Source organism: Centroberyx gerrardi, chromosome 12 (genome assembly GCF_048128805.1).
Source record: "Centroberyx gerrardi isolate f3 chromosome 12, fCenGer3.hap1.cur.20231027, whole genome shotgun sequence".
Classification (NCBI taxonomy): domain Eukaryota; kingdom Metazoa; phylum Chordata; class Actinopteri; order Beryciformes; family Berycidae; genus Centroberyx; species Centroberyx gerrardi.
The window spans coordinates 22,845,445-22,989,623 of NC_136008.1; the positions used below are offsets into that span (position 1 = coordinate 22,845,445).

The following is a 144,179-nucleotide window of genomic DNA, read 5'->3' on the forward strand; positions in this document are numbered from 1 at the left end:
CCAACATGCTAGATGCGTATGACTTCAACACAAGGCCCGCATATAGCATGAAAAAGAAAGAGAAGAGCCTAATGGAAATCGATAATGTGAATCAAAAACACAAATAACCCTTTTAACAGAAAAAACCATTGGCCCAATCAGCACAGCAACTGACAGACCACAGTCAGTCCCTTTGGTATAAATATGACTATTATGTCTACAAATACATGCATTAATCAAATTGGTGTCATAATCTTATGCATAATACAACTAGTACATGTAAATGGGAATGAACACTGACATTGGGTCATAGAACAGAGGAGGCATAAATATTATTCGAGAATTTATTACAGCCAGTAGTTTACGATACAAATTACTTTTCAAAATGCTCAGCTATCAGCTACCGGTACACAGCTGATATTCTGAGCACTGACACAGTAAAATGACATAAAACAGAGGAATGCATTCATCAAATTTATCATTCAATTTTCTATATTTTTCTATTTTTTAAACAAACTTTTGCTTTTTATGATCAAGGTCTAGTCAAACCATCCCTAGACCTGGCAGAGTCAATTGTTTTCATCTCTTTTTTAAGAAATAATTTATCATTTTGCAATGTTTTCAGAGTTTTAGGTTTTTCAATGTTTAAATTTTTTTTTCTATCTTTTTCCATCGGTGAAGCAGGTTTCAAAATGCTCAATCTGTAAGAAAAACAAAATCAAAGTCAACACTTTCCAACTAAACAAAAAAAAAAAAAGCCATTGTTAATTTTTTACTCATAAGATGATATCAATAAATTGCTTTTATAATTTACTGAGTTAATTCAATGCCAAATAAGATCCTGCCCCCACCTTCTTAGACGCTAGGAACCCCAGCAGGGGTGGTGGACTTCTGAGCAGCCTCCTTCGCCTGGTGGGCCTGAAGCACAGCAACAGCCTCATCCACCTGAAACAACACAGTACTGGGTTAAACCACGGCACAGGGACTGTTCTCATTAAAGCTGCAGGCCAAGCACAACGGGCTGCACAATAATCCACTGAGTCATTATGCCTTGTGACGAGGCTGTATCGCATACTGGCTCGTTTAAATTCAGAAGGGGAACACAGAAGGAAACCTAACTCAATACAGACAATACATTTCTAGTTAATATTTCATAAACAGGCTTCCAACTTATTTGAGAAGCTGAGCATGACTGATTAACTGACCTTGGAGCGCAGTGACTCGGGTGACTCCAGCATGTGGAGCAGCTCTGAGTTGTCGATCTCCAGCAGCATACCGGTGATCTTGCCCGCAAGGCTGGGGTGCATGTTCTGGATCAGGGGGAACAGACGCTCACCTGAGGGGAGAAGAACAGGCCACTGTCAGCAACAACCAGACACTCAAAAGACTGCTTGGTCCAATATTTGAACCGAGAGGAAGTAGGCTACTCAAATAAGAACATGACGACTTGGGGGAACTACATTAGATTGAAAAACTGATAGTTCTACTTAAGTTAGTGCCACAGACATCTATGTATTACCACATTCAGACTAAGTCACTATGAAGCAACATGTAATGTTAAGCAGGTAATGAACTAACCCAGCATCTGCTTCTGTTCCTGAGGAGGGGCAGCAGCCAGCATGGAGGCGGTCAGGGGCTCCTGTCCTTGGACATGCACAGCAGGCTAAGAAAAAACAAAAAACAAGATTTCTACTGCATTAGGGTCAGTCCACAGGATAACTTCTCTCAAATTGTTCTAAAATCCTACACCAGACTGTAGTAACTCCACCAACTTCTTTGCATTTGTGCATAATCTATACTAATGGGATATGATCTTGTTGACACATTCATGAAGTCAACAAGATTCCATTCAAGCTTCCTTCAGAGATGCACATTATTCTGAAACAGTGGGATTCTTACCTGCTGCATGGTGACCTGGGGCTGTGAGGCCATGTGCTGCTGGGGGTTGCGCACACCAGCGGCATATTTGTACTGGGGCATGGCACGCACTGGGGCAGCAGTGGCTGAAGCACTGGCAGGGCGCTGGCCGAGGGCCTGGGTGGCTAAGGAGAAAAAGGAGAAGATGGCACTGCATCACAAATACATACGTTATGCCATGTACAGGAAATTATACCATTTAGGTCCCTTTTGCAGTTGCCATATGTTCCGTCGTTTCCTGATCCAAAGCAACTTTGTTCTAAATTAATATCCATCTAGTCAGAGAGGGGCAACAAGTGAAAAACTGTGTATTGTTCTGCTGTGGCAGCTGCAATACTTACGCATACGCTGTGAAGCCATCATGCGTGGCACCTGGGTGGTGGTGGGACGCATGGTGTTGAAGGTCTGGGGCCTGGGGGCGGATGGGCGCATGGCATTGGGCATGTTCTGGAAGTCTGGAGGAAGAGGAAACAATGTTAAACCAGCGCAAAACATCTTGCATTAGAGAAACAATTTAATTCTATTAAGATTAGGGGTTCAGTTCCTTGCTCAAGGTTAAGAGAGAGGGAAGACTATTACCAATTAGTTTCTCCAACCTAATTCTACTCTGAAGAATGAATGAAGTAATGAACACAATAAACGCGATATAAATGTAGTGGTTACTTACGTTGTGGTCGCACTCCCTGAGTAGCCCAGCGGGGGCTGGGGCGGAGCTGGGCCAGCTGGTTGGCTGAGTAGTATGCAGCACGGTTCTGGGCCTGAGGGGGATGAAGACCAAAACATTTGGTTATCACACAGGTCAAACTGGTTTTTCCTATTAACAATTTCCTTGGAACAGCCTACACCAGTGCTTTGAGTATGCAGGTTTTCACTTTTTTTCACATGTAACTATTCAGCACAACTTGGTGGGTGAGGTGTGAACTAAATACTGAATAGTTTTGTAAACGGTGAGCTGGTTTTAGTGTTTGGGATGCAAACTGGGTGAGTGGTCTGGCACCATCAATTTATACTTGGCGATAAAGACCACTGAAAGACATTTTCAGTCCTGTGTGAATCCAATCTTGCCACACAGACAGGCTTCCCTTCCAGACCAACCCTTCTCTCCATCTCTCTCACCTGAGGTATAGCGGCCATGAAGTAGCCAGAGGGTGGGGCAGGCTGGTAGGGGTTGAGGACAGGATTGGGCACAGCACGGACAGTGGCCATCCTCTGCATGTACTGGTTGGTTAGGTGGGCCTGGCGCTCTTCCTTGCGCTGGGCTAGGGCCACATACAGTGGCTTGGTAGCAACAATGCGCCCGTTCATCTCGGTCACAGCCTTGGTGGCCTCCTCTGGGGAAGAGAAGCAGACGAAGCCAAATCCTTTGCTGCGGCCGCCCTCCATCATCACCTACAGGAGAAGAAATTGATCATCATCGATTCTGATTGTCTTGTGTTGAATGTTCATGAATTTGTTCATTTATAGCTGTAAAGCAAAACGCCTATTGGGGACTAAAAACATCTACATAACTGGAGACAAAAACTTAAGACGCCAAGACAGCTTGTCTGAAAAGTTAAACAGGTCTTTTAACTACTGAAGGTATATGAAACAACTGTTCTATTGGATTGTGACAATTATTGACATGGACAAATAATGAATGCCTCTAAAGTCATCAACTCAGTTTGCAATCACGACCCCAAACCATTTGAAAATTAGAACTCAGAAGTGACAATACTTAAGTGTTTACCTTAGCACTAGTTATGGTTCCAAATGGAGAGAATTCTTTGCGGAGACGCTCGTCATCCAAGCCATCGTCCAGGTTTTTCACGTACAAATTGACACCCTGGTGCATGGAAAGTAACAGTGAGATTGTAATGTTTTGTGACCTTCTGATGCATCAACGACTCAATGACAGTCAAGATCAACATTTGAGAGACTACGTGGTAAGACTGAGTAGAAGGCCAACCAACCTGGTATCTGGTCATGCGATCCTGTTTCATCTGCTCAAACTTGCGCTTGAGTTCATTCTGGCGTTCTCCCTTCTTCTGCGCGCGGCCCACATACACCTGCCTGCCATTTAGCTCTTTACCGTTCATGTCGTCCACAGCCTGCAAAGACAAACACAAAAGTCATTGGTAGAAGTATAATGAAATGAATAAGTGGGCATGTTCGTTCCCGAACACCGAGATAAGTATGGTGAGCACAATTTCAACGCCACACACCAAGGAAAAGACCATGAGGTGCCACTAACCTTCTGTGCATCCTCATGCCTCTCAAAGCTGACAAAGCCGAATCCCTTGGATTTGCCACTGTCGTCAGTCATAACACGGATACTGAGGGCAGGCCCTAGAAAAGATAATCTCTTAATACATCTCAAAGGACAATTCTAACAGAATGGTGTCTAAATGTGCTGTCTCGTAAAATGTTACTAGCCTCGTGACAGTGTGTAAAGCTGCATTCTGCTGTAGGTATGACTGGTACAGTAAAAACTAAAACCTCATCATCCCCTCACCATATTTCCCAAACATCTCCTTCAACTTCTCGTCATCCATGTCCTCCCCAAAGTTCTTGATGTAAACGTTGGTGAACTCTCTGGCACGGGCACCAAGCTCAGCCTCTCTTTCTTTCCGTGATTTGAAGCGTCCAACAAATCTGTTGTGTTGACCACAAAAGTGACAGTTATCAGAAGAAATCATGTATACCAAGTAGAAAGGACGTTAGCGATTAAGCAGACAACCCCTGAGGTAACTTAGAATTGACCATATGTCAAAGAATTCACTAGTCTCTGTATTACTACGATGACAACAGGAACTTGGGCTGGAAAATCAAGGTAAAATCTCTACTATCTAGTTATAGTATTTCCCATGTTGAATTTATACTGAAACACATGCTTATATGATTCTGTAAGATGTATTTGAAGCCTGGCATGAGGCCCTCAACTGGGTTGTATTACAAATGCCTTAGATGGTCTGGTTAGTTGTTAGTCAACAAGATGCAGTTAAACACCCCGCAAAACAACCTGGCATCCTTTGATAACGATTACGTTTAAGTGCCAACGTTGTTAATCAAATCGGCTCATAAACATATTTGTATATTCAAGAGGGTAATTATAGTCCCACTTACACTTTTCTGTCATTGAGCAACATGCCATTCATTTTCTCAATGGCACGTTCGGCGGCCTCGTGGGTCTCAAAGTGCACAAAGCCGTAACCCTTTGAGCCATTTTCATCACAAACCACCTTGGAAAAAAGATATTTGAGCATATAAGCAACAATCTCAAAACATCATGCAACTCAAAGCCTATTACGCACACACAAACAATCTACTTCACACCAGTGCAATGTTGAGACATGCAGAGCAATAATCTGTGCTCTGGGGCACACACACACACACACACAAAGACAAGAGCGTCTATCCATCCACCTTGCAGGAGAGGATGTTTCCAAAGGCGGAGAAGGTGTCGTAGAGGGCCTTGTTATCAATGGACTTGTCCAGGTTCTTGATGAAGATGTTGCCCACTCCACTCTTCCTCAGTGAGGGGTCACGCTGGGACCACATGATGCGGAGAGGTCTGCCTTTGATCACATCGAAGTTCATGGTGTCTAGAGCACGCTCAGCTGAAAAACAAACAAGTGATCGCAAATTCAGACAAAACTGCCAAGTTCACACAACCAGTTTGTATTTAGCCTCAAGCACAATGGTTAGTAATGGAGTTTCTTTTACAGTCTTTTTGAAGTGAGACTTGACCAACAGGATCCTATTGTTTAATGGCATGTAAGCAATGCTATGATAAACGAATGTCACTACTCTGCCATCTGAAAGTGAAAGTCATCCAACCTTAAATTCTATCTATGTAAAACGGACCGCCAATGAACATTGATCATAGCAGAGCCTACTTAAAAAACTGCTTGTCACAACATAGTTGCAATAATATAGCATGTTCTGTACTGATACAAAATGGAGTCTGATCGTGTAATACATTTTCCATGCGCATAGCTGTCGTCAAAGTAAACCTTACCATCAGCAGGCTGCTGGAAGTTGACATAGGCATAGCCGAGGGAACGACGGGTGATCATGTCCCTGCACACTCGGATGGAGAGAATAGGCCCAGCCGGGCTGAATTTCTCGTAGAGCATGGCCTCGGTAACGTCCTGGTGCAGGTCTCCCACATAGAGGGAGGCCATGGGGTAGCTGGGCGCGCTGGGATTCATGTCGGACGACGTGTGTTCTCAGGCAATACAACACGAGGGAGGAGATATGGGGTAAAATTGCTCGATATCAAGTTGGCAACTGTCGGACTATAACCGCCTTCGATATGGAATGACAATTTTTCTTGGTCGCTAGCTTCACTATTTCCGAAAATTTGAGCGCAGACGGAACTACTCGCTAGCTTAGCAACGTGGACTAGTTAGCTTGATTAGCGAAATGTCGGAGCGTGGCCTAGCTGAGATGGCTCGCAGAATTTCACAATTCTAGATTCTGTATTCTTTCACAGACAGTTAGAAAGCCAATTTACTGGCAGTATACAAAGCCAATGTAGTCAAGTACAATAAAAATGTAATGACAAAGCCCTTCAAAGGGAAAAAAATCAATAGTTAACAGTTTAACTGGCTAACGTTAATCACCCACGCTTTCAACAATGATGCTAACTGATTAGCTTGCTAACGTTCTTCTCGTTGCGTCTTTCGTTTTTTTTTCAATACAGCGTCTTCTTCGCGTTGCTTGGTTTGCAAATCAAATCCTGCTTCACCGATTTTTTTTTTTTCTTATAAAAATATGTCTGCGTGTGTACTCTAGCTTTTGGTTTGTTTCATAATAATAAAATGTGTGCCGAGACTAGCTCCGGAGCACACCCTACGCAGACGGATTACAGGAATGAAAGGAAGGTCGGTAGAGGTTTCCCGATTCCAGTCGAACTCACGGCGCGTTCATCTCCGAGGTTAACGTCACGACTCTCGCGATACCTTACCAATACATTCATTGCGGTTATACTTAATGATGTCGACGTTACTTCTTGGATTTCGATCACTTTATCAATATTTCAGCAGTACGTCACGCGAGGCCTCACTTTAGAGATTTTAACAACCACGCCGTTCAGCTACTGTTTAATAACGTCATTGCTTGGCGGATGAATTACATTTATTATTTCACTGATATTGGTAACATTTACGTTCTTTAAAAAAATTACAATGGTGTGTTTATAATAGCAACCATGCTTTCCTCCTCTTAGCGGTATGCGTGGTCATTTTCGGTTGGTGCATTCATATTTACATTAGCCGTCACGAGTGTGCGTTCATATATTAATACTTAAATTAACGGTCAAATGTGTGCTTTCATCGGGTATTTTGCGTGTTGAATAGCTGGAGGGGAAAGTGATCCGAAGTCATAATTGTTTCTCTAGTGAAGGAGAGGAAACGAGAGAAACAAGCCATTTTAGAGATGTAAATTGTTTTCAAGGACAAATCTCAGACTGTTTTATTCTTTCACGACCAGCAGGGGGGCGCAGAGAGCAGGAAAATAAAGACTGCATGGTCGGTACGGCCTTGTTTCTGCCATAGGGCCTTGTCTGGGCAACTGTCCGCCCTGTTTAATTGTCTTACTCGTTAAACAAGACAGTTAATATAGAACCTCCTTGAATGAATCCCTATACCAGCTCCAGACCCTGACCTCTGACCTCCCTGTGGAGGGGAGAAGAGACTTTCTCTACATGGATCAATAAAATATTTCACTACTATTATTATGACAGCAGTTGAAAGATTCTTTATTGCCTCATATCTGTTCACATTATCATTAGGTTCATTGGACAGACGACCCCCCCATGGAGCTACTTTTTATACTATTCTCAATTACTTACTTATTTTGTTTTAGGGTGTGTTTGCCTTTTCATACCAAAGCCTTTCCTGGTCCTTGAGGGATGTTTGACAATGTTGCTGGGGCTCTGTGCATGTCAGGCATTCCTCGCCGCTTCCCAGGCAGGCCTCTTATAGTGAAGCCAGCATGACTGAAGTCACACTGTAGGATCAGGCATGTAAAAAGAGGTGGGCCTGTGTTCACTTGTACCACGTGACTAGACTTCTCTATCCTGCTCCTTATATATTTACACTATGTTCACTATGCTATATGGACTCAGAAGACAGTGGATTGTGCTCTTACATCAATCTATGCTTTTTAACTTGAGAGACCAGTGGAGACTCAAAACAAGCAAGCAGACCATAAAGTGGGACAAAGGGGCAGGAGGGGAGTTAATGCAATAGATCACCCAAAGGCTACAGTTTCATCTGTTACCGTTGGCCACACTTGTGCCCAGACTGAATGCGAGTCTGCTAGGACAGTTCTCTGGTGAGCAAGGATGGTATTTTTTGTCATTCTCTCATGAGTATGGTTTAATAGACGGTACTGCAGCTCAACATTCCTCTGTGGTAGCTTTGCAGTGTCCTCCTCCCACGTACTGGACTCATGGCAGTGGGAGAGACACACCCAGAGGGCTGCGTGGAAGGGCTTGGTTTAAAAAAATAAATCCTCCTTCCTTCAGCTGTTCACTTGAGAAGCGGTAGCAGAGCACAGCGATTGGCCATTTTGATGTTAGAATGAGGAAGAAGGGTTGTACTTGAGTCTGGTCTACTCCGTGTATTTGTTCTATTCTGTAATGTTTCACCCTGAATTCAGCTGTGATTAGCTTAGCCTTTTGAATATAAATGAATGAGATTTAGCAAATATACAGTAAGCTTCAATGTCTTCCGTCTCCAAAGGCTCAGAGTATTCAAGGGCGGGGCCTGCGTACTTGTAGGGCAGTGGTTAATTTCATCTGGGCACAGGGAGACCTTTGGTTTTCCAGGAACAAGACATTTGTATGATGTAGCTCCAGGAAGACACATTACAAAAGGAACAAAAGGCATCATTGACCACAGCAACAAGGGGCCGTTTGCAGTGGAGACTCTGAATCAAACTGGTGTGTAATAAGAGGGAGAGAGGACTTTCTGCGGGTCCCTCGTCTGCTTTCTGCCTCCACCTCAGAGTGACTCACTCATTCTTGTCCAGACAGTGATTCATAGAAAATAGAGCAGCCGAGTTAAAATGGTAGCTCGCTGTACAAACCATGTTATCTACAAATTTATCCCTCTAATAGGAAAGATCACCACCACCAATAATTATATTAACTCCCCAAGTTAGGAATCGCAGTAACAAAACATGACTTGGGATCATATGACTAAATAAACTAATAAGCTAAGAACCCCAGGACCATGAAATGACCCCTGATGGGACTAGCCCCATATCAATCAAAGCAGACAACTTGAAACTTTTAAATTATCTTTTTTATTCCACATACATGAAATTACATATTTCCCTCCAAATAACAATTATGCTTGGGTGTTCTGTATGAAAATTCCAAAGACATGAACAAAGCTAGCCAGCCCGACAACAACCTCCCTTACCTCTCCGCTAACTACTTCTTAGCCACATGCAATTTAGGCAAGTATCAAAAGAAAAAAGGAAAATAAAAATCAAAACAAATAAAAACCTTAATTGGAAAAAGCAGTAACTAGATAAGCACATGGGGAAAAAATTCTTACTGCTCTGCTCATACAAAACAGCAACAGTAAAAAGCTTGTGTGCTCTTTTGTTCTTAAACGTTTTCTATACCTCGTAATTGATACATAGAAATACAAATGCAGGTCACCCGAAAACAAAAAAAACAAATAATAATAAAGAGGAATAGAAAGTTGAGCAAGTGACAGTAAATGGAATGTAACCTCTCTGTTCCGACAAAACCTTGCCTTCTGCCTCCAGCGCTCTCCGATGCTACCTCCACTGTCTTTACTTCTGCTGTCATTTCTCTAGCTAAGTACGGACTAACAACTGCTGCCTCCTCAGATACGAGGAGCCAACTCCGATGTTGTGAAACCACAGATGTATCGTCAAGTGATGGTGTCAAATCAAGCACAATACCGTTAACATGAATAGGATACACATACAGTATAACCGTTTTGACTTTAAAAACTCAACCTGCCGCACGTCGCATGAGTTGAGAACTTGCCCCCTCACCCACCACGTTAATAATGCAACACCCCTATTGCTCCCACACGCAAAAACAAAAAGGTCAGCAGACAAGCGCCCAACCCCAAACACACCTTTCCCTTCCCAATCTACCCTCCCCAACCCTTCCGAACTGACCCTCCCGCCTCGTGATTCCAAACCTACCCTCCCCCGCACCCTTTCCCCCACAATAACTACAAAAAGAAGAAATAGTAAACCGACAGAAGTGAGATGACTGGTGGAGAGAGAACTAAATAGAAGAAAGAGATGGAGAGAGAGCTGGACGACAATGATGATAATGAGGTGGTCTCAGTGTTGATGATAATGATGAAGATGAGCCGGGACGATGACAGGCAGACAGGGACGACTAGGGGGGTCTGTCTCAATCTCTGGGATCCTCTGCATCCTCGCCATCACCCTGGTTGTCAGAGGTCCACAGCTGAGGAAAGAGGGAGGGAGGGAGAAAGGGTAGTGGGCGGCAGAGGAACGAGAGGGAGGAGAAAGAACAAACAAACATTTTTAGAGGCAAACATTTACAGAATACACAGCTTCCTCTACATTTTGCTTTGTTCTAAACTGTTTTGTCCACAAACTCTGTCCATGTCAAATGTGCTGGTACCATTATGTTTAAGAAATGCACTTTCAGACAAACTTACTGTCAAGTTGTCTCTCAGTAGCTGCATGATCAGCGTACTGTCTTTGTACGAATCTTCGCTCAGTGAGTCGAGCTCTGCAATGGCATCATCGAAAGCCTGTAGGATTCAAAACAACTGTTAGAAAAACGATGGTCTAATAAACATCCTCTAACTCTTTGCTACAATAACTAGATTATACCTAATATAAGATGCCAATAATCACCATGTAAAGCAGCTTGGTACCTTGATTGATATTTATACTGTATACTGTATATGTTCTGTATGTGTCCTATTTTTTTTTTATGTGTCTGTATATGCAAACTCTGTACTGTTTTTGTAATATTGTATATAATTTGTATACACTGCTTACTGTTTGTTTGTTTGTTTGTTAATTAAAATACCAATAAACAGACGTTAAAAAAAAAGAAAAACAATGGTCTAAAACAAATAGTCCTGTTTGTCATTTGTCAATAGACAGAAGTCAATGTGATTGTGTGCCGAAGTGTTCCAGGTCAGTTTGTGCGTGTACATACATTTTGTTATTTTGTCCTCAGAAGAATGGCAATGGCAATGTGTGTGGTGTTATGTTCTTACTGTTTTGGCCAGCTTGCAGGCCTGCTCAGGTGAGTTGAGGATCTCGTAGTAGAAGACGGAGAAATTGAGGGCGAGGCCGAGACGGATGGGGTGCGTGGGCTGCATGTCTTTCTTGCTGATATCAAAGGCATCTTTGTAGGCTGCCTGTGACTTATCAATGATGCCTGAGGGAGAGGGAACAAGTATCATTAGAGCTGTGCAACCTATCACTTACAATGGACTGGTGTGTGTGAGAGTGTCCAAGAGAGATTTTCTAGAATCCATTAGTTTCATACAATGTAGAAAAAGCCCATAGATTTGTATATCTCAAACCAGGGAAAAACGACAGAAGGCTGAAACAAACATACAATAGGCAGGATGTTTCACTGAGCAACACCGCAGGTCCTCCTGGGAAAAACAGAGTACTACCAACAGCCTTTAGCCGTTGCCTTGGAAACAGGTAGGCAAACAGACTAAACACACGGGTAATAGTAGCCTTGAAAACAACAGCTCCTTAAACTAACAAACTGAAAATGGCTAGGGAGTAAATTACATTCCTCTCCAATACTGTTATTTTATTGCTGATGATCAGTGTTTGTTAAACAGTGGAGGCAGGCAATTATTCACTTCGCAGAGACTGTTGGAGTGAACGGCCAATAACTGCAACAGCTCACAAAGAACATCTCCACTCAACAGAAGCATGATAAAAGTAAGGAAATAATTGTGACTAAGTGGCGGAGGAGCTGGCATTGTCAGTTGGGAGTCAGGATAGTTTCCTTTCGCCAGGAGACCAGAGGTGCACAGATCTTTTCCTCTCTGTAGATGAACACAATGGTCTGTCTGTCTGCTGGACACAAAAGGGAACTAAGCCTTGTGTTACTTCCCCTGTTCCCACATTACACTAACTGGCCTCCCTGCTTCCCTGATCTCTGCCATCCCATTCCTCAGAGGGGACAAACAGAAACCATGACAATCTGCCAAATGACACTATCACTCGAGTGTTCAACCTATTTCAGGCAGTCAAACTGTTGAGTCCGTTTCTGTTAGGTATCCAACACACTGGTTGTGAATACACAAGACTTGCCCAGTGGATAATTAAGCAATATGCCTAGCGAGGAATTTTGACTTGCTGCCCATCATTTGCATATTGTAACTACCTTTCAAAAGCATCTAATGAGTTTCCCTAACACCTTGCGGTGATATGGTGGTGATAAACCGATGACTAACACTATGTCAGGGGCCACACCTCTCTGAGGGATTAACAAGGGCCTCAGTTTCAGTTGGGTGTGGAGCAGCAAAGCAGGCAGCTTGTTGGGGGTTTCAACGCACAATGGTTTCTTAAGCCTCTGTGCAGAAAGTAGTCAATCACTACAGGAGTTACAGATCATGCGTTTGTGCCACTGACTAGGCTGATGCATTCTCTTTCAGTGTATCGGGAGGACATAGTGGTGGTGATTGTGGTTTAAAGACTGTGCTTCAATCTGAAAACCCTAAGACAGCTAAACAGAAAAGAGTGGAAAACTGAGAAAGCTGCCAATTTTATGATGCCCTGTCTCTAGTCTTATTCATTCATTCATTCTCTAGTGAGAGTGGAGACACAAGTCAGCACCTGCAGAAGGGAGATGGATAGGCAGGCAGACAGGCAGAAGACAGGCAGGCAGACAGGCTGCTCCCCTGCTGCAGCACACAGGAAGCAGTAGCCAGGACCGCACCCTGTTCGCTGCCTCACTCTCTGCTGGGTATGCTCAACTGCCTGCACTGCCATTTATGTCTGACTGGTTGGTTAGCTACTTTATTCTACTTGTATGACCTAGCTACTCTATATGGTTGACAGTCTGATTTTTTTTCCTCATACTTTCTTGCAGTAGTTGTCAGAGTTAAATAGACATTAAGTGGCTGGCAACTAGTATTTCAATATGACTGACTGCCTGGCTGAACAGTGGCTCTGCTTGTAGACCGACTTCTACTTTCTGACTTTTTGGCTGGCTGTTTGCCTGAGTATGATGGAATGCTTTGCAGGTAGGGCTCACAGTTGAACAGATTTTTGGATTTGTTTTTTTTATATAATGCTTATTCCTTATTTCTTATTCCACAAACCTATTTGTTCTCCCTTGTGTCTGAGGTCAGGATATTCATGCCTCAGTACATGGACTACAAACATTACAAGTAATGTATGGAAATGCTAATCTGTTTTTGACTTCAAGTTTGAAAAAACTTATAGGAATCCCTCAATGGAACAGGATAGAAACATGATGAATTCAGACTAACATTAGGCCCAGGCTGTTTCTGTTTCAGCCATGTTCCCAGGGTTGGAACAAAAGCACGCTCTTTGTATTGCAGAGTGAGTACATGAATGGAATATAACTTCTGTAAATTCAACAGACAAGCTTCCACTATGTCATCAGTTCTTTTAGTGGTTTTCTGGCATTGTATCAAAGTCTGAGGGGAAAACGGAAGCACAGAGAGGAGCCTTTCCTAACCACGACTAAAACATCCTGTGGCAGTCATTTTATGAATTAATGTGCAAGAGGTAGTGGGTTGACACTGACCAATAAGGAAGCTGTCCTCTAAATCAATCAGCTGTGTTTGTTGGAAGAAAATATAAGTGGCTTGGATTTATGTAGCATTTTGCTTTTTGGCTATTAGCACTTGTTTTTTTCTGCAAAATATCAAACTCCAATTTAGCACCAGTCCATTACAGCCCAAGTTGAGTAGTGTTGTCCCCATCTCCAGTGAATATGGATGTAATCAGGACAAGACAAACACCAGGAAATGATGGAGAAAAAAAGCTGGAAAATTCTACACTATTAGCAACGGATTGGAGTTGTGTATTCAAAATTGCTGAAATCCTGAAACCCTGAAAAATTCTACTGGTAAATCAACTCTCCTATTTAAAAAGACATTTACCATTTTCCTGTTCAAAGGACCCCACTACAGAATATTGACAGTTTGTAGATCCTCAACCCGTCTACACCCATTAAAACCCACAGAACAGAATTCTTCTACAGTTGTAGTTCAATTTAAAGCTGCAAAAAGAGGGTTAGGCTTAAATTTATCTTTTAGATTGCTACGGGCATCTAAAATTTACCCATTCCATAAAAATGACTTACTAGTTGCTGACTAATGACAGTTAGTATATCTAAGAAATAAGACACATGGTAGCATGGAGCTATGTCAGTATGTAAGTACTTTTATCCTCCCTTTCTTACTGCGAGTGGAGCACATGATGATACTGTTGTAATCTGCATGGTGGAGCCAATGTCACAAAGCTGATCCTGATAGTAAAGTGTTCATTTAATAGGATCTAGTGTGATAGGCCTGATTTGGCCAGGCTAGGAAGTAGGTATCAGTCCTTTAAAATCCAACTTTCCAGCCAGCGCAACACACACACATATATAAAGCAAATGCATATCAAGCACCCCTGCTCACACACAGCTGGTGTTAAAGGGACTTATCATAGGGCTTACTGTTCTTCTCATCTCCCACAGCCACCTCGGCTAAGTAGCGGAAGTAATCTCCTTTCATTTTCAAGTAGAAGACTTTGCTCTCTGCTGGATTGGCATTGGGAATGAGGTACTTGTCCAACAGATCCTGGAACAGAAAACAAACAAAACAGACAGAAATGACAGACCGTTAGAAACATGCAGATTTTCCAATATACTCTCTCCAGAGTGTCAGCATTTATATGTAGCTTGGATAGGTAAATGGGTTAGAAGGGCATGAAAATAGCAGAAACAGCAGTGTCAATTTGTATCCCGCAACTATGGGTATAAAAATGAGTACTCTATACAATTAATCGATGAAGAACGGCAATTTTCATTATAAATTCTAAATGGCTCCTTATAGATGTCTCTATATCCGCCATTAATCCATCTCTCATTCACTGGCCTCACAAGAGCAGCGGTAGTTACTCAAACAGTCACACATCATCATAGCCAACATCTCGACGCGTCCTTTCTCATCAGGCCTAAATGAGGGTAGAGAGAGAAGCTGGCTACCTCCAGTAGCCTCGGGGCATGGGCCTGGGACTTTGCCTGGGCTACATCACAGATGCTTCAGAGACCACTGAAGGGGGGTGGGCGGGCGGGTAAGCATAGTGGAGAGCATGAAAGTGTGGGGGAGGAGAGAGGGGAGGGGCTGCGCATAAGAGTGGGTGGAGGGTGAGGATGGTGGAGAGCGGGAGAGGGTGGAGGAAGAGAGAAAGAGAGGATGGGAGCATGGATGGAGGACGGTGGGGGAGGAGACAGAGAGGAGAGGAGAGGAGAAGAGAGAGCCAGGCTGCTGAACTCCTGATGAGCTTTCACAGAGGAAGTAGGTCACTCACAGAGCCCAGCTTGGCTCTTCAGCACACAGAACAGAGATACACCACTTGGTAGCTTCTCCCTGCTGCTAGCCTAAATGCAGGCAGGCAGAAACACACTGTACCATGCTGCGGTAAGTGGTGGGCTTGGACCTTATTTGGTGCTACAACTGAAAAGCAGATCAAGTTTTTTCAGCAGCATTTTAACACCAGTATCTTCTTTATATATTGTCAATATACATTGTTAAATTGCTATGGAACAAAGAGGATTACAGCCTGCATTTACAGCAACATGATTGAATAATTTGTTTTAGTGCAGATCTTCATGGCTTAAATAGGTTGTTTTCCCCCCGATAGTCATAAAAGAAACAAAAACAAATCTGTGCCATTCGGAGTTAAAGAATGCAGAGAAGAGTTCCCTGATTGTGTAAATTCAGCATTAGTGGTGCCATGTTGAAACCCAGTCCACACCTGCACCTATAGTCACAAAGCCTCCTGATTTCTTAAACTATGAGTTGAGACACAGCATGAGTTATGGGCCTACTTGTAGTGGTCCCTACATAGAAGTGGTAATATCATTTTGTCCTAGGGCAAGAGACAAAAAATTCTCATTTGGGTCCCAAGCTGAAAAACACTGAGCTCCTAGAGAAAGTATGCAAATCGAGAGTGACAGGGCCAAGGACACCTTTCCATCATATCATATTCATTCCAACAGTTAAAACACAGATCCTTGATCAGCACTCCTACTTTGGGACACTACAAATTCAGAGACATCCATTTTCAAGTTCTGTAATATCCTGTTCTCTAAAAAGTGCATTTGTACATTATCCCAAGTAGAATGGAAAAAACAACATAAGGCTAATGTAAGAGCCTGCACCTACACAATGCTTTTAGACTGACGTGAGGGATCAGCTGAGCACTCTGGGAGCTGGGTGGGGAATTGGGGCACTGGCAGGGGCAAGGCTGACAACAACCTACCACCATAGCAGGAATGCATGGAGCAGATGAAACTTACATTTTCAATTATCATGTCCTATCTGAAATGCCTAGCTGGCTGTGTCTTGGGAGACAGCAGGGCTATTCTGAGGCACTGGCCTTGGGGATGCAGATGGGGGGGCGGGGGGGGGGGGGGGGGGGGGGGGGGGGGGTACAATCAGTACAATCTACTGTATAGACAGACAGAAGCAGATGGAAAAAAATAAAGTCAGAGAGGAAGGGAAAGAAAGGCAAGCAAAGATGAAAAAAAGAACAGGGAGAGAAGGAAAGCAAAATGAGAGCTCTGTGGGATTGGCAACACTTAGTCATGTGCCACTCGCACAAGAAGAAATACACAGGGGAGGCCTTTGAGATGATTTCTACCCACTTGACTAGAAATGGGTCATATTCTTTCTGTAGCGCACTCACTAACTCTAATTCACGTCAGTCGGAGTGAACATCAAGGGGGGGTAGCTAGGCTGCATGTTCTCTGGTATGCAGGAGCAGCATGGGGCAGCAAGAATGTTATGCAATACTAATACGCTGCGGATAGCATTAGATTACACAATAATGTCCTCCAAGCAATAAGACACATTCCTTCAAAAATTGGCCTTTCATGACCATCACTTAACGCATTTACCAAGTTTATGCTGTCTATTTTTATTTGCTCAAGCTGTCATATGGTTGAATTTATGTTCAAGGCACAGTTGTCGTTGAACAATGTTGGCTGTTGGCAGTGTGAGAGTCCAACAGGAAAAAATAACATGAAATACTTCAGGACAGACAAGTGTTGTTCCAACTAGACTAAGGGGCAGAATGCTCCATTCTCTTACAGTCATGTCACATGCTAGCTGGGAGGAGGGGTTAAAAGCTGGGGGGTAGTGAAAGTGAGCTCTTCTGCCACCACTCCAGTGTTTCCCATACATAGACTTTACTTGGGCGGGCCGCCCAGGTATATTAACGGCCGCCAAAGTATATTTGGCGACCCATTTTAGCATTTTTTATTTTTATTTTTTTTATCCGTCCGAGAGAACGACGAAATCCACGATCGATTAACTGGTGGACAATCTCCCCTCGCTCTAAGTTACCCCTCCAGGGTTTCCCACACATAGAAAACTTTGTGGCGGGCCGCCACAATATCAGCACTGACCGCCACAAATTGTCTTTTTTTTCACTATTTAATCGTAGAACTGCGTGTAAAGCATTGATTCGCTCATCCCCTAATTGCTCCACGTGATCTCTCTCTCTCTCGCTCTCTCTCTCTGTTGTTCGGTCTCTGTCTCTCGCTCACTCACCGGACCCGTCTGTTCGCCTCCCTCTGCACACGCGTGAGGGATATTTTTTTTCCATGCCAAGAAGACAGCCGACTAAATTCCCGAAAAGAAGAACTAACAGTTAATGTTACTCGGAATACAGCTGAGTTTCCGAGATTAGCACGCTGTATAGCCTAGCTGCTAGTCAGTATCCACTGAGTGGACCGATAACGTTAATATTAACTTTTTAACTCTGACTCTGAATGTTTGCTCCCACAATCCAGATTAATATTGAAAAATATTTTCAAAGAAGGAAAAGGACTCGTCATCCTGAGGAGGAGCAGCACAGTCTGGACCAGAGGAGCTGCTGAGCAGTAAAACAGAGTAGATAATAATGTCAAAGGCTAGTAATTTAACGATGTAAAGATACAGGTGAGACTGACAGCACAGAGAGATGCAGCAGGGCAGAAAAGCAGATTTCTCTGTAAAAGGGGTCTCATTTCTATTCTTCACCTTGTAGACAAAAGCAAGCAACAAACAGAACAGTGTAGCACCGTTTATATTTTTAAGTTATGTTATCTTTGACACAAAGTACTTTAGATATATACAGGTTAGTTATTTGTTTGACAAATGGAACTACTTAAAATGAAGTACATTAGATAATTTTTCAGCCATCCAGGTAATGGGATCCTTTATTGATATTAGCCTATATATTGACAATATAAGAGAATACAAGAATAAAAAGGCAGTCACCCCCCCCCGTTGCCAACCCACCTACCGCCACAAATACATTCGAGTTCTGTGGGAAACACTGCACTCCCTCCTCCTCCTCCTCTTATATTTCCACCATGTGCTCTAAGGCCACAACTGACCCCCCACCCCCCCACCTCCCACCCCAACTGAGCCCAACACAGATGTAATCTTTTATTTGCCGTCTAAACATGGAGAAACTACAAAACATTTTCACTTTTCGGATTTTTTGCATTTAACTAATGCTCTTATTTATAATGACTTTTAATGAGTGCAACAGTAAAATAATCTTAAATTCCCAGATCACCAAAATTACAAGCGATCAATAGTAAGGAATTTCTTACTGCCCTTACAATATTTCTGTGACTATGGAATGATCATGTAAGAGCAAAAAAAAAAAAAAAAGAGCTAAGGATAGTTTTTTCCCCCCATTTTAGATGTAATAAAATTAATTACAAAAAAAAAAAAAATCAGATACAGGGCACATATTGATTACTGGGGGAAAAACAGATCTTAGTAGGCAGTGTAAACCCATCCAGTGTGTGGCTGTGCTGGGCTGAGGTGGAAAGTAACCCCGTCCTCCACCCCTCCTCCTCTGCCCTCTTTCCTCTCTCATCCCTCTCTCTTTCTGTCCCCATGAGTCTGTGTTCGGCTGAGGTGGAGGTCAGTGGCCCAGAACGCTGGTGGCTCAGCTGCTGTCATTATAGGATTAGGACCCAGTGACTCACCAGGCCAGATAATGCACAGGCTGAGAGGAGAACAGAGTAGGTCCTACAGATGGCTACTTCAGAGATGTGCACAGGGCAACACAAAAAAATCATCTTAATATATAGAAAAACTGGTCTCTCTATTAAAATCAATGGGAGCTGTGAATTAAGAAAGCCTGAAATTCTGGGGGAAAAAACCCCATTCTTGAATTTGTGTTGCTAGTTGCTACCAGCTACTCAGTCAGCAAAGTCCTGGATGCTAGTTAACACCTGCCAAGCTGACTAGTCCCCAAAGAGTCTTGCCTATGCTTTTCCCCAGGAGGCAGTGTTTCTACAACATCTAAGGATTCTCACTTGCTTTGTTGTATTACATGTAGTAATGTATCTACAAGACATTCTTTAAACCTGTGGATTTGAATTTTTCCAAACCTGGGACACACACAGAGTAAATGTTGTCTCGCCTTGGCCCAGGTTCATTAAAACAGACTACTACTCATCATGTGGGGATCCACTAGGAAAAAAACGCAAAAACCTAATTTAGGTCCCTCGCATATCTTAAACACTGCCTTACACTGTATATAATGGGAAAGGGAGATGGCCACATCAAGGATGGGACACTCTCTCCTCTTAGGCACATTCATTTTTATGTTTACAAAAAGGGTGCTGGCAGTTTGAAAAAAGTGGAAAAGTGTGAACAAGCCCTTACAATATCAAAGCTGTGATGTGACACACTCCTCTCAGGCCGATGCATGTCCAATGGTGTCAGTTGCTTCAGCTTTAATATAAGGCTGCAACCCTCCACAACACTCATGAAAAATGGGGTTAAGCTGCTTCACTGAGGGAAGACACCTAATTAGTCAATCTACCACTGCATGGATGGCAAGAATCCTCCAGCAGCTTCTGATCATCCCAACACCTTTTAACCTGAAAGTGTAAATAGAAAACGCTGGATACATTGCACTCCAGTGCCCTGCATACTAATACAACATGGGGGTCGGCCGCAACTAGACCCTGTTGAAAGCCCCCTCAGCCTGACAGTCAGGGTCTGAAGAGTGTGCTCAGCATGGGGTCAGGTTGCCCATGTTGCCTGGGTGTCCTCCAGTTTCACTGGTAGTAAAGGATACATACCTTCACAAAGACTCCCCCCCTCAGGAATAGCATGACATCAAGCCAAACCTGTCCTTTGTAATATCCTCTAAGATTTTAGTATGGAACAAACAACAAGCAATGACAGCATATTGGTCCTTTATTTTTTTCTTGCAAGGGCACAAACACTAAATTGACACCTTATCTACCACAACCACAGTATGAGGAAACTAAGCTGAGGTAAAACAAAGCTATGCTAACCTTGCCCTATAGAAGACTTTGGGATGTTAGCATGACTCGAGGGAGTGGATGACACATTTACATGCCGTTTCCTGCATTGTATGAGGTAATGCTTTCTCTGCCATCTCACATTCCTGTCTTCTCCTACGGCAAGAGCACACATCACCTGACTGCACCAGCCTGCATTGCTGATCAAACAAGGAAGTGCCATTCCAAAAGGCCCAGTACAGCAGCAGGCGTAATGAAAAAGGACCACTTGGAGCATTAGCGCGGGTCAGGCCTAGTTAATAGGATTAACACACTTACCACCTCACAGACTGTTGAAAATCTGACTACCGTGCAGACTGATGATAAAGGAGTGAACAGGTATAAGTAAAGTCAGAATAATCACCAGTCAAGTAGGGGGAGACTAATATCTTTCTAATGTTGTATGAGCAGAGGTAGATGGTGCCTGATGATGATGTAGATTCTAAAGGTCTCAACTTTTCTCAATTTCTCACATCCTCAAGGATGTGACTCGGACAACAACAAATGGAATACAATGAGAGAAAACAGGAAGGCTGTGTGTAAAGTCTTAAACCCTCCTCATTTGGCCTACCCTCAGGTAAATTGGCCAAGGGCTTTTGGGATTTATCCCCCAAATGTATTATGAAGAGTGTGCTCTCTTCTCAATTGTGGCACATCGCATTCCCACTCAAGACACCTCTCACATGCACAGGGACAGACGAGAAGAACAATGCCATAATGAGCAATAGGCTAGAGGAGGTCATTGCTCATGACAGGTAATTAGAGCCAGCAAAACTTCTTTATCTGGATTACTGTCAAACACCTATACAAGTGCAGCTAGGGGGAGGAGAGAAGTGAAGTGATTGAGGTGTGGCATTTCTATAGAAGGTCCAGCACCTCTTGTTGACACAAATGACACAACCAACAAGCTGAACTGTTGAAGGGAGGTATGACTGAGTAATTTGACTCACTCTTCAGTCATCCTACTTCTCTGCACATAAACTGAATGTCAAGGGAGACAATTTGATGAAGTGGTTTGCCTGAGGTAACTATTTTACAACAGGCATCACGAGGCCTTGCTTCTGCCTCTCTTCAGTCATCCTTTCTGCACTCATATCCCTCTAAAATAGTCATTACAAGTTTTTGAACACAACCTCGACAGGCCCTGAATGTTTGGCACCACCCACTCTTGTTGAATAATATTTAATCTAGATTGTGTTTTAAGAGAAAAATTCATCCATCAAAGTGCTCACATGAGATTTGATTGAATAGTTTGCCTATGTCCACTCTTTGCCAGGTAGCATCTAGAGCACCAGACAAACTTGATTTTTAATAGATCAATCGATGATACATAAATCAAAAGGTAAGTCATTGAAATGTATCAGTCAATCTCACCAGAACGTCATTGCAGATCTCCTGCAGCTCTTTCTCAATCTTTTCCCGGTACTCCTTGGCCATGGCCTGCTTCTTGTCGCTGCCCTCGGTCTTCTGCTCGATGCTGGACACCACGCGCCACGAGGAGCGGCGGGCGCCCACCACGTTCTTGTAGGCCACCGACAGCAGGTTACGCTCCTCGTTGGACAGCTGGGCGCCCTCCTCTGTCACGGCCTTCATGGCGGCGGCCATGTCGTCGTAACGCTCGGCCTGCTCTGCCAGCTTGGCCTTCTGCACCAGCTCCTTTTGGGCCACCTCGCTCTTTTCCACCATGGCTGCTCACTGGAGGCTGAGGGAGGAAAAGAAGAGTAAGAGGAAAGCTGTTGGTCAATATGGCACATCGAAGAAAATCAAGGGAAGAAAAGGAATCAGATAAAAAGGAAAGAGAGGATGTTCTTGTCCACCTCATTGGAAAAGACAATCATTAGTGTTGGAGTTGAATTGGCCTGCCACTGAATAGATGTGGTGGGGCTATTCAGTCCAGAGAAGCTACCACCCTCACTGAAAGAAGATCATTCACATTGGTTTCAATAGAAAGGTTTAGCGTCCCGTCACATGGTGTAAATGCTGTTTCTGAGGCTTTCTGACGTGCCAATAAGTACTTCTGGAGGAAACACTGATGTACACCATAGCAGTCTGTAGGAGAAAGGGAGCAACTGGTATGACGGAGGTGTATGCCCCCCATTGTGAGCTAAACAGGGAAAGCACAAAAGCAAAAAAAAAAAAGTGCAGAAACAATACAGTTAAAAGGTTTGCATCCAACAGGGCTACTCCTGGCTGAAGCAAAGGGCAAAGTACAAATTGTTTACCGTTTCAACTGTGTATCTTTGTTAGTTAGATCACAAGGTGAAGTGGATGGAGATGCTGATTATCACATAAGTGATACAACATGTTACATCAGCTGGAACATGGTTTCATATGAATAAATGTCCTTTCAGCCTGGTGTGAAACCTTTAGACTTGGCCCTCACATGCCCCACTTGGCCATGCAGTAGAAAAGTGAGTCATAAGTGAGTAATTATCTGGCCTAACTCAGTGAAAAAGAAAAGTATGCCTGCAAGGACTGTAGCTTGATGCGGTCATAGAGAAATAGATGGCTGTAATATTGTGCATTAGATACTGCAGCTCTAGAAAAAAACAAGAACTCATGACTTTCACATAGTGTAAGTTAAAATCAAATGTCATCCAAAAAAATGTCAGTTTGACTAACGGCTTTTTATAGTTAGCACAGACAAATCCCTCTATGTAGGTTACATCAAAACTAAAGTTATAAAAGTATTAGGCGTACATATTAATGGGCATTAATGTGTGTGCTGTAGACCTATAGAATGAGGAAAATAAGGCACCAATGAACCTTGGTTTTTAATTGTAGCACAGCCTTATGGATAGCCCACCTATGTACAGACCCCCCACACACACCCCCACACAGGAATCCTAATCACTAGATCAATAGCCTACATCCGTTTGACCAATTCAAAATCGCCAGCGGGCTTCCACTGAATCAATCACTGATTTTCCATTCCAGAGTGCATGTAGTGTGATGGTGTGTTCAAAATGTGTCCTGAGAGATAAGCAAGAAAGCAAGTTCTAACACATTTCAGGCACCATAGTGTAGTTGGGCTGCAAAAATTGAAAAAATACTGAAATCACAAAACTAATTGTCGATTTCAAAACGCGGTAATTTCTTCTCAGATATTAAGGTGTTTCAGACAGCTTCCTAAACTAGATATTTTTATGCTCTGCATAATCTTGAGTAAATAAAATCTCTAGCATTAGTACCACCACCAACCAAAGTCACACCACAAAACCAATTGCTTTTGACCATTTCAGCACTGCAGGGAAAAATATCTACAAACTTTATCCATATAGAATGAAATGAACTTGTAAATGGCAGTATCACTTTCTTCAATATCATTAGCTTTATAATAAGAGGCCAAATTGAAGGAGTTGTAACCAATTTATCAGCATCAGAGGCTTGCAAATTCACCCATGGGGACATGACGCTACATTCTTTGTATGCGTGTGTATGCAGTTTATAATGCAAGAGGGAATACGGTAAAATAATAGTTACAGCTAAAGTCACGCGGGTATGTAATAAGCTCATTCCGCAAAGAATGCATGCTACGCACATGGCAAAATTAATGCCAAACTAACCTGAGCTAGTAATCTAAACGCTGGCTAGCCCCGAGGGCAAACGCAGATGTGCACTTTCACTGGCTCTCGCCCATACACACCACACCCATCTCTGTACCTGTTGGAATGACTCGCCCAACAAGCGGAAATGAAACACTGCTTGTCGGAGCTAAATGATTATATTAAACACAGAAAAGGGCCAAATATGCCTTGATTCATCACAATAAGCCAAGTCCAAGGGTGCCCCCATTACATTCATAGGCATTTTTCCCCAACTAGAAACACCAGTCGGTAAAAGCCAAGAAATGGCTAGGTCCTCGTGACCCGTTTCCAGTATGGCGCGGACTATTTCCCGAAACGGAAGCATTCTGAGCCAGACACGGCTCATACGAATGTATAATGGTTTTATCGATTTACATAGTTTTACCGACATATAATGAACGAGCATGCCCCCCGCAAACGTGTGTTTTATCTCGAGTAACAAGACGATATGCTTGGCTGGCTAGCGCGACGCCCAGCCTCTGAATAGACCGTGTGCCTCTGCGTCTTCAGCCGCCCGGAGACTGGCAGATGTGCTAAAAATCACACCTTGCCCAGTCTTGTTAGTTACGCGAGCGGGCTACTTGACACTGAATGAAACTGACACAAGACAGAACCATGACACCACGGTTAACGTTAAATTGCTGGCAGGCTACATGCAGAAAGCAAAGATTGGTACTAGCTAATACCTGGAAAATAATAGCAATATTTGCTAGCGATACTATTCCCTCAAAGACAATTCAATTCCCATGACAGTTGCGTACTTAAATGTTAACAAAAGACCAGCAGATTTAAATAATTATCAGAACCTGCTTCAATTAGCAGCTTTAGTAGCCAGCGCTACAGGGAATGAAAGCTTGAACCTTCAACCTGACACGCCTTCCCCGTCTGCCTGTCTGATGATCCATTTTTGCACCAGCAATTAGCCATACCCCAAACTGTAGCTAGCCATTGTTCTTGGTCGACTGATTGTCGCCGCTAATAGCAGCCATTCAGTCAATCGTGGACAATGATTTTACATTAATACCACACTTCAAAATACAGTAGAAGGCATAGCGATGATTTATGCAAATGTGAAACTGCAGTTTTGAAAGCGATAAATCCTTTCATACCTGAGTACTGGTAGATGGCGGTGATGTCGGTGTAGCGGGCTACAGCTGATTCTCTCTCAACCCGTCCGTCTGAATGTAATCCACGGGGTTTCCCTCCAATCACACCAGCCCAAAGCACGGCCGGAGCAGGGGAGTCTGACGTCAAACGTTACCAAGGCAACGGAGCACGAGACACTCTGGGGATTGTAGTTTTTCTCTTTACTTCCTTTTAACTTTAACAGGCAGATAGTGATAACCCATCATTTAAGTATGGAAAGGTATGGGCACTTGCCATACCTAGTCCAAATTTAATGTTGTAGTTTTTCTACATATAATCTAGAGCAAAGAGCAAGCAGAAATTGCCAGAAATCTATTTGGAAGCCATATCTAAAAAAAATCCACATCAGGCAGACATTCTGGATCAGCGTTCCCTTTAAGCTGTGTGTGTCTGTGGAAGACAATTCTGTGACCTACATCTAGTAAGTCTTCAAACTGACCAAATAATACCTTCTAATTCATCAGTCATTTCTCTATTTGTCCCCAGAAACTTAGTCGATATTAGCAGATTTTGAAGTTGTGGTGGTAAATGATATTAGAAGCAGGGACTTTAGCAGCAGGAACTTGAATTGACACCCTTGAGTGTATTACAACAACTTATGTGTTTATGGTGTTACATCTGAGCTAGGAGACATGCAAATTTATGGAAACCTGACCTAGCAGCATCACTGTAGCCCTAGTAGGGCTAAATTGGAAGCAGAGACAGGACTAATGGCTTCAACACTGAAAAGAGACTCACCCTGATAGGAAGCTTTATACCTTGCTATCGCTAACATTATTGGCACCTGTGCCATTGGTGCTGTGACTGACATCATGGCTGAGCCTAACTTATGTGGGGTTGCTGTTGTGCCTGCAGTTGGGGCACAGGACCCATTGGTTCAAGACAGGGCAGGACTCCTGACAATGAATGATGCTTGTGATGCTACATGAGTCATAAGCTATATGACTCAGACCTGATAAAACCCTTTTGGTTGAACTCTTGGTTCTCAAGGCCAACTCTCTTCTTTTTGGGCCTTATAGAGAATGGCCACCTATCAGCCTAATTGCCCTGATATAACCATGATGGATGGTGGGGTCACATTTTAACCACTTCCTAAAAAGTATTCTCAGTATAGACTACCAAGCTTCTCACTTACCAAAATGACACTCCTCTGACAAAATGAGATACCGTCATTTTGCACACAGTTGTGTTGGCCTAGTCAAACTGTCTCTGTAACAATAATTAGCAGTATTTGCTGGAGATGCTGAGGGCATCACAAACTAAGTAGAACACAGGACACTGAGCTAGCTTGCCTAATAGAAAGTACTATTTCTGCATTCTGGTCGGTTTCCACGGGGAAAGAGTGAAGCTATTTTTGCCTTGTCACATGTTTTCCCCTTGGGCCAAGATTTCAAGCCTGTAACCTATTTAAGGGCAGATCAGATAATATTGGCTGTAGAAATGCACAGGCACAGATATTGATAACTGTTGGAGTGCGTATGATGCAATCGGTGAAAGAAAGTGAAAGATTGCTCTCAGTAGTCAAGGTGCGGCAGAGGAGGGGCCGCAGGGGTTTCCAGTAAAGGAAAAAATCAGTAAGTTGAGTGAGGGAGCCTAGAGTTGCGTGACTGGTTGGGCGAGTTTTCCCACTGACTACTATCGACCACACCTTGAGAGACATGAACACACATGCACGCACACACACACACACACACAAGACACACACAGGCACAAGCACATACACACACACACACACACACACACAAGTTCTTACCCAAGTGCAAGTGATTCCCAGAGAGATGTTTAAATCCAACAAGGCCATGCAACAGCTCTGTTCAAAGGAGCATGTTATTTCGTAATTTCATGTCATCACTAGTTACACATGAGACTGTCAGTACTTCCCCCAAATTCTTTACCTATTTCAAAATATTCCAATTTTCCTACCTAAGAAGTTCTTTAAGAAACTTGACTCCATCATTGTTCCATTTCTATGAGACTATAAGGCTCACAGAACTAGTAAGGTTCACCTCTGTAAATCAAAATTAGATGGAGGAATAGCCCTTCCAAACTTCTCCCTTTATTACTATGCCTGTACGCTTCGCACTATTATAATGTGGCTAGATCATACTTTTTTACACACCCCACCTGGATCAAAATGGAAAGAGAGGAATGTACTCCTTACGAGATCGGTGCACTGATCTTATCACCGATAAAAATAGATAAATCAACCTATAATAACAATAACATAATTCATAGCATTATACGCACTTGGAAACAGATTAAATCCCATTTCAGAATTGAGTCCATATCCACCTACCAATAGCAGGGAATCCCTCTTTTGTCCCCTCTACTTTAGATTCAGGTTTTACACAATGGAAAGATTTGGGTATCCAGACTGTTGGAGCCCTGTTTGTAGACGGGAGCTTTGCCTCCTTCAATCATCTTCAGGTCCAATATGGTCTCCATAGGAACAACTTCTTCAGATACTTGCAGATCAAGGATTATGTTAAAAAATATGTACCCACTCTAGAGAAAATAGAACCAGCAAAGTTTGATGGATTCTTTAAGATGGGAGGCAGGGACAGACACCTATTATCTTTACTCTATAACTCATTATTATTCAGAACCTCACCCTCCGTGCAGGGTATAAAAACACGCTGGGAACAGGAGCTGGGTACGGAGATAGATGGTGATCTTTGGGATAAGGCACTGGAGAACCTACACAAATGCTCCGCCAACTCTAGGCACCGTCTTATTCAGTTTAAGATTATCCACAGACTTCATTATGCTAAAACAAAGTTACACAAAATCTTTCCAGATGTATCTCCACTGTGTGACGAATGCCATACTGAAGAAGCCACTCTTCTCCACAGTTATGTTCTCTGTCCTAAGTTAACTCCATTTTGGACTAATGTATTCCAAATTTTGTCAGATATGTTGCATACAGTAATGGAACCTGACCCTCTTCTGGTGGTGCTTGGAGTCTCCGATCAGTTTTCCCTGCTTAATAACTGTCAACAACAACTGCTATCGTATGCACTTATTGTAGCAAAGAAACTTATTTTAATGTTTTGGAAAAAGGCAGAAGTCCCACCTGTCAAATTATGGCTGGAAGAAATAGTAAAACTTCTCGCTATTAAACAAACTGAAACAGTTCAACAGGATCTGGCATCCCCTTCTCCAATACATTGATAACTCAAACTGATCAGTTGTACAATATTGATGGCCCCCTTCGGTGTGACAAGTCCCGGGAAGGTGGGAGGGGGGTGGGATAAGGGGATAGTTGTATACATGTCTTTGTTTTTGTTTTGTTTTTTCTTTTCTCTTCTCTTCTCTTTGTTTGTTTGTTCTGTCTCTAACTCTAAAGCGAGGACAAATCTGTAACACTGAATGTATTTTACGACTGCTTCCTCAATGAAAAAGATTTAAACACAAGACTGTCAGTACTACTGAGCTGCTGTATTGTGTAACAAGGTAGGAATTGTAAAAACACTGGACTAGTCAGCTCTTACTTGTTACTAGTAATGGCTGTTCCTGACTAAATTAATACTTTGTCAACTGATCAAATGGTCCATTTAATCAACAAATCTAGAATATTGGCTTTCCAACATGATTGTACTGATCCCATGGACATAAATGTATCAATCTCTCTTCAGCACTCCATGGTTTATATGTATAAATCTGCAGCATGGTAGCCAGCAGAATAAACTGGAACCCATTCAGTGCTTACATACAGAAGTGAGGACTGAGAATCATTCCCTGCTCAACCAAAAGACGTCACTCTACACCTTTGTTTCAGATATCAGATAATGTTCACCAAGTCAGCCGCCTTCAGGTGGCACAGTCTGCATCTGGGTCTCTGGAGAAGACACTCCCTTTTCCGCTTAATGCCTCTAAATTCAGCTACATTTCCTCATACCTCCTCAGATCAGTTTAGGTTAAAGAGACCTGACGACCAAGGTACAAGCCCTCGTGTCGGCAGGTATCCGCCCTGCTGAATCTCACGTCACTGAATCCCAACCAGCTCCACTAGCTGACCCTGACCTCTGACCTCTGACCCCCCTTGAAGGCAGCTAAGCAGAGAATTTCCCTACCAGGATCAACTGAGTATCACATCATTACTCCCACCTCATTTTGTCAACTTGCCTGCCACACAATTATATAAATCTGTAAAAACTATCTTGCTGTAGGAATTGAGTAAGATTTGCCTGCCTGCTTTATATTCGCTTATCATTTTCTGTCTTTGTTCTCATTGTGATTGTTTGATGTGGTTGATTGTGCGTGTGTTGGTGTGAGTATGTTTGTCTTCTCTTCTGTAACTGTGTCTCTGTGTCCTTTGTCTTGACTGTGAATCACTTTGTAAACTCTAAACGCGCTACGCAAATAAAGCCACCATTATTCCTATTGTTCCACTGTATTGGTTGGCTGGTATATTCTTACCCTCTTCCCTCACCCCATGCTCTTACTAGTGTCTGTATCCCACCCCCACCGTAATGTCTGTGTCTTTTGCTTGTCGTCACTGTGAAGCACTTTCTGAATTTTGTTTTAGAAATGTGTGATACAAATAAATGTATTATTATATTATATTATATTATATTATTTTAGTGCATGTGTTTGTGTGTGCTTTGTGCATATGTCTGCCTGTGTGTGGGTGCATCTCTGATTAATGACTGGGCCTTGGAAGTGCTGTATGTATGATCATTTTAGATTCTGATTTTGATCTGTTTTCTTTTATCTCTTTCCATACATAAATTGTCTAGTCACCAGACTGCCACCTGTGTTTTGGACTTTTCCCCTTTACTATATTATTTTATTACTGACTTACTACATTGTTGTCTTTTACACATACAAATAAATCCAATTAAATCACCTTCAAATTCCTGACATAATGCTATCAAAGATATTTTTTGATCTTAAGTGGCATTTGTCATAGGGGTGAAAGGAACCATTGTATGGGCCACTTCTCAAAACCTGTTGGCCTGGCAGTATATCTGTAAAACAGGCTTAAAGACCCTACTGTTTGTCACAGCACAGTCATAAAATGAGACCCAGGCTTACTCAGAAGTGTAGTCATATGGACGGGAACCTCTCAGTGTTTGTTTTAATCTACTTGGAGCACCAGATGGGTGGGGTTTACAGCATCAGGATATGTTTGATAGTGTCAGATAAGGTTCAGTCACACAAAAGCATTCTGAAAGGACTATAAAATACTTTTGAAACAGTTCTGCACTCTTCACTGCACACTATGTGGCAAATGCAATTTATCTGATACTGCAATCAGGTTAAAACAAAGGCTAGGAAATATTTGAAAATACTATTTGACCCAGGCGGGATATTGGGGAAGATGTGCAGGATACTCATGTCTTCCACTGGTGATATAGACTATTCTCACCTATTAACCTTATTACTGGTGAAACAGGGTGGTGGTGTTACAGTATTCAACTTCTCATAAGAACAGCCATCTACTCACCAATCACTACAGCTCTGGGACTACAACAGAACAGCAAACAGGAAAGTTAAACACTACCGGAGGCAATACAAAGAGAATGATTTCCTGTAAGCAGCATTCTGGAAAAGAGGTTTAATATTTCATAGGCATTATCCACCTTAATTACTTTTTAGGGGATTAAATCTCTCCAGCAACACAGATCTCTTAAAGCAGTCAACAGGATATGAGGGCATTAATGGATAAAGGATGTGACTAATCAAGAACCCACATCATTATTAGGAGTTACTGTTTCTCAGCTTTTGCCATAACACATTCCCACTGAAACAGTGATTCATTATTACCTTCACGATGCATCAGGAGCTCTTAAATATAAAATCATCTGTTAACAATGCAGCAGATGAGCAACTGTTAAGAGAGGTCTTGGGCTCTCACCAAGGTGTAAATTGACAAGCAAATAAAACTCAAGCAGGAGTGAATCAGATATTAAACTTTTGGGGCTCATAGCTAGAGCGCAACTGAAATGCTGGAGAAGAGGTGGACGAGGGAAGATGTGATCGGTCACATGATTATTTCCTACTTTAGAGTATCGTGATAATCATAAGTTCTTTCATTCAAAGTTTATAAACCTGTCTGAAATATCAGTGGACGAGCCTTAACAGGTACTTAACAATAGAAATGGTTTATAAACACAGAGAGAGGGTATCTGGGTGGAAATTGGCACATCTTAACTGTCGTTTCAACCAGCTGCAGCTAAACTTGGAACAGGCCTTACACTGCCAGCCTATCCATCAGGTGCCAGCACAATCAGGCCACTAAACACACACACACACATTCACTAAGAATCACAATTATCTAGAGGGAATTTTCTACATAAGTTAAGAAGTCTCTTTCAAGTAAAACACAGCTCAGTAATAGTTCATATAAAAGTAATACCTTTATTAAAAGGCTATACATTACATTGCGTGGACAAAGATATGATTATTATATAAGAGTAAAAACATGGCTGGTTGTCAGTCCAGACTTTAGCACAGTGATATAACATCAGTGGTTGATGACAGTAGGTCCAAATGTATTGAAAATAGCTCCTCTCTATAAATTAAATATCTCTGTTAGCATGCTATGATAAGTAGCGAATAAAAAAATAACAACCAAAACTAACTTACAGTGTAATGTAGGTCAGACTTCTAATGCACGGTCAGTCAGAATCAAAATACTTTTGCACCATCATGACGGAATAACACCAGAGAGAGACTGCACTTAAGATGCTTTTCACAAATGCATCAAGATGCCAGTGTGATATTTCTGACAAGTCACACAGCTGGAAATACAGTAGTGACAAACAAAATCATTATCACATTAACACAATTATGCCACTTATTCATGTTATTACAAAGACAAACGTTTCAAGGGGAACTGCAGTAGCTCGTTAGCGTTATCATTTACAACCAGTGCAAACCTCCTAATTCACTCAATAGGCATTTTCTAGCAAGATCAAAGGATAGACAAATATTTTATGCAGTTATCAGGCTGCTCTATGAAAAGAGGAGTCAAAGAAATTGTGTCAAGGATGGGTGTGCTGTGAGTAGACTTGCAGCGCCCTCTCTGGTCAGTCTCACTGCTATGACACACAGCAGAACCTGACACATTAGACATGAACTTGAAAATCTGAGGGAAAATGCAACAGACAACTTTCAGTGACAATGTAGACTTTTCAGTATGTACTTCATATCAACAAATAACTATGGACTAGTCCATTATGAAAATATCTAGATCAGGAAAAAAATATCAGTGCAGATTTGAGGTACATTTGAATTCACTCAAAAGAATACATTATTAGTGTTTTTTTGATGAGTGTCTTCTCGGTCATACAGTAAACTCCAAAGTCCTTCTGAATGAACTCTAATTTTGACCCAAACCCTGGTGCATCATTACTTGCTTTCAGTCAAAAAAATCCATTATGGCTTTCACAGTACACTGCTTTATGATGCAGATGATTTCCAAGTATCATTACAACATTACAACTGTGTTCAGCTGAGTCAGTGCTAATTCGTATTTGCGTCCGAATTCAAAGCGTGTCCTGAAACAGTGGGAGCCCTGAGATGGAGGAATGGTGGTAGAGCCCAGGGACAAGTTGGTCTTACGAGCTAAACATTTTGAAATGATCAGATAGAAATATCACACCGAACCGAGGATGGAACTTGTGGACTACAGAGGGAGGCTGGCTGCTATGCTTATTCCCTCACCATTAGCCCCCATCCAAATTCTGGCAAATGAAAATAATTTTGCACAAATTGAGTGTAAAGACCATGGGTGAGCAGGCGAGTACAGTTTCCATCCCTGCATAGAACAGCCATACATCAATGACTATATTAGGCGGCGTGAGCAATCATGTAAGTTGTACTGATGATATTTTTATCTGAAACATGGCAAAATGTAGTTGCCCCATCCTGGATCAGCCCAAACTGTCCTAGTGAAAGAGGGGCCAATCTCTCAAGCCTCCACATCAGCCAACTCTTCGGGCATTGGGGACTTTGGATGCTTGCTTTCAAAGTGCTGCTTAAAGGTCTTCGGGTCAGGCATTTGTGTCTGAGAAGGTGTAGAAAAAAAAAATAAAAAAAATCAACAGAGAAAAAACAATAGATTCAGAAAATATTTTGGCAAAACACTATGACAGAAGCAAACTGATATACAATAGGTATATTACAGTGTTTCCCCATTTAATGTTAATATCTGGCTGGCCCGTCCAGGTAAATTAACAACCATCCAAGTACATTTTTTTTTTAAGATTAATTTCAGGTGTTATTCAAACTGGCAAGCTGGCATTCAAACATGCCATTTCTGTTCAATGTAGTTTTCAAAAAACAATATTTAATACTATCAAGCGAAGCACTGAAAGCGTATTAGTGAACCACAATGACCATAATAGATTGCGTCTTTGATGAAGTGCATGGTGTTGGTAAACAGTCAGTACTCCTTCGAGTCACACTGACCATACAGTATGTCAGACAAAAAAATTAATAGAGAGGAAAAATTTGAAATATACCCTGATATGTTGAGGATATGTTGTAATTTGCTGTATGATGTACTTGCTTCGCTAAAGTAGCAATAATCAGATTGGAGTGTATTAGTTAGCTAACGCTGCAGCAGCAAGTTAGCTGACTAATGCTAGCCTCATCAACTGGAGTGAGAGATGTCCATGATCCAAAAATATGAGCTACTGGGTTTGCTAAATTAAATCACTAACTCACTAAACCCCTCCACTGCCGAAGCAAACTGCCAACCTGTGGGAAACACTGTGTTATTATAAGACTATATTAGTAATTTAGGAACTCACTGCACTCAAGAAAGCTGTGGTATCTACGCCGTGTCTAACTGACGGTATGTCTTTATTTTTGTCCAGACTTGGTTCATACACCCTACTTTCCAACTACGCACATACCCGACAAACAGAGCAGGTGTACACTAAAGCAGCCTTAGCCGCTGCCTTCTGGTCATGCCCTTTGCTCTTCTTGATTTCTGCCTGCTTCTTGGCATTCTTTTGCTGGGACTGGAGCTTCTGGTGCCCGCGGGCCATCTCTGCCACTGGACCTGAAGAAACAGTACAGGAAAGTGATCAGCACAACACAAGTGAAGCAGGAGATAGTTCAAAGCCTGAGAAAGAAAGAATACAAGCAACAACAAACAAAAAAGAAGAATGACACTTCTGAGGACATACTGATTGATCAGAACAATCTGTAATGGGTGATGGGAAGGAAACAGAAATAATCCAAAAGAGAAGCTTTGTGATTGGTTGAAGAGCACCATCAGCCTTCTATCACAATATAACCTTCTCTGTGGCTTAACTGGAAAGCACTGAATTACTGTTGCCTTGGAGATCATACTAACTGGGACACCAGCTTTGATGAGTAGGAACAAGCTTGATGCCCCTTGTTGATGTTCAATTCATGTAAGGACAGCTGTCTGTTAAAATAAAAAGACCTCCTCACATTTATGTAACTGTACTACTGTTTAAAAACCCAACTTTTCAAAGTAGGTTAATTGAAGCTTTTTGGGTCACAGGGAACAGGCAATTACTTAGAAATTTCCCCAAAGAAAATCAGACTACAGCCATTCAAAGTTGAGAGATACAGTAGGCTAGAACTAGGTCAGTGCCACTGTATAGTGAGATCTAGACGTGAAGTGTTTGATTTTAGTTAGAGGTGGGTGAGTGATTGTTGATGTATCACTCCATCTAGGGATCAATCACTGTGCGATGAGCAAAACTCTGTGTGTTGCTCCTGAGGCGAGAGGAGCAACACAATAGAGATCTGTGACCCAAACAGGAGCACTTGGGATGATGTGAGGTCAGTTTCCGCCATGCCTCCCTCTAAAATACTGCTAGCGCTGGCTATCCTTAACATTAGCTCGCTATCTTGGGATGATGGTTTAGCTAACGTTGGCTAACCAACAAGCTTTAAAAAGGTGATGGTTAGTCAAGAAGCTGTGGTTAAGTGTGGCCGTCTGGCAACATGAAACTCCTGTCTATGTGTTTATACCACAAGTAAAAGTAAATTTAATTTCAACCCATCCTTGAAAAGCCGAGCCGGGTTGCTATCGCACTGCTTTTAACAAATTATTCTGCTAACGTTTGCTCACGTAGGGCCACATACACAAAACATTATATCTGTCTTTAATATTAGGAATTAATAAAGCCAGGAAACACGTTTGGTAAAAGTCTTACCTGTGAAAAATAAATATATCACAGAAGGTATCCACAAAGATGAAAGTCGGCTACACTCCGAACCTTCCCTGGCTTGTAGTTTGTTCTTAATGCTCTTGTGCGCATGCCCAAGCAGTTGAGAGTGAAATTATGCTGCCTTCATGTGCTCCCCGTAAGATCTAACTTCAAACCCCAAACGTCGTAAAAACGCCTTGTCGCTTTTGATTAAAGATAATAACAAAATGGGCCCCGTAACAGAAGTTTTTTTGTGGTTGGTGTTTTATTTTAGAAATTAAGTGACACAGAGATACGTTGTGCTGCAGTGGAAGAATGAAGGAGGGGGGTGGGGGGCTGGGAGTATGCACATCTGTATGTTAATTCATTTATTAAAAAGAGAAATGACAGCTAAAAGTTGATCAATCAATTAAAACGAAATCGTGCAATACTAATTATTTATCGGTTCGTTTATGTTCTAATAATTACGATATTTCTGACAGCAAGTGAAGGCAGCATTGGTACCAGCGACCTCCTGCGACAGAGATGCTGTAGGGCTATGGAGGCTTTACACTTAAACCTCCATTACAAATGTGCAAATGTTTATGAGCTTAAAACAAACATCCACCCCCACAAAACCTAAGTACTGAAAAGAATCTGAACGCACAACCAAATTCGCAGAGTCCCTTCCCGAATGACATTTTCTCTGGCTGTATGGTGCGAAATTATACCACAAGGTGTCATGGTACAGACAACAATACGGCCAGGTATGTGAGAGCAGGCTGTTTGCTCAGGTAGCCTATCTCAAATCAATGAACAAGTTCTTGAAATTGATTTGCCGTCCAACAGTTTTACATAGACAGCCCATCACCTAAACCATGCTCACATGGCACTACAACTTATAATTGCACGACTTATTTAGGCCAGGGAAAGAAGATTTAGGATGATTTACAGTCATGTTTATTTATGTGGCATTTGGCTCATGACTCAGAAGATAGGTAATCATAGCCTAGACCAAATATGCCTGTGAAGAAAGAAAGAAAGAAAAGAATGTGCATTGGCACAGCGATTATTTCGGAACAAGTATATACAACGCCTTTAAAACCTTAAAACCTATAGGCCTTGAATACAACTCAGTATTTAGAGGGGTGTGTTCATTGATGGTAAGCGTCATCTCTGACTCATTTGAGTTTCAGTTAAATGTCTGACATAATACAAGTGTTTACGTCAACCTAAAAAGAGGTGACTAAACTCTAATAAAAAGGTGGGCAGACTGAATGTATATGTGGATTTACCTTTCACTGGCCTGCATACAGATTTGAATGGTCATGCCTTTGTTTCTCAAAATAAGAATAAAATGTGACAGAAGACAAGACAAAGATGTCATATTTATTGTCATAACGGAAGAAACGTTAAGACAGCTTCAGTAGGGAGAGATAGAGAACATGAACTTTAACAATGACGTTAATGGAGAGTCTCCATATTTGGTGTCTGCCTTCCCCTTATTTCTGGTCACGTCCTTCTCCTGCGGGTTCCACCTATAGGAAGGCGGCTCTGTCACCTGTGGAGGAACAGCTAACCAATCAGGAAGGAGATTTCCGTTTCCTTGTTTACATAGTCTCTCCAGGTGCCGCGGTGCCCATCTCCTAAATTTACCAACTTCTCCACACAGGACATGGACCTGGCCCTGGCCCGCACAACAACTTTAGCTTCGCTTTATTTGTCTAAATTAGCTTAAAATTTCAGGTGGTATCAAGGGAATTCGAATGTATTTGACCAGTCAGGCTAAAAATGTTTTCATTGGGTGTTTGGGCAAAAAAGCTGAGTAAAGCCAGCCTCCTGCGGGCCTAGTTAATCTCTCTGTCAACTCGCTCTCTGTCTCCCACACAAACTTACCTGCACAAACTAGAAAGTCCAGTTTCTCAAGCAAGTCCTGGAAAACCTTGGAGAGTCCTGGAGGCAACATGGACCTGGACAGGTAAGGGAAGATCATTAATAATTATTGGATATTAAGTTCTACCAGTAGATGCCTTTTTATGAAATGTCACAATTCCTGCATGTTCTTTCATGTTCTGTATTGCTTAGTTAAGAAATAGTCAAAATATTGTAGTTATTTTTTAGTTGTATTGCATGTAGGCAACAGATGTTTTTCATGTGATCCCTTACAACAATTTAGAAGGATGCAAATGTCACAGCAAAAATATAAGCCTTTAAAGGAATATCATAGGGATATTATATGAATATTGTAGTGAGATCATAGGAAATAAAAACACCAGTACAATAAGGTCAGTATAAACTCACTATTGAGCACCACAGACACATTAGAAGCTCCTGAAAGAAGATTATGGAAATATTATAGTGATAGGTGTGGGAAAAAATAAAAACTGCAGTTAAACATTGTTTTTTTTTAAAAAAAAATTCATATTTTCATAATTGCTTAACTTTTGCCTTAACCTTGAGTAGCTCCTGCATACCAGAGAATGTGTGCCCTTCAAAAGCTGAGACTTTACGGACAGTGTCTCCTCTAATCAGCAGCTTCTTACTGAATGCTGTCTGACGTGTTTTGAAAGGTAGTTCTTTGATTTTGACCATAATTGATCATTAGTCAGCAGCTTCACATTCTGACAGTGACTCAGTAGTTTTCTGTTGCTTCAAAAGTGACATACAAGCAATTATTCCTCAGAGGAGATCTTACATAAACACACATCACAAGGAGAGGGCGATTTGATTGAAGTTTGGTGAGAACCAGCCCGGGGCAGACTTGGTGGCTTGGCAGACGCGGCCTCTCTCATGACAGACCGGCTCTGCAGCAATAACCAGCCTCATTGTCTCTCGCCATTGTCTTGTCTTGTCCCAGTAAACGGCTGGTGGTGGTGGTACCAAACGAAGTGTCGGTGCCCTCCAGAAGAGTGTTCAGCAGCGAGGACGAGGCGTGGAAGACGTACCTGGAGAACCCTCTGACCGCCGCCACCAAGGCCATGATGAGCATCAATGGAGATGAGGACAGCGCCGCCGCCCTGGGCCTGCTGTATGACTACTACAAGGTGTGAGAAATTAATATCACAAGAAATCAGCTTGATATTGATACATGATGATATCTGCTAACATAGTCAAAACATGTTAAATAGGCAAGTTCATGTTCACCGCATTGAACTGCATGGGAATATAATGTAGGATAATTTTCAAATAGTATTCCCTAATTTGTTTCTAATCTCGTTTTGTGGGAGATTTTAATTAGTATTTGCTCATTCATTCATTTAGACAACACAATTCTGTATCATAATAACTCAATATCCCTTCAACGCAGTATAATTATATTGAAAGATGACAAACTGTAATATAATAGTATAATAAAATATAATATAATATTGAATTATTGCCCAGGCCAACTTGACAGAAAGATCTACTCACCATCTCTAAAATGAAATGAATAGAAGGCCATTTGTCTTTTTTGGAACCACACATATTTACATATATTGACTGTATTCCCAACAACCAATCAGCAGTTTGGTTACATTTGACAGGTGAGGTGTTGTTTCATCTCACCTTGTTCTCTCTAAAATATATAGTTAAAAGAGGAGGTACAACATGCTTTCCCTAGTTTGAGATCATTTGAGGGATGGCGTCCCCTCTCACCCCACTATCAAATCCCACTTTGTTGATGTAATATGACTGAAAAGCTTTCTCTTCCCAGAATGTTTCTCACCTCATTGGAATACATTTTTGTGTATGATTCCTGCCAGGTCCCCAGGGAGAAGAGACTTGCGCCCACCAGCGTTAAGCCCACAGACCTCTCCGCTGCTGGGCCCGATAACTGCGGGAGCTTGGAGATACTGGACCACCACCTCCAGGCTCTCAGATCCATGCCTGTCAACCTCTCCCTCAACAGCGCCACCGCTACAGAGCATCAGGGCTCCAAGTACGCAGCTATCGGTCTGACAGGAGAGGTCCGAGGAGGTGAAAGTGGAGGCGTGGCGGCTCTAGCTCTGGTCAAGACGGAGGGCCCGATGTCCACGCCGGCGTACATGAAGTCCTGTTTGGGGGGTTCCTACCGAGCGGAGCCGAGGGAGCAGATAAGGATGGTGTACGATCAGAGCCGCTACGATATGAGCCTCCCCGGATACCTGAAAGATGATCAGAGAAGCACTCCGGACAGCACGTATGAGGACGCTTACGTCGGAGAAAGAGAGGTGAGACCTGGTTGTCCTACTTGGGGAAAGGGGGTTAAGTGTAGCATTGGAAGTCTCATGTTTTTTTTAGGGTTTTATGAATGGATATGCCAAATATAACGCTCAAAATGGAGTTAATGCTGATGGATTGTGGGCTCTGTGTCTCTGTCCCTGTTGTGCTTCTCCTTTTTAAAACATCCATGTAATATATTTCTTTCACAGAGCTACCACCCAAGTCCTTCCTCAGGAGTTGATGAGTTCTGCTACAGCCAGCCAGCGTAAGTCAGAATTCAGATTCAAACAAAACGCATTAAACGTGCAGAATTTGCAATTCAAAAGCGATTCACACTGCTTTTATGTTTTCCCTTTGAAACAAATGAGAGCTGCTCTCACACTCTGAAGTTCTGATGCAGAGGTATTTTGTTTTAGACATTAAAGCTGTGCTATTCCACTTTTTGAAAAGTCAAAAAGTCCATATCTTTAGTACTGAATAAAGTTCCCCAGAAAGCACTTCTTGCTGTGACAGTCTTGTGCGTCCAGTACTGTGACGTCTTCCTTCTTGGATTTTCTGTTGATGAAGTTTGAGTTTCTGTAGGCGGCTACCAGACACTGAGTGTTTAGAACAGCAAATGTAAAAGCTTTCATGAACTGGTTATAGGTTGAATCACTATTGTGTTATATCACTCAGCGATAGAAAGTAGCAAAACGGACATTTATCTATATGAAAATGTTGATTCCCACATGTCCTCCCTCCCTGCAGTGACGGCTTCCAGTACTCTCTGGAGGCCAGCATGTCCCTGCGGCAGCGGCAGGTAGAAGGACCCATGGCCTACCTGAACCGAGCCCAGTTCTACGCCGTGACGCTGACCCAGACCGGCGCCAGATCCTGCCTGCGTCAGCCCAGAGGCAAAGTGCGGGTGAGTGGGCCGCCGCCTTCACACGGGCACGACGGGAGCCCATCCAGTAGTGAGCAATGCACCATGGGAGGCTCTGAGCTGCCGCGGGAGAGTATTGTACAGGTGAGGGAGGGGAGGTGGGGGGCGGGGTGTTGGAGGAGGTAGAGGTGTGCTAACAAACAACAGTGACCTCTCACTGTTGGGTAATGTGACACTATGCAGTCTTGGGAATGAATCAAATGTATTTTGTTTAAAGAATATGATTATTATTCTGTTTTAACCTGAGTGTATCATTGTTTCCTCTGCAGAGTGTTATCATGGTGGTGTTTGGTGAAGACAAGTGCAGAGACGAGCAGCTGAAGAATTGGAAATATTGGCACTCCCGCCAGCACACCGCCAAGCAGAGGGTCCTGGACATCGGTAAGATCATTACTGCTGTTCTCCTCTCTGACAAGCTCGGCTGCAGCTTCTGTATGGAACATAATGGTCAGAGTCATCCCCAGCTTTGTGGGGTTATGGGTGCAACAGATGGGGAATATGCAAGAGATCCTAAAATGGCATTTACCCTCAGGTGCTGAATATCACATTTAGATGTCCATACTGACACCTAATAAACAGCACAAAAACACATAGGGCGAGGGAGAGAGCAGGTGGCAAACCTGCTGGAAAACTCCAAAAGAAAGCAGCGGCGTTTCCCGGGCTGAAACCCGACACAGTTGAGCCGATTTGAATAACGGTCTCTCCTGGATTCTCACAGCAGCCCTGGGAAGAGACAGCCGCTGGATCTCTATTTGAATAGACGTTAACGGGAGAAATGGGCGGGGGCCTGGACTGGGGCCACATCCTGCACCATCAGCCCGAGACAGGCCTCGACTTGCGTTTGAGAATGGATTGGAATGAACTCGGGGTGTCAAACACCACGGCGAGGGCTTTGTCTGTGGCGTGTTCATGCTGAGACCGAGATGAAGACTATGACCTAATGTAGATGGGTGGGAATTAGCTTACATGCTTAGAAGTTTAGTGCGTTAGGAGGTATGAAGGACCATATGAGAGTCTTCACCTATCTGGATCTGGATTTGTTGTCTTGCAGGTGAAAAGATGCCACATTATAAATATATATATTCAAACTTGATAAGGAGTTTAATCAAAAAGACATGGAACGGTTCCATAGCAACTGTCTCCTGCCATCAGCACTGTAAATCTTTCCAAGTGTGTCTGACATTGACTTCCAGCGCTGCCCCTTTCCTCTTCTTTCTTCTTCCTTTTTGAGCGTGTCACAACTTTGAAAGTCGTGTGAAAGTGGCCTGTAATGTTGAAAGCGGGGTTGACACCGAACCTGTGCATCTTAACTCCCACTGAGATTGTTTCCTCTGATCCCTGCTTCACATGCAGCCGACTACAAAGAGAGCTTCAACACGATTGGGAACGTGGAGGAAATTGCCTACAACGCCGTCTCTTTCACGTGGGATGTCAGCGAGGAAGCCAAGGTAAAAAAAACAAAAAACAAGGGAGGTTGTTTTACGTAAGCCAAAGCAAGAGATGACTGGACCGAAAGTGAAAGAAGTGAAATGAAATTGCTTTCTCTATTCAATGTGTTTTTTTTTTTTTTTCCTGCTTTCAGAGCAATTAAACTGACAGCCACTTCACACCCACTGAGACTGTTGACAATTTGGATGCGCTTTTTTGTTTCTTTTTTTTTCAAAGCGGATCATATGGGTGAAAATTGCTCAAAGAAACCAAAAGTCTTTGTTTTGTGGAGTCTTTAGATGTACAGACTATGTCTCTTTAGCCACACACACACACACACACACACACACACACACACACACACACACACACACACACACTCTTTGTCCTGAAAGAGGGAGTGTCTGTTGATTTGTGTTTGGTCATTAGTTGGGGTCTCAGACATTGCTGGGCACACAGCAACAGACCATGAAAGGAGCTGCTCGGATTTCACCTTTGTAAAGGTGGTCAATTGGATAAAGACAGACAGCAAACAACGTGTATGGGACACACACACACACACACACACACACACACACACACACACACACACACACCCTCAGGCTATAGGGCTTCGGGACATGGTGGCTGTGGCTCCCATTTGGCTCGAGGGTTAGAAGAGGAATCCACAAACAGACTGTTGACAGAGAGGTAATTGGCGCTCTGTGGATAAATATTTACTGTTTGGGACACACCTTCACTCCACTGCCCATGGCCTCAAGTCCTTAGTGAGTTCAGACGGTCATATGATGATGTGGAGTCGAGTTATGATCACTCAGTTTTTATTTCTTCTGCTTGGTTTTGATCAGAATCAGAATCAGAATTCTTTTATTATGCCGAGTATGTTTGCACATACAAGGAAAGTGACTTGGTGTGGTTGGTGCACCCGGCTACAATAATGTACCAGTATGTTGAGAATATGGACCTATTTAATGTGTTATAGTGTCATTCTATACAGGCGTATTGATAATTAGCTTGCATAGATGGACAGCAGCTGCATCTCTGACATACTTTCAGCCTTCATTAAAGGTTGTTACAGGAATACACACTACCAGTCAAAAGTTTGGACACATCACAGTTTTCTTTATTTTTACTATTTTCCACATTTTAGAATAAGAGTAAAGACATCAAAACTATGAAATAACACAAATGGAATTATGCAGTGACCAAAAAGACAAACTATCTTATATTTTAGATTCTTTAAAGTAGCCGCCCTTTGCCTTGATGGAAAGGCAAAGGCTTTGGAATTAAATTCATACATAGGCATTTATAAGCATAAGCATTTAAGCATAAGCCTTTAGATCAAAATGGCTTTAAGATCATGAAAAAGATAATGCATTCAATCAGGTGTGTCCAAACTCTTGACTGGTAGTGTATACAGTGCAATGTTAAGGCTTTAGCACAGTTTCTGTTTAGTTGGTTACAGCTTGCTTTGTATTCAGTAAACTTTCCCCAGGATACTGATTAGAGTGCTGAGTACTGTCTTGAGTGGTGAACAGGTTGACGGTGTTTGTATTGAGTGTCAGTGCGTGGGTTAATGTGGCTGTGCTGTGTGACAGCCGCTGCTACAAGCAGAAGTGATGCTCCCTCTGGGCTGTGCTGGATGTCTCTTCATTATCAGCCCTGCTGCCTCAGACTGACCAGTGCAGTTTCCCTCCTGAGCCACCAGACAGGGTCAGAGCCCCTGGAAACGGAATGGGAGAGGAGGAGAAAGCACATCTCTCTTTTTTTTTATTAGTCCGCCTGGCTGACATCTCTCTCTCTCAAAGATAATTGGACGTCCAATCAGGCTATGATGGGCTGGCATACAAAACTGATATTTTTTGGGGGGAATGATTAGTTTTGTGTTTTTGTTTTGGCAAGGATCCACTGTTGCCAAGCAACAATAATCATCATCCTTGTGATAATGGAGTGAGAGATGTGTTGGTTGGGGAGATGAGAGCTGCTTCCTGCAGCCTGATTCTGTTTTTGTGTTTGTTTGTTTATGCCAGGTTGAGCGGATGGCATTGAATAGCCACTTTCAGCGCCCTCGTGAACCCTTTGCTTTTTAGGGGGGCATTTGAACGCTCACACATACGCGCAGAACACAAAAAGCCCTCCTACACACACACACTCGCGGTCGCACCACCACATCCAGCGCTTCCGGTGAAATTGAAATGGCATGGGCTTGTGGAGGTGTGAATTTGTGGAGGTGTGTAGGAGGCTCATTTGCGCTCCGGGCCATTTCAGCAATCAGCCCTCACCTCTGCAGGTTGAGGCACGATGTTGTTGATGCTGCGTAGTGGGAAAACCGCTTTGAGCCGGGGTGAGGAATCTCTACCGTTATCCGTCTCTGCAGACCCGCCGCTCAGGCTGTTTGTCCTGTTGAACTGGAAATGTCATCAGGAGTTGATGGAGGAGAGTTGTTTGAGGTGGCTTGGCATTAAAACAGGAAATTTCACCGTTGAGCATGAGAATCTATAACACCCTGTAACTAAATGGGTGAGGATAACCTCGAGTATTGTTGTTCATGGTGAGCATTTCATGGTTTAAACCAGTAGTAGGACTTTACACAGATTTGGGTGAGATGTTATGAATTCCCTTTTTTGTTCTCACATCCTTCTTAAAAGATTCAGTAGCTCAGCAAGGCAGCAGATCTGCTCTGCTGCATTATTAAGGGCTGGAAAGGGTGCTGCTGGAGCAAAGCCACGCATTTATAAAAGTTGTGACATTGAGGGTTCTGGAGCAATATTAAGCCTCCAATAATTCAGTATTTGACTTCATGGAAATATCATTCACATCTTTGTTTTTCACACGATTGAAGTATATTTATGAGCACTTTCAACATTCTAAAAGGAGTATTGAGAGGTTTCAGTGGCGTCCCCTTTTCCACATTTGCATGACTGACTGTTTCGTCTGACCTGACTCGTGACCTCTGACCCTGGACTGGGTCATGGCTGAGAGAACAAACATCTCACTAGTAGATTTAGATCTGGCTTGCTGCTTCAGACTGGCACCACTTGGCTAACAGTTTCAGATCTGGCTAGCCATCTCAGAGCCAGACTGGCTGTAAAACTCACTGAGCTTGAAGATGACGGGCTGATAATGAGCGCTCATATTTAAAATAGAGACAGCATTACCTTAGTCTTAACCTTAATCATTAGTTACTACCTTAGGTTTACCTACTACAGTGAACTGAAGGGAAGACTTTCATAGTTTGTGTTAGTGGGAAACACCTTTATTTCACCTGAGGACTTACTCTTTATTTGTATATGAGTCATATGAGTCATTCACCTACAAAACAAGGCACAATTCTTTCTTTCTTTCTCTGCTTAGGAACTACTGAGGTGGTTTGAAAAGATGGTTAAAAAAAGTGCTCAAGATGTCAGTAAATAAGACATAAGCCAAGAATACTATCTCACAGAGACACTGATAATGCTTCTCACCCACCCTCACTATGTAGACTCTATGAATGATCCATAATTAAACGTCTCTTTCTGAATCTGCATTATTTCATTAACAAATTCACTCATTCATACCTGAAACATCCTGTATGAAAACTATTTGCTAATCAGCTCTTTCCCCTCTCTTGCCTCTGCCTGTTCAAGGACACAGAACACCAGAAATTGACCTTTTTTTTTTAAACTTTTCTCTTTTATCTGAGTGAACTGACATTGCCGTCTCCCCACTAACCCCCCCCCCCCCCCCCCCCTTCACTTCTCTGTCAGGTCTTTATCTCTGTGAACTGTCTGAGCACAGACTTCTCGTCCCAGAAGGGCGTGAAGGGGACGCCCCTGATGATCCAGATCGACACCTACAGCTACAACGGCTGCAGCAGCAGGCCCATCCACAGGGCCTTCGCTCAGATCAAGGTCTTCTGCGACAAGGTGAGCACAACCTACTGACTTTTTTTTTTTTTTTTTACCTTTAACTGTATTTCTGCATATTTAATTACTCTATACTTTCATGCCATTGAACCCCTGTGTGTTGGGCAGGGGGCTGAGAGGAAGCTGCGTGACGAAGAGAAGAAGCAGCTCAGGAAGAAGACCAAAGGTGAAACCAGTTCTGTGTTTAGGGATAATATGAGGCTCTTTTCATCTTCATCTTCTTTCTTATTCTTTTTTTCTTCCCCTTATTCTTGTTCTTCATATTCTTTTTCTTCAGTTTTTTGTTTTTGTTTCTTTTTTTCTTCTTCTTCTCCTTCGTACTACTACTACTACTACTACTACTAATGACAATAATAAAGTTGCCTATCTAAATAGTGCTACATTGATAAATTGTAATGATACATAAATAATAGAAATCAATATAAGCTTAATTTGTCTCTTTGCTAAAGACAGTTTACAAAGTGCTTTCCAGGAAACCATAATATAAGTCATAGTACTAATAAAAATCAATTAAATGGAAATCATAAAGAAATAAAATAAAATGGTGAACATAAAACAACAACAGAAGATTAAAGGCAAGCAAATTAAATCAAACATGACCAAATCTGTAGTAGAGTGGTAGGACTGAAGACATGTGGCACTAACAAGTAGGTCAGATGGGACCAGGAGGAGGAGGAGGAGGAGAGAAAGGGGTCCAGTCTTCTTCAGGGAGGGCTCTGATTGTTGCCCCGGCAACGGATGCTGAGTTCATGCTCTCTCTCTGGATCAGGGAAAAATGGCAACCCGGGGCCGACGTCTCCCGTTAAGAAGGCTGACGGCACGCTGTTCAAAAGCCTGGCCGACCTGGACTCCCAGCCCGTCCTGTTCATCCCCGACGTCCACTTTGGAAATCTGCAGAGAGCGGGACAGGTGAGGGAACTCTCTTTCTCTCTCTCTCTCTGTCTCTGTCTCTGTCTCTCTCTCTCTCTCTCTCTGCATTTTGCATTGTGCTTCATGTCATATTTTACTCCATTCACAGGTCTTTGCTTTTAACACAGAGGAAGTGGAGAGAGACGGGTGAGTGTCTTCCAGTTATTTTGACCCCGGCGCTTTGCTCTGTAGCCCGTCACACCCTCCAGCTCGCCGCACCATGTGTCACCAGCGGTTTACTTTTTAAATATCTCTCCATGGCGACAACATCGGTCTCTGTGTTGTGGCGTATTTCACGGCGTCTCGTTAAATGGGTTTGGGATGATTTAATTCTCTTCACACGCCGCGCCTGTTAATCATCAGGATTCACAACAGCATGAAATTGTGTGTTATGACTTGGCATCATCATCTCATAGTGCTCTGTGTGTGTGTGTGTGTGTGTGTCAGGAGTGTCATGGTGAAGAGGGTATCATGTCTCGCTGAGGAAGACGTCTGTCCACCACAGCCCAAGAAGTCCAAAGTGGAGCTGGAGAGGAAAGGTTTGTGAATGTCTCTTTGCTCTCTGCAGCTCTGCATGTTCAATAAGTAAGACTTAGAAGCGGCTCTGTATCGAGGATTGCACTCGATATCTCATTATTTCTTTGAATGCATGAATTCTTATTTGTTTTCGTGCCTCACCAGTTCTGCTGTACGTGAGGAAGGAGTGCGATGAGGTGTTCGATGCCCTGATGCTCCGCTCCCCAACCCTCAGGGCCTTGATGGAGGCGGTGAGTACTGCTCAAGTGTTGTTTTAGTTGGCCTGGAGTGTGAAATAAGGACGGTCTGCACTTCTGAGGGCAAACAAATTACTTCTATTGTGCCAGAAAAGATCCATCTAGCCTACAATAATACAATCTGTAAATAGTGCCTGCTAGTCACTCCCAGCACCCATCATCATGCTTAAAATGCACTGTTTCTTCCTTTATTTTTGCAAAACTAACATAGCTTTTCTCACAGATCTCAGAGAAATACGCGGTGCCTGTTGACAAGATGGCCAAAGTTTACAAGAAAAGCAAAAAAGGGTGAGCGAGAGAGTCAAACTCCATAGAAAAGACTTGTAGATTAGACTAAATTTAACGAGACCTTTACTCACCGGAGATATTAACCTTTTAAATGTGATTGTATTCTGGTGTGTCTGTGCGTTCCCTGTCCCTCAGGGTGCTGGTGAACATGGACGACAACATCATCGAGCAGTACTCCAACGAGGACACCTTCATCCTGGCCATGGAGAGCTCGGCAGACTCGCTGCGGGTCACTCTGTCGGAGATCTGACCTATCAGAGATCGGACTGTGGGCGTTCAGCCGCAACAATGCATTCACTGTTCCATCGCTCGTCACGCTATCAGACGGAGGTGGCCACGGTTCTCTGCAGGAATCTTCAACTTTTACCAGTATTAGATGACAGCGCCAAATTGTATTCTTTGAGGAAGGCCAAACAGTTAGTAACTTGTTTCCCCTCTAAGCCCCTGTTTCCCCCACCAGGCAGAGAGCGGGACTATAGGAGTCAGTGGTTGGATCCTGGGCTGCAGGAGAGCTCCTGGTACTGGCAACACGAGGTTCATGTTTAAACCACAGTGCCGTGACCTGGGGCTTGGTGTAAAATTCCTCATCTTTCCCAGCTAACTCGCTACGCAAGGCTGATGGGAATTCACCTTATAACACTTCGTTGCATCAGAAGAATCTTCATGTTCATCTTTCAGAATTGTTTTTTTCCATGAGGGCGCTTAATTTAGCGCTTGTGGGGTTCAAGACATGGAACGTAGTCAAGGTCTTAATGTAGGTCACCACAAAGCACCCAATCAGCCAATACAATAGTCTCACTGGGTAACCAGCAGAGCCTCTGTCCTCTGCCATCCTCCCTGCTGCCTCTTCCAGTGGCGGATGCTGCTGAGTTGATCAGATGCTTGACAGGCTCAACGTCTTGCTGGCACTCAGACTGTTAAACTGACACAGTCTGAGGTAATGCCGTATTGTTTTGTATGTACATGTTTTAATTGTTTTTAGATGCTCCTTGAAATGGAATGAATGACTGGTTAATTTACTAGAATGTTGATTGATTGGCCATATTTTGCTGAACACTAAATGTTCCCAATCAGTGGCAGCAACATAACAGTTATTCCCAGGCTTACATTACGTGGCTGGTGTCTATGGAAACATAATTAGATGAGGCGCCATTATGGAACAACTGCAATAGTCTCCAGGATGCTGTTTAATTGTTTTGCTTCCTCTGTGTGTGCCATCATGTCCTTTCATCTCACTGAAGAGGCTGTAGTCATTAGTATTTATGACATTGGTTAGGGGCTAGCTAGCTCCAACGGGTCCATCCATTTACAGAGCTTTATTCTGAGGCTAGTGCAAATCAACACAGCTTAACAGTCTATTGCCCTATTCCAGTCATTGCCTCTGTTTAGTGTTTACACCTGATTCACTGAGCAAATGCTGCAAAAGCATCCAAAAGCATCTCTATCCTTTAAGTTCCATGCAACACATTGTATTGTATAGTTTCTTTTAAATGAGTCAATAAATATAGTTTTATATGCAGTCATTTCTCCCTTGTGGTTTGTTTACTTGACATTAGAGTAGCCTTAATCAGTAGCTTGCAGCTATTTCAGATATTAGACAAATATTGAGAAAACATTTGGAACGAGAATGTTTGTGGAAAGAAGAGGTGATACTAAGTTATGAGGGTTGGGGTGGAGGCCCATAGAGGGCTGAAAGGTTATTGATTTAAAGTCAGTAGAGGTGTGTTAAGACATTTCTTGGATATATTTTCAGTTTAGTTGTACACACTGTGCCTGTGAAGTTCTGTTATTCCACTTTGTCTAATGTACCTCGATTACAGAAGGGAACAGGCTGCAGCTGAATGTGACGGGTCACAGTGATCTTGTTCTGGCAAACTAAATCTTCATTCGGCATTACGGCTGGGAAAACTGCTCTTAACATCTAAAGAGCAGCTATAGTCTCAGCTAGAGAAGCATTCAAGATCATTTCAGTCCCATTAGCCTTTACAATAAGATAGATGGATTTATTTTCTCCCTATGTAAGAACAGCAACTGCTACTGCTGGACTAGAATCAGACTTAGGGAGCGCTTGATTTATATAATCATAAACACAAATCAAAGGCAGTGCAATCAGACTGCACATTTCTGTCACATATCTTTATATTCAAAGGCGTTCTGATATCTGATGATGTACAGTATGTTTTGCCCAGCCATAATCTGAAATCACAGGCAGTTTAATAAAGCGGTTCCTATTTAGACTTCTACAGCCTATATCCAGTTATGACCCTTTTGATATAATAGACTGTTAACATGACTAAAACTGCTCACATTACAAAATAAAACGGACACCACATCGATGCTAGAGCACAAAAATTGTAGATTTAATTCTTGCTTTTTAAAGTTGACCAAAAAACAGAATCCTGTGTTCAAAAACTACAGTCACTAAATACAGGATACCATACAAAACCTACAAAATGCAACAATTACAAACATTTTGTTCAACAGATAACAATTGTACAGTATAAATTTATACAATACTGTTTTTGTTTTTATTTGGCACTTGACCACAAGATGCTATTGTGTTTAACAGAAATGTTACACCTGACAGCTTTTTAAAAAATAATAGAAATACAATAAAAGCAATACATTGTGACAATATCATTGCAGTAGTTGTGATCCTCGGTTGTTTCGATGTCGGCGTTTTTTTTGTTGTTTTTTTTTCTTTACAAAACAGCAGTTATTCAACAAAAACATTCAAAACCTTTCCAATCTGAAAACAATTCAATAACTGAAACCTCTTATTTGAGCCCTGGGCGGCCTCAGTTACATTCAGGGGGAGGGACAGGTCCTGGGATGGGTTTCCCAAAAGCATCTTAGCAGGGAGAGCTTTTTTCACCTTTCAACAGTATTTTGTGACAACTGAGTGACGGGAAAGACGGGAGGGAGAGGAGACGAGGCCGTAAGCTGCACTGTCGATGTAACAAGTGTGTGCTATGGGCCACCAGGGTGCATCTATCTTCCGTTTGAATTTACTGGATGGTTTTGGGAAACCGGCACTGATGTATCGATGTGCGACCAGCATGTAATCCTTGTCTGTGCTACTGTCAATTGCATTCATGCAGTTTAAGTCTAATTTGGGTGTTTGAGGCTATTGCACATGAATCTCAGGAAAGGATTCATCTACTCTACTAGGCTGCGGCTCACGTCCCTGTAGGGGTTTGAGCACGACAGAAACTACACAGATGAACCATGATTTAATTATTCAGCTCAACCGAAACAGGAAAAGCACTCATCTATGACTGTACAGCATCCCCATTAAACAGCGCACGTCTATATGTGAGCTCAGATGTGTACAGATTGTTGTCCTCTGTTTTCCTTCCTAAAGCGACTCCTTGCTTTTGCTCTGTGAGGTTATTCATTTCAGTTCAACCATTAGATGTCAGCTTTGGCAGTCTATACGCTGTCCATAACACTGACTACTGGTAGCAATAAGGATGACAATACTAACATACAGAAGCTGGTACAGAGCTGGATGGGCAATCGACCATTAGCCACTGATATCCATAAACACACATATACACACATGCACATAAGTCACATGCATACGTGTTATTTACTCCACGCACTCCTTACCCAACTTGTCAACAACTGATTCAGCATGCGGCATTTAAAACATCTAAATCTGAATGTGAAGAAGCGTGTTTTTGTTCTTCACACCGTAAATGTCAAAAGAGAAACTGATTTGCATGCTTGATATCCCTCAACAGCTTAAATGAAACAAACAACTTTGTATTTCACAACATTTGTTCTGCAACTTGATTTTTAAAGTGGGTGATTGTTTTTGGAGAATGGAACATTCTGAACTATCTGAAATAACCGTTTTTTTTTTGCTTTACATATTTAGATGCAATTCAGTGTGTCTACACTGCACTCAAAGAGCTTTGAAATCCTTCAAAGGTTTGGCTACTTTTCTACTGTTTTTTCTGCTAGATGGCAGTTACACACTGCGACTCTAAAATTCTCTCAATTTCAAATTCGTAATGATATGAAAAACCCTTGGAAAGGACGATAGATAAAGGGATGCTTTTCATTACATCTGTGATACTTCACAAAATCAAACTATTAATGAGGCCGTATATGCATAGTAGCACAATATTAAGTCCACATTTTCTTCTTGAGTCTCGAAATCCCAGCACAAAATATGAATAAACGAGTGTGTCAAGTTTGCAAAAAACACAAACACACATACACATTCTCACAGTAGAAAAAAGAGGAAACTAAAAGCAGTTCTCTGTCCGAGCGAAGGACAAACTTCAAAAGTCCTTTCTGCAGGTTAAATAATCTCAACTACAGTATGTCCTGTCATTCAACACCATCATGTCTCTCTCTCTCTCGTTCTCTCATGCACACACTCTGTCTATGATACACATAAGAGTGATAGAGGGCCTGCGTCGCCCAGGCTGGAGCCTTGTAGGGCACAGAGAGCCAAGCAAAGACACCGATACAGACTCCAGTTTATATACACAACATACTGTTGGCCTTCTGCATTCTCTGACACGCCTATGGGAAAACTGAGGGATCCTTGTCAATTACATGGGGGTTGATGGCTTGGTGAGGGCTTTGGGAAAACCTTCATGTCTCAGGTTCAGTCTCTGCTGGGGTTTAGAGGGTCGGGATAAACGGGTCTGGGGAAAACTGGAGAATGTGGCTCCTGCGCCCATCTTTTAAGTCCTCAGTGCGTTTTGAAGGCCTTGTCTTCTTCATCGTCATCAGCTTCTTATTCTTCATCATCAGTCTGCTCCATAGTGGAGGGTAAGGGCTATTGGAGTCACCCAAAGAAGTACTGGAAAAGATAAGACACATACAAGTAGCTATGAATAGTAGCCTTTGATTGAAAGCAACAGGGCTTTGTTGAAAGGCATTCTGGGAAATGTAGGAAATCACTAAGTGAAGTACAAGTAGATGAGGCAGGCTGAGGGAAAGTGGGTACGCTTGACAACACTTCAACACTTCAACACGACTCTTCATCACATAATAACTCATGGAATGCAGTGAACATCACAGATTGATGATATCTAACAGTGTCAGAGTATCTGAGGGTGGATTTTTTCTTTAACAATGAGGCTGCACTAAATGATTTATGCTATCAAAGTGCATGATATCTGCCATTCCCATTATTTCCTAGGTAGTAGACTAACTTTATGTAAGAAGAACAAATTCAGCTACTCTAAAAAACTGTCTTTATTGGTACATAAAAGCAACGTGTTTCAGCAGAAAGCCTTCATCAGGGTTACATGACAAAGAGACAATGGATCTTAAATACCTTTCTAAAATGGCCACTTCAGTCAAAATAGCCACCTTAGTGAACTTTGACCAATCAGAAAATAGGTCAACAATGAAGCTTTAAACCTACTACATATAGGGTTACACACATAAAACAATTCCATTCATCCAAGATTAATGAAAAAACATAAGCATTAGAAACTCTAAAAAACATCATTCACATTAAAATCTTTGTTCGTACCATTATGGTACAGACTTTTAAATGAAAGATCCAAAATGCCTCTCTCCTTTTCCAAATGCTGTTACTAATCACTCCCCTTGTGGGTCAAGAGTAACTCTCAGTAGCAATAAAAAAGAAAGCTGAAATAGGTCCGGCCTCTTTAAAGTGTCTTTAAAATGACTTTTAGCATCCTCCCTCATGATAGAAGTTCTTTGTTCAGTTAACCGTTGTTTAAGAGAACATTAATGACAACCGATCATACATTTTCTTGTGTTTGATATCCATTCTCTTGCCATTGATTGAGCCCCCTGTTTGGAAATAATGAAAACTATGGCAGAAATCCTTTCAGCTCTATATTTTGGATAAGTTAAAAGATGGTGGAACAGGAATGTCTGCCTTACAGGTTGTGTTGATCCCCCTGGTTTAGAACTGTCCAGCACTGCTGGGGTCGCACTGCAGCAGCCGCACGATGGAGGGGTCGCTCTTCGCTCCTTTGATGAACTCCTCCAGAGACAGCTTACCTGAAACACACACAACATGAAGAGGAGACGGGGGAGAGGTTATCTTTGTGTCATTTATAATTCATTGGATAGTACAGAACAGAGGAACAGAAAAGACAGGGGAGAGACTGAGGCAATGACATGCAACACAGATTAAGAGTTGGAACCAAACCGGCAGTGAGCAACCGGCATCGCAACACTAATTAGCTGTGCTCTAATTAGCTAGCTTACTCATCCTACTGTGAAAATCTGACTTCAACTTCTCTCCATTATAGGATACCATAAGCTGTGACAGAGAGCTGCAGATGTCATTGCAATAAATTAACTAATGCCCCTTTAATTACCTAATGCCCCTTTAAGTGTAATGGGTGGGATTTGTACTTTTGACGCAAACTAACTGGTTCAAATGCGGCAGACAAGATCGGCCAATCCCCAAAAAGTTCTTGAATGAATATTAATGAAATCCTGATTTAAGGTGGGATACAATTCAGGTTGAAACTATAGAGTCCCTTCAAAAAAGCACCTTCACAAATCATAGTGTACAATTTTAAGACTGTTCTGAGGATGGTCCACTTCTCACCAAGAGGTGGCAGTATTGAGTTCTCTATTCCCCTTTCCACCCTGATTCTATTTTATACAGAATCAAGGAAGGCAGGAGGGCGCTCTCTCTCTCTCTCTCTCTCACACACACACACACACACACTCACACACAGTTCTGTTCCTCAGTACTCGTGATTCTCATCATGAGAACCAAAAGAAAGACAGCACAGTTCAATGCCCAGGAGGTCAATACACCCTTGCCTCTCTCTCTTTGTCTTGGTGTCTTGGTTTTGCTGTCAGTTTTCTCCCTGTGCTCCACCTCTCCCCTCATCCTCCCTCCTCTCTCCCTCTCCGCCTCCTCTTCTCCTTTCATTGTCTCTCCTCCAACTGCCTCCCACTCCTCACCAATTCCTCACTGTCCATCTCTCTATTCCTCTCGTCTCGTTTGGGTGAGTGTCTCCCGTGTTCAGGATGATAACTCAAGCATGTGTGTTGTCTGAGTATCTATATCTGCGAGTAACTGAAGTGTGTTGTGTGTGATTGCAATCCCGGGTCAGTGGTGGATTCTGTTGGCAGCGAATTGCTCCTACAGGCTGGAGGACTCTGTAAGTGCTTCAGTAACGGAGAACCAGTTCGGTGTGTACAATGACAACAGCTGCCAGCCAGCTAGTACACTCCAGCTCACTCGGCCAGGTGGTGGTGACATGCCATTCACCGCAGTCAGCTGAGCGACTGTGGTGGGAAATCTCTCAGAGATAACACTCACTATAAAGATGCCTGTTGTATCCCATATCACTGAGATGTTGTTTCAGAGCGGATAATAATCAACTAATTGATCAACAAACCAATTCTACCTTCACTTTTGAGTTCTTTGGGTATTTGGGTAGGCACATGAAGGAAAATTTAATAGGCCTTGCATTGGCAAGTCAGGTCATATCTTGGTGTCATTCAATATCTTCAAATGCCATAATTTACTTTGTCCCTCCTTCCCATTGGACCCAATGTACGGTATTATTTTGGGTCTATGAGAAGACTGTCTCCCAGTTATAGCAGGTACATTTTTCAATAGAGATATAGTTTTTTTCTTTGATATCAATTTACTCTTAAAACTAAATGCAATGCCTATGTGAGACTAGCACCACTTCATATATATCCAGTCAATATCACAAAGTAAATACCAAGTAATAAACCAAGCAAATATCAGATCCCTTATCAGTACATGAGGTTAGCCTACCGTCTCTGTTGGTGTCCATCTGCCTGAAGATCTTCTCTGTCCTCTTCTCGGGTGTCGACTCGTCCTCAGGCATCTTCATCACTGAAGATACCATCTTATAGATTGCCTACATGGGGACACGTAAATACATATCATCAGAGATAAATTCATGGACTGCTAAACCTTTTTGCCCAGATTTAAGAAACTGTCTCACTATGTGGCCCAGGCTAATATAAGCATGCTCTTGTTTTGAGGGGACCAACCAGAAACAGGCTGGTGACCCAGATCCGTTTGGATCCTGAGCCCTAGTTTAAGAAACACTTGATAAATGAATTGTGCACATTTACTGTTTCTCAAGATACAAGTGTCACAACTCAATAGAGGTCCATGGCCGTGGTTACACTTGTTATTTCAATGTGATTTTGGGGATCTGATTCTAAAGATGTGATTTTATGAGATCACATTACTCTGTGGTCACACTTATTACTTATTTCATTCTGTTTCTGCATTACATTTCCCTGCTCTCCATCTCTTTATATTGCTTGTATGCATACTGTGGCTAGATTAGGTCCAGACTAGAATTTCCATCACAATGTGAGTACGACCACTTATATATCTGGTTTTGAATATCCAATATTGTGAGTTAAATCCAATACTTCGGATTCATCCAAACCTTTCACATCAGGCGTCCTTCTGTAATTGGATGATAGATCTTACACTGAAACGACAAGTGTAACCATATCTTAAGTGTTAATGTTTTATGTGAGCCAATGTCCATTGGCTACACTTAATTATTCATTATCTCGTACACAAATTTTCAGGAATTCAGGAACAAACGTTCCTGAATTGGGCAACATTCCTGAATTGACCAGTTCTTCTTTCATTCATTCTTTTCTTCCTTCACTGTTGGTTCTGGTTTAATTTGTGCTGCAAAACAGGCCGAAATAGTGATGATCTGTACAAATGGCGCATGCACTTTACTTGTGTAGTTTGTATATTTGATTTTTACTATTCTTACTCATCCTGAATATTTATGAAATGTTAAAAAGACTTCATACTGTCATTGTTTCTGCAGTTCTTTATACTTTTCAGCTTGTGTAATTGTTGCTGCTTCTATTCAGCGTGCTGAACTGTGAACATTCATTCATTTTAGTCAAAGAAAAACGACAAGGCGCTCATTGGCTGACCTTGTGCTGCTGCGGCATGTGTGCTGCGATGGGCTTCACAAAAAACACCCTGTGCTACACCATATACAATGCACTCTAACACAGTGAAAGCCTAACAACTAACACACTAAGAGACACATGAAGGCAAACACACAGGCAAGTCATTCGCCAATATACAGGATCTTACGTAACGATCCCTTGTGCTATTTAATTTACTTATATAAATGACATTTATTTTGCTGTGTCACAAAGACAGAGGAAGGCGAGTCAGGATATCTACAGTGACTGTGTCTGTTCTCTGGTGGCACCATGAGTTTACACCCATTTAACATGAATCTATTCCAACATGCCAATTGGCTCCACTGCATCACCGTTCAATGATTATATTTCCATGGCTTAGGTAGAGAGAGGTGGAGGCAAACAAACATGCACACAATCATTCACAGACTATTTATCAGTGTTGTGTCTCCTCTCTTCCCTGTTGCATTTCAGGCTGTTTGGCAGTAAACAGTAAAATCACAGCCCACTCTCTCCATCTCTAATAAGGAGGAGGATTTGAGGGGAATGGGAGCTGACATGTGAACAGAGGAGAGCTGATTGTGATTACAGTGCAGTGGGAGCTTTAAATAGGCACTGGTTATGCCTCCTATTACATACTAGCAAGGCTGCTCAGCTCTGGGGTCACGGCGGAGCTGAGGAACAACCTGCAGCCATAGTTAATACCAGCCTTCAGTTCGGTCTACAGCGCCGTCTGTTATTAATTGAAATCCTTTAAATTGCTTTGAGTGTTTATTTTATTTTAGCTGATGCTTTTATCCAAGGCGACTGAAAATGAGCGCAAACGGAAGAATAAGCTTCACTTCCTAAATCCCAAAATTACAAGCAATCAATAGGATGTGCAAAGGTCAGGAGCTTATCGCCCTTTCATTATTCCTGTGACTGCAGAACGATCATAGAAGAGCAAAGCGCTGGGAAACCAAATACAATAAGAGACATAGAAGGGATGTTTTTGTCTCAACCCCATCCCCTTCTACAATGGCTTCCACTGCATGCTTCAAATACCTGAGTGCTTGATTTAACACAGCCAATCTTTCAGACAATACTATCACTTTTGAGGCTGTTAAAATATCAGGGGGTCCGGTGAGGTCCAGTGTGAAAAACCATTTCCAAATGTAGCCTGTTTTTATCCAGCCTGTTATTACCCAGGTCTGATTCTTTCTTCACCAATACCCAGGGAAACAACCCTCATCTCAACTGGTTTCTATCTTCTTCTCTCTCTCTCTCTCTTCCCACATGACACCCTGCCTACTGGTCTATCCTCCTGGCTGGTTGTCTGTCTGTATCTCCACTCTCACCTCCTACTTCGCCTTATGGCAGGATTCTCTTTATTTCTCTCAGTAATTCAACAGCGAACACTGCCTAGGCATTGTTCTGTCTCTCTGTCACCCATCCTCTCACACTCTCTCTCTCACACACACACACACACACACACACACACAGAGGCATCTATTCTTACATTTTCAACAGCATTACGCCAACTTTACAAAGCATTAATGGCCTAAGCAGCATCCATGCTGCAACCTGAATGCCCCGAAGAGAATAAAGAGGAGGCTCTTTTGTACGCGTTTTGTATTCCTGCAGCAGGGAGCTTCCAGACAAGACCACAACATCAGCTCCCGTGGAGCCGGAAACAGTCTGAGCATGAATAAGTGAGGACAGAGAGAGGGAGAAAAAGAAAGGAGGAAAAAAACATGTAGCTACTGAGCCTCAACTCTGGACTTATTACCTGTCCACTTATGGATCAGAGTGAGGGAGAGTGAGAAGGAAACCATCATGGAATTAATGTCCCGGTTATTACCTCACCACTACGCCTCAACCACATCAGATAATAGAGAGAGAGGGAGGGATGCAGGGGGGAGAGAGAGAGAGAGAGAGGGAGGGAGAAAGAGAGAGAGAGAGAGAGAACAGACAGAGATAGACAGAGTTGGAGAGAAAGAGAGGGGAGAGAGCAAGGGAGGTCGTCCACTTGTTGAGACTTATTGATGCAGACAGGGCCAGCTGAGCACTGTTTGAGTGGTCCTGCAGTAATAAACACACAAGCACACACACACACACACACACACTCTCTCTCTATCTCGCCTCAGCATCACACCAAAGGTGAATACGTTTCCCGTAGCGACTTTATTCACCCGAGCAGTGATCTATTCATCTACCTTCCTACTCTATTAAATCTCAGTAAATTACCACTACGAATGCTCTCCACCTCCTTCTCACCATTTGAGACAATGTACTTCCCTCCGCGCCCGCCTGCTCCGCTGAGATAGCGCCGCGTTTCAGATGGAAGGCAGATAGAGAGGTTAGACATCAACTATTGATGAGTGGATGAGACAGTTTTATCTTTCTCCCTGTGTTCAGGGTTTGTCATTATCTGAAGAAAATGAGCCAGGCTGGCTGCGATCCATCTCATTCAATTACTCCCACAGCAAGGCCAATTATGAGCATCACTAGCATTTACACACTCTCTGCAGGAGAGAGCATTAGCTAGCTGGAGTGAGCCTCAGCTCCGACACACTCCGGCGAATGGAGGCGAGTGTGAAGAGAAAACAGGGAGAGCACTGTGGGAGGAATGACAGGGTCCTTTGGGTGAAGTATTGGCAAATACTGTCCACAGTTATGGTGGTTTAGTGGATATTATCTCTTTAAGACAAAAAGCCCTGTGGGTTGAAACATAAACAAAGCCTAAAAACTGGGTTACATATTGCCATTTCACGATTGAAAGAATTATGGACTAGTATATGAAAATAAATCAGATTAAGGTAACAACAGCATAAAACTAAAATAATACTGAGCTCTACCAAGAGTTTCATCAGACCTGGTACAGGAAAATTCACTTACCACCCGTTTCTCAAGTACCAACATCCCTCCCATCTCCCCAAACTGAACCAGCAACACCTCAATATCAACGCTGCAGCTCGCGTACATTACGCTACATTCTAGCTTCATGAAATCCACTTGACTGCCAACCATATCTGACATATCTGACAGCTGGATGTCAGATATAGCTGAAGGTGGATATATCACACTGAGCAAAAGACCTCACCTAAAGACTTTGAGCTAAGGCAAAATTAACTTGAATGGTTACTTGCAGAAGTCGGCTCTACCTGAAAACTTTTCTCTTCAACCTGCTTTCTCTCTCTAGAGGTGGGTGGCTCTGAACCAGCAGTGAGTCAGCCAGCCAAATGGAGAGAGGGATAGATAGATAGATAGATAGATAGATAGTTAGTTTCTGCTCCTGCACCTCAAACCCTACAGAGGTTATTACAAAATTACATTACAAAAAAAAACAAAACATGAACTGGCATGTTATGAGTGGACCAACATTTCTGTGTTCAAACACAACTATCACTCATACAAACAAATTCACCCACTCACAAACACACACACGCACACACACACACACACACACACACACACACACACACACACACCCACACACTCTCACTCATTAAGGTACAGCTATTCTACTTAAAGTTTCAGACACTCTCATCCTCTTATTCACTCCAATTCCTGAACCCTTCAGAGAGCCAGACATGGGGATCTGAGTCATGCTTTCTATTCTTTTGTCCTCGGAAACAGCAACACCTTTTAACGGAGGGTGGGCAGACGGTTTATATCGACAAGGAGATGAAGAATGCAGCGGTGGGTTGGAGTCTGAATCACTGCAGTTAGGGTAGGGAGGCTAATTTAGCCTCCCTACCCTAGCCTAGATACGTGGGCAAATGCTTTGAGGCATTATAGATTCATATTTCCTGGGACTGGCTGTTGCATGAGGGACAAAATCACTGTGGTTAACACTGCGGATTGTACACAGGTGCAAATGCAGCATGAGAAAAAGGCTGTTAGTCACAGCAAAATTACAAGTCTACATTGCCTCAAAATGTATGCCATTGATATTCCCTAATAACTCTTCTCTGTTACTGACCCAAAGGAAAATATCAAACTCTTAATTCACCTTAGCAATACAGAAGAGGAGTTTGTTTGATGAGCTCACCTCTAAATCCAGCAGCACCATTAGTGAATCAGAGTATGCAGGGAGAGACTACAGCTGAATATACTAAAAATACAAACCAGAGCTCCCTGCATTCCAGTCATGAGTGAGATACTGACGACATTAAACCAGGAAGAGCACAAAGCCCGACTGAGCTTTCAAATTCCAGTTGAGCATTTATCCCACTGGGGAGAGGAGCTGTCATGGAGGGATTCCCCCTGGCCCGGACCCCACTTCCACTCTAATACATCACCAATTAAATTTAAATATGGATGATATAACACGACCACACAGGAGTCAGATAACATACATGGCATAAAATAACATCTTGTCATCATTAAAGTAAGTAATATTACTCTTTTCTGTGGTTCCTGGCCAACTAACTCACACATCTATCCATACACACAAGATGAGATTTCTGCTTAAGGAGAGGTGAAACTAGGTGAAACTGAAGTGGGACAAACTAGCAGCTGTTACAGAAATTTAGAGAAAGAAATAAGTGTGAGGGGAGGGGTCTCTCTCTCTCACACACACACACACATGCAGAAGGTTTGTTTACATGAAAAGCACTTCAGCAGGAAAAGCCACCCCCACTCCCACTTTTCCCTCATCTTGTTTTTCAGGTGAACTGAACACCGCTGTACAGCTCAGATAACGGATGTCACTTTTCCATGGCTGCCCCCCCCCCCCCCCCCCCCCTCATCCTTCTAACTGCAGGCCTGCTGAGTCTGCTACAAATGGTGACAAATGGTGTTCTGCGTTATAAAAATAAAGGAATCAATCATTCTTCCAATGGAAAAATCAATCTCAAATGATCAGGGCTGGGTTTCCCAATTTTTAATAACATGACATTTACCTTTATGAATTACAACAGGTGAAGAGGGCTTTTTACTCAGTCAGTGATTAAATATGAACGTCCCTCCTCGTCACTCCAGTGCTAAGCTGTTGAGTCTGCTGGAGAGACAAATGTTGTTGTTGGCTATAAAAAGAAACTGATCGCTCTCTCTACAAAATATGCTAATGCATGTACATAAAACATGCATGCATAAACAGGATAATGCGAGACTTAAATGTCTGAGAAAACTAGAAAGACTGTCTTTGTCTTTGGTTCCATTTGCACCTGGTGATAAAGTCCCGGAGCAGATGGAAAACCTATCCAGATTCTGTTTAGATGAGGATAAAAGCCACATTTAAACTGAAGTAAACATGACATGTGCCTGATTTTTCCTACCCTACCTCCATAGGCAGGTTAAAGACATCAGTTTCCAATCTTGGATGTTTTTACTCTTGTCTTTACGTGTGGCTTGCTGCCCTATCTAGACAATATCTAAATGCATCATTTATTTACACTGGCATTTTAATGCCAGCAGTAAATGGGTAACTAGACAAAAAATCTCAATCAATCTTTACAGAAATCCTGTGTTAGTCGGAGGCAAAGCTTAATTTGTCTGTAAGGCCCCCCTCCCTTCCTGCGGAGTAGAATTGTTCGTCCTCCTGTTCTTAAAATGCCAGCACTGTTTTTCATGAGAGTCTCATAAAGAGAGTGTTATGGATACAGTGGTGGTACCGTTTATGCTGTTTATACAACGGTGTTTAACAATCACTGCCCTGGTCAGTGTTACAGTTTGTGTATGTGTCACCTGATGGAAATTCAGGTCAAAAAGAGCATTTGAGGTATCGTGAAATAGGAATTCAGAACATACAAGTGCCATTTGTTAGCCTTGTTAACCTTTTTTAATGTTAATGTAATTTACTTCCAACTTACACGATTGAAATAAACCCCAGAGCTTCTTGCATCATCTCTTTTAAATGTTCACTCATACATCTAAGCCTAAAGCTGTTATGTTACCTTTGTTTTTTACCTCATATATGAACAGTAGAATGAATATTTTACTGTATTCCAGCCAGTGGAAACCACTGTCAGTTCAATATAAGTGTCCATAGAGATACACTGAGCACGATGCATCCATCCACCCAGCATGCGCACTCACCTGCACAATCTCCAGCATCTCGGCCTTGCTGATGTACCCGTTCCCGTCCAGGTCGTACATACTGAAGGCCCATTTCAGCTTCTGCTCCAGCTTGCCGCGCGACGTCACGCTCAGCGCGATGATGAACTCCCGGAAGTCTATCGTCCCGTCGCCGTTAGCGTCGAACGTGCGAAAGACGTGCTCGGCGAACTTGGACGCGTCGCCGTAAGGGAAGAAGTTGCCGTAGATCTTCTTGAACTCCTCCATGGACAGGTTGCCGCTGGGGCAGTCCCGCAGGAAGCCCTTGTACCACTCCTGGATCTCGTGCTCGGTGAAGTCGGTGCTCTCCAGCAGGTCCTGCATCACCTCAGGACGGAGCTTGCTGTTCTGCTTCCCCATGTCTGTCGGTCCTGTCAATCACTCGGCTCACAGCTGGGAGGAAGAGAAGTGACAAGAGTATTGTTTTAGGCTGTGGTAAACATCGATAGACAAATGAACATTTTACAGTGTGCAGCACAAAAATATGCATGTCTGCCCTAATTGATCTCTTGGGTCCCAGCTGAAAAACAGAGAGATTAAAGGAAGACAACTGTTTGTCTTAGACATACAAAGAAACACACATAATCATGTATAGACCAAATACTTGAACTACTTGAAGTGTACTTGATTTACTTGACAATTGACACTTATATAGCCTCAAAATAGCAGGATCACTGGCTGAATGGGTCAAATTCTCGGCTCATTTTAATCTGTATGGCCGATCCAGTATCATACAAATCCCTTACAAGACCCGTACTATCACCATAGCACCGTATTCATGTTGCTACACCATCAGTAAGCCTACATAACAGCACAGTGGGCTGCTCTGCCTCAAAAAGAAGTCTTACTTACATAAAGATGGAGTCAAATGCCCCACTTTTTACTGCTTACAACAATGTATTCCTGATTGTTGTTCGTGTCCCCAAAGGAATTACTTGGATATTCATATTTGTCCTCTTTTCTGCAGTCAGAAGTCATAACAAATGGTCTGACAGCCACTCCTTTGAGACACAAGTTTTGTGGTATAATATGCCCATTAAATTCTACTTTATAAGATGTTGGAAGGGGGAGGGGCTCTGTAACAGCTTCCACTGGGTATTAGCTGAAGAGAAAGCTGCTGCGTCCTCAGGTGGCCCTACTGAAGCATGAACAAAAAATGTAAGCAAGCCTTCTTTTCAGAGTTTACTAGCTCACGTTTATCAGAATTAAAAACACTCCATTCTTCCGAACTGATGGAACTTTCCGTGGAAAACAGATCACACTGAGTACACACAGCGCCATATGCCCTACACGGATTTAACTAGTCTATAAAATCTCTTGTGCACACATTCAGCTGAGGCTTAGATGCATATTGAGGGAGCTAAAAAAGGTGGCGCTGTCAAACGGCGTTTAAAGTTGAGCTGCTCTACAAACAAACCTTCAGATTCATAATCTCTTGAGTAATCATTTCTTAATTCTCTCCCTGGCATTGCCATGTCAGTGCTTGTGGTGCAGATCTTTATGAAATGGAAAAAGCTTTACAACCCCCTTTGCAAAGAGTGTGTGCAGTGGATCACATCTCCATGCAAAAATTTGAAATCTAAAGTTAACACAAAATAACAACAATGAGTCATCAACATAGTTGAGGCAAAATTTACAGCCATATATTCTTCTGACAATATAAAGGTCAAGTGTCCATAAAAATGACTCTGGAAGGAGTGCGTTTGCTAGCTGTCATGTTGACTGATTGCTTACTTGGAGGTGTCAGACAAGAGCTAAGAAAGGATTTGATGACCCGGATATTCAGGTCATAAAACACCTCAAGGAACAGCCTTTCAACAGAGCATTCACAACTTGTTTGACTAGTAACTATTGACTGTTTCATAGCTGCATAGCTGTAATTAATTTACGACGCTGATGCATTAGGATGGCCAGCAGGCATGAAGTACATTAATGGTATCAAACTATCATTTTAAAGTCACAACTAAAACCTGATATTATATTATCATGTATAGATCAATGCATATTGCTCTTGTGCAAACTCCCCTTCTGATGAGAGAGACAAAGAGATAGATAGATAGATGGATAGATAGATAGATAGACAGACAGACAGATAGATAGATGGAAAGGGAGAGAGAAAAAGATAAGAACAGAGTGAGAGAAAGAGAGATGAAAAGGGACAAGAGAGACAGTAGAAGACAGTTCTGTCAGTCTGTTTTCTATCAGTCTGTTTGGTGACACTGAGAGCTACAAACAGGAAGTGCCTTCTCCTGGTCTCAGTGAGATTGTCTTCTCAGAGAGAAGAGACTCTCTCTCTCGAGACTGTCTGTAACCATGCTCTGTGTGTATGTGTGTGTGTGTGTGTGTGTGTGTGCTCATATATGTGTTTGGTCTGTGTGTTACCATATCACAGTAAATTATCTTACAACCATATAAGACTAAATGGAAATGAGTTTCCCATAAATAGCAATCTCACTGTTACACCTGTGCTGAGTGAAGCCAGTGTTTGTGTTGAGTTTATATCCTGTATATATTCAGTCTGTATGTGTTTATGTCCAGTATGTGTTCAGCCTCTGTGCAGTGGCCTGCTGGCCTTGCCTTGGCCTTCAGTCTGAAAAGGGTCAGGAAATGAGTCCCTTGTGTGTTCAAACTAGCAAGGTCCTTGAATACAACCTTGCTAAAGGAAACCATAAAAAATGACTGCAACCGCAGCAAGTTTCTCTTTCACATCCCTGAGATCATGTCCTCCACATTGTCTAGTTAATTCCTACAATCTGAGATTGAGAGAAATGAGACAGGAGGAGTGAGTGAGTACTCGACATTTAAAATCTACCGACAAACCAAGTCACATGGATCCAAAAAATAGACGTCCTGTACTCAAGGTCCAATCAAGGCTACCACTGAGTAGAAATTCCACACTGTAAGCAAGGATATTTGAGAAGTGATAACTTATCAGAGTGGAGATTTATCTACTTTCACAGCCTGATGGAAAAGCTCAGGCTAAAGCTTTGCCTAAAACACAGTGAAATAACCAGCCAGGCGGTTAATGCTGCAGAACAGCTTCATCATGCTTTGGTAAACATGATGATGAAAACGGCTCTCATGGCTGGGTGGAATAAAATCATAATCAAGGGGAGCCATCACTTGAGAGGCACATGAATGAATGGAAAAGTGATTTTTGAAAGGCATTATTTTTTACACTATCGCCTCAATAAGATTTTGTTTACATCTATCACACACTCTTGTTTGCTCAGCCATACTGAGCAAGGCAAAAACTGCTTAACATTTAAACAGCGCACTGCAGCACATCGATAATAAAGTAAGGGGAAAAAACACAGTAGTAGATAGCAATATTTAGCAGGCAGTATGAATATCGATAAGAACAGAAGATAACCTGGAGACTGAAATCCAGAGTACCAGCGGGGAAAAGATTCTCTGAAGGGCATGTAGACGTTAGCCAAGATAATAATACTATATTTGGAACAAGGTGTTTAATCTGCAAGCAAAACCTAGGCTGCTGATAAAAGGTTAAGAAGTGCAAACAAATTACAAACTTAAAAAGTGGATGCTTGTTCAGAACAGCAAAATAAATTGTTGGTGTGTAATAATGAGTTTATCCTCTCCACAACAAGTCCTTCACAGTTCCTCAGGCAATTCCCGAGGATCCTGAGGCTATTTAGACGTTAAATTTAACTGGTGGTTACTAAGACGGTCTTCTGATGAATCCCCATTTGGCACAAGCATCATGATGTTTTCATCAGCCTGGGTCCTGTGACTACACATTTAAAAACCTCTGGCTTTAGACAATTACTGCACTGACTGCTCTTTAAGGTGCTGCAACAGCAACTGACCCTTTGAGGGATTTCATTTCCAGGCCGTCGCCAAGCTCTTGACTAGTGAAATCCACAACCATGACCCTGTCCCCTGCTATAACACACTCCACATACACACACCCCCACACACACACGAGCTTGATTACTGACCCACTCTGCCCTGTCACCTGTTATGATACGCTCTACTTCCAGTCTGTGCATACACACACACACACACGCACACACACACACACACACACACACACACACACACACACACTCTAACGGAACCCACTCTACCTTGTCACCCCTAATGACATGCTCAGTCAACCAATAGCTGGCAACCCACTTGTGTGATGACATGGATTTTATTTTCAGCTGCTCTTGTGTGTGCATGTGTGTGTGTGTGTGTGTATGTGTGAGAGAGTGTGTGTTGAAGTGCTACTGTGTGCATATTTCAGATTGATAGCAGATGACATGTCTCTCATTCAGTCAGGTTCCCTCTCTGCAGGTCTGATAGAGAACCACTTAGATCCTGATTCAAACCCACTCTAACCAAATCAATTATGATTCAAATCAGGTCTGCAGACAGAAGCGGACAGTGATTCAGATTCAAATTGAGTCTAATTCACATGGAGGTGGTGAGAGATTCAGATTCAAATTGAGTCTGGACAGAACTGGTTCCATGGCTCAGATTCACATTCAAATTACATAACCTACCCTCTTCATATTTACACACTCACCGGTGAAGCTGCAGATACTTTCCAACCACATCCTAAATGGAAAAAGCAATCTGTGCAAATACAGGACTTGACTGTAGTGAATGGCTGAGAAGACCGTGGTGATGGTAATAGCGTGTGAATACGTTTATCAGAAGGCTCTCATTCACTGATATGAGAATTATCAGTGAGGAGGCTGGAGAGGGAGAGAGGGAGGTGAGGAGAACAAAGGAGTGAGAGAGGCAGAAAGGGATAGGGAGAAGAAGGATGGAGAATGTGATGAAGCAAATATCTTCATCACATTCTCCATCTTTAGACTCCATCGACTAGAATTAGGAAAACATGTATTTAAATATATCACTTAAATGCATTCTTTAAGCAATATATTTATTATTATACCTACCTATATTTGAAAAACATTTAAAGAATGCCTGCACACTGAATGCTTGAATGTACCTTTTAAGCGTATCTGAATACATGTGCAGTGTTTTAAATATGTCTTCTTCTTCTTCTCTCTGCAACACACTCCTCCACATCTGCTCTTCTTTCTCCATCTATCCCACTTTTACTTCTCGGCAAACCTTTTCTACTTTCTGCCACCCCATTCACACACTCCTCCTCTTCCTCCTCCACCTCTCCTGTACCTTATTCCCTCCCTCCTCCTCCTCCTCTTTTTTAATCCTACACATGGCCACTTCACTCTCTTTTCAAGCAGTTACCATAGAAACCTTCTGCAAAGACTCCCATTGATAAGCTTTTTGGCAGAATGCACACACACACACACACACACACACACATACATATAAACATACACGTGCACACACACACTGCTGACATTCACATATACTGAGTCACTGATTGCAGGATGTGTGTATGTGTGTGTGTGTGTGGGGGTGGGTGGGTGGGTGGGTGGTTGTGTGGGTGCAGGTGTGTGAGGTGAGTAGCAAGAAGCCGACTGCGATCAGCAGTTCTATGAAGCCAGAAAGCTACAAAAAAAATTCTCTATGAGAAGCAGAGTCAAAATTCTGCAGCAGTTAATTGAGGGAATGAATAGACAAAGTGCTCCAACATTATGCTAATTGACCCTGCATGCATCCTTCATTTGCAGAAGCCACTGTAGCCTATTCTTTTAAAGGTTTTACAAAATTTGTGAAGTGAAATTTAAAGGTGCTGTGTGTAACATTTTTACATCAAAAAACCATTACCACATTAATTTGGAAACATTAGTAAACTTCGCCGAGAAGACTGGCAGCTTCTACTGGCCTTTACGCTGCATTTTACATTTGCCACATTTTGTGGAAAATCTACTGGATTGCTTTATGAAACAAAGAGAAATTGCTTCACGACACAAAACAGGAAGAGGGCCGCTGTTCTTCCAGGGCGAATTGAGCAAGTAGCAACATCCTCTTTGCAACAGGAAGCAACGGGGTTTATGGGAAATGTGGTCTTAATTCTGAGAAACACTAGCACTAACAATACCACTGGTGTGAGATAGAGGCTGCCAATCGCCTCCACCATGGTCTCATTTGTTTATGGTAACTATGCCATGCTACACGTAGCTCCTTTAATAGACATACTCTGAATCTTCCTGTTAAACAAGGATCAAAATTACAATTTTAAACACCACTCCTCATGGGATGGAGCATAACTACAGCAGTACTTCAGTGCTACATGCAATGACTGCAGTAAAAAGTGGGACTTGTTCAAAGGTTACACCTGTACTACAGTATTAACATATTGTATCATTCAGCCAAAATCAACCACCCTGCTTTCTTTCACTCACAAAATCGAGGAAAAAAGGAATAGGTCATGACTCCTCTTCAAACAAACTGTAAAACAAATTATAGATAACAAAGCCCCCAAGAACACCTTCTAATGAACCAAACCATTCCTATAAGGCCCATGCAGCCTTGGCTCCCCCCTCCTCCTAAAGTAACCTCCTCCACTTTAACAGCTGCTCTTGGAGAGGGGTGGAAAGGGCTTAAGGTCCAGCTGCGGCAGATTCCTGTAGAGAAGGAATCTAGGATGGAAAGAAGCAGGGAAAGAAGAACTGTGTGCATGACTCTGACGTTGTGGTTGAAGTGATAAACAATCCGGTGAACTGAGAGGACGAAGAGAAGGGCGGGGCTGCCGTCTCTCACCCTGCCGTCTAGCGTTAAGTCCAAATGGTTTTAAGTGCATCAGACAGCTCAGAGTAGGAGTGCTGATCTAGAACCCATTCATTCATCATAATTTTAACGGCTTAAAACTAATCTCAGATATCTGAGGCAGTGGTAGTAATGGTAGAAGAATCCCCCACTCTCCAACTGTACCCTGCATTAACACTGCAGGGTTTTCCAAACAATTCCTCTTTGCTGTGGGGCACCACTGCAGCACAGCAGGGCAGTTGTGGGCCAGTTATGATGGCAACATCTGTACACAAGGGCTGGGCCCCGGCCAATGACTTAACCCCAAGGATCCCATGGTGCTAACCCGGCTTAGAGGGAAACATAACTCTGTCTTAGCTGGATTCATACAGCACTCTGTCAGCAAAGCCTTGTACATTCCTGCTGTGCTCTGGTCTGCTCAAGCTGCGGCAGAGGATTCCTTCTAACTCTCTCTCACACTCTTTCTCTATCACACACACACACACACACACACACACACACACACACACGCACAAAGGGAGGGATAAAAAAAGGCCAGATCCCACTAGAGGATCCTGGAACGCCAGACATGCAGACTGAGGCTACAGACCCTCGAGGAAGAGGAAGAGCTCAAATCTAACACCGACACCTTTTCATTCAACTCCACCAACACACAGACCCAGATGTTTCTGGAGCCCACCTTTCAACTCACACATGCTATGGTTAGTATTCTTAGCCAGTGTTGCAAGGCCCACTGGTGTGCTATGCGATTTTGCGTAAATGAAAAGAAAATCAATACGAAGCAAAATTGTATTTACAATCAATTCAATTTACTGAGCATATAATACACCTTTTTTTTATTTTTTAAATTGGGTGCAAGCACAGCAGCTAATTTCTTCCCTGACTCTCTTGTATGTTCATAAAAGACTTTTATTTTGTGGTAAATTATAATTGGTTTGCTTTGTTTTGTTTTGCTGAAACTCAGCCTCAAAATGTCAAGAGCTTTCTGTATGCATACATATGGTATTTATCAAATGCAGTAATCAACCCTCATTTGACTCGATGAGTCACTGCATACATTTCTGCATAAAAATGTATGTGCAGATTCTAAATTTGCAATGGAAAATAAAAGTGGTTCGGGGCTGAAACCCCCCATTAATATGAGTGGTGACTGCACAAAGGGACCATAATACTGCAACCATAAAAGAATAGTTTTGGTTTGTGGAGAAGGAAAAGAAAGAGAAAAGAGAACAGGAAAGAAAGAAAGAGAAAGTTTCTCAGGGAAAGGGAAGAGGGCGTGTTGGTTTTTTTGTGTAAGACATCTGTACTCTTGGTACTCTTAGTGCAAGGCAGCAGCTTCAGTCTCCAGAACAATGGACACCAGGAACAACAGAGGGGGAGAGACAGAGAGAAGGAGACAAAGACAGAGAGAGGGAGAGAGAGAAACAGAGATTAAAATAAGAAAGAAAATGAAAGAGTGCTGATGAATGGACGATGTGTCTGCCTTCTCTCCATTGGGCCCCAATAGACACACAGCTGCAGAAATCCATAGATGGACTACAGCACAGGCAAACCAGCGGGACACCATCCCTCTATTATCACGCTGTGGTCCTGTTACTCCATCATCACACTGTTTCCCTGTCCCAGCAGGCCCAGCAGGAAAACCCTAAGAGATTTCAAGCCATGTGTAATAATAACAGATAACTCAAGCCACACAGGGCTTTGAACTAAGCTAATTAAACACCAAGGTGGCTGTTTCAGGCAAATTTGTTCCAGGCAAGAGTGTGTCGCTCCAAAAATGACACTCTCCAAAACCATAATAAGGGATTTTTACCCCCAGCCGTCTAAATTTGGAGCTAGACCAGTCCAAAACCCTGCAACATGCTTCCATTATAAAGAGGCTTCAAGAAAGAGAAACCTGCCCCCCCAAACTTCCTGACAATACTCTGAGGTGAGGTGGGAAAACAGAGACAGGCACTGGCAGACTGCCAGGCAGTAGCTGGCTAGAGGGTGACCCAAAACGGGGGTGGATGGGTTTGTACCACTTGGACAAAAGCCAACTCTTCCAGGGTCTGACTCCCTGATCCTTTCGGTTTTGTAATAAAATAGACCTTACTTGGGTGAGCTCTCTCCTTTTAATTCAACATCAAACCTGAGGCAGCAGACAGCCAGCGTCTGATGTCTTGTCAGATTGATTGGGGCTGCTAGCTGGCTAGCTAGATGCTGCCCACAGTCTTTATTTTCAGCCCTTGTACTTTTAAATGGCCTCCTTAGCCTTCATTAGGTTGCTATGGTAACAGACCTGATATGAGGAGGAGGAGGAGGCAACCAAACATCACGCCTATTGATTCAGGGGAAGGAGAGTAAACCAGTGAGGAACACAAAACATTTCCTCAAGTCATTTTCATAATCAACTGAAGGGCTGCGCAATTTTATCTACGTTGTTAGATGAAACTACAAAGATCTGGGGTCTCCTGTAGAATTTTTGCCTCGTGTAGAATTACAGTGTACTATCAATGTTAAAAGCATTAAATATGGATTATATAATACCTTTACTATTTGTGCTGCTTGCTAGCATTGGATGTGTGAATGCATGTTAGACCCGGAGTTAAGTGCTCATAGGTTAACACTGGATAAAGCCTCAATTACATGGAAATGCGTTAAGGCACAGCTTGAGTGTCTAACTTAAAGTTACTTAAAACTGATGTGTACTAGATTTGAAAAACCTCTAAAGTGATAACACGACTTGCAGGACAGATTCCATCAGGAGCTCGTTATGTTTGTTTTTCTCAGCTGAACCACATTTGACAACTATTTTGGTGGAGTGATATGAGAACCGGCTCTGGTTTGCGTGCCTGTGCGGAATCCCTGTTCTGCTTCTCCTCCTCTTTGTCCAACAGGAAATGACCCCTGCCTTGTACTCTGGGGTCGTGACTAATTTGTTTGGCTCCCTGTCTGTGGTGCCCCGGTGGGGGCTCTCTGCCTGCCTGGCACAGGATCACTGGACCTGGTTAATTGGATGGATGACTAACCCCTGGGGCCCAACAGGGAAAACAGAATAGAACAGAAAGGCATGTCTCTATGTCTGCTTTTGTAGTTATTATGTGTCAGTGATTCAGTCTGCTAGCATCTTCAGCAGCTTCACCATAACAGGCTGTCTGGTGTGACTGCAACCAAACCGCTGTGCACGGCTCACCTGGGCTGAAATTCACCAAATTATATTTGAAATGTGCTCAGTTACATTTTTGGAGTTGATTGATCTCGACTGTCAAGATAAAACCAATTGGGTTGGCACAAATCTGAAAAAAATATCAAATCTCACACTCCAGGTAGAATAAAGAACACAGATAAAACAACTGAAAAGGTTTCCACTGATAATTAACTCAGCACCAACTGTGTTAGTTATGCTTTGGCCTTTCAAACTGAATTAAAAACAAGAGTACTGTCTCCTGCTGAATCACACCTGCTGGAATAGCCATCAGCATGGCGAAAGATGAAGTGGGATGGCTGTGAAATCTGAAAGTTATGGGCTGGAGCTGAGCTGTAAGCGATAAAAGATGTTTGCAGAGAGCAACCATAATAGCTGGAGAATGTATGGTAGCCAGCTATCATGTCTAACATTATTCATCTAATATGCATTATGAGAAACAGAAAGGAGAGAAGGAAAAAAAGAGAGAAAGGGAGAGAGATAAAATGCAACTGGGGCAGAGCCTGAGCCTGGAGATGGCTCTGACTGAAGAATGCCCCTGGGGATCCAAACAAAGCGCACTCTGCTTCCTGTGGTCAAAGAGAAATATAGAAACAGGAAATAGCATCACGGAAAATAACAAACAGAACGGAAGTTACATCACAGCCGAGTTCAGGGGTCAGGATGAACCCAGGGAACTGGGATGTGTTGAGCAGTGAAAACATTTTCAAGTGTTAAGATTACAGTAGAGAATACAGGCTGGTAGGTGGCTGGAGTGAGTCATTTCCACGCTGAAATTAAATTACGTAACACTTCACAATGTTTTCCCTGTTAGAGTAATAATCTGCAACTTTTTCATATAAATAAATATCCGTTTTGATACTCTCTATCACCAATTGATACCATACAATAGTGATTCAACCTATAGCCGGTTCATGAAAGCTTTTACATTTGCTGTTCTAAACACCTATGAGCAAGTACCTCTTTTCCAGGAAAAATCCTCAGCACAGGAAGTGATGCGTTATATGTTTATGGTAGCAGCAACAGCGGTTTGTTTGGAATAAACAGAGGAAGAACTGGGTAGTTAGCACGAGCAGCGATATGGCTAAACAGAAAAACCAAAGAGTGGTACCTATAGAAACTCAAATTCATCAACAGATCCAAGGAAAAGGAAAGAGTAAATGCTCAGCGGAAGGCAAGCGGGCTAAAAAGGAGGGACCTGCTGTCAGTCCAGTGACATCACAGTACTGGTGACACTGTTGCTAAGTGATCGTTGTGAAATGCAGTGCAGAACACCAAAGCAATGACCGCTTATCACCAAAGATGTCGCCAAAATCATGAAAAACAACAATCTCAAGGATTATTACTTTAAATAGAAACCCTGCTTTGGCAACCAGGTACTTGCCACCACCTCAGTGTTACCACATCCAACAAGTCATATATCATTATCACAGAAAACTGCGATAACATCTGCTGGCTAGTGTTACATAGCCCTCATGAACTGCTTTTGATTGGCATATTCTTTTCTCTCCATGGCTTCTTTCCATGTTTTCCAGCGGTCTCCCACAGCAGTTCATTGAGCATCAAACCCAAGAACTCCCACAATGGACCAAACGGAGGTCAGTGAAGGGTCACTGAGGTTGCTGCTGCATTTTTCCTCTTGCTAGCATTAGTATGTGCCATCATAAGTACTTTCACACTGATATATTAATGAGAATATTCCTCTGACAGCAGTTTTAAAGCTTCACTTTGTCGGCCTCTAGCTTAAACAGTGGCAGAGATCTTCATCAGCAGAACTGTCAATTCTTCCATTGAGAAAATAAGATAACTGCATTGTAATCCATAATTATATTGATCACACATGCACGCACGCACGCACTCTCTCTCTCTCTCTCACTCTCTCTTTCTGCACCCTCCAGTGAGAGAATAATAATTACAGTTTCTCAGGGGGGAGGCAGAGTGACTAAGAAAGGTACAAGGTTAGCAACTGAAATCATCAAACAGAACAACTGACACACACACCCATTAATCAACAGTGTGTCTGGGAAAGCCACTCTGAGCTGCAGCGAGCTGTACTCAGGGGAGTTGACTTCCTACTTTGGTTGTGGTTTCCTATCATTAACCTCAACGGTGAATCATCAATGTTTGGCGAATGCTGGCCGTTTCTAGGAGCAAAGAAATTGCTGCAGTTATTTCAGTAGTGTAGGAAATCAATATCAGACAAGCATGTTGCTTTTAGCTTCATCAAAGAGTGTTATGGTTTCACTTTAAAGTCAGCCGCATTGATAAAACGGTGCAAATACAGTAGCGTTTCCAATCCACATATGACTACATAAGCAGAAATAAACCTTGATAGTTTTGTGTTGTGGAACTGGCTGTATGTGCAGCATATTGCCTGATTTCTCACATTTGTTCCTCTCTTTGAGACAACAACAATTCAGATTTGCAGAACAAGAAGAATATACTGACGTGATTGACAGCTTCCTTAACACTGAAGTAAGAAGAACAGCTGTTGTCTCTGGTAGGCTTAACCTAGTTGGCAAAGAAGACAAATCTAAAAGTTAAAACTGCAGTGTCTTCATTTCCCTAGATCAATAAATTACTGAGAGAAAGTTGTCAGGTTGATGATGATTACTGTCAATGCAAGAGGGAAAAAGAAATCTGATGTCCATGTGGATAACAGACACAGTTCTAACGCCGAGTTTAAATGAAATGTGGATAATTCATATGTGAATACTATCTGGATATGAAGCGTATGGAACTGCAAAGCGTAAAGGGAGAGTCCGTTTCAGAGCAGTTTGATGAATGTGTGGCCAGGCGCAAAATGAGTCTATGTCCTGCTATCTGTTACAGGGAATAATTGTTAAGTAATATCTCACACTGCAACACACACACACACACACACACACACACACACACACACACACACACACAGTAATGATGCCTCATTGTGCTCTGTAGAAGTCTCTCAGGGGTGCTTTCATTACCTCTGCTGTCTTCCTTATTGCTGCGGTTATATTCTCTCCTTCCCATCTCTCATTTACTCCTCTTTGTTTATCTCATTCTGCACTTCTATTGCTCTTATTATTTTACTCTGCATTTTATATCTTTGTCTCCCTCTCGTTGGTGTCTTCTCTCTTTCACCCTTACCCTTCTTTCCCTTCCTCTTTCTCTCTCTCTCTCTCTCCCACCCCCACCCTCCCTCCCTCCCTCTCCACCCGGTATGAGCTGGCCCTTGGCTCTGTGCTCCCAGAGATGACGCTCCCTGATAGAGTCTGCTGGTGTTAATATCACAGACAGTGTGACTCTGTCAGAGGCCTGCAGTTCAGTCAGAAAGCAGCTTTGACAGATGAGGGTGATCTGCCTCACTGACTCCAGGCCTCCCAACAGAGAGAGAGAGGGAGGGAATGCACTGTGTAGAATCAGGCAAACACACACACACACACACACACACACACACACACACGCACACACGCACAAAGACAGAGTCATGGGTTTAAGGAAAAAATGGGCTAGGACAGGGTTAGATACCAACGCTGACACCCATCAAACTCATTCATATATACAGAGTCATGGATGATTCTCCTTGCAGAGTGACTGAGAACCCCAGAGACAATCTCAGATATCCCATGAATATTGAAGGAAAGGCCTCATCCGGCATTTGTCAAATCTAGGCAAAGCGATATTCATAACTAAACTAGCATCAGTGAAACACTGAGCTGTGTGGCCTCACCACTATCTTTGTTGGGAACAACTTGGCACAACAACATACACCCTAGCATGATAAGAAGGAACTCCATTTCAATATCCCCTCTCCGCGATAGCATCTTCATTTCTGACAGCTCACATTATACACACAGCATCAGAAAGCAATTTCCAAGGAGATATTGCATTCAAGTGATTTTCGAGTGACAATTCAGTGATAGCGCTGTTCCCTGCCGCCCCACACACCCCAGTACGGCATGCATCCTGACTGCCAAAGATCTCGGCACAAGCACAGAGGAATTCTAAGTAGCTCTGCATCCGAGATCCATCACCTCCTAGCTGCCACACTGTCATTTGCAACACTCCCTTTGGGAAATAATTCATATGCTATATTGTGAATAATGCAACATCTTCCACCATGGTGCAGATGGGAGAGCTGCTGCTGTGCTCCATGCAGGAGCCAGGAAGACAAGAAAACAGCTAGGTTCAAATTAATGTCACCTGTAATTGGACAGCATTTTTTCATGAATATCAAATCAGAATCCTTACAAAGAGCATTTCATCCTCTGTTATTGCTTCTCTCTTCTGACCCCAAAACGGTCTGCTGTGAATAGAAAGCCCACAGGGTCAATGACTTGTAAGTCAGCTGTAGATTGAAACTATAGCTACTTCCTGTTATCTGGATGCTACAGGAGAATGAATATCTTCAATTGGATTTTCAAATGATGGAGGATAAAGCAGGCTAAAGTCAGGGCACACAGGCAACAATTTGATTTAATGCCAATGCATATTTTTTAGAGAAACTATTTTTGCTCAACTATAATTTTTTTGCTAGCCACACACAGTGACTTTGTCCCATTTGAAAATCCTTTCTCCAATTTTGACCAGATTCATGATCAGAATCACTTTAATTCCCAAGTACAACAAATGCTGAGGAATATGTCTTGGTGACATTGGTGCACAACCTAAAAATGGCGCCCATTTATCTTGGATTCAAAACAACTTCAAGGCCACAGCATCTCTCCTTTTTCTCTTGACTCTGTCAGAGAAAGGGTGATCTGTTCTTCTCTGAGTGGTGAGGTAGGACAATACTGACTCAAATAACCTCCTTCATGTGAAGACAGAAGTAACCCTCAATAATGGCGGCAGGCGAGTCCCTGGCTGACCCGCCATCAGGGTGATGAAAGGTAGTGTACACTATTCCTCACAAGTATACATTAGGAAGTGACAGCTATTGGAAAGAGGAGGAAAAAGGAGGGAGTGAAAAGAGAATTACTCTGTAGCCGTGCTCATTGGGTCAGGGCGTGTGTGACGACATGAAGACATCTGTGTGATGTAACATCATCACATAACAATGCATATATTGTAGCGCAAACAAACAAACATACAGACATGATGTAGGAAACATCACCATCCAGACAATCCAGACAATGCATATACAATAGTAACCCACCACCAATCAAACACACACACACACACACACACACAGCAATAGCACTAATGAGGAACTCGGCATTATTCATTAACGCTGCATAAAACAGTGTGATGTAGAGGGGAATGGAAACACCACTCATCTGCTACACATACACATAGTAAGTAGACACCTTTCTGAGACATTTATAAGAACATCTGAATAACATATTCACATCTGCACACTGGGCCTGACTCTTTTGTCATTTCTTCCCTGGTGGCTGCATGAGTGCAGGCACACACACACACACACACACACACACACGCACCATCAGTATGAAATATGCATGTGTGTGCATGTCTGCTCACATGCGTACCACTTGCTGCTCAGTTTTTACCATAAGTATCTAACATCTGTAAATTCACAATAACCATCGGCGCTCGGAGCCAGTTCATTACAGCTAACAACGTATTGTTGAATTGCCCCGCTCTATATGGTGGTAGTTATTAAAGCACTTAGAGTGTAAGATTTACACACCTGCTGAGCTGGCATCACACACATTAGAGGCAGTTTGTCATATCATGCTGCTATAGCCCTTTAATCATGTCACACACACGGCTGTGATCAGGATACTACTTCATTTGGGAGAGATGCTGAGGCAGGTCCAAGGAAGGAGGGGGATTCATTCACACTGCAAATTGCGGCACAGCACGGGTACAAAGGCAACTTTCTCAGATAATGTTTTAAAATAAGAGGCGAAATTAGCATCAGGAAAAAAACATTCATTCTCATATTCAGCTTTGATCAGTAACGTCTAGGACAAATCAAGCTACAATGTCCTGATGCGTGTGATGTTTTGAAATAACCAGCAAAATATCTCCCATTTAGAGCATTGTGAGGTTTTGTCATCACGCAACACACAAACCAACATGACATGACAGCGTGTGTGAATTCCACTGTGCGGCTAAAAATAGAACATCTGTTTCTCATTGTTCCCCTAAAGCGATGCATGGGAGCCTATAGTCCAAGGCAATCCTTTAAAACTGATCTATGCGTTTGTGTGTCACCCTATGTGGGACCCTATAGGGGCAGTCCTTTAGAGCCCTGTTCACCCCATGGGGTTGGGGCTCAGTGAGTGACCTCTGACCCCTAGATAAAGAAGCCTATTGGAGGATGACAAAGAGGACGGCTGGCCAGCTGTCCCTCGACACCACCACTAACGTGTCTGCCTACAAGCACTCACTCAACTGGTGCATCACAGAAATGAATGCTTTCATAGGGGATGGTGAGTGAAACTACTTACTATACACTGCTGCTCTAAGGTAGACTTGTATAATTTTTTCCCACGTCCAATGTCTTCTCCCTACATAACATATACTCTGGCTCCTCTCTGCGTTGACACACCATGTCTATATCCATATCGCTTTTCTACACATCTTCTGCATAAACTCAGCTGAAAAAGACTCCTCTTCCGGGACACATTCACTAGGGTGAAGACAGATAGAAAGCATTATACGCTAGCGTCAACAAACGCACCTTTTTGTTCTCAATGGCTACAGGCAAACTAGAGGCGTTAAGTGGTGCATCAAAACAGTTTGACGCAGCTCCCAGCTTCAGCTCAGAACTTGGCTCATGTTTGGAGCGTTGACACGAGGAACAGGCGACAAAAATACAGTGTTTTCTATGAACATCCATGAACTGCAGGAGTGACCAGCTGATCTGCTATTTGTCCTCCTGTGTTGAGGCTTTAAATCTCCCGTGTGCAGTGTGCACTGGTGGCGTCATATACTGTGCATCAAAACGCTCTCCATCTGTCCAGGGATTAAGGAGCTAGCACTGCAGTTTGTCTAATGTAGTCTGCTCTTATGTTTAATGTTATAAATATGCCTAATGTCTTTTTTCTATATGCATCATTTTGCTCTGCTTACCATCATTGACAAGCCCCAGGACAAAACCACTCACTTACTGCTGCTGGAGGCCAGTGCATTCCCCAGGCAGTCATCAGAAAAATTAACAGAAAAAAATTCATTCATCATATTCATCAAATTCATCATCAAATTCCTCTTAATTCACGTCTGGACGAATACAATTTTTATTTTAAAAAAATGAATAGAACAACAGTATCTTCTCCTTAGTTTGCAGAACAAATGAGCACTCATATTCATCTACGCTATTAAGTTGGATCTACTAGTCCGAGGAGGCCACCTCGGACTAGAGGGGTGAACTCAGTGATCCACACTTCAACTTAGTCTAGTCTGCGTTTTGGCAACTGGTGCCTCAAATAAGTAGAAAACATACACTGACTGCACAAATACACCTGTGATTTGGTGTAACATAATTCAAGACACTGGCACTGTTGCAATCACCAACTATGAAACAAACAGCTTAGTGGATACAATGAATACACAATGAATCAAAAATACACATAATATCTCATAGTGTGTCAAACCCAAGGTGTCAAGTACCTTTTGGCCGTCACTGACATCAAATTCACCAAGTGAAGTTTTTGTTCCTCATTTTAGAGCAGCAGCTCTAGCGTGAATGGTGCTCACGTTGAGTGGGTGTTTATGTAAGTGCGCCTCCTAAGTAACATGTTCTAGTGCCTCCCATTTATCATCGCTGCTCAAACCCAAAGTTTAAAACCTTTTCCACTTCAAATGAAAGCCATACGCGAAACCAAACTGTAAATTACACCATAAAACATAATTTAACCTCTGTTAAGTTAGCCTTACACTGAGAGCCAATTGCTGAAAGCATTACACACCATAAGCTTTTTCCTATGGCCTATAATCTAACATTACCAGCATAAAACAAGCTGTAATTTTGTCGGTAGTTGTTGCTTTTTAAAGTACAAAACCTGAACAAGTTTGACAGGTATGGAATTAATGGGCTGTTGGACATCTTGAACAGACAGAATCTCTTTCTCTTGGAATAATATCAGTTAAATATGCATCAAAGACAAAGTGCACTCCTTTGATATAGTGCTACAGCATTGAGAATACTCCCGCACTAAAAGCAGCCATTATTTTACACCTGATAAAAGGATAAGAGGATACCAGACAGATAAAACTTCTCGCCGCTACACCAAGAGCCTCTCTGTCTCTCCATCTCTTGAGTTTCTTTCTCTCTCAAACTCTTTCTTTCTCTGTCTCTCTCTCTCCCTCCCTGAGTCTGGCCATAAATCACCAGTTACATAAACTGACTTCAAGTTGGTTTCCACCAATGTTACATGAGACTCCTTTTAGTGCAACACAGGATGTTATAGAACCATTACAAGACCAAAGCCTGGTTCATACTGTTCAACCAGACTCAACTTGTGTGTGTGTATATAGCAGTACGTTTTATTTCCCTGTTTTTGTGTGGCATAATTTATGTGGGCATAAATATATCACTCAAATGACTGTGTGCATGTGTGCTTTCCACTGTAGAAAAATACTAGGAAGAATGAAAGTCACCTTCTTCCTGTGTGACATGAAATTACAATTAAATGAGCGTCCTTCCCCTGATTGCGACAATCTATTTTAAATTGACATGCATAAAAACATTTTACTTCATTGTCTGGTTGCACTAATTGGGCGTGTGAATAGAACACAGACTAGATTGGCCTCGAAAGTGTTTTGTGTAAAACCTCATGCAGCACTGGATTTTCATTTTCTGCACACAGATATAGACGCACACACTTGTACCACCCACATGTACACCCACCTGGAGCCACATACACACACTCAGATATGCACACATGCAACTGCCACTCATATATTCACCCACCTGCAACCACACACTGTCTTTCTCTCTGTTTCTCACACACACACACACACACACCCACACACACATCTCTCTCTCACACACACACACCCACACACACATCTCTCTCTCTCACACACACACACACACACACACACAGACACATGTACATGTAATCCCAGGCAGTGCTGATGATCTATGTGCAGAGTTCTGCCTGTAATAACAGCAGAACAGATAAAAGACAATGGCAGCATTGGAGCTAATCACCTCCCACACATGGGAGGCTGGCTTAAGTCTCTGTCACCGCTGGCTCTGATCTGCCTGGGGACTGGACTCGCCTTTTCCCTCTGGAGGTCCACAGACCCTCCATGTACACAGCACAATTAATCAATCAATTAGATAAACGTAGATTGTGAATAACCGTGTATTTTGGTGATATTGAAGTTACATTTTCAATTCCCCTGAAAGTCCTGGTGTTGTATATCAAGCGCTTCCATTACGCCTGACCAATCACAACCTTTGAATGCGCAACATGCACCAGGTGACCAAAACGAAAGTTAAGATGGAGAAGCAGGCAGGTCTGGTGGGAAGGAAAGAGAGAAACCTTATATAAACAATCTTTGAAAAACGTAGCAACAAGCAAAGTGGAAAAGAATAGATCAGCCCAACATTAGAGAGGAAAACCCTGAACATAAAATCATCGTCTGTCATGTGGAGATACTTTGGTTTTAAACCAGATGCATGCAGACAAACTACGGATTCTGTGCAAAATTTGACTTAGGGTTGCAGCTGCACCCCAAAGCAATAAAGAAGTAAAGAAGTTTACTATTTGAATTTTGAAAAAAAAGGACCGCAATATGAATATAACAGACTTTGTTGATGTTGTTCATGTTAAGGAGCAAAACTGAAATAAAATCATTTTGTTTCCTGAAACAAGAAAAATAATTGGGATTATCATTTTCGCCATAATCGTGCAGCCCTAATGTACACCTACTGTCTGCAAACATACACAGACACACACATGGGGCAGAAAACACACTGTAACACACACACACACACACTAAGACACACAACCAGGCAAACAAGTTGAGACTTGACGTCCGCAGGCGTTCTTAGCTGTATATATACATATTTAGATCCAGACTTTTTTAACAGCTGCATTGTTAAAAAATCAGGATCTAAATATATTTCTGATATCAATTCAAAACAGTTTCCAAAGCTGTTCTAATATGACATTTTACCGTGCCATAATATCACATTGTGAAAAAATGTGTGCTTGTTTGAGTTGAGGTTGGACTTCAGCCGCCTCATGTTGTTGTCTGTTGCTTGCTGGGAAACATTCACAAGCAGACACACATACATGCGCTGAAAGAATCATCCTCTGCTGCAGGATGTGAGATAAAGCTATTGGCTGTATGCTAGAGGTGTGTGTGTTGGTGTTGCTTTCTGTAGAGCAAATGCTGTCTGCACACTCAGCTTAGTAATGAAATGTCTAAGACACACACACACAAAAAAGTAAGACAACAGCATGCTTGTGCACACACAGAAACACAAAATGAATCATTCATGGACGAAAGAGATGAAAAGATAAGACGGGCATATACTGTATATATATATATTCATATTACCCTTCTCCCTCTTTACCCAAAATGGCCTCTTGTGGTATTCATGCAGCTCTTTTCATAACAGGAAGACACTAGTTGTTCTGAATGATGTTCCCCCTGACTTACAAGACATTTGGAGCTGGTTAATCCTGACAATATACACTGGAGTACATGCACTCAAACACGCACACATGTACACTCAAAACACGCACACACACACATTTCTTCATTTTTTTGCTGTGTAGTTTTTTTTACTTGTATGTTTTATGTTATGTATTGTATGTATTATGTCTTATGTCCTTTTTGTGGACCCCAGGAAGATTAGCGGTCGCCAAGGCGTCAGCTAATGGGGATCCATTTAATAAACAATAAACAATAAACTGTTGGTGTCGGAAATCGAAATGTTATTTGTCTTATTTCAAGAGTGCTTCTGAGCTCACATCTGTCTTTCTCAGAAAGCAAGGCGAAATACTACCATCATGAAAGATCATAACAGCTCAACACAAAGGAAACAGAAACATTTCTCCTCTAGGAAAGGTAAATGCAAGACCACCACCATCGATGAGAACCTTACAATGACTTGTTAGCATTTATATTTGCCTGACCTTTTTATCTGCTATTTACAGATAACCTACAGCATCCTTACAGTCCATTTAATGTGTTATTCTGCTTTAACCTGTCTCCAGAAACATTAGAAATCCAGTCGAATCAGCATGGCAACATGCCGATTTGTGCCACTACTCTACTGCACGGTGCTGTGTATTTTATCAGATGCAGAGAGTAGATATCTGCAACTCGGATGCTTCAGCTACAGTGGCAAAGACCTGTTACGTGCTCTTGGCTTGCCTCCACTTCATTAAGTTAAAGGAGGAAAGCCGTGCTGAAGAGGGAATGAATGAGAGGAAGAGATAAAGTTAGAAGCAGATAAATTCTAGAAAAAGGGAAGAGGAGAGGGGGAGAGAGAGAGAGAGAGAGAGAGAGAGAGAGAGAGAGCGAGAACATGGAGTATCATTCAACATCCAAACCACCCTCGTTATCTCCGGTCTTCGAGGATCGTTTGCCTGCTCGCTGCGTTTCCCTTCACTTCCACCCTGTTTGGGCTAAATGTGGGCTGGCATGCTTTTGTCTGAGGCATGCAGGGAGGTGGTGGGGGGGGGGGGGGGGGGGGGGGGGGGTTTACATCAGACTTAGCCCAACTCTTCCCACACCATCCAAATTCCCCCCCCCCCCCCCCAAAAAAAAAAAAAAAAACACACAAAAAAAAACCTCCCACTCTCTCTCTTTCACACATAGACTCAGACACATATGCACATACACTTCAAAAATATCCATCATTTACATTAGCATTGAATCTTTAAGTCTTTCTTAATACAAGTGAAAAAAAACTTGCCAATGGGAGTGAGATAATTTCACTTGTTTCCAATGCACTACTTTTTTTTTTCTTACTTTTAATCAAGTGACATTATCTTTATACTACTGGAGCATGCTTTACTCTACTGTTTCAAGACAATTCCTGAAAGAAACAAAACTGCTCTGGAAAAAGTGGCATTATTTCATCCCACTGGCAGAAGCACACAAGATTTAAAGAGTAACTGTGAGAGTAAATGAGTTGTTAAGACATTTTTGCAGTGCATGCCTCTCAGGCCTCTCCACCCCCTCTGAGGGGAGCTGGTGGCAGCTGCTCTGCCCCCTCTTCGCCTCTAACTCCCTGCTAGACAGAGGCAGCAGCTCCAGCCCACTACTGCCTCTAACATTAGCAACGCTTTGGGGGGAAAAGCCATGTGGAGCTGCCCATCACTTCCAACTACACAGCACATAACACACTCAGGCCCTGTAGTGATCGCTCTCTCACTCTCTCTCTCTCTCTTTCTATCATTCACTCACTTCCTGGAGGGGGCTTGAAAACAGATCTGGCTGTGTGTGCCGTGAGAGAGAGGAGAGAGAGAGAGGGAGAGAGAGAGGGAGAGGGAGAGAGAGAGAGCAACTAGTCCTCCAGATCCCACCCTGGTCAGGGATCTCCTTCTTCAGTCCCTAGACCTGAAACCTCAAACTACATTTCTGCAGTTCTTTGACTGTGCAGTCTCTTAAAGTTTAGCAAAATGACTGAAGTGAATCCATTAGAGTTCCTCATTTAACCAAGAATGCACATAATGGACCCTCCACATACACACGGAAAGGCTCATTCACTCACTGCTGTCTTGGAATCCATCTGAAATACAACCTCCCTTCTGCACAAGTATGTGACTCACAACAATGCAAAAGGAAGGCAACACGAGCTGCAAGCTCTCCTATATCCAGCTCAAACTCGCTGTCCATCCCTCTGGAAGCAACCAGTGGCTGCTACAGCACACAAGAGCACACAATACACACACAAAGAGAACACACAGACAGCTTACCTCACTTCGTAGCAACGTACAAGCCTTTCAGCAGTCCATTACCCAGCACTTTCTCTCAAAACTAGGTTTTCGGCAGCAGCACCGACAGAAGAAGCAACAGGCAACAGAGAAAGGGAGAGAGCACCAGAAGGAGAAAAGATGAGAAAAAGAAAGAGCGAGAGAGAGAGAGGGAAAAGCACAGCGGGGGGGGGGAGGAGGAGAAGACTGAGTGAGTGAGTGAGTGAGTAAGTGAGGCAGAGCTAGCGGCGACTGACGACTCTCAGCGACTCCCCGTCCAAGCAGGAGGTTTGTTAGAAGCCCACAAACTAACTCACTCCTCTGCCTGCCTCCCCGGCTTGACGTCAGCACTGTCACATGACCTCTCTCTGGTGTGGTGGGGAAATGAAAGGGGAGGAGAGAGAGAGACTGAGAGAGAGAGAGAGAGAGAAGCCTGCGTTACCGTGGTAACAGGCACACTGCGCCGAAATGATTTCAATAGGTCATCTGACACACACACACACACACACACACACAGTGCTACTTCTTGTATACAGAAAAGCTGGTAAAAGACTGGCTCAGTGCTGCTCACACTGAACAATCTAAGAAGGAAGAAGTAAGAGATGGGGAAGAAAATAGAGAAAAAGAAAGAGAAATACAGAGAAATATAATTAGAGATTGATAGAAATCGGTTAAGAATGATGCATGGCTTACAATGTGCTTCCAGTTCTCAGAAATAAATGCAATCAAAAAAGGAATGTGCACCAGTCAAACTATACTTTTGAACTCCTGTTTTGGCCTCTTGAACCAAAATAAGCAGCATGTTCTGGTATTTACATTGAGTTTGTTTTTACTACATTTCATGACCTTTTACTGAGGGGCTCAGTTCAGTACTGCCTCGTATCACATATACAATAGCAAGGGTGGATTTTTATTGTATTTTTAAGGCCTTTCTTATCTTATTTTTCACAGATTATTTTAATTAGATTAAGATCTCTATCAGTAACAAGACCAGTTCCATATACGTGTGCTGAACAGTATCTGTGCAAGGGAGAGAAAGAATAATGCAAAAAGAACCCAGAAAAAATAAGAGATAAATAGCTCTCATTACTTTGGGGAAGTAGGGAATACAGTAGCTGCAGTTTCAATTTCAATTTTTATTTCATAGGACCACAGAGACAGGCTGCAGCAGCACACCTCAACACAAAGATACCATTTCAAGTATTTCACTTTATGATTAACAGCCGATCAAACAATAACACTAAAGAAGAAACAGGAGTGGGGGTGCGAGTGTGACTGTAAGTTACAATTATATCCCATAAGCAGAGAGTAAAAAGACATATTGTTGTCACTATGTCAGAGTTAATGAAGCGCCCCAACAGCGGTAAAGTGTTGGGAGACATTACATGTCAGAAGCTTTTGTCTTCACATGGTGACAAAGATTTTCACTCAAGTTGAGTTGGGATTTTTGTTGTGAGAGTGAGCCTCTGATTCTGAGTGAGACACTAAAACATAAATAAATAAACAAAAACATGAAGTTTGACAATGATGGTTCAGTTCTGTTGCAGTGAATTCAGTTTGGATACAACTGTTATGCCAGTTGAATTACAAATTTAGGACTACACAACATTAAAAACAAATGATACTGTGATTTTCTTTTTGCTGAATGTTGTCATTTGAACTGGCAATGATACATAATTTTTCTTTCAGCTCTTGCAGTGTTGAGATAATTTAACAGAATGTCAGCTCACTCCTTCAATAATACAGGTTGCCAAGCCAGGATGGTGTAACACGAGGGACTGAAAGCAAATATGAAGGGAGAGAAGGAGATGCTTGATGTTTGAACAAACTAAAACATTTAAGCCCATACATCTTGATTTGTGTAGGTCCACACAACATCAGAAAACCCTCCTTTGGAGGGCTTAAATGTCTTTCCTGCAGCAAGAAATTCAAAACATTTGCAATTTGTAAATTGCAAACAGTGTATCAAAAGTGTCATAATTATAGTTTTCCGATTAGTTGTGCAGCCCTAATCAATATACTGTCAGATTCACACAGCCATTGACTTTTTGAGTTTTGTGTCTGTAACAGCTTAGATGTGCCTTCTGTGGCAACTAAAAATGATTTGAAATTGGATATTTTATTTGCATGTTATATAGACAAATAGTAACGCTCTGTATTCAGTATTTCAACATTTCAACACAAGTGCAACACCTCCCTTCTACGTCCATAATGTGACATAGCGTAGTGTTAAGATTATCTGGGGCAGGGTTTGTATATCATACAAAAAACAAAGAATGAGGGAGGGCAGCGTGGGAAGAGAGAACTATTTTGGGGCCAACCAACATCCTTCCTTATCCCATCCCCCTCTCACCCAAGCTGTGAGTATGGACAGCTTTGGTCTTATCACGTTCATTTGAATAGCATCTGCTGGCCAGTTGAATGGAGCACAGTGGGGCCCAGAGCGGAGTGGGGTAGCGTGGGGTTGGGTAGGATGGAGGGTGGGGCAAGGTCAGCCGAGTGAAAACCACCCCCACTGGACCGCTGTGTGCAGGGGTATGTGCAGCTGGACTGGCCCGGGTGGGGGAGGGGGGCAGAGAGAGCGAGGGGGGGGAGAAGAGTGTATTAAAGAATAACAAACTGGGGAGAAAGCGTGAGAGTCAGATAGAAAGAGAGAGTGAGAGAGAGAGTTAGAAAGATAGCAAAAGACAACAAAGTTCAAATGCCACATAAAGCAGAGAGAGAGAGAGAGAGAGAGAGAGAGAGGCGACAGCGAGACAGAGTGCAGTGAAAGTAATTTAATAAAGCCCATAGCTGGGATAAATGAGATTGCTTGGCTCCTGCTGAAGACCAAAGCAGAGACAAGACTGAGAGCTACCAGGATATAAAGCAGCCAAGGACACACAGCTCAGATGATGTAAGAAACAGACATGAGAGTCTGATTGTCAGGCGGGTAAATTGGTAGACGGGTAAATTATTTAGACTAAGGCCTGAGCCATGGGATTAGCTGGCTGTCTGGGAGGTGACTGCCTTGGTGTGTGTGTGTGTGTGTGTGTGTGTGTTAGGATGTAGGGTGTGCAACAGGCACTGGAGGGAATTCCTTCCTCCTGAAGCTTCAGGAAGCAACAGCATGGGCGGAAGAGAAAACAACTTCTCCTTCCAAGGTAAACCCCTTAGAAGTCGCTCCTTTGAAAAAGGAAATACTCTCCGTTCTGTGCCAATATCAGAAACTCACTTTGGAATAATTCACTTATAGGAAACGGCATGTTACTCAATTCAGCTGAAGATACCAAAAAACTGTCAAGAAAACACAGTATGAAATGATGGGTTGGAGTGGAGAGTCTTTTTTCAAATCACTAAGCAAAACGACTCCAGGAAAAATATTTTAACTACTCAAAGAAACATTCTCAAGTGGACACTAAAATGAAAGGAAATTGCAATGCAAGAGCTTGGCCAAGTTGTAATATTGCCTTAATCCAAAACAAAGTTATGTACAAAGATGATGTTACTATCAAGTTATTTTTCTCTTTCTGCTCGACTGGATAGGACAGAGTGCAGAAAACACAGGAGAAAGTGCGAGAAGATGTCACCAGTACATTGTAGATCAGGGTTGGTTTCAGTTCACTTTCAGCTCATTACATTTAGAATTAATTTTTAAATTTAATTAAATGATTTCATTCAAGATAGGGTTATGATCATTTTCTACCTAAAAACGTTCTTTTCTGTAATGAGAGAAAATGTCCCTAACTCTAGTGTATGCACATCAGTCCACTAAGCCACCTGAACGGCCCAGTGTCACACTCTTAAAAAGGATGTGCCATTTTCAGCACATCCTTGAGGAGTTGGAAAGGAAAACACAGTGTTTCTTTTCAACTTAACACATATTAATAGTGAATTAGCAATATGTTGTGTCTTCTTATGAACACACCTTTAACGAGTTTTGTTGGAAACTAACACAACCGGGCTACAAGTATGCTCATGGTTGTGTTAAAAATAACAGCCTTTTGTAAGAGTGAAAGCTGTTTTTGGGCAATAGACCCAGAACTTGAATGTTCGACCTGTATCAAAGAGCTGCCATGTTACTCTCCCGGGCCGGGCTGGAGGTATTAGATAACAACAGATTATAGGGCGGATAATCGGCTGTCAGGGAGGGAATGTCCGGAACTGCTAACAAGGTTTGATTATGTCTTATCTAACCCATCAGTGCATGTACAAAAGCATACACATACACACACACACACACATGGATTTATAGATAGCTGCGGGAATTACGTGTAAAAGCTCACTGAAAGCTTACATAGTAGCTCAGGTTTTCCCCATCAAGTGGAATTTCCTGGACAAAATTTGGCTTGCAACAGGTCAGCATGTTCAGATGTAGCCAACTGCTGCACTGTTGCTTCACCCATAAGGGGAACTGCTTGGAAAATGCTGCATCCATGTATAATACAGGACAGATACAAAATGAGGACACTTCTACAATAGGTATCAGTGTAAAAGATGTGGTGTTACACAATTACAAGAAGTGCCGCCTTGCAATCTAACTGCCAATTACGACACGTACAGGAATCAGCAGAAAGCTGGCTAGCCGACAGGGAAGTGAATTCATCTCCCACACACCATATGTTGACTAATGTAACAATGTCCTGAGGGGACAGAGAGAGAGAGAGAGAGAGAGAGAGAGAGAGAGAGAGAGAGAGAGAGAGAGAGGGACATGCACATACACCCATGCACGCACACACAGACACACACACATGCATAAATGTGCGGCCATGCATAAATTCACACACTCCAGGAAACACTCTCTGAAGCCTAAATGAGCTCTACTGTACCACGCAGTGAACGAAGACAGATTACCTCTGACGGCACACACTTATCCTACAGCCCACAGCTGTAGTCAGTTAGCCTCTTACAAACAGTGTGTGCTACACACAGCTGTTCACATAGCTTTACGTCAGTACAGTAGGTTAATTCACCGCTCACCGAAAGGAGTAGACGAGCACATCTTTAAAAAAAACCTCTTTTGTGTGTTATGTAATTACAATACATGAGGTGGGCGAGCCGATGCACCTCGCTGAACAGGCTAATCCAATGTACCGCACAGCTTGCCAAAACAATTGACGAAAGCATCTTAAATCTCTGCGTTGCTGTGGAGTTAAAATAGATGATGCTAATGTACTCTAATCCAAGACAGAGGTACTGCACATGAAAGAAAAACATAACTTGTTTACGTAAATTAAGTGGGCAATAGAATGTCTTTTAATAGGTGTTTTACCAGGTATTATGTCATTAAGACTGCATGGGGGAGATGTAACCTGTTCAACACTGAAATAGCTGAAAAACCTTTGAAAAAAAGAGGTGCATTGAAAAAACACAGGAGGTGCAGTCCGGACTAAAATAATAAGGATTGTGGGCAAATGACACAGCATGCATGCAAGTTGTCGCTACAGTATTAACCCCATGTATAAAATTAGTACACATCTAGCTAAGGACAAGACAGAAGAAAAAAAGCTAGCTCTCACTCAAACATCTTATGAATGAGAGCCGTGATTCAGATCCAGGAATGTAATCTTTATTGAATAACTAATATGGAGTCCACCCCGAGAGAATGAATGCTTCTTCCTCCACGCCCTCACAAAGATTTTTATGACTGAGATCAATGAAGGATATACAGTGTGTGACGGTACAGTGAGGTAATGTACTGTAATGTAATGTACCGCCTGTTAGAGAGCCAGACAGAGAGACGTGTGTCTGCTAGTGAGTCCTGAGCCGAGTGTGAGGTGAGCGGATGAAGGGAAATAAATCACAGCAACAGAGAGGACAGACTCTGAATACGAGGAGAGAAGAAGAGAAGGAGGTGGATCGAGGTCGGTTGGCAAACACACACGCGCGTACACGTACACACACACACACATACTGACACGAAAATGCTCATGTATTAACTAAAATATACACACATACATGCACCCTAACTCTCACATACACACATGGATGAGGTGGGTGTAGTGTAAAGCGCTTGGCAGAGCTCCCTGGTATGAGAGAGAGAGAGAGAGAGAGAGAGAGATTGGCCACTATCCTCTTCCTTCTCTCCCTTCGTATTTGCTTTCAGTAACCCACGTTACACCATCCTGGCTTGGCAACCTGTTATACTGAAGGAGTGACATTCTGTTAAATTATCTCAACGCTGCAGAGTTGTCAGGGCTCTGGGCAGTCGGGAAAGTTTTTTATAGTGGAAGTGATGAACGCCACATTTTCTCTGAAGCATTTATTGGGAAGCGATAAGCTGAGGCGTTTTGGCAGTAGAGAGTGAAGAACTGGTGGATGCGAGTGAAAATGACCAAGATATTATCATAAGAACTTACTTTTGCAGGAAAAATATGTTTGTTTTGCAGAGATGAACTGTCTATTCCATTCCACTGTGTTTGAACAGGTGAATAAAATCGATTTATTCCAAATTTTAAGTGTCAAAACAACACAACAGACTCACTCCATCTGCAGTAATTCCAGTGAAAGTCAAGCTGCCGTGGTAATAAAAATGGTTGCCATCACCGTTTGCTATCCCGCAAACTGTCCTCCATCTAATCTTCATGTATTACTGAAGCAGCTGCTGTGGCTTATGCAAAAAGAAAATGACAAGCTAATGTACTTTTAGGGTTTTCACAATACTACAATTTTAACCTACAATACTATACCAGACAACAAAAAGGATTATGGCTTGGATGGAGAAAATAAATTACAAAACAGGAGTTGAGGCAGGAATTCAAGAGCTCCAAAGAGTGTGATAAACAATGTGCGATGTGTCTCAGGAGTATCTAAGCAGAATTTATGACCCTCTCCATCCTTGGTAACTCACCAGCTACAAAAAATAAGAATAAATACTGTCCATGACTCTCCCAAACTCCTTAGCTGCTTCTGATGGGGCTATATTTCTTCATAATCCTGAGTGGTAACAAAAACATTATTCACTCAAATTATTTATTTAGTCGCATTTTTACTTGGGGATTTGCAGGAAGTGGGGGTGTGAAAATCAGGAAATTAGGAGTGAAAACAAGGTTTGTTATACAATCAGTGAAGTGTCTCAAGAGCATCTCAACAGCTTTTACAACCCACTCCATCCTTGGTGATTCAGGAGCTATAAACAGCAGCCAGAAGGTAGACTGATGACCAATCTCCCCCCTCTATTGTTCTTCATGTCAGACGGCAGGCCCGATGCAGAGAGAGGATTAACCATAGCCCACAGTCTCAGTCTCTCTCCCTTATCAGAATGGAGCAGGTTGGGAGTCGGGAGCAAGAAAGAGGCACATCACCACCTCCCCTATGAGTCATCCTCGAGTCCTCTGCTCACTACTGCTGACACACACACACACACACACACACACACACAAAGACACAGATGCACACACACGGATGCACACACATCCTCCCTGCTGTCTGCCTTGCATCAATAATATTCATACAGGAATAGAGCTGTTGTCTCTGCATATTGATGATGGTCTACTGGCAGGGAAGGGATGGATAGATGCAGCTTGCCTATCAAATGTCAGAGCGGACCGGGCTCATTGCGGAGCATGGACCTCAAGGCAGCCAGCCATGACACATTTATTTTTATCTGCTAGGCTTCCTATGAGTCAGGCACTTCCTCGCAACTTGTGGACAAATACTGCGACTTATTACATTGATAACCAGAAGGTGCTGTAAAGTAATTGATTGTGTTTTGACCCTAACTTTGTTTAGACAAAATGCAATTGGACAATCTCCTGATGATCAAGTTATCAGCAGGATACAAACCACACTAACATCGGTATACGGTTCAAATAAGGTTGATCAACAAGGGTTACGCAATGGAAAATATGATGATAATAGTTATCGATGAAACCATCTCAAAGGGGGATGTCCAAGCAGTAATCTGTCATAGCTTTGATGTAAGCAGTCTATAATCATATGAGGATCTTGGGACTCATCACCACACTGGAACCACATCAGATATGAGAGGCCAAATTAAAGCCAATCAGAATGTCAGAACACAATATCAGGGGAGATCAATATAATAGCAGCTGCATGCTTGTTGTCTTGTGATGCTCCTTCAAAAACACCCCAAAGCAGGGAGGCAATCCCAAGGGTGGTTTAGTGACAGGAAAATGTCCCTGTTAGACTGGTTTAAATTATGGATTAATAGAGGCAGTGTTAGATAGAGAGGCAGACTTGAGACTGGAAGGTTGCTGGTTTGAATCCCCGGACCGGCTGGGACAATGTGGGTGGGGAAATTGTAATACTCTCCCCTACCTCAACAATTAATGGTGCCCTTCTGGCACTTGAAGTGTAATTTAATTTTTTTCCCTACCGCCATTAATGTCCATGAAAAGCCTAAACCGACCAAAGGAAAGTGTTGAAGGAAAGTGAATGTATTCAACTGTGTGAATGTGAAGCAGGGAGTTGCTGGAAAAGAGCAAGCGTGCTCAAGTCAACTTTCCCCGGATAAATGAGGATCACAGACCACTGAAATGAGGATCACAGACCACTGACCACACTCACTAAGATAATGAAAACGATCTTTTGGTGCAAGCAGGGCTGGTGATACTGGGATTCTATAACTGTTTTTTATTTTGTAATCACAAATTTGTGTTCCACTCATATTCCCAAAATACAGACATGTGTCCATATCACCACAGGGGCAATGCTGGTGGTTCTCAAAGTGCTGTCTGCGGGCCCCTGGGGGTCCTTGAGGAGGTTCCAGGGGATCCCCAGCAAAATGAGGAAGAGTTCAATTTCACTATAATTTGATTCTACAAATTATCCAAATAAGAGGATGTATATAAATGACTATTGTAATCACAAGTACAGTGTAGACAGTTACACAGTTCAATACTAATTTATCAACAACAAAAATCCTCCCATATGGAGTCCCTGGGATTTAATTATATCTAATGGGGGTCCGTGGCCTAATGTATGTCTATTTGAGGGTCCGTGACATGGGAACATTTGAGAATCCCTGGGCTATGCTCCGGCCTTTACTCCAGTAACATACAGTACTGTACAGTATGTAGTCCAAGGAAGTTTTCTCTTCCACCTCCACCAGCTCTTCTCGTTAACACTTTAAGTAACACTCATCACCAGCACAGCAGTCTTTACTACTGTGAACCCCTGCTGAGAGGGAGAGGCTGTCAGAGAGGGTGAGGTAATCCTCCCCAACATAACCTGGGTCAAATCCAGCCTCAGTGGGGCAGATCCAGAGGCCGGGCTTAAGAACTGGGCAGCAAGACACAAGCATCACCATTATACAGTATAATTTACATAAACAAGTAACACAGAGTACACATACTGTTAATATACTGAAGTGTAATTATGTAACAGGATCAACTTGCCAGGTGCAGTAGCTCTGCCATATTGTAGTCTTGTTTATTGTAACATTGCTTGATCAAAGCACGTGGGACGTTCGATGTTCCTTAAAAAAAAATCTCACCTGAAAGCAACTGAGGAAGATGTAACTTAAAAACAATCCAGGTCTCACATCCACCCACACGCACACACAAATACCCACACAACAACAAAACTGAGCATGTGAAAATCTTTAGCCCACATAAGTACAACTGACATTCAAATACATACTGTACAGAGGTCAAACCCTCTTCTTCTATGGTACATTTTTAGTAAAGTAGGGATAGATACACCAGATCCTGTGTATTGGTAACTGTATGTGTAAATAGGGTTGAGCAGTATCAACTTGTGTAATTAGTACATTGCAACTGACAGCTAAAATGTTTTCCATATGCCACCTTCTGTCCAAAACAGCTAACCTCCATCACTTGTGCTGTTATCATTTTAATACACCATTGGTCCACTATGCTATTACCTTGGTGTAAGAGTAGTAACTAATGAGATTCAAAAACGAATGATTACCTTTGTATGATCATTTCAAAACCACACTGAATGAAGTTCCTTTGATTTTAAACAAGCTCTTAGATAAGCGGATGTCATCTAAAGGGAGTTTAGGCCCTCCACTGCCAGCAGTGACCTTCCTTAAGTGTGTGTGTGTGTGTGTGTGTGTGTGTGTGTGTGTGAGGGAGAGCTGCTGTTTGCTCTTAGTTTATGCAAAGGGCCTCTTGACTGGACAAGTGTGTGCAGTGTGTGTGTATGTGCATGGTTGAGAAATTAGAGTGAGCGTATGTGTATGAAAGGGGCGAAGGGTATTCAGGCACGCACGGCCATTTATTTCTTTTGATGATAGTCACACACACACACACACACACACTCATAGATGAGGGGCGAGTGTGTGTGCGTGTGTGTGTGTGTGTGTGTGTGTGTAGTGTTCTGTGCTTGGGAGGAACTGGGGGCCTGGGAACTGTGTGGAAATCACATTGGGCTTCTCAGAGTCATGGGAAACAACACTGACCAAAAACAACAGGACTCATACGTAGCTTGACCACCCAAAATGTCACTATTTAAGACTAAATAAAATCTTACACCACTTCCTCCAATAGGTAGAAAGAAGAGAGAAGAGTACATACTAGCTGCTAATCTGTGGTTTCATATCAATTTACACAGCTTTTCAGATCCGCAGGGTGAGCTGGGGCTAAATGGAAAAAAACATAAAAAACACCCTAGTGACAAACACACTCGTCTGTGGCTTTGGTTAGTGTGTCATGTTCTTCATGTGAACTTTTACAAAACTGTCTGTCTCTATTGTCTGTATCTATAGAAGAATAGACGGTGGCTGTGGCTGTGACTGTATCTCGGATGATTTTCTGGGGTATAAAAGTACATTTTATGTTCTTTCTAACTGATAGTAACCATTATATCATACTCTTTTAAAACTGATCTTTGGGCCACTCACACATACACAGCAGTGTGTCAGTTTATCAAGTTCACACAAAAGTATAGATTTTTTGCTAAAGTATCGATATATATATACATTTGTGCCATACATTTGATACCAGCCTCGCTATTTTGCACGAAATGGGACTACAAGTCAAACTGAACGGTGAAAAAAAACAGAAAGAAAGGAAACAGGAGCCTGTTTTCGGCCGCATGCTCGGACACACACACACACGCAGACGCACACACACACACGCAGACGCACACACACACACACAAACACACACACAGCCCACACAGGTCTGTTTCTGTGCCTGTTGTACAACAGTGACTGTTATTCTTTCACTGTTTAAACTGTTCACACTATTGGATAGAACCTCTTCTGTTTTTACTCGAGTGACCGGCCTTTGTGCTCTGCTCTGTAGGAGTGAGACACTTCCTCACCCTGAAAGTGATTTTAAAGAGGAATACAGAGATAGCACGTTTGTTGTACTTGTCAGCTTCTACCTTTATGTTGTATGTTGTTCCTTTTCAATGCCTCTGATTACCTTATTATTTCCAAGGGTGAAAAGTTATTGTTTTGTTATCATAAAAAATAGCAATATAGATCATTTAAAAAACTGCTATGCTATTTTGTATGCCTATGGTATTTTTTTTTGTTTTTTGCTGTGGTATCGAAAATGGTGTCGAATATTTATGTTTTTACTGGTTGTTCAACATTTTGGTATCGTGACAACCCTGAAGTCCACAAACTCAGTCTTCCATTCACTGTCAAAGGAACAGCTGATGTTCACAAACAAGTACAGCAAGCATGTAAAAAGTAGGACTTTTACAAGCAGATAAATTAATATAGTATTTGCAACCAAAAAGATAGGCTTGATTCTTCTTGGTACCAACCTGTGAGGTGAACTACTGCTGTCCTTCTGTATGTTCAGGCACAATCTTCTGCCCTTCAAACCAAACAGCCAGTCAGATCTGAAAAAAATGAAGCAAGTAAATCTGCATCAAATAGTTTTAAAAAAAGAGTGTCTAATTTATGCACTACATGATGTGTGAGCACTTTGTCAGGCACTTTGTCAGGCAAGTTAATTCAAGCCTCCACAATCTGATGGTGGAAAGAGCTGCTTTTTAGAGTGAATTAGCCTAATTAATCAGGAATTATTGGAATTAACCATGGTCCTTGAACCCTCTATATTTAGGCCGGAGCAGGGGAGAGATGTTGGAAAGGTTCCAATGCTCTGATCTCCTCCTGGTCCAAAACAAATGCCTCTAGCCAATCTACAGCACTTAGGTTCCCAGACCAAAAAACAAAAAAGACTGGTGTGAAAATGGTGTAATACCCCCTGGCCTGCATGTTAAAAAAAAGCATCTGTTGGGAAGAGCAAGTAAGCAAAGTCCTCATGGATCCAAATGGTTGTGAGAGCCACATCCACCATAAAACATAAATATGGTACATTATATGATGTGATGTAGTCACACGTTAGAATAAAAACACTGAAGTTGCACCATATCATTTGTTTTCAAATTAATTTTTCAGTGCACATTTACCGTACACATTTTGGTTAGGTAATAAAATATAATTAAAGTAGTTTTTTTTTCCCAAATTATCTTTAAAATATTTCACTGAGTTGTGTGACTGATAATAGAGAGAGAGGAAAGAGAAGTAAAAAGAGATAAGAAATAGAGAGAGATAGTGTAAGAGTGAAAAAATAAAAATAAAAGACCCATGTGTTTACTGGAGCATCCAATCACACCAAATGAGAAAAGAAAAAAGAAAGAAAGCCTGCTTTCTAAAGAGACTAAAGAGTAAAAAGAAAGGCTGCTACTGTCATGAGTGTACATGGTGGCAGAGCCGTGAATAGAGGCTGTGAAAAAATAAATGACACTGGTTCTATTTTTCAGGAATGGAGGATTTCAGGATTGTTAATGTGTATTTCACTGAAATTATTCTTCAGCATACAATTTGAACACCAAGCTACACGGTCTGCTCTCTGCAAGCACAAAGTGTATTTCTCAAACACTACCATACAAGCCAGTGTCATTTAAACTTTTTCCTGTTAGGTGCCTGAAGGAGGGGAAGGTATGAGGAAAGCTACCTTCTGTCTTGTACCGGCTGAGGAACAGAACAGGTCCTGAGGTTCCTGTCCTCTCATTTCCCTGTACTCTCTCAAATAACATGACTCCTCGACTCGCAGAACACAGCTTGATAACCTCAAACTCAGCAGGCTCACTGACTGCTGTGTGTGTGTGTGTGTGTGTGTGTGTGTGTGTGTGTGCGTGCGTGCGTGTATAAGTGCAAGGGGAAGACATATCGACCATTATCCAACATTTTTGCTTGTAGAGGGGAAGACATAATTTACTCCACACAGAGACACATACTGAACAGACAGACATACACAGACAGACAAAGACACAGACAGACACACACGCACTCCAGGCATGCTATTTGTTTTCAGGCAGCATGGAAAGAGAAGAATCACTCAATGTATAAAAAGTGATTCCTATTCATATACATATCAGATGTTAATTTGTCTGGTACATTTCACTCTAGTTGTTACATTCCAATTTTCTGAGTGTCAAGCACTGTCCACTGATGAGACACTATTTTGTCTTGGTTGTACCAAGACTATATTGTCTTGGTTGTACCAAAGGAGATTACCATAATACACCAGGAAGTGTCTTTTTTATCCATTCCAATTCTACAGCACTGCAATGCAGTAAAAAAATATTCTTTACAATGCAATGTAAAGAATATACATCATTGTATTGCTGTACCGCTCCATTAGATTATACTGCAGCCAGTCTGAAGGCACTGCATAACTGCACTGTTAGTATCCTACCAAGTAGCCTGATGTACTAATAATTCCACATATTTTCTAACTTGACCCGAGTTATTCAACCTGGATTACTGTTACTGGGGGAGGTCCTGTTATTGTAATTACTACAAACAACATCTGAAATTTTAATCTAGTACGAATCTGCCATTTACGTAATTTCCGTAAATCCGTAAAGAAAAAATCCAGAACAAATGACCTACTGTTTTTTTTTGGCAAACTCATAGATCTGAATTGACATCTCTGCGGATGATTTTGGTGGGTGGCAGATAAGCAGAAGTGTAGACATAATTTGCGGTAAATCACAGAGATCCTTTATCCTGTATGAAAGGTCCTCTATAATTACAAAATTTCATTACAGGACGTCTCCCAGTGAAACTAATCCAGTTTAAATCGTGCTTTATTGTGCTTGAACTACAGGATAAGAGAAAACGTGGTCACCCACTCTGCTAAGCACTGCATCTAAAGGCAGATGCAAAGACTTTCCATGATGATACTTCCTCTTGGCATCTGAAGAAGTGAGCAGTTCTTCCGCCTACCTACCATGAAAACTGCAGTGAGAGTAGAGGCTGTTTGAGGACACACACTCCGGGTGAACCAGGACCTGACGGAGGGATCTATACGCCGGCCGAGGGCCTGAAGCCGAGGGCTTACATAAGAAGACCGGCAGGCCCATACGTGTGTATAGTGTAGGTGGTTTAATACAGCTCTGACCATATGTGTGTTACCAGGGTGGCCATATATGCTCTCTCATATCATGTGCTATGTTTTGACTGCAGAGGTCAGGGAGGTCTGCACTCTGCTGCCCTCCTTTATTTCTCTCACGCTCTCTCTCTCGCACATACTCTCTGCCTCATTCCCTCTCATCTCAGTGGGTTCCCATCAGTTCCTCCCACTCTTCTAATCTATCTTTCCTATCCTCTTCATCTGACCTTGTCTTTTTTTTTTATTCCCTTTTTCATTTACATTACATTTAGCCGACGCTCTTATACAGAACAACTTACAACCTGTGAGCAGGAAGGGATTCAGTGTGTTGCATCACATGGCTGATGATGGACTCATTGGCTAAGGGGGGGATGGACCTGTGACATTCTGGTCACAGGACGGTTTCTCTAACCTCTAGGTCACCCTGCCACTCTAGATGTTATGTTGAGCAACACGTGGCTGATTCTGTCTGGTGTCCTTCCCCTTGGGAGATTCAGTGTAGGTGCTGCAGACATCAAGGTTGCACTTGAAGCTGGACTTGAACTCTGGACCCTAAGAAACTAATTTAACAACAACAAAGGAAAACCTACAATCATTTTCTTTCTGAGCTATTTGGCCAGACAGCACAGCAGATGACATTTTTGAAACTAAAGACTGCTACTATAAAGGTGAACATAAAATGTAAATGAATTCACTGACATACCTGTCCAACAGCTTTGTGTATAACACAAAAAGTAGGCTTACATTTACTAACAACTGGGAAAAATGTTCTTATAAAGACCTCAAATCCCCCTACATACAGTATGTTACAAATTACTGAGAATAGTAGAGACGCAAAAATGGCATTGGGAAAAGGAACTGCTTCTTGCCCTTCTCTATTCTTCTCTAATCTTCGGACTGGTCCATAGCATAGGGCTTGAACTGCCTGTCTCCATATGGAAACTCAGGATGTACAAATGCAGCCTTCACAGAAGTCAAACTTTTTTACATGGCTTCTCCAACCCGAGATGAGCTGTTCAGAAAACCCTGCAGTACTAACGCAGGATATATGCATGGTGGAGTAATAGCTCCGGTAATAGCTCCTACTGTAGGTCCAAACATGAAGTGTTGTTGATGTGGCTTTCCCAGAATAGTTAGTCAGTGGGCAGGATTTGCACTTTGGAAGATAATTACACACTTAAGCCACATCTCATCAAGAGATCAACCACACAGTGTTGGTTAATTATGTGAGGAAGCATATCCATAAACAGTGAGTTTGGAGCATGCTAACGAGTATCAGACGCCAAGTATCTCTAGTATTTGGTTCAATACCTTGGGCCGTACACATAAGTATCTTAGCATAGGCTTCATACAGAATGGAACACAGAATGCCTCTGAATACATTCACCTGTCCAACTGAGAGAAGAGAGAAGACTATGCATGAGGACAATAAATTACTGCAATAAATTCTGTAAATTCTGTAAAATACTGTAATGAAACTTCACTCTAACACTCTGCAACAAACAGCAGGGAAGGAGGGAAGAGAGATTGCTGTCTGAGGAAAAGCGAGGATTTGTACCATGGATAACAGTCAATCTATCAAAATACATTCCAGCAACATTTGCCTCAACCCACTGATACCTCTAAATCAAAGGGCATTATTTCCCCTGGTAAGGTGAAACCTGGTTTGGCTCAGGGCTACTCTAAGAGAGCCGTGAGTGAACGCAGAACCACTAGCATGCATACACACACACGCTCTCTCACACACATACACACACATACACAAACACAGCAATGAATTGGACATATTTCACACACCATTTCTGAAACTAGACAAACACTAATGACCCAGAAGTTGGCCCATCTGACAACCCTATATGGATTGGGAGTTCTGGCTCTATAGCAAAACTACTCAATCACTTTGATGGTAGGGAGTTAGTTAGGGAAAGAGAGGGAAAAAAGGAAAGAAAAGAGCTAAAATTAGAGAAAGTTGCTTCAAAATCCACTAGCGAGTCCAATCTTTGTTTTCTGGCAAGAGATCATATTCAGTCCCATTACATCACCTCAGAGCCATTTTGGCAGGCCATAAGTGAAAGCTATAAATAAGAGGTTATTATTGTAATCAGGCAACAGCCACAGACAGTGATGAATGTTATAATGACATATCGTAGAGAATAACACAAATTTCATGATGCGAGAATATCCTGGTTGTAAGTGCAACAAAAAAATACCTTTTTACCACCATAGCAGAGAGGCATTTTCATTTCTTTCAATTCATTTTTTGTAAAGATGATGTCTTCTTTCAGTGTCTCAAAGTCCCTGAGAAACTAGTCAGCTCCCCTGTGGAGACAGATGATTTCAGTCTCAGAGAGAGAGAACAAGGGACAGAGAGAGAGGGAGAGGGAGAGAAGAGAGAGAGAGAGAGAAAGAGGAAGAAACTAAAGAATGAGCAGAGTAGGAGCGAGAGATGTAAAGGAATAAATATACTTAGACAAGGAAGAGCAGAATGAGTTTGGGGAGCTCAGGTTCTGTGTTTGAACATCATGTGACAGAACAGGGAGACCTCAGCCTTTTCATTGATGCCATGGCAACCTGCACTATGCATATGGCAGGTGAGAAAAAAAGCAGCTGGAATCAGGTATAAAACCTCGCACAATATTCAGCTGAGAGAACAATGGAGGATCAAAACCCCTGTGTGTGTGCATTCATGAAAAATATCAAACACCAGTGGCACTGTCAACTGAACAAGAAGATTATGTAATTCAAGGGATTAACAATTTATTAGCTATGAGCTACCACATTCAATTTAGGTTCTAGTGACAGAAATGTTGCCTATGCTGTGGTCTGCCAACAACAGTACAGCCTACAGATTGAAAAGCACCAACTGCCTTAAACAGAGGACTGGATTCCACACAGGTCACTGTCTTGGGCAGATATTTCACACTGCTGTGTGAGAGAGCCTGAGACACCAGTGACAATCTCTGAAGCTTTCCTTAATGAGCTGCTGTGCTAAATATGAATGGTGAACAACTCCAGCTCCGATGACAAGAGCAGCATTTAAACTTTTTCCTTTCATACTCGCTCACTCACTCAATATACAATTTCCAACCATAATAATAGTATAACTGATATTACAAACAAACAAAACACTAAAATCAGTGATCAAATACATACGTGTATCAGTGGACAAGAGATGGTGTGCGTCTTGTTTGTCATGTAAGACTGACTGGCAAATCCTTTCAAAGAAGATGAAGGATGCTGCAGTTTAAATGTGTGAAGCAGAAATCTCAGTAATGGATTTGTACTGAAATGGCAGGGAGTATTAAAAAACCATAACACACAGGGAGAAAAACAGAGAAAGACGTAACAATGTAGCGCTAATCTCCTAGGACACCAGCCCAGGCAGTGTGGGTGTCTGGACGAGACACGCTCGCTTGCTCATTCGCTCGTCCGCTCAATAAAACTGGGCTGCAGCTACAGCGTGTTGTCTGCCTACCATATTCACCGTGGTATACTCCTACATGTAACCCCCTCCCTCTTATTCTCTCGCTCTCTCTCCCTTCTTCTCTTTCCTACTTGCGGCAGACCGGCTGTCACGATTTCCAGCCCACTCATCAGCGTTCCTCTCATATAACTGTCGCTCCAAGAAGCTTTCATCCTACCTCTCCTCTACTGCTCACTGGGTGGCAAACTGGAACATTACATAAAGCAGAAAATGTGGGCCCGATTTATGTGTGTGTGTGTGTGCATACACATGTGCAGTCACATCTGTGTCTATTCACCTGCATTGATAAAAGGTTTTTGGATGTGATATGTCAATTGTGGACCAAAATGTAGCTTGAATATAATAGATGTATACTAAAAAATGGAAAGAAAAAATGGAAAGACTAAGGCTTTCAAGACTTCTGAAGGATCTCATTATAAAGGATGACTTATAATCAACAGATTTTTATTGCCTAATTAAATTCTTACACAGCCCATTAAAGTGTTTTTTGTGACAACCTAAAAGGAAATATGAAATATTCAGTATTGTGTCTCCTGACTGAATTTCATTAGTGTCTTTTTCCTGCCTCGGGCTCCTGGAAGAGTTCCAGTAGTGTTATCTTAGCTACTGAAGGCTGTTGTGTGACCTCAGAGAGTCGCCCACCGCTCTGTGAAAACCACCCCACTTCAAAATACAACATGAGCCTCTCAAAGGGCTGAGAAAAAAACGGATCACAGCACTAAATTATATTAGTGCTTTCTTATCTTTCTTTATCTTTAAAGTTTTTTCAAAGTTATTGTCTAAGTTTTAGGCTGCACAATATTGACATGAAATCTCATTTTGATTATTCTTTTTTACTAAGTCCTGGGATTTGATGTGAGTTACTATGCATGTAGACATTTCAAAACTTGAAATTAACTTTTTCTTGGGAAAAAGCGAGCTATGTGTGCTTAGGGTTGCTCTGTCTGTACCTTTTCTTAAGAAGCCAATTGGAGCACTTTATTTTTGCAGCCCTATTTTATATCCATGTTTTCACACTTGCCAGAATCAATTGTATCCTGGATATCTTAAATGAATGTTCACTGATGACTTTATTGACAACTAGGAGTCCATACTTGAGGGTTCAAAATAATATATGTTTTGTGTCCCTGAGAAAGCCCCTCTGACGCCACTGTATACCCAAGTCTTCACACTTGGTTGAGAGTGACAGCCGTTGTTCCAGCCACCAAAGCATTCTCACATAGTGGGAAAGCCCTGTGCTAATTCAGGGCATGCCCATGGACTCCTGGCCAGCCAGGATGTGAAGCCAAAGCCTGTCAGGGAAGCTTTGCAACTCTTCTCAGCTCTCCCAACACCACTCTTGTCGCTATTAATGCCACCGCTTCTGACAGTCTGTCAGGCCTTGGCGTGGGGGTGTCACTATCTAGTTTGTTGTGAGGTAATGGAGTGTATTTCTGAGATGTTTTATACTCAATGAAGAAGTTAGTTTTCTTATTTTCTGTCAGAAAATGTACATCCACCAATAATTGAGTGAGTAATATTTTTCACTCTTTGGTCTTGCCTCTGTAAAAGCATTCGGCTGTCTGTCTGTCTGTCTACAGAATGTCTTTGTATGGTCTCACCTGTATATCTGTATGTGTGATCACTCTTACATATCATTGCGTGCGGCAACGTAGTGGTAAATAAAAAGGTGGGTAAACTATGATCCCCTCAATCAGTGATCATCATAAGGCATCACAACCACCAATATAAACAAAAGACCACATCCTTAATGCTACTTACTGTAATGTTTACTATGAATTTACATAATAAAGTGTGGTGCGTAAACTCCATTCTACAAATAAAAAAGTGGGTGAACTGAGTTTAGGTGGGTTTTCCCTCCACTACATCACTATTTGTGTACATATCTGCCTATGTTCATCTGTATACATCTGTCTATGTCTGTGTAAAACAGTGTATGGGGTGGAGACCAAATAGGCCTCACAGTGAAGTTTAGCAGCTGTTGTACAAGATTGCTCACACATCAGATGTTAGCAACAGCAACAAGTGAAAACAACCACTGCTGCTATTTACTTTATCACTCCAGTGACATTTATTGCTTATGGAGGAATGGGTTTTGTTAGGGGCAAGTTGTTTCAGATCTAGTGGCTAGCAACACAGTTTCAGTTTGTACAAAGAGCAGGACACTCAGGGTAGATATACAGTCAATAGCATAGGTATTGGGACAGGAAGCTGTAGCAGATCTATTTTCATTGTTCTCGTTTCGACATGGATGCCAGTAAAGATGCATAATGAAAATCTTAAAGTCTCTTCTTTGCTTAACATCCATATTTTAATGTGACACCCATACTGCGCCATAGATGAGTTCAAAGCCAAATAAGGGGGAAGCAGAAAGAGATACAGACAAAGGGGGATCACAGTCAAAAGCCACAGCTGCTGGCCATTAAGGGAGATTCATAAATGGACGCACCATGGTATCTTGTCCACCAGGGCAGATTTTCCACCCTGACTTCTAGCACCTGGGTGATGTTGACAGAGAAGAACCACCAACAGAGATTTCTTTCATCGGCTCCAGTGGATCTCTCTGTCATTTGGGACTGTGGTGTTTACTTCTGCTTTTCTTGTTTGCCCTCAAAGTCCCCAAAGTACTTGTAAGGTCCTTCACATCTAATATGGAAAATTTTTTAGTGTAAGTGCAGTGTATCCTAGCGACACCGATATGACTCATTTGTTAGATCTCTACGTGCAGCAGTGTCGGCTTCACGAGGGGGCACCAGAGGGTAGTGCCCCCCCACTTCATTCACTGTGCCCCCTCACTTGTATAAAAGCATGTCAATGTTTTCTCCCATCAGTGTAAGTCTAGCGATGACTGAAATCCATTGTAAATGACTGAAAATCTGAAATCCATTGTAAAGCTTTAGCTTTTACAACGCTGTGACCTAACGCTTTATGTTTTTACGTCGTCGTTTTATGTTTTAAGTTGTTCAAGTTCAGCACCTCCAGTCGCAGACTAGAGCTCTTCTAATGGAAATGCATTTTCTACTTAAGTGAACTTTTATGTAAGCCTGTGTAGGCCTAAATAACATTGTTATCGTGTGTATACTGGCCACTGACTGGCGTAATTATTTGGTATATGCAAATGAATCCATGAAAATCCATGCCCCTGGGAGAGTGTTCTTTTTATTTAACATCCAGTCCGCAAATACGAACACAGTGAGATTATTTGTATATTTTGTCTGTGTTGTCAATTTGCTGTGACCTCGTTATGTGTTACCTTATGTGTGTTTTGAGTAAAACATTTTGGTCAATGTAAAACGTGCGTGTCCTTGCATTTATTTACACCTAAGTGAGTTCTCCTTGTGTTTTTAGTCAGATTATTAGGAAAGTGATGAGAATGCACTATTTTTGTGATTTTTTCTTAAAATTTTCTCCTGGGGAGCAAACCACCAAATGGTTTCACTTTCACTATGCCCGACTACGTTGCCACTTGCCAGTAATTTGGTGCCCCCCCGCTATAAGCCTCTTGCCCCCCCTGGATATTTGTTCTAGCGCCGTGCAGGTTTTGACCCCGATTTCCACTGTGAACACTAGCCTTGTGATATGACCATGACAGTCTTCAGGATCTATTTTTACAACACCTATTACTAGGTTAATTCAAAACCTTTATTCAACTAATTAACTTAAAACTTGACTGACTACTGTCGGTGAATACTGCAAAATGCAGGACAGATTCCATCCAAATCCTCCGGCTCTGACCGTGTGTGAAGACAGAATGAGTGATATGACTCTATTTAGCATCAGGCCCTGCAGCCCATCACCAGACTGTCAAACACCGGCAGTTGGTCTCTCTCTCTCTGTCTCTGACCTTCTGAAGAGGGGAAAGTCATCCCAGACAGACAGACAGACACACACACACACTAAGCTGAGTTATCCCAGCCAGCTGGTCTGTACAACTGAGCTGACATTTGAATGGGAAGCCACAGAGGGATGTGGGTTTTCAGGCATACCAGCAGTAGGGTGTGGTCAAGGATGCAGTGTTAATCACCAGCAAATCCTCGAAAACAAATATGACTCCCACGAAAGATCAAATGGTAAAGACAAACGCTGAGTAAAGCTACAACACTGAACCATGTGGGGCCGAACCCACATGGCCTATGTAATGTTCCATTAGGAAGCTTAACTTTGGTGTCCAGCCAATTAAGGACAAGATAGTGTTTATTTTTGACTTTTAATGTCAGTGGGATACCATCCTAAACTATTTTGTCAAGTCACAAAGACAAACTGAGACTGGTGATAATACTTGCTATCAGAGACTGGCTTCAACTTCTCCCTATGGTCCTCTTTTACAAAACAGTTAGCTTAAGGGAATATGTCCATCTGACATTATAAACAAATAAAGGGAGAGATGGAAAAGAGAAAAAGGCTGACGTGACAAAGACTGAGTAGGACTCTAAACCACAGTAATGCAAATACATGGTATGAACCTTAGCCACCAGAACCCCATGTGTTTAAATCAAATCAAAGCACTGGCATTTCACCATCAAGTCCTTTGTCAAATCTAATGTCAGCCATTGTCACGGCCTCACACATTGCTAATCCGGGGTGCGTTTCCCAAAAGTGTCCTTGTCAAACTATGGTCGCAAGTTCCACTGGAAGAACCGACATTGGCAAAAATACTGCTTCTCTAAACCGTTGTTGGAACAAACATTCGCAGTGACCATCATGAAGTTGGGTAGTTGCAACTGTAGCCTAGTTTGTCATTAATTGTTGAAATCCTCCTGACAGCATCATTGCGATACTGGCACCTAATACAACCAGGAAATGATCATGTGAGGTTTGAAACTGTAGTGAATAGATCTGTGCATTGAAGAATGTTTCTTTTCAGCGAATCTCTTAGTTACGACAAGACTATGCTGACAAGGCAGTTTTGTGTTTATAGGTGTCATATTATAAGCAGTATATACTGTATATTAAATTTGTCATGCCTTTTTGGTGAGCCTACTCCACTTTTTGTGTTCATGCTAATTAGGCAATGTTACCCTCTTTCTTTGTGGCAATAATTTAGTTGTAAAAGAAAAAGGTTGAAAAACACTGTGTTGGGGGGAGCTGAATCCCTATGTAAATTCTCCACCACAAACTCCACTCGACCACAAATAGTTGATTTACCTGAATGTCAAGCCCTGTAATCTAATGACCAAAACCCTCATTATACTCTTGGAGAAACAGGCTGTTGAGCCTTTGCACAATGTTATCAATTATCATGACTGGATTACCTTGATAATCTTTTATCTTAGTAAAAGCTGCATGGACCCACTGTGGCAAATGTTCTAATGATAGATCAGATGACTTTTCCAATAAAAATGATATAAAATATATATATAGAAAATATAGTCTATCTATCTATCTATCTATCTGTCTAATATCTCTGTCTACGTCCATGACACAAAGAACCACCTTTTGCCTGTAGAAGTTAGTCTTGGAAGAAATTTTAGCACTCAAATCACTGAATCACAGACACTGAATAGTGTCATTAACAATGTTGCTGGAACTATATTGGTGCGAACTACAATGCTGCCGATTTGCAACACTTGTGACTAGGTTGCTAGTTTCTCTAACCATCATTCGTACTTTGGTGGTTAGGCAGAGACCTCCGTCATATTTGGGAAACGCACCCGATTGGTTGGCAGTGCATAGCCATGACTCATAGGTCAGAGAATGAAATTTGACCAATCATAAGGCCAGGTGTCACCAGTCTGTCATCCCTGGACTGCTAGGCCTCTGACACACATGAAACATGGTGGGTGCTTTCCATTCTAGGTTATCACTCTATTCATGGTATGAATGCCCTGCACTTTCCTTCAGTATATTATATAAAATTACACAAGACAGATCAAATAAGGTAAGATTAAATAAGATGAAATTAGATGAAAGAAATTAGACAACCAGACAGAGACAGAGAGATTTCTACGGCCAATCTAATAAGTCAAAAAACTAGAAGCATAAGCACATCCATTTTAGGTGCTTGGCTGGGGATATACATTAAGTGAATGGAAAAGGAAAACCTACTAATATTTACCTTCTCAACCTTTTTACTGCACTTTTACTGATCCAACTCTTGGTCAGGTCAACAACACAGGGACCATGTGGCACAAGGTCACATGTGAAGTAACAACTCCTGTGGAGTGGAAAGCACTGCTGGTGTGTCCTGTCACATTAAGTCTATGAAGGTTCATGATGGATCACAGCAGCAGATGGGTAACCTAACCACATATGCAAAATGATATGCATGCTTTTTGAAGTAGCCTTTACCCAGAGTGCAAGAGTAGTAAAAAGCAAAACATCTAAAACATCCATTTACAAGGGTAATGACTCTTCAGAAGAGGTTTCATCATAACAAGCAATATTTGGTCAAAGCCAGCATTATTATAGCGCTGTTCTTTATACAGCCCTTGAATGCACCTCTGAAAACACAATAAAACAATAAAATGACTTCTTATATAATCCATTCCATCCGCATGACCATATCCACAGCAAAGCCCAGCAGACGCCATACTTTGTAAGACAGCTCAAGAAATACAGAGTCAAACAACGCCTCCTGGTTCACTTCTATACACTCATCACAGAGAGCATTCGCACTTCATCTATTACAGTTTGGACAAACCAACGTGCAAAAATTACAGCACATTGTCAAAGAAGCATCCAAGATCTCAGGCTCTCCCCTCTCCCTAGTTGAATCCCTCCTAAACACGGAGGTAGAGATCACTTCTTTTGCTCTCACCCTGCTCACCACCTCTGTCAGCTCCTGCTGTAAGCCTCACTGACCTCCGATACATCTGACTTCATGAACAGCTTTTTTTCTGGCAGCCTTGTGGTTAGAGAAGCAGGCTTGTAAGCTCACCGATTTGAATCCCCAGACTGGTTGGGAAAATGTGGGTGGGGAACATGAATGAGTAGCACTCTCCCCTCCCTCAACAACAAGTGTAAAGGTGCCCTTAACTCAGCTGCTCCAGTGGAGTTTCTAGGTAGAAGACTGTGGTTGTACCAGGCAGCTCCCAGGTGTGAATGTGTAGGACTACATGAATGTGAAGGACGGTGCTGGAAAAGAGCAAGGAGGCTCACTCGACTTTCCCTAGATAAATAAAGGGGGAAACAAGCTTTTCGCCATTCCACAGAGGACTTTAATATACTCCCATTACCCCCACATGCCCCTGAACTACAGGCTGCTCATGTGTCACGTAGCATGTGTTGATGCTGCTGCAAAATATTTATGTGCTGTGCAGTTAAGCTCATGTTACACACTAAACACAAGACCAAATGGAAAGAATAGCTAATGCAAGACACAAATTCCTGCATTCCTGCAAATTCCACTGGTTTTGGCGGTGTGGCTATTAAAGAATCTGAAACTGATTGGCATCAATTCATGAGTTAGCCACATAGATACACAGAGAAACACTAGACTCACTAATCATCCACCCATGAATGGATGGAGTGAGGAGGTGTAGTGTGCCAAGCTGTCTCCTGCAGGCGGTGGGCAGCACATCATGTTCCCTGGTTCAAGCTGTCACCGCCACATCTCCATTGTGGGAAGCATGAGGCTGACAGCTCCTGTTTGATCTCAGCCTCTCAGCCGCTCTCTCATGTGTTGAGGAGAGCAGGGGCACGAGGGAACAAACACTGTGCTCTGTAAACCACAGGGTGGGTGGGATAATGTGATATTTCTCTGTAGAGTGCTTCAAAGATATTTTATGAAGGACATGCCTGGACATTTTGAGTTTCAGTTGGCGATATTTTTCATTCACCAGACACTTGTCACTTGGGAAAATAGTTTCAGCATTTCTTTTCTTAAGTTTCCTTAGTAGGACTGATTGGTAGTTGTCATTGAAAGCGGGGGGCACAACTAGCTGCAAGATTGAGGATAGCTGTGTCCTTGGTTTCAATGAGGAATGCTGACAATGCTAACTATCCATTCTGGGGAAAGTTAAGGACAAATGTAGAAACTGTTTCCCACAATGTGACCAGTGTCTGATGAAGAAAAATAACCGACTTAAACTCAAAATGTCAAGTGTTGTCGTTGATGTGTGGCTATTTCAAGAGATGCAATGCTATCAGCCCTAGTTGAATCGTTTCTACTGCTCTCATCCTGCTCACCACTGTATAGTGAATTTGTTATTCACTATACACTGCATAGTAACTAGTAACTGATTTATGGATACAATAGTAATTTGTAGTAATTTGTTTATACACTGTATTATATGAATATATAGTAATTTGTCATTCACTTTACACTATATAGTATTTATATGGTAATGTGTCAATCTACACTGTATAGTAAATGAGACGGTTTTGCTAATCTGAAAGGGGACATGAATGAGGACAGGTGTGTTGAAGGGACACCATGGACTGAAAGAATGCATATACATACAGTATTGTTGCACAGGCTGTGTACTGGTAGCAGTTATAAGTAATGCAATGCTATAATGTAACAATCATTATATCAGGTAAAAAACAACTTTAAAACAGTGTACATCTGAAGTGAATTGATATAGGAAAAGTGGGTCATGAAGAAGCAAGCATGGTGCTTTGTAAAGTAATGGGAGAGGATAATGTGATGTTTCTCTGTAGAACTACTTGAGGGATGTTTTATTATGTGTTGATGGTTAGCCATTTATATTGATGCACTGTTGAATAACATTTGGCTTACAACATACTGTATAGTCATACCATCAGTGTTTCCATTCATTCAGCTGCAGTGGACCCCCACAGCTAGAAAAATGTAAATATCATGAAAATTCATGTTCTGGTCTTGCTCAACCCATTATGAAAAAAATACAGGTGCAATAACAGAACTATACATCATGAATATATATCTAAATAAGAACCATTCATAAACTGTAAAATCTCCTGGAACTGATCCTGGAATAGGCCCTGGAGTGAACCTGGGTCACAGTTACGTCCAGCTCTACAGAAACAATTACATGAAAGACTTACATCATTGCACTGTGACACTGTATAGTCAGTGAGAAAGCTTCTGTACTTCTAAATGGAATGTCATGGTGAGAAGTGTGCGCTGAGAGGAAGCAATACCATGAGATTACCGAAGGTAATCAGACATTACTGCATGGATTATTAAAGAGTCACTACGCTATCTTAAGTTACATACATAAATTCTTCAGATAAGTCAAGAAATCTGCAGGGAAAGATATTTGTTTTCATTGGGGTGTTCAGGTTCTCAACTCTTATTTTGGGTGGCACATCCAAACTATTCAAACTATTTACAGGCCTGTCCCTTGGGATGTCAAGGCGTTTCATTGGAGAGTTTGTGAGGAATGGGGTTCCAGTGAGTCTTGTGCGTCCCCTTTTGAAAAAAGCACATGCCTTTAATTAGGGGCAAAAGATTAGACCCTATTATTACACAGAAAAGTACTGTGCTCTTCTTTAAAATACAGTACCACTAGTTTTGCTAGACTTGGGACATGGCTGTATTTGAGGGAATCCCTGATGTGTGAAACTGCTTGTACCTGCTTAAAAGTCACTTAATACCAAAGGTAAGTTTGAGGTCTGTATACCGATGCTCTTTTGTATTAAATCTGCTGCAATGACTTAACTAGCCTGCTGAATTGCAGGCTACTTGTAAACCAGGTGTCAGTGACTGTTTTACTCATCTTATCATCTGTCTATCATCTATCAGTCCCTCACCTGTGGAACGTGGGGCCGCCTGCAGGCCAGGTGAGGGGTCTCAAGCTGCTGTCTCTCTTTCTGGTGGGTGAGTTGTGAGAGTCCTCCCTCATCCACAGATGATCTCAACTGAATGTTATCAGCACCTGAGGAAGGATAAAAAAATTACTTGTCTTCAGATTTCAGTTCTTCTAGCAATTCTCTTGTGGATGTGCCTGCCACAGGTTTCGGAGTCAAACACTGCTTCAATGAACAATATGGTTTAATTTGCAATCGATCGTTGTGTGTGGGAGTGTTTTGACCTGACTTCAAAGTGACTGTGTGTAGCTACAGTAGTATTCAATTGATTCTGTTTTTGTGCTTCTTTGATTTATGGATGTGTTTGTGTGTGTGTGTTTTTGTCTGTGTGTGTATGTGAAATTGTGTGTGCAACTATGTGTCTGTTTCTCTCTGTATTTCTGTGTATGTCTGCATGAGTTAGTGTGAGTGTGTTTGTGAGTTAGTGTGTATCTTAGTGTGTGGTTTCATATCAGTGACTGAGGTCCAGACAAGCGTGACCTGTGTGCTTCAGGATCATTGACCCACTGACCTAACAGAAGCCTGAGGTCCTGGTTTGACATGTGACTCTTACCACGCTAAGAGTTCACACATCAGGTCAGGCGGAACTGACTGAGGGCCTACGTTACGGTATGACCCGCCTCTTCTCACAAGCTCTGGTTGTTCACTGTATTAGTGTTGGCACAGAGGCTGGCTGACTGCGTTGGCCTCTATTCATATTGTCCCTCCCAGCAGACCTAAGCAAAATGCATTTCAAGTTTCATTTCAAATATGTGAACATCACACAAATCAAACAAAAACATCAGATGCACTTGTCTGATTTTGCTAATGATATATCCACATTTGAGGTTGTTCAAGTTGTTCAAGAAATCCTAAGCATCTGAAATAATTCACAATGTGGAAAGGCTTTTTGGCCAAGTCTACCTCAGAACAACTATTCCTGTGGGTGGTGTTTCAACGTGACACTTCCACTATGACTGCCAAAAATGTTCAATATGAACAGGGAATATCTGGGATAGCCTAGTGAAGCTAGTTATGCCTTGAAAGGTTAAATCACTGTCTTGATATGCAATTATAGCTACTGTAGAAGTCCCTTCAGCCTGCATCTATACACGACACTACACTAATACTGCAGGGGGTTTGATTGATACCTCTGTACAGGAAAAAAAGGCTAGTGGAGGCTTTTATCCACAGCACCTTACAATAGAGTCCATATATACTCTGTGTAACAGGTTTTTAACCCAGGTGTTGCATATGGGAAATGCATTTTAACAGCCCACCAAAGAAGAATCTCTCCTTACCAAGGGAGATATTTAGGCGTATAAAGTCTGAGGCAAGACTTCTCTCCTAAATTTATTTTTTGTAACAATAGAGAGAGAGAGAAAAGATTGAGAGAGAGGCAGGACGACATGCAGCATATCATTTGTCATTAGACAACTGATCCACTAGGACACCGCCTGCTTTTATTGTTGAATGTACTGACAAGCAGAAAATAGCTCAGTAACATGCACCCCAGTTCAGTTTGATAAACACGTCACCCCGGTTACAATCAGATTGGTTTACCGTCACCAATTTGAGGGAGAATAAACAGGGACAGGATTTCCCTTGCAAAAAACCCCAGAGAAAACAATGTTTTTTCCCCCATCATCATCCCCTTGTTAAATTTGACCAAATGTACAACTAACTACTAAGAGCAGTAGTGCGAAACGCCTACCTGTTCAGCCTGTTGATGATGACTATAGCTGACAGGAGTGTCACTCTGCCTGATGATGTGCGACCTGCCCCAGATGTCGGCTCATCTGTCTCTCTGTAAATGGAATGAAACGAGGAGATAAGGTGAGAAATCTACTTTGCACGTACAGAGTGTGCTCCCACTTCTTTCATGTTATTGATCTCCACCAACCTGCACCTTGCTAATATCGCAACAAGATGTGTTTTACCTTAATTTAACAACACAAAACATGTCGTCATACTAAGGTATATTTTCAGAGACCCGCTGAAAAAAAGTTGTTTAGATCTATTGAGGGACATTAATTAGGTTCACCTGTGACTGCTAAACTCACCAGAGATGAAACTTACACACCACTGAGCTGTTCTTAATTAATATCAAAACTGAGGTTTGACCTTTTGGTCTGCTGTGAACAAACTGTGAGCTGGAAACCAAAGGCACGCAACCTAGAGGTCTGACATCCTTGCAAGCAGCAGTTGCAGATGGAGGTGGGGTTATTGTAAACAGGAGGTTGGTGTACTGTGATCAGTAATGTAGGGGTAAATAAAAAGGTGATTGAACTATGACATCGAGGAGGTGATCATCATAAGGCCAACACTCATCAATATTAAAAAATCAATTATACTCTCAGAAAAGCAATGATTTATTGCTAAAAACCCATATTCTCATATAACCTACGTCTGTTTGATACTACTTAATATTAATCAAAAACATTTATGCCTAAAAATTTGGATAAACTCCATTCTGAAAATAAAAAGGTGGATAAACAGAGTTTAGGTGGGTTTACCCTCCACAGGAATACGATAATTTCAATATTATTTCACTCCCCAGAAGTTAACACAATGAGAGAATGTGTAAGGTAAGTTTCACTGTACTCACAGTTACCTCCCCAGTAAAGAGATCATGCAATTCTACACCAAGTCATATCTAACAACAAAGTACTAAATCTTATCAACTATGGCTCTGTGTGTCTATTTGGTATGAAAAATGTTGGGAATTCCTGGACTATAGCCTACTAAAACTTTCAGGTGGTGTCGTAATTACACCTTTAATTCAGCCTAAACACCTCCAACCTGTCTGACCACAACGCAGGAAGCTGCCAACAATCAGCTTGTTTTGCTATCAAACAACTGAAAGATCAGTAGGCTACCTTATTGTTTTAGTTTGTCTCCGCTTACAGCAGAACCTGCATAAACCTTAAGCAGATGTAGATACACACTTAGAAGTTAATAGCAGTGACAAGTTGATAGACGTGATACGACAAACGTAATTACAGTGTTACAAACCCCAAAACACCTTGTGAGAAAATAAAAGTATGTTATTATCGTACTGAAAACAAGTGCGAGTTAGTTTCTACAAAGCTCAATTAGCATACCAAGCTAAAATGCTATTGTTTTTGGATGCGCCAAAGCAAAGCTACACAGGGTTACAGGTTACACTGACCAACTGCACGAATACTGAGAACAGTAACCGTTTTCTAAAAGTTACTATGTGGACGTAATTTTATCATACTGATTTAAAACTGTAAGAAGCCGCACTGTGTCATTTTAAGTGATAAAAGTTACATATTTGAACACGAGTGTTGACTGCCTATGGAGAGGAAAGAGAGGAAACAAGGCGTTATAACGACTGTAAATTATTTATAAGTGGTTAGTTATAAGTAGGAAACTTACGACACTTGGTTAGCAATGTCCCCAGGAGCGGATTCTTCATCAACCGGTAACTCGGTAACCTGTCCGGTCCAGACTAGCAGAGGAACACATGTATCTCCAACAAGTGTCAGTTTTAGGTAGCCAGATCAAAGATGGTATATTGAGAAGATGGCTCGCATATGCTAAAAACTGGCTCATCTTCCGGTCTGCAAAATTTGGCGCTTGTCTTCACGCATGCGTTGTCAGAGATGGTCGTTACCGTAGAGACAGATTTGATGTAGTCCTGAAACACAGCTTCCACAAAACAGCTCATCACAAAAGGCTAAATTAGCTCTGGACGTTATAACAATATTTTCGGTTCGGGTGTATTTTGGTCCAATTAAACCTTAGACATTTTAAGGGACGATATCTGCAACATAATGACATATCTCACAACTTTTTCATCTGCTGACGTATGTGGTACCCGGAAGAGAGGTAGAGTGACAGTTCTTGCTCCATCCTCCTCTCTGGCCAGGTTCTTGCTCGGAGTAAATTTACTCTTTTATAGAGGAAGGCAGAGCAGCGTAGCCTACGGTGGGTAGGCATATCGCTTAATTTATTCCTCAGCAAATTAAATATTCAGTAGTTTTTATTTGACCAGTCCTTTAACAAAGTCCAGAGAAGATGCTGTAAAAGTCAGTTCGAGCTGAATAATTCAGGTTCTGATTTTTCTACAGGAGTCTGGTGACATCAAGCGGACATCTAGAGAAGACAGGGCTTATTCTTTTCACTTCTGACGTGATGGTTTTGGAGATGCATCAGTTTAAGAAATAAAAATCCAGTTGATAGGCTTAGGACAGAATAGGCCTGATTCAACAGGCTAAACAATTATTTTACACAGTAATTACAAAAGTGTCTGAGGAGAGAAAAGTCAGATCAATTTTCTCATAGGTCTGTTTACAACAATAGCTTATCACAGTGGTTCTCTTAAACTTGTTCGACTAAGGATCCAAATAAGAAATGTAGTCTCTTGTCCTGCTCTGGGCCCCAGGCTCATTGTTCATTCATATTGTAATTTGGGGACTAGTCCAAAATGGCAACCTGCAACCCATTTGGGTTGCCAATCCATACAGCATAGTAACCTACAACTACCCATCTTTCCTTTCAACTGGCTATTTGTGATCATTTCTGGGATAGGGAAGGGGAGCCAAATGCCAAATGTACCGTAACCTTTAACTTTTCAATCAACCAACCAACCAATCAATCAATCAATCAATCAATCAATCAATCAATTAATCAAAATGTTTGCAATATTCCTAGTTTGACAGGCAGGGTACGTTAATGTTTATAGATATGACCACCAGGTGGTGATCAAGTGCTGTAGGCCTACTGATCACACCGTAATAGAAACTTGAATATTCCCATTATGTGCATCTCACTTCAGTTATAGGTAGGGGTGTAAAAGATTAAGGACTAAATTTCCTACTAGATAATCCACTTCTACAGTTCAAAATATAAGCTATGTACCAAGCACTTTTATCCAACTGTCCTCACAGTATTTTGAGTACATAGAGTTTTAGTTTGGCTGGTTCAAATGGTTGTCAAACTAATTTACTGCCAATTTAGCTCCACTTGACCAAAAATAGACTGCACACATATGTCCGTAATTTGTGTGTCTGTAGCAAGCATCAGAAAAAGAAAATACTGTGTGTGTGTGTCTGTGTGTGTGTCTGTGTAGGTGTGTACACGTGTGTGACATTCTCTATCTCATACTGTCTGAAATGTCTCTGGTCTCTAGGTCTTGGTCAGGAGAATGTAAAATGTAAAGTAGTTTACCCCATATGACCTCTGCCTTTGTTTGGGATGAGATGTAAATGATCACACTGTAGAACCCAGAATACCAATACGTTCCTAAAGGTTAATTTATGTTGCTTTTTAAACATCAACCAAACCGCGCTGAATCACATGTACTGTAGATTTGCCGTGTTTTTGTAGTAGTCAGATTTTCTTTCCTCCCTCACGCATACATCAAGTAGGCCTGTCCATAAATCTACTCTCACTTTAATGAGTAGAGAGGCAATCAACAAGAAGTGATGCCAGGCGTGGTAATAAATTCTGCAGGGATACTAATTGGGGTTTTGAAGGGTCAGAGGACTGAGCCTGTGACATAAACCACTCTGTCACATGCTACTCACATTGTTGTGCTCTTCTGACGCACTGATGCTTTGTAGCATCAATGAATCTATTAAAATAATTTCACAAATATATATTAGATATATTAGATTCTAAAGTAAGAAATACAGTATTTGTTTTAATAAAAATCTGATGTAACCATGTACATTAGGATGAGAGGTGATTAAAATCTACATAAAACATAAAACATGGACCTGCTATTTCTCTTTAGGGGCAGATTTCTTACATATGAGCTGATGTTATCCTTCATAAACTATATAGCAACCCCCTCTACAACTGGTTATTATAGAGCATGTGTATTAATGCCGCATATTGTTTGGCTTTGGTAATTAAAACATTGTTTTTGGAGAATCTCTCTGTAGCATGTGGGCGTGGTGGAAGTAATGTAAAGATTTCATCATCCATTATGAGCCACAACAAATCCAGTTTTTGTTCGGCTGAATCTTAATTATTGTTAATCACAATTAACTGGCCAATAAACTAGATATGATTAATGGAGAATGGAGGCCCAAATGACCATTCTTTACCTCAACAAAACACACAGGCTGAAGCCAAAGAATTGTATAATAAGTAACGCTCAGTGATCAGAGGAGAGTATAGAAATGGCCTAAAAACAAAAGAATGTGTCCGGAGGGGAGAATTACATTTATCAGGACTGCAGAGAGAGACGGGATCAGAGAAGGATAATTCACAGAAAGCAGGCTTAGTGAAAAAGGGGAAAAAGAGCGGAAGGAATCTGAATAATAAAAGAGTCAATGTATGAAATAGAAAAAAAAAAGTTTTTAATTATTTCGGCTGTATTTTGGAACATGAAATTGCTAATTATGTCAACAATGATTCCGTAAAATTGTTATCTCCAGAAAAGATTTGCTCATGCCTTTTAAACCGTGCAGCATTTTTAAATGAATTAATTAGGCGATCACAGTAATTACTGTTTATATTGTTGTTAATGAGCCCAAAGGCAAGCGAGCTGCACTCATCCAAATTACACTCATGAGGCACAGAGCCAAGAAAAGGTCCAAACCAAGAGCGTCGCATGTTAAACATTCCCTGAGACTTCCTGGTTAACGGATAACCAGGAAGAGGACAAAAAGAAAGAAACTTCCCATTTCTAATTTGTAATTATTTCTGAGAATAAAAAAAATACAAAAAAAGAAAAGCAGCTTTAACGTATTTTCTTAAATACTGCAAGCCTCCCACAAAATGATTTGTTACACTGATCTCCAGAAATGATCTGGCAACTCTGGAGTTACCTATGTGTTTAAAATAGGGAAGTCAGATCACAATCATCGTGCCATTTCCCTCATTTTTCCTTTTCTTTTTTCATTTTGTCAGGCATCCGTCTCAGGTTTTTCTCTCTGTCTGTCAAATTGCTCTGACATTTACTGGCTGCATCTTGCCCACGTTGTGTTTTTTATCGCATGTAGAAGCTATCCGAAGCACAATAGCTCAGCTTTATATTGGAAAGGTCTTATTGTAAATATGATAATTCCATCAGGTGCTGTAATCAGGTTCTGTGCAACAGTGACTGCAGCGCACACACAGATCACTGCCTGAGAAATTCCTCCGCTTTTGTCTTTTATTATTGAAAATGTCAAAGCAATAGAATGTACAGTAGTATTATAGTGCAGAGTTTGAATGGAGGTCAAAGCACTTTTCCCCCATAGCCGCATATTACAGACTGTGTGGATGGATGGATACTACTACACCTCCATTTCTCTATAGATCTCCTTCTCTCCCCTTCTCCCTTTTACCTTTCCTTTTTTCCTTTTGCCTCTCTCTCTCTCTCTGCCTCCATCTTCCTCCCATCCCCCCCAATCTTCCCTCATCACCTAATAGCACTCTGTATGGATGTCAAACGGCCCATTCAGCTTGTCAAGGTGTTGACCGTGGGGTGACATGTAAAACTGTGCTGCAGCGTGTGTGTGAATGTGTGTGTATGTGTGTGTGTGTGTGTGTGTGATAGAGAAAGAGAGAGAGAGAGAGAGAGAGAGAGAGAGAGAGAGAGAGAGAGGGAGAGAGGGAGAGATGTTGCACCTGTGTTTCTGGGGGGTCACCCAGAGTTGATGAAGTCTTCCTGCAGCCTGCTGTAACAGAACAGGGATGGGATCTTCCGTCGCCTTGGCAACCATCATGCTACCCCCCACCTTACACGCACGCACGCACGCACACACACACACACGCACACACACACACACACACACACACAACCTGTCTGTGTCTCCAGACACTGACGGCTACTGTGAGGCTGACTGAGGTGTTTTAAAAGGCCCATCACCATTAAAGCAACAATAATAAAACATCAGCCTGCACAAAGCATCTGAAAAGAAGGATGGCTGTGAGGGAGAGCCACAGTTTTATCAAAAAGGTGTTTATCAAAATGGCCTTTTACTGCCTTCATGTGTTCCCATACGCTCCAACTTCTGAGTTAGAAAATCGTAAATATACGACTTGTCACACATTCAAGTGCTTTTGATTGACAATAGCAGTAAAATGGAACCTGTAACAGCTTTATTGGTGGCTGTTGTTTTATTTTAGAAATCAAACGGCACAGAGCTACTTTGTGCTGCAGCAGCAGATGAAGAGGAGAAAAGGCATTTAACTGATGCTTTAATTAATTTATTAATGACAAAAATACATGACAACTGAAAGTTAAATGGAAACATACAACAAAACTAATTATTCATATAGAGAATATATACAACATATAATTATAAAATCCATGACCTTATCTGTCAGATTCCATTCCATGCAGGAGGCACAGAAAATTCCCATTTTCCCAGTCATATTTACCACTTCATGTTGTCGTTCATGTATGCTGAACTCATAATTACAATATTTCTGACAGCACTTGAAGGCAGCAATAGTTTCATCAAGACATAAAGGAAAAAATGGAGGAGGCAGACGTAGCTGAGACCTTCTCTTATTGAGACAGAAGTCTAAGAGTGAAACAGGGACTAGAGATGCACTATGGGTTGTTTTCACTTGTCCCATTTTGTATCCCTAATGGAATTATGTTGCGTTCATGTCATATGGGAAGAAGTGTAAGAATGGGATGACACTTCTTTGGAAGCGTTCACGTGTTTGACTCAAATTGTATTAATTTGAAATCAACCATAAACAAAGTGCAGAAGACATTACTCACTTTTTGTAAGTCGACTCGATTGTAATACTGTGAAAATAACCAATAATTTTGATTTTTATTATCTTGGACTGCAGACATTTGTGGATTCGCTGTAGTGTTTACCTCTTGTGTTGACACTTCTGCAATTCTTGACGCCAAGTGGGAGAAATCGGAGCCCACAAAAAAAGTCCTATTTATCCTCCTTGTAATTACCACTCGGAGGTTGATGTGAGCGGTTTTTCCCAGTCGGCAGGTCGTGTTTACGGTAAATCCCATATGACGTGGCATTAAACTCAGTGGTTAGGAGGGATGCAAATTGGTACCAATGATGGCCACAGACCGTCTGAGGAGAGAGTGAAAGAGTGTGAGCTGAGCTGTCACTCCTCTCACCTTCAGCAGGTTGAGTCTGAAGGCCGGCAGCTGCAGCACCAACATGAGAACAACACCAATCAGCAGCAGTGATTGAGACGCAGCCACAAACTGTTCTGACTGGGACCAGATGTAGCACAAAACCCTATTTACAGAGGGTCACACACACTCACACACACGCACACACACACACGCACAAACACACTCAGATAAACACACACACAAACACACACTCATCTCATACACACATACACGCACACTTGTACACTGAAAGCACACACATACAGTATAAGTATACATGCAAACACACACATATATATGCGTGTACATACACACGGATACACATGCGAACACACACACACACATATGCAATAAAAGTATGTACTGTACATATACCCACCCATGCAAACACACGTACACAGGTATGTAAGCATACACACATTGAAGAATACAAGTATATACTTTATGTGCACACACACCCACACACACTCACACATCCACCCACCCACACACACACACACACACCTGAGATACAGAAGAACAGAGTGATGTGTGTTGCGTCCGTCTCAGAAACTGTCACTTTCTTAATTAACAGTCATTTCCGTCGCTTCCCCACCAGCTGTGGGTCTGAGCCAGTCTGCTGCAGGAGCCACACACACACACACACACACACACACACACACACACACACACACACACACACACACAGAACAAGCCAGGACAATGAACTACTAGATTACAACATGTGACTATCCCAACCTGAGAGAAGCTGCAGCACAGAGCGTTTTATTTATCTTCAAGGTAATGTCTGGAGGCTGTTTAAGTGACTGACACTTACTGCACTGCAAGCAGGACTCAAAATCCTAGCAAATAATAGCTTTAAAACAAAAATAGTAAAATTATTTATGACAATCGCCAAATATATATCTTTCCTAGGTATCTAATTCTGGCTACTTTCTTCTTGTGTCTTTTTGTTCGCTATTTTCCCAGGTTAAAGCATCAATCAGCTGAGAATTACGGTAAATCAAGGTGGCACAAACAAGAAAACCATATTTTCTACCTTTTATTTCTTAGTCTTGCAAACCTCACACACACAATATTTTTTTCCACAAATTTCCACAGATTTCCACAGAACCAATATCATAACAAGATGAAGGCTGTAAAAAGGAAACCACATTCACTAAATGCAGATGGGTCATTTTCACAGATTAAGAAAAATCGAATGTAACGTAATTATTTTAATATGAAATATTAATAACTTCCCTTACATTCTCTCTCTCTCCCTCTCTCTCTCTCTCTCTCTCTCTCTCTCTCTCTCTCTCCCTCTCTCTCTCTCAGACGTTTATCTAAATAGATGCTCTCTAATTAATGTGTCTGGCGGCCTTATTATTCTTTGAGGGTGATATTTTCCTGTGATGAAAGGCAGAGAAGGTCAATTTTAACAGAGACCCATGGGAAAGAACAGGACGAGTGGAGCCTACGGTGTGTGTGTGTGTGTGTGTGTGTGTGTGTGTGTGTGTGTGTGTGTGAGAATGTGCGTGTGTGTGTGTGCTTACCTGTGTGTGTATGTGTGAATATAGTACATTAAGGTGATTGAATTTGCTTGTGTGTGAATAGATACTTGTAATAAATCCTTGCGCGCGCGCACGTGTGTGTGTGTGTGTGTGTGCATGTGTGTGAGTGTGTGCTGTTATCCTGCATTTTGCTGTCAGGCTGTCTTTTGATTTGTGTCTTTGTCTTTACTGTCACTTCCAGCTGATTTACTTCAGAGAAGCTACAGCTGAATTGTATTTGGACTGAAAACAGCATAATAGAAACCAGTAGAATAACCATGCATGAAAGTAATAATAGAGGGATTTTTGCTCAGTCTATATGTCTCTTTCAGTCAGGGGGGATTCTCATGCAGCTGGCTGGTACATTTACACTTAACTCTTAACTAGACTGACTTATAATATGTGTAAAAGAATAGATGAATATTTGTGAATTGCACAAGTAGCCTAATAATAGATAAGTGGACTTGGACTTGATTTGTGGGAAGCACAGGTGTGAATTTTGTCTGTTACAATCACACATTCCAATGTATGTCATTTAGTTCCATATTTAATTTGTTGAAATTTTATTTTTCTTAAAATAAGTGGAAAAAACGTTCTGTGTTTGCAATGTAGTTTGACTTGTTTCAGGAATTGTCTAGAATCAAATGTCAGTATCTTGAAACAAGACAGAACAAGGCAGATCACAACACTAGTATCAAGAAAATGACTCCCAACAGAAAGTGAAATTATGTCACACCATCGGCAGATTTTTTCACTTATTTTAAGACAGAAGATTTTAAGACTGGTTAAGATGGATATTTAGCTTTCACTGCATAATCATTGCAACTCCCCATCTCAGAGATGCTTCATGAGCTCCTAATTAACTTAACATAAACACTAGAACAATGTGGAACATGCAGCACATTTTAAATCCATATATACTATACTGTATATTTATATACTGCTATATTTTTTCACAGTTGCATGCTCACTTCATAGTTCTCCCCATAGGTTTATGGCAGTTCTAATTCATCACATAGTAGGATACAGTAGAGATGGGTAGAAAAGATGGCAGGAGGACAAAATGGGGAGATTGTTGCTAGTGCATTGTATGTGCCTTGGCCCATTGTTCTGCAGAGCATCCCCTCTATTCTCTATCTCTGTCACCAGGGTAAAACACAGTCTGCTCTCTGTTCAGTTTTGGCTCTGAGAATGACAATGAAGTTGTACTGAAGTCAATAATTATTTAGCAGTTACTTTTGTGACAGACAGCAGTACTGACATATGAATCGAAACGAAGTCTAAATGAACAAAAGATATTCTGTTTAGTGTTTCCAAAATGAGATATGTCTCGGTTTTTAAAATCATTTTAGTGGCTTTACAGTATAATGGAAATGGGAGAGTGACATACAGCAAAAGTCTTGATTTGGGCGGCGGGCGGCTTAGTAGTTAGAGAGACTGTCCTGTAAACAGTGTAGCCAGGTTAAAGTCTCCTTTAGCAAGCATCCGCCCTGCTGAAATGTCTTGAGAAAGACACTGAATCTCTACCAACTACTGCTGTTCTGTAGCTGAACCTGACCTCTGACCTCCCTGTGTTGCGGGGCAAGAGAAAAGAGAACTTGCCTATGAGGTTCAATAAGATTTCACATAATCAGGATCTGGACTATTCGTACCTGTATGGACACGTCTGCATGTCAGTGATGCTGCATGCGGCTCCACTCTGTCCTCGCTGTTTACCCCTGAGCTTGGCTGCTGCGACGGTGGCTAGTTGAAACCTACAATAATGAGACCTACAATTAGCACTGGCCAATCAATGGGGTAATTGCAGAGCGAGACTGATGGACTGTGAGGGGAAAGGAGGGGTTTGCTGCCAGCACCATATCGATTTACCTCAAACCAATTAGTTGGTTTCCACCACATTGGAGGATTGGTCCCCAGCCATCTGTTTCTATAATACAGAGAGAAGCTGCAGAGAGAGAGAGAGAGAGAGAGAGAGGATACTGTTGTATATGTATGATGTACAGATCCACTTTCTATCTGAGTGGGACTGTAGAGGAAATCTGACATTAGGACCTTTCTCCAGGAACATACAATTTTGTGAAATGAGCATGAACTCTGAAACGCAGGTTACGTGTTGTGGACACGAATTATGTGAACATCACGTTCCTCCACCATGAATTGGAGGAATAGCACAACTTGGACCTGCCATTTTCACCTGTTGGTCACAAGAAAAGATGAGCTAATGGTAAAGTTTAGGGAAGTAAACAGCTTTGGTTATGGTTATGGTTAGGGTTAGGCAAAACCAAACAGGTTAAGGTTAGGATAAGGGTTTAGTCATGGCTAAATAAGATAAACTTTAGCCAAAAATGAAAACTTCACCCATGGTAGAAATCTACTTGGTATGTTGGGAATTGAACCCTGGTCATCAACACCCTTACTTTCCACTGCAGTATTTATGTCAGACTACTTCCTCGTGGTGATAAAACGTATTTCTCTCACTTTTCATGCATCAAGCACATATTTGCATTTTAAGACATTGTGCTTATTTCACGAAATTTCAGGAGGATGAAATTAGCAGATAGATTTTTGCCATAGACACACACACAGAAGTAGTGATAAATAGCAAGTATATCAACTTGACATTTACATGCTCACACACACTTATAGGCCTGTTTATGAATATGCCTCGGTTCTATATTTTTGTGGCTTGCACAACATATCCATGCTGTAAAATCATCTTTGACCTTTATCTTATAACTAAGATGACCTTAGCAGGACTAGCATTCTTTAGGGAAACGTGTTAAACCAGAGGACTCAGTAGCTCCATATAATCAATTTTCCTCTGTTTACATTTTAAGAATTCATTCTCTCAGACAGGTTGTACTCCACAGCAACTACCACTCCCAATTAAGTCTTCCTCTCTGCTCGTTATCACCTCTTTGCTGAGGTGCTTCAGTAATGCAGAGAGCACACAGACACATACAGTAGACCGGGCCTGGTATTGATTTGGAGAGCTATTTCCAAGATGTCTTTTTTCATTGGTGCGGTAGTAATGTGCAAAAGGACAATCTCTCCCCAACTGAAGCCATTAATGCATGCACCCTGTCCACCCAGCCAGAATAATAGAGCCACTTGAGATCAGCACATTGACATTACAGCATTTTTTTTTTTTTTTTTTCAGGGACCACAATCACAAAAAAATTATTTCCTGCTTTTCACAGAAAAGCTAAATGGATCTCTAATTATAATGACCTTCCCTGAAAAGGCTGGGCCGTAATTGGAAAACAGCCCTAGAGTACAGGGCATGTTCTTCAGAAGTGGCTGGGATGGAGGAGAGAGGGAGAGAGAGAGAGAGAGAGAGGGAGGGAAGAGGCAGAGAGGAGCAGCAGAGATGGGGGAATTGTGAGTTGTGCGGCGGATCAATTTTGGTATCAAAATGGCAAAATAATGAAAAATATAAGAACCTTTTCCTCTGCGTCTGTTTCTCCCATCTCTCTTTCTGGGTAAAAACAGGTTGATTATACAAATACACAGGGGTAAAGGGGCACAGCACTGATGGCACACTGAGCCTGCAGAATGAATGTTGTTGAATGATTAATTCAACGCTAAATATTTCACAGAGACTTAGCTTGTGTGCTTCTTCTGTACTTTTCAAAAATGCAAAGGCCTATTTCTCATCTTTGAGATTTGAAAAGAAAATACAATGTGGGGAAGTTTGGCCATAGCTGATATGCCTATTGTTCCACTCTTATGGCTGATGAGTCTGCTGTCTTTTCTGATGAATATGAAGTCTATATGGCTCGCACAGCGTTGTCCCATACAGTATGTGTGTGATGCTCAGAGAAACTTTACTAGCACGCTCCCCAAGGGAAGAGATAGAAACAGGGAAAGAATGGTAATTGCGGCAGAAAATTAAAATCCTTTCAGATAAGTTAGAGGCAGCATTTTGTTCAACTCGTTTTCCTCCCATACCATATTTACATATTTCATTTCTGCAACCGAATTAACATAGGGTGACTGTACCCGCGCTTTTCATTACCCGACTAATAGATTTTAATCTATTGTTCTTTGCATTAATTTTCCTCAGACTCATCAGAATGTGACACACTCGCACAGAGAAGCTGCGCTGTCTGTCTGCTGCGCTGTCCTTCCTGCTCCCCTTTCTTCTTCTTTCAGAAACCATCACAATGGAGCCGCGAGCAAGAGGAGAAAACTGCTTCCTCAAGCACACTCTCTCCTTCCTTTATTGTCTTCAACAAAGCCAGTTTATTAATCCAAAGGGGAAAGAGAGGAGAGAAGGGAAGAGAGCAAAACGGGGAGAAAAGAAGAGAGAGAGAGAGAAAGGGAGCAAGGTGGAACAGAAAGGCAAGTCAAAGCAGTTTTGAGTTTCATCTCATTTTTCTTTGAGAACTGAGGGGTGGAAAAAAGAAATCAATTATGGAGCACACCTGAATATTATTTCGAGCACCCAGCCACCCACTCGCCGCCCGTCCCCCAGAAAACCAAATTACTCAGCAAACTTATCGCTTGCTGTAGCAGGTCTGGTATTAAAGAAAACAATCAAGCAGGCCTGGATTAATCTCTGACAGGCGCCTTATCTTTAACTTGCACCTTTGTTATTTTCTGATGAGCTGCTCTTTTTTTTCCTGCCACATTGTACCATACCTCACTGCCCCCTTTCATTTTCTCTATGGGCCACGGCGGAGGACCTTTCAGTTTATTAAAAAACCCTTTATTTGTGAAGAACAAAGAGGAGGCGAAGGCAAACAATAAGGTCAGGCAATCTCCTTTCTGCCAGCAGTCGCTCACCTGTTATTTGGAGTGTTATCAGTGCTGGGGAGGGATTCGCTGTAGGTGAGAGAGACAGACAGGACGGCAGACGCTGCTGCTGCTGCTGCCGCCGCCGCTGCTGTGTGAGGGGTAAAAAAAGCTGATTGACATATATCAACCTCCAGCCAAGGACCTTTTGGCGGCTCTTCATATCAAAGAAAAGAAGCCTCTGGCCGCCGCACACCTCCGCTGGATTGTTGTACAGGAAGTGAGATTCAGAGGGCAGCGCTTGATAGCACAGACACACACACACACACACACACACATACATATACATATACACACATGCAACCATATAAATGTGTGCACGCTGACACACGCACACAACACAACTGCACACACCCGTGCATGCACAAGAACACACAATTGAATAGGGGCACACGCACACACACACACACACACACACGCATCAGCAGTGTCATTTGACGTATTCTACCAGAGCGGCTGTAGCCTCATTTAGCCAGCGGCTGATGGAGCTGAATAGAGGAGAGATGCCTTACAGATTGCTCTTCATCACTTACCACTGACCCTTCCACCTCCCACCATTTGTCCTTGACAGCTCTAAACAGAGAAGCACCTGCCAGATCCGGCCACAGCCTCACATCTGACACACGCTACGTGGCCCATGCAGTTGACAGCCTGTCAGGTATTGATTGCAGGGACAAATTGCATGCATGCACAATGATGTGTGTAGAAAAAAAGATGGAAATGTGATGTAACGTCTGTGTCGTGACAATAGAGGGGTTTACAACTATTTGTGAGTTGTACATTTTTCTGTTGAAGTAGGAATAAAAAAACATGACTTCTACAATACTGATGAATCATACTGCTCTACAGTAATAGATCTGCATGATGAGCGGAGGGAGCGGAGGGAGCGTTTTATTTTGACTACAGGTCAGCGCTCTGTAATGTAACACTGCATCCCATTGGAAACATCCCAATAGCTTCTGTGCTCTCGCCCCATCTCATCCCGCCTTGATTCCATTAAATTCTCCTCATCCCAATCTGAAGCAGCATCGACTGTGACAAGTGTTGCTGTTCACCTTTTCCCTCTTATCTCCCTCCTTCCAGAGAGCTTTCTCTCTTTCTCTCTCCCTCTTTCTCTTTTGCTCTCTCTCTGGGTCCTCTTATCTCCCTCCTTGAACCTCCTGGACTCGTCCATGGTGGAGAAGGAAGACAGGCAAACAAATGCAGCACACTCACTCACGCACACACATTTATGCAGATGATACACAGCTTTACACAGCAATAAAACCTGGAGACAAAACTTAACTGAATGAACTTGAATTGTGTATTTTAGAAATCAAAAGATGGGCAACCTTCTTCTGCTCAAATCAGATAAAACTGAAATACTCATTTCCGGCTCTAACGTGCAACAAACTCATTTATCAGACCTCTCTCTTAGTTTCAATTGCTGTACAGTTGCTCCAGAGGATTCTGCCAAAGATCTTGTTATCTTTCATTCAATTCTCTCCCTGGACAATCTCATCAAGGCAACTTGGTTGATGGGTCGCTCTATTCTGACTGATTATGGGCGGTGTGAGAGGCTCCGATTGCATCTATGTAGCACTCTGCAGCTACAAAGGTGAACAGGAAAATCATGTGTTTAAGCTGCTTTGGTTTTCATAACATTCCACTGTTTTGATGAGTTACCACAGCTAGCTAGAAAGCACTAATTAGGTAGCATTAATTGAAAATAAACAGATAAAACTCAATAACATTACTTCAGAGATTACCATCGACACCAAAGATGGATGTTACTGTTGTCCAAGCATAGTTCTTGAGATGTTTATTCCTGTAGCCTTTCAAATAAACGTAGAGAAATGGGAAGCTTTGAATGGCTGGATTAAACTTCTTGCCCATTTTGCACTCGCCAGGTGGAACTATTGTTCATGAAACAAAATCACATTGTTAGGAGAACAGGGAAGCACAGAAATGTAATTGGCCAACACATCGGCTGAGTTTCCCTCTATAGGAAATTAATGGAGTTTAGGTGACTGAGTGATCATGTTGCTCACAGTGTGAACGCATGATTAAAAATTCAATTTAATCAAAACTCAGCAGTCTTAGTATTGGAAACCAGAAACCAGAAACAGATTACCCTGGTCTTGGTCTCCCTTTGTTGACTCCCTGTAAATTGATTATAAAGCCCTTTTAACACACAAGGCATTAATGGCCTTGCGCCTCAATATATCACTGATTTTGACTACATATATTCCTACCTGTACTCTGCACTGTACATGCACAAGTTTCTTGTTGGAGTCTGACAGTGACATATTTTGAAAACAACATGAGTGGCGATTTCAGCTAATTAATGGTGTAAATGTCGGTCTTTTCAAGTCACTTTGGGATCGGTTGGCTTCAAGAGACTTGGATTATGCTGCACATGGAGCCACTTTATGGTTATTTTCCATTATTTTTTGAAGACTGAAGACAGGTCCCTAGCAACTTCAGTTGTTTTGGACAAAGCTGCAACTACTTCAGCTGGCAAGCTCCGGGACTGTTGTATAACAAACTTTACCCGATTTTCCACTGGCATGGGGGTGAGTAGATAATGACTGAATTTTCATTTTTGGGTGAGCTATTCCTTTAACATCTGAGAATGAATAGGTTACAGTGGCAGGATGGAGGAGGCATGATGAGGTGATATGATACTGTATATGCTGCTATACACATGTACACACACACACTTAGGCCCTTTCATGTAGAGGAGTAAGGGTGCAATTTGATGCAAAAATAAAATAAAGAAAGGATGAATGTAATGAATTGCTCCGCTGTGTCTGTGGTTAGCTGAACTGGGCTCTTCCGCTCTTGGCTGTGCTCTAACGAAGGCCTGCAGCGGCCACCACAGCCTCCTCTCCGTGCTTGTTATTCACAGCACTCTCCCATTTTCTTCAGCACTGGGAGGTAAGGTGGCAATGACAAGGGCCCTTCTCTCTCTCTTTCTCTCTCTCTTTTACTCTTTATCTCTCTCTCTCTCTCTCTCCCTCGTCATCCTCCACAGCCGGGGCGTCATTGTGGCCCTGTGTGTGTATTGTTTGATGTTGTTATTGAAGTAAATAGACGCGGCAAACACTTGACACAGTTGTTAAACAGAGAGCGTCTAAATGTCTCCTAACTCAACATCAAACACTATGCTAATGTCTGTTGCATTAGTGATAGGGAGCGCAGCGGAGAGGAGGGCTGAGGGAGGGGAGGGTACACAACCGACGCAGCTCAACGCAACGCGGCACAGCACAGAACAACACCACACGACACATTATAACACGACACACCAAGTGCATCACACGACCAGATGATGAATTCAGAGGAGTGGCGTAAAGTGGCTCTTCCATGACGCTCTGGTGTGTGTCGGAGAGGTTTGGCCTTCTCTGGATACGAGTGCACAAACACCTCCGAAAAATATAGAAATAAAACATAAAATAGTTAGCTACACTTCAGAAATCCTTTTCATTTTCCACAGTTGCTCAGCTAATCTTTTTTTTTTGACAATGCTGATTCCGACACCCAGTGGGCTATTTATTCAGCTTCAACACAAAGGGTGAGAGACAGGTTGACAGGTAAATTGCTGTTTCCCCACTATAGTTGCCAAGGAAAATGCATTTACTGTAATCATTTTTTGTTAACAAGGAGAATGCTATCTCCACTTCATGCCAACCAAATTATTCTCTGAATGGCAAATGAGGGCTGTCTCACATCCAGAAATATCTACATTGTGTGTAAATGTGTGTGTCTATGTGTGTGTGTGTGTGTGTGTGTGTGTGTGTGTTGTGTACCACAGCGTGTCCATCAACCTCTCTTGACCCCGGTGTTTTCTCCTCCATTCACTCATGTTTTCCTCAGACAGGTCCCACCGAGCTGTCTGCTTTTATGGCTAGTGTGTGTGTGTGTGTGTGTGTGAGGATTTATGACATCCTGAGTGATGGTCTGACAGGAGGTATGATCCTCTCAGAAGGCTGCTGCTTTCAGACCCTGCTGTCATCCTGGAGTCTACCTCTCTTTCCCTTTTTTCTTCTGAGGAGGGAAGAGGAGAGTGTCCCCCCCCCCTCCTTTCTGTTTCATTTTGCTGCTATCTCACTTTCTCTCTCTGTTGCTGTTTCTTTCTCTGTCTCTCTTTTGTCTTGTCTCTCTCTGTTACTGTCCTCTTTCTTCCATTTGGCATGTCTTCTTTCAATGCCAATCTATACTCTTTTAACGAGGAAATAACATCTTCCTTTCTTCCCACTCGTTCTTGATTATGCGAGAGAAAAAGAGTGGGATACATACCTAAAGAGCGGAGGAAACGAAATGAAAGAAGTGACTGACAAGCTCAGACATTAACAATAAGTCTTTGACCAAAACAATGCCAATGAATGCTTAGGGGAAAATTAATCATCACAACTGCTCTTATGAAAAAGAACAACAGTAATCCTATAATAAATTTTAAAAGAACATCACACCAAAACTATAAATCACAATAGAAATATTATAGGAATAATATAGTGAAACCACAGGAAGTAAAAAAATACCATAAAGTCTGAAAAAAAGTATGATAAAGTCACAATAAACTAACTACTGAGTACCATAAGCACACTATAACTCCCTATTCTCCCGATTCTTTTCATCAGGGCATTCTTTTTGAATTTGGAGTTTTTTTGCACTTTTGGGGGTTTGAAGTCTTTGCATTGCACCTATGAGGAATGGCACTGTGCCGCGCCATGCTGTCACTGCGTTTGATGTCTGAAGGTATTTCACTGTGGACTCTCCCTGCCTTGCATCTCGCTCCGCGCTGCGTGCCTGGCTTCCTCTAGCGCTGCCGAACCCACTGAGGAGGAAGACGGCTAATAAATTAACCAGTCTCCCCGGTTCCCGACGCTCCGAACTAAAAGTGATGGATGTGAATAAATGGCCCGTAGAAGAGCAGTGGGATTCATCCACTTGGTTCGGTCTGTCCTCTGTGCCATATTAGATCTCTGTGTGTCACTGTGATGTGTCTTATGAAAATGTAGGCCATGTCCACATAGAGGATGGAGGGAATAATACTTCACACACGAATATGTGCGCACACATACACGTAATATGAAGACTGTGACCTAGCTACAAATGACGGCGAAAGGGGTCTGAATGGATGGCGGCTGTTTTTTTACTTGACTGAGTAGATGCAGGAGAATTTCACCCTCATGTTCTCAGTTTGGACCGGACAATCTGGTTCAATTTTAAGACCCATCTGTCTCTGTGACCCTTCCGTACCTCTGTACAACACATCATAACACATTAACCATATACTCACATCCTGCAGCCCAGGATCTACTAACCATTTGTTCTGTCACTGAAGGAGTTGTGTGTGTAAAAACAGGAAGATTCAAATTTACTATCCAGGACGACAAGCATTGGTAAGACATGGCAGAAAGTGACTTTTTGCTCTTTTAACCTAATTCAGATTTATTTTCAGATGGGTTAGAAGGAGATTATTCAAATGATTCTACTTTATTGAGCAAGAAAGCGCTGTTTTGTGTGTTATTTCATGTCTTGAAAAAGCTTGGCTTCACTTGCACATAGGAATGCCTTCGACTGAAGAGAACAGACAAGGAGAATGGGACGAAGAGGATGAAGATGAAGAGGATAATGTGCTTCTCTCCAGGAAGAGGATGGAAGGCACAGAAGGGCAGAGGTGATTCAGAAAAATAAAGTTCAGCCCATGTCGTTGTATAACTTGTTGTATAACTTACCCATGAACGACAGCAAAAAAAACATCCCAAATCTGACTTCAAATGTGTTTGTCATTCTAATTTTCACATATTGGACAGCATGTATACTTTTGTCATCTAATCTGCAAGCTGAATACATTTCTCATCTCATAAATCCTTTTGTTTTTGCCATTGTATTATTTACATCCGTTCCCCTGTGCAAACCTCGCTTTCACCTTCATTTTCACAGCTTGGCAAAGTTGAAACATCCTCCTCTTTTGAATGAAAGGTAATGAGCTTGTTTGCCAAGGGGGAGAGTGCAGAGCAGTCAACAAAAAGCTCCTGCACCCTCAGCAGTGCTCTCACATCCTTGTGCGTGTGCAGGAAAAACAGTTCACTCTCAGTATCGATGACCCATTTTCCCCCACTGTGCTCAGAAGCAGTAATTTTATAATTAGTGGCCAAAAAATGTCATTGTTCATCTTTCAGGCAACACACACTACACAAGCTTCTAAGAAATCTAAAACCAAAAGAACAACCTTAATCTGAGATTTCATCAAGAGACACTTTCTGGTGCATTGACAATTAGAGAATAGATAAAACTTCCCCTGTTGTGAAATTGGGTCCATGCAGCAGCAGAGAATAGGAAAGATAAGAATAGAACATATACAGTAAAGAGTATTTAAGTAATTACAACAAAATAACATATTGGGAATAATAGACTAAACAATAAAGATAAACATGGGCATTCTTTCAGATGTACAGGTTGGAAGAGCGTGTGCAAGTGTGCAGTGTTAGCTGTTCACATTATCAGGTGCACAGATGGAAGAAGGTATGTACAGAAATGTCTCCAGATGTGCAAAAATGTACTGTAAACATTGAGGTGGAGAATGACTGTATGTCTATGAATAAACTGTGACTATGAGGTGGAGAATGATTGAGAATGAATGCATAATTATAGAATATTTTTATACCTTTCATACACAAATGACCTTAAAGGTGCAGTGTGTAGTATTTTAACCACAAATTACCACATTCATTTTGAGACTTCTGTATAATTACTGCAAACAAATAAGACTAACACTGCGAAGACTGTCAGCCTCTATGGGCCTCTACGCTGCATTTTCCATTGTGTACCAAAGGGTCAGATTTGGTGGGAAATCTGCTGGATTGCTTTACGGCACAAAAGAGAAAGATGGCGGTGTTCTTCCAGCGCAAACAGAGCTAAGGCTTTCTGAGTTTTCAGTAATGTCAGATGGTGGAAAGAGTGAAAGGCTGCTAGCAAAATCTCTTCCAACATGTTTATCCTCATAAGCAAAAGAAAAAACAAACACGCATTAGCCAAGGCATTCATTTGACCATGATATATTGATGTTTAAAAATGCTACATGTAGCAATTTTGCTTAGTTCAAAGCGATCTGAAGGAGAAAATGTGCCCATCTGCTCAGAACTCAGTCAGAGCTCAGTCAGTGAAGCTGCTCTAGATTTTGTCATGGACTGGATTATTCCTTCTTTTTTTCCAGCTTTGTAAGAGACTTATCTGTGCAACATTTGTGAATCTCGCTTCATAGTGGATTCCCAGTAAACAACCAAACAAATAAAACACACACGTTCTCCCTCACTAAACAAGCAGACCGACTCCAGTTCTGTTCTGTTTAGTGTTAATTGTGTCATGTTGTACGGAGGGTAAATGAAGCTCCCAGCACGAGTCTGTCAGGTGTCCGTCACCTCCTTCTATTTTTCACCCCCACCCTCATCCTTATCCTCCTCCCTCAGCAGGGTTAATTGCTGTGTTGGAGGTCCCCTTACTCAAACACACACACACACACACACACACACACACACGCACACACACACACACACACACACACACACACACACACACGCACATCTGACCTCCTACCGAATCCACACACACCCAGCCAGGCAGCTGCCACACTCTGCATGGCTGTCCATCACTGTGTCTGACGGCCCCTGGGTTTCTCTGTGTCTTCACTGTAAGACCAGGCAGAGACACACAGATAGGGAGGAATGGACATATATACATTTGGGCTGCATGATACAATAAATTATGTGTTTTACGTTTCCGGCAGCAGCAATAGCAGTTTGTTTGGAATCAATAGAAGAAGAACTGGGTAGTTAGCATGAGCAGTGATAGCCACCATGGCTGAACAGACAAAGAAAAGGGAAACTCAAACTGCATCAACAGAAAATCCAAGGAGAAAGACGTCACAGGACTGGACACAACTGATCTATTGCAGCCCCGCTTTGTGATTTAGGCTGATAAGATGGGTGTATTGTTATACAAAAATCTTGCCTATACAACTTATAACTCTTTACCTGCTCCAAGCAGTGCCGCACTAGCTGGCACCACTGACCAAACCAGTGGGTAAAAAGGAGAATTTCCCCACCTGGGAGATGAATAAAGTAGTATATCAAAAATCAAAAATTAAATATAAAGCCAGACAGAATAAGGAGAACTGAACAGACGACAGCGAGACAGACAAAGAAGCACAGTAGAAAAACAGAGGCACAAGGGAGAAGGGAAGGGAGATGTTTCAACAGACATCCAGACAGAGAGGAGAGGTGAGAACGATGGACAAAGCAGGGGGAGAGGAGAGAGGCAGCTGGTGAGAGAGGGCCAGGACTCCAAGCAGACGGACAGAGAGAGGAGAGAGAGACTTATTACAGCCACGGACTAATTACAATGTACTCACTAACACTAACAGGCACCCGTCTCGGCCACGCCGCTCACACCTGAGACCCGCCATTGGCCGAGAGGAGGGCTAATTTCAGCCAACGGGAGGTCCGCAGAGATCCTTTAATAAATAACGATGCCCCTGGATTCAGACAAGTGCACCTGCGCCAATTAACAGGCTACTAATTGGCCGGTACAAAGCACAGGAAAAGCCGTTCTTCTCTGCAGACCGGTTGCACGGTTATTATTTCACAGGGGAGGAAATGTCTGTGTGTCAGACTTTGCTTGATAAAATCAAAGTAGTAAGAATATTTCCACCCAGGCAAAGTAAACTTCACTCGGGGTTGATAACAAAAGTAACAAATATTTTTCTTGGTTGGTAACTGTAATATTATTCCTAAAAGTAAAATCATAATTTGTTACACTACTCTTTGCTGGAAAGGCAATTATATTACTGTAATGTGATACCCCACTCTGATGCTGTAGCGCAGGTGGACGATACAGTCAATGGTACACCTAATGGGACAGAAAGGTAGTCTTCATATTGGTAAAGACTCTTTTCCTTTCATTTGAGTTTTGCATTAAAAAAGTAATATGAAAGGTTAAAGCCCCTACGTGGAGAATATTTACCTCAATATATCATTCTCAAATTAATTTGATAACGTAGTATAATGGCTGTAGAAAAATTAGACCATCGGTGAAAATGGGTTTAACCATGTGTTTAACCTATGGTTTAACCTATGTGTCTTTTTGTGTGTTTTTGTCTCCAGGTACGATTTCCCAGGAATTGTGCTAGATTGACGTACGGCACAAAGGAGGGTTCTCGACCAAAATAGGGAGAGGAGAGGACTGCCTCGCTCTACATAAACACTGCACATGAACAAGTCCAGATGTTGTCCAGTCCCACAGCGCCTAGCTAGGTGTGCAGCATCAACTGTTGCTGTAATTTAAGTTACTACAGTCCTGGAGTAATCAGGATAACCAGGGAGTCAAGACAGGTTATTACCAAGAAAAATAGATCCACTCTACTATATTGCTACACTCTGGTAGGTTAGCTGTATTCAGTTGCCTGTTTGCCACAGTGTTTGGTTAGCATTGGACAAACTTAATAATCCACACTTGTTACACAAAACTGCTTTGCTAGCTCAATACGTAAAATATTCAAGAAGGGGGCGCTGCTCAGCTGCTCTGTCATACATGTTGTATGTTGAATGTATGCTTGTACTGCTGGCTATGTCACAAAACAAATTTCCATGAGAATGGACAACAAATAATATTGTATCATCATATTCACTGGTTTTGTGAAGTTTTTTTGCCATGCATAGATTAGTCACTGCAGTTGCAAACACACACATTGTGACTTAATCTTAAATTCCACACCTGTTAGAAAAACTGCTTTGCTGGCTCAATCTAGTTGTTACTAAAATATTCACTGGTCAAAAAAAATTGGTAATGCTTTATTTTACAGCCCGCTAATTACGGTGTAACTAGTTTGTAATAATGGGGTACTAATAAAATAATAATGCTGTAGTTACAGGTTAACAAAACAAGAAGTCCGGGAATTAAGGGGTAACAGTTTTGTAATTATGAGAGATTTATAAGATAGTTATGGTGTAACTGTTTTTGTAATTACGGCATACTTGAAAAATAATGACAGGGTACAATAACGTAATTGGGGACAAAACAAATGTCATCGGTGCTTAAAGGTTCATGCACTGGAAAAAGGCCATTGTAGTGCTACCCATGTTTCTATTAACTACATGGGTTGATGCAGGTTGTTCTGGAAAAAAGAAACTATCCCCTCAGATATGATAGTAGGTAGTAGTAATAGGTAATAGTAGTAGTAATAGTAGTAGGTAGTAGTAAGATTAGAGTGAGCTAACTTGTGACTTACAACAGTGAAAGTGCAATAGGAATTAGCAATTAAATAGATGTTTTCCTCATAAAAAATACGGTATCTTAATACAAATTCCAAATATTCAGTTATGTGTTTTTTAATCATGTGTAGTTTATAAACCATGACGAAGCAGGACATCTCTTTCATCAAAGTTTACTGGAGCCTGAACTTCATCTGATGAATCATAATGCAGCTGGACAGAATGCAGCAGAGTTCACAGAATGTAGAATGTCAGTGTCATAAAGAAGCGATTGTCCTGAACACAGACTCAGACTCAGTTTCATCTCTGATCAGTGTTCACCTGCACATTGAGACAGAAAACTCACGTTGCATTCATTTGGAGAAACATCAACAACAACATCTACCTTTTAGAAAGGAAACCATGGAGAGTGATTCCCATCTTGCTAAGCCACATATTTATAATTTTATTATGTAGCAGGAAAAGATTAGTACAGAGAATTTTGCTGAACAGACAAACAAGAGACAGACTAGGTCAGGATAGACTAGTTGTTGAGGATTTGCATTTGTGTCCAGTTCTTCCTTAGTTTGATTTACATTGTAAATTCACATTTGTTGTTGAAACAAAACTATGATGAAAGGCATAAGATGAAGCTGTGATGAAGCATGTTGACCTTGAATGAAGCTACATCAGGTGGCCTCATGATTATTTGTTTCATTAAGATGTTTCCATTGCATTTCTTTCAGCATCAATGCAAATGGTCGCTCGACTCAATGCCCTTAATGACGATCGCCATGAAAACATCAACTGCATGTTTGCGAAAGTCCTGAAGAAGGAGCATTATCTTTATGCTGAAGCCTCTAGTTTCTCTGGAGTTCCTGCTGAGCTGGACTGTGACCTTTCACCTCAGTCTGCTGTTGGTCTCGGCTCCAAACCTGCTGGTGGATTTGAGAGCCTCAATATATGGGAACCGATAGTCAGCACAGCTTCATCAGCATACAAACTTCTCTTGGACATGGACAAAGGAGACCTTCCTCCCACAGAGAAAGAGTCTCCTCTCATGACCGAAGACACAGTGTTAGGTAATGCTGGAGCATCCATCCACCCAGCTCAGCATGTTGAGGCTCAGTCCAACCTGCTCCGCCTCGTTGAGGCTCCAGTGACTGATGACATCAAACTCATTGAGAGGTTGAGGCTGCTTCAGCACTCCCCCAATGGTTTTGATGATAACTACCACCTGGAGGCAGTTGGAAAGAGATACCTCTATGCCCCTCCATGTGACACATCTGGATTTGTGGCTGACTGCTGCTCACCCTGTGGATCCACTCTGGGCTGCCTGGATGAGTGGGAGCCACTGGTCAAATCACACTTTGACTTGGAGAAGGAGGGATTTGGTGAGGAGCTCCTCTACGCTTCATCACATCTCTCTAGATTTGTAGTTGACTGCTCCCCACAGCATGGGCCGACTCTGGACCAGCTTGACAAATGGGAACCTGTTGTCAGCAGCACTGACTCTCACCTGCAGTTCCTCTCAGTCCTCCTGGAGGAGGAGGAACTTGGTGAAAAGCACATCTCTGCTTCCTCAACAGTGAGTTCTACATTTATGGCTGCCTGCGCTGCACACCATGCCCCTACTCAAGATCATCTTGATGAATGGGAGCCAATCGTCAAAGCTGATTCTAAACTGATGCTGTTCCTCCAGGACTTGGAGAAGGAGGAAGAACAATGTCCTTTTATCAAGAGGGAAACGGTAGACTCTTGTGCACAGATTGAGGCCGCTGCTGAAAGCTCTGTCCCCGTCCTGCATCAACCTGAATGTTGTGAGGGAACAAAAGTCACCGTCCTCTCTGCTGGACCTGACAATATCTCCACCTCAGAGGAGGTTCTCCCCAGCTCTCTTGCTGAAAACACCCTGATTCACCTGCTTAAGGAAGAATCAACCAACCTGCTTCAGGAGTCCCAGGCTCCAGCCATCCAGGTTGAGGTCAAAGCTCCACCAAGCCTTGTGGTTGAAACTGTAAAGGACACCAAGGATCTGTCCGGTCTGACCCTGGAAAAAACACTTTCACCCGTCCAACTGGTCAAACCTACAGGACCTCAGAGTTCCAGTGCCAAAGACAGCCTGTCGACAAAACCAAAGAAGAAGAAGCGTGGCTTCTTTTCTTGGCTATCTCACATATTCCGGAGGAAGAACAAGAAATCTGCTGACAACATGGCTGCAACAGCAGAGACGCCGCTCCAACAGACCTGCCAGACAGAAGCAGATGAGCCAAAGTCCTGCTTGACTGCCCTCTCACCTGCAGTCCACTTCTGAACTTCTGTCATCTTCCTATCCACTTTACACAATTGAACAACTGAATCATTTTAGTTCAATACATTTATTTGCACCCTACTGTTATAGTGTCTTTGCGCATTTCTTCAAAACACACCTTTATTCCTGCAGTTACGGGTAACCTGTAGCATAGAGCAGTGAAAGTGTAGAGCAGACCCTAGACCAGCTGTTTGGTGACATTTCTGTAACAATATAGCATACACAAAAAATATGGAATTTCAACACACAGTAACAGACTTAATTGAACATACAAGAGCTTTATTGAATGTAATATACAGTATGTTGAGGTTAAACATCAAATATATCAATTTTATAATAGAAAATGTAAAATAAAAACCTTCATAATCCTTATAAAACAATTTAGGGTCTAAATACATAACTACAGGGAATAAGCACCGATAACATTTGTTTTGTCCCCCCTAATTACGTTATTGTACCCTGTAATTATTTTTTAAGTATGCAGTAATTACAAAAATAGTTACACCATAACTACCTTAAAAATCTCTCATAATTACAAAACTGTTACCCCTTAATTCCCGGACTTCTTGTTTTGTTAACCTGTAACTACAGCATTATTATTTTATTAGTACCCCATTATTACAAACTAGTTACACCGTAATTAGCGGGCTGTAAAATAAAGCGTAAACATTTTTTTTTGTCATGGACAAAATTAGCCACTGCAGTTGCAAAACTTAGCAAGACCTTAACACCGGACAAGCAAGCTTCACTGAGTATGAGGTGCAGAAGCACCATCTGACTGACTGACAGACTGACTGACCTGAATTTGAGTCGTCTTTGCGACAGTAATGTAAAACACTACTACTAAGGGACTCCAGGGGTCGCCAGAGTCATCAAGTTTCAAATTCTACTGGTTGCAACTTTTAGCTCTGTGTTTTTTGTTTTGTTTTGTTTTTTGCCTCTACATTAAATACTCAGCAAGCATTTGACAGACAGTGATGTGCAGGAGGTTGCCAAGTTCAACATCAACCCAAAAGAGCACAAAATTTTCACAATATGATATAATGACACAGTAGAAATTCCTATTACAACAGCTTTGGAAACTATTTAGAACTGATATCATAAAGATATTTTGATCCTGATTTCATAAACAAACATGCAGGTAGCAGCTATGAACAACTGCAGATGTCGTCTCAAGTTTAATTTTGCTGTTATATACATATTCAATGTTGGTGCATACTATATCAGTATCTATTCATTGTCAAAATGTTTGCTGGGAAATATCAGCTATTGCAGAAAACAAATTTAGCCCACTAATGCTTGTTCTTTTTTAAACTGTGTTTGATCTATTGTTCTTTCCCTGTTGTGTATCCACTGTGCTCTGCATACCACAGATAGCCCAGTGGCTATTTCTTTTGTCTTTCCTCTACTAAATCTCTGCTATCTCCTATCTCTACCTCCGTCCCAGTCTTTATCCCGGCATCTCTCCTCCTCTTACTCCCTCACCGCCTCTAACGCTCTCTCTAATTTCTACCCTTTTTCTCTTTCCTCTTTCAGCTTCTCTCTCTTTCCCTCTCCTCTGGCTGTGTCCCCCATCTCTAGCACCCCTCTCTCTCTTTTATACCTCCTGTCTCTCTATCTATCTATCCCTACATTCCTTTTTCAGATCCCGTCTTTTCCTCTTATCACCGTTAATTCTTCCTCTGTCTCTCGTTTTTTCCTCTGCCATCTTCTCTCTCTCTCTTTCACTCTCCCTCACTCTCCTTTTCCCTCACCGCCCCTAACTCTCCCTCACTCCTCTCTCTCTCTCTCCCCCTTTCTCCCTCTACCTCGCTCTCCCCCTCTCCCTCTGTCTTTCTCCCTGCAGCTGCACACTTAAAGACCCTTGCTGCATTATCCTTTTAATAAAGGCCTGGGCAGGAAGCAGGGAGGCAGAGGACGGAGACAAAGACGAGGCCGCCGCTGCCACAACAGCCTTCAAACCTCATTAACTTTTGTCTTGTTGCAGCAGTCACACACACGCACACACACACACACACACTCGCACACATACATGCATGCACTCAGAAGCATACATGCACATAAGCACTCACCCGCCCACGCATAGATGTACATGCCCGCAATCACACACACATTCACTTTGTCACTCGCTCACACACACACACACACACACACACACATAGACACTCTTATTATCCAGCTGTCCATCTTCTCCTCTCAGTCCAACCAGCTGATGTAACCAACTCACACAGTGTTTGTTCCTCAGATGAGATGTGTCCCTTGATTGCCATCGTCAATGTCATTTTTACGTAATTAGTGCATGAGCATATTGTCATTATTAAAGGATTAATTGAATCGACTGATACATAACATAACATAATACGGAAAGTATTCCACACTTACTCCGTTGCAGAGATTGTAACCAGTAATGGTTTGATTCACGTATCAGTTGTTGATTTGAACGATACATTAAAGTGAACGAGTTGAATCGGTTCGCCAATGGAACTGAATCAAAATTTCAAATCAGTCAGTGACTCTGGTGTGTTTACAAGTAGAGCGATTATAAGTACAAATGTTCTGGAAAAGACAGTTGTCTGCCTACCTTAGCAATGACTTCAATGCTGGTTGGCTACTCTCCAAAGAATTTCAACCACAGATTGCTTGTTCATTCAATCATTACATCGTTTTTACATGACACCCAAACAACATACTACCTCAAAGCTCAAGTGCGATACTGTATGATTCGTTCAATTTGTTCAGCAGTTCAGCTGCTAGTGTATGGGTTAGTAGTTCAGTTTCTGAATCCCACTGAATGGACCATTCAGGTGCATATAGGCAGTGACACCTTTCGGTCAAAAGACACCTTACAAAATGTGAGTGATTGGGATTGTGCAGCCCAAAGTGCTGTTGGCCATTTTTGGTGATTCAAATGAACCTGAATCGATTCACTGCTGGCCCGAAACGGCCTGAAAGAATCAAGTTAGTTAAAAGAACTGGTCTTACCACCACTAATTGTAACAATAGCAGCCAATAGTTTCATTGAGTAGCAGTTGTGTCAGTTAACGCAGTGAGTCGAGTTGCTCTGGCCACAAAAATCGGTCCAGTTGTCTCTATTTCAGTGACAGTTTGCAGGTGTATCCTGCCTTCAAACCATGGCTACTGGTGTAAAACTACTGATTGGTCAAGTGGTTAGTAGGACAACTTGCAGGCAGACATTTTCCAAAGTGATGCTTGCTCTCAGCATTCTGGAACTGGTGTGAAAAGGGAGAAGAGTTGACACTTCCTGAGTATGGATTGGTTTTGAATTCACCCACGTTGGTGCAGGACAGTCTTCTGTGCCACAGCATACTTTACAGCAATTACAAATACATACAGTAAAAAACAC

At 42.1% G+C, this 144,179-nt stretch overlaps 5 protein-coding genes across 8 annotated transcripts; 1 reads left to right on the forward strand and 4 right to left on the reverse strand.

Annotated features, from left to right (window-relative positions):
* Nucleotides 1-309: 309 nt before the first annotated feature.
* LOC139917037 (polyadenylate-binding protein 1A) lies at nt 310-6,756 on the reverse strand. Its single transcript, XM_071906058.2, has 15 exons — nt 5,894-6,756; nt 5,299-5,492; nt 4,999-5,114; nt 4,388-4,527; nt 4,127-4,221; nt 3,846-3,983; nt 3,623-3,718; nt 3,013-3,285; nt 2,564-2,654; nt 2,238-2,351; nt 1,879-2,021; nt 1,558-1,642; nt 1,185-1,315; nt 831-924; nt 310-680 (listed from the first exon to the last, which is right to left on the reverse strand). The coding sequence occupies exons 1-14, from the start codon at nt 6,084-6,086 to the stop codon at nt 835-837; spliced, it is 1,899 nt and encodes a 632-aa protein (XP_071762159.1). The 5' UTR covers nt 6,087-6,756; the 3' UTR covers nt 310-680; nt 831-834.
* A 2,414-nt stretch (nt 6,757-9,170) lies between these two features.
* On the reverse strand, nt 9,171-25,272 carry LOC139917031 (14-3-3 protein zeta/delta-like). The gene is made up of 6 exons (XM_071906052.1): nt 25,152-25,272; nt 21,830-22,157; nt 14,585-14,708; nt 11,139-11,302; nt 10,566-10,661; nt 9,171-10,348 (listed from the first exon to the last, which is right to left on the reverse strand). Exons 2-6 carry the CDS (start codon nt 22,139-22,141, stop codon nt 10,292-10,294), a joined length of 753 nt encoding a protein of 250 aa, XP_071762153.1. The 5' UTR covers nt 22,142-22,157; nt 25,152-25,272; the 3' UTR covers nt 9,171-10,291.
* A 6,294-nt stretch (nt 25,273-31,566) lies between these two features.
* LOC139917047 (zinc finger protein 706) lies at nt 31,567-35,408 on the reverse strand. The gene is made up of 3 exons (XM_078287277.1): nt 35,337-35,408; nt 34,056-34,204; nt 31,567-33,202 (listed from the first exon to the last, which is right to left on the reverse strand). Exons 2-3 carry the CDS (start codon nt 34,188-34,190, stop codon nt 33,107-33,109), a joined length of 231 nt encoding a protein of 76 aa, XP_078143403.1. The 5' UTR covers nt 34,191-34,204; nt 35,337-35,408; the 3' UTR covers nt 31,567-33,106.
* Nucleotides 35,409-36,972: 1,564 nt separating this feature from the next.
* On the forward strand, nt 36,973-49,235 carry LOC139917045 (grainyhead-like protein 2 homolog). 2 transcript variants are annotated; one of them, XM_071906065.2, is made up of 15 exons: nt 36,973-37,287; nt 38,167-38,353; nt 39,053-39,499; nt 39,701-39,756; nt 40,239-40,497; nt 40,683-40,794; nt 41,767-41,861; nt 45,588-45,746; nt 45,855-45,912; nt 46,516-46,655; nt 46,765-46,802; nt 47,103-47,194; nt 47,337-47,422; nt 47,652-47,716; nt 47,852-49,235. In XM_071906065.2, exons 1-15 carry the CDS (start codon nt 37,274-37,276, stop codon nt 47,964-47,966), a joined length of 1,923 nt encoding a protein of 640 aa, XP_071762166.2. In that variant the 5' UTR covers nt 36,973-37,273; the 3' UTR covers nt 47,967-49,235. The 2 variants fall into 2 exon arrangements, with proteins under 2 accessions (XP_071762166.2, XP_071762167.2); XM_071906066.2 differs by having other exon boundaries at nt 40,239-40,395.
* Nucleotides 49,236-50,008: 773 nt separating this feature from the next.
* Nucleotides 50,009-116,400, reverse strand: ncalda (neurocalcin delta a). 3 transcript variants are annotated; one of them, XM_078287276.1, is made up of 8 exons: nt 116,279-116,400; nt 114,591-114,683; nt 112,841-112,965; nt 97,040-97,117; nt 62,657-63,067; nt 55,473-55,578; nt 53,600-53,719; nt 50,009-52,538 (listed from the first exon to the last, which is right to left on the reverse strand). In XM_078287276.1, the coding sequence occupies exons 5-7, from the start codon at nt 63,032-63,034 to the stop codon at nt 53,622-53,624; spliced, it is 582 nt and encodes a 193-aa protein (XP_078143402.1). In that variant the 5' UTR covers nt 63,035-63,067; nt 97,040-97,117; nt 112,841-112,965; nt 114,591-114,683; nt 116,279-116,400; the 3' UTR covers nt 50,009-52,538; nt 53,600-53,621. The 3 variants fall into 3 exon arrangements, with proteins under 3 accessions (XP_078143402.1, XP_071762168.1, XP_071762169.1); XM_071906067.2 differs by lacking the exon at nt 97,040-97,117; XM_071906068.2 differs by lacking the exons at nt 97,040-97,117; nt 112,841-112,965; nt 114,591-114,683; nt 116,279-116,400 and adding an exon at nt 85,358-85,584.
* Nucleotides 116,401-144,179: the final 27,779 nt, after the last annotated feature.

Excerpts from the sequence above, each read along its gene's own strand:
- LOC139917037 (XM_071906058.2), bottom strand. The coding sequence starts at position 6,086 with ATGAATCCCAGCGCGCCCAGCTACCCCATGGCCTCCCTCTATGTGGGA. Across the intron at positions 5,493-5,893 it reads CTTCCAGCAGCCTGCTGATG|CTGAGCGTGCTCTAGACACC; the intron begins GTAAGGTTTACT and ends TTTGTTTTTCAG. Across the intron at positions 1,643-1,878 it reads CCCAGGTCACCATGCAGCAG|CCTGCTGTGCATGTCCAAGG; the intron begins GTAAGAATCCCA and ends GTTTTTTCTTAG.
- LOC139917031 (XM_071906052.1), bottom strand. The coding sequence starts at position 22,141 with ATGGTGGAAAAGAGCGAGGTGGCCCAAAAGGAGCTGGTGCAGAAGGCC. Across the intron at positions 10,662-11,138 it reads CCTGCAAGCTGGCCAAAACA|GCTTTCGATGATGCCATTGC; the intron begins GTAAGAACATAA and ends TGAATCCTACAG. Across the intron at positions 10,349-10,565 it reads TACTGAGAGACAACTTGACA|CTGTGGACCTCTGACAACCA; the intron begins GTAAGTTTGTCT and ends CTCTTTCCTCAG.
- LOC139917047 (XM_078287277.1), bottom strand. The coding sequence starts at position 34,190 with ATGGCCCGCGGGCACCAGAAGCTCCAGTCCCAGCAAAAGAATGCCAAG. Across the intron at positions 33,203-34,055 it reads ACACCTGCTCTGTTTGTCGG|ACACAAATGCCTGACCCGAA; the intron begins GTATGTGCGTAG and ends ACACCTTCTCAG.
- LOC139917045 (XM_071906065.2), top strand. Across the intron at positions 39,757-40,238 it reads TTCTGCTACAGCCAGCCAGC|TGACGGCTTCCAGTACTCTC; the intron begins GTAAGTCAGAAT and ends CCCTCCCTGCAG. Across the intron at positions 46,803-47,102 it reads GAGGAAGTGGAGAGAGACGG|GAGTGTCATGGTGAAGAGGG; the intron begins GTGAGTGTCTTC and ends TGTGTGTGTCAG.
- ncalda (XM_071906067.2), bottom strand. The coding sequence starts at position 63,034 with ATGGGGAAGCAGAACAGCAAGCTCCGTCCTGAGGTGATGCAGGACCTG. Across the intron at positions 55,579-62,656 it reads AGATGCTGGAGATTGTGCAG|GCAATCTATAAGATGGTATC; the intron begins GTGAGTGCGCAT and ends GTCCCCATGTAG. Across the intron at positions 53,720-55,472 it reads GATGGACACCAACAGAGACG|GTAAGCTGTCTCTGGAGGAG; the intron begins GTAGGCTAACCT and ends TGTGTGTTTCAG.